The sequence below is a fragment of the Hyla sarda genome, unplaced genomic scaffold (genome assembly GCF_029499605.1).
Source record: "Hyla sarda isolate aHylSar1 unplaced genomic scaffold, aHylSar1.hap1 scaffold_257, whole genome shotgun sequence".
Taxonomy (NCBI): domain Eukaryota; kingdom Metazoa; phylum Chordata; class Amphibia; order Anura; family Hylidae; genus Hyla; species Hyla sarda.
In genome coordinates this window covers 246,865-387,183 of record NW_026609257.1, presented here as the reverse complement: position 1 = coordinate 387,183, position 140,319 = coordinate 246,865, and the positions used below count along the sequence as shown (strand labels likewise).

Genomic DNA, 140,319 nt, shown 5'->3' with positions numbered 1-140,319 from the left:
TTTCGAAGCTTGCTTCCGTCGCCCTATGCATTGACCCGATATGGCAGTATCTTCGGGTACAGTGCACCACCCCCTTACAGGGTTAAAAAGAAAGATTCCTACTTTCATTGCAACCTGCTTGCTGGCTAGCCAGCTAGCCAGCCCTGTGGGCCTTGCTGCTGCTGCTGCTGCTGCTGCTGCTGCTGCAGCCAAAAAACAAAAGGTGGTGCTGCTGCTGCTTCTGCTTCTGCTTGTGTCTGGCCGCTGTTGGAGCGTCCAGGCACAGGACTTCTGCTGCTGCTGACTAAATGGCCTCCTTAATTGGATCATTTGAGTAGCCAGCACACCTGTGCAGGTAGGGCATGACATGATAGGCAGCTGCCTTGATAGCGGGTGGGTGCTGAATGTTCCTAATTGACAAAATAAGATTAATGCTTATGAAGAAATATAAAATCTCATCCCTTCCCCAATATCGCGCCACACCCCTACCCCTTAATTCCCTGGTTGAACTTGATGGACATATGTCTTTTTTCGACCGTACTAACTATGTAACTATGTAACATAACATGGGGGGGGGGGGTCTCCTGGCTGTTCACACAGGTGTGTCATTGCTGTACATTGACCATGCATTGCTTCTGTGGTATTGCAAAGGCAAAGACAAATGCTTCCAGCCATCCATTGCACTAATGGATTGGTCATCAGCTGGCTGTCTATGTCCCGCATCAATATAGACCAAAGTACAGAGGGTTAGGCTATGCTATTGTGCACCTACCTGATGCATCAGAAGGTGCGAGGCCCTTGCTAAATTCTGTGCACAGACTTTGAGATCTATGCTTTAGACTGTATCTAAACCTGCTCCAACATGGACTGACATTCTGGCCTACTTTCAGCCGATGCGACTTGTCTGTCGCTGAACAGTCGCTTTTTATGTATTCAGCACCTATGTATAATGTTGTAAAAATGCTCTAGAAGCTAAAGTCGCAGAAATGTCACACATATTTGGCCTGCAACTTTCTGTGCGACAAATTCAAACAGGAAAAATCAGTATAAATCCTTAGAAAATTATCCCCCAGTGTCTCCATCTGCTGGCGGTATTGAATAAGCATTGCTGCACTGATGGGGTATGCATTAGACGAAAAAAAAGAAGAAAAGAAGAATAATACGCCCAGAAAAGAGGCGAAAAGGAGAAAAACGTAAAAAAACGTGAAAAAAAAGTAAGAGGAAGAGAAGGGAAAAAAAGGTGGAAATGGGTTTAAAAGTGATTTCGGCGGAGAAATATATATATATATATATATATATATATATATACGCGCACACACACATATATATAAACGTATTCTCCGTTGAGATATTGCAGCCGCTGCTGTGTCCAGGCCCAGGAGCCTTAGCACTGTGCTGTGATGTCACTCAATACCACTGACATCACTAGGTGTAAACAACATCTCTCCTTTGCTGTGTATGTGACTATGGAGCTGTTTGGTGATGTCGTCTATTATGGCCTTCATAGAAGCAACAGGAGATTGTTGCATCCATCTAGAACCCTCAGAACTACAGTGCTATGATGTCACTCACTTCCACAGGGCCTTGCAGAGTGTAAACAACAACAACCCAGCTTTGTTGTGTATGTAACCATAGGGATTTGTGATGTCACCTAGAACCTTCACAGCAGCGACAGCTTTATGAGGAGCATCAGCACTGCTCTGCCTGAGCAGAACCATCACCGCCATAGGGTTGTCAAATAACCCGGATTTAACCCACACAGGTAAGTCCAATGGGGTGCAGGCATGTCCCTCTATGCTTACAGCTTCCCGTGGGTGTTGGTTTGATACCGTTTGGGGACAGCCAAGGAGGCATCTGCAGGCAACAAAGGTAGGTGTGTGCTTGTGTGTGTGTTTCCTATGCAGATCCTAAGCCCAGTGTCACATGCAAGTAGGAGGAGTAAGAAGGGTTCCTGGCAAATCCGGGTTATGGATTGCATTTAAAAAGGCCCCGTGGGAGTGCAATGGGCCCCTGTCTTGCTGCTTAGCAATAATGGTATGGGTTTAGGTTCTGCTGTGTGTACTGGTGGTTGACTGCCCCCCAGCCCAGAGTGTGCATGGAAAATTGTCTGGCAGCCTCCCTGACAGCAAGCAGTGATAGTGCCCATGAAGGGGACCTTGTTGGGCCCGCCCCTTTCACGGTTATCGCTTCTCGGCCTTTTGGCTAAGATCAAGTGTAGTATCTGTTCTTATCAGTTTAATATCTGATACGTCCCCTATCTGGGGACCATATATTAAATGGATTTTTGAGAACGGGGGCCGATTTCGAAGCTTGCTTCCGTCGCCCTATGCATTGACCCGATATGGCAGTATCTTCGGGTACAGTGCACCACCCCCTTACAGGGTTAAAAAGAAAGATTCCTACTTTCATTGCAACCTGCTTGCTGGCTAGCCAGCTAGCCAGCCCTGTGGGCCTTGCTGCTGCTGCTGCTGCTGCTGCAGCCAAAAAACAAAAGGTGGTGCTGCTGCTGCTTCTGCTTCTGCTTGTGTCTGGCCGCTGTTGGAGCGTCCAGGCACAGGACTTCTGCTGCTGCTGACTAAATGGCCTCCTTAATTGGATCATTTGAGTAGCCAGCACACCTGTGCAGGTAGGGCATGACATGATAGGCAGCTGCCTTGATAGCGGGTGGGTGCTGAATGTTCCTAATTGACAAAATAAGATTAATGCTTATGAAGAAATATAAAATCTCATCCCTTTTCCAATATCGCGCCACACCCCTACCCCTTAATTCCCTGGTTGAACTTGATGGACATATGTCTTTTTTCGACCGTACTAACTATGTAACTATGTAACATAACATGGGGGGGGGGGTCTCCTGGCTGTTCACACAGGTGTGTCAATAATAATAATTGCTGTACATTGACCATGCATTGCTTCTGTGGTATTGCAAAGGCAAAGACAAATGCTTCCAGCCATCCATTGCACTAATGGATTGGTCATCAGCTGGCTGTCTATGTCCCGCATCAATATAGACCAAAGTACAGAGGGTTAGGCTATGCTATTGTGCACCTACCTGATGCATCAGAAGGTGCGAGGCCCTTGCTAAATTCTGTGCACAGACTTTGAGATCTATGCTTTAGACTGTATCTAAACCTGCTCCAACATGGACTGACATTCTGGCCTACTTTCAGCCGATGCGACTTGTCTGTCGCTGAACAGTCGCTTTTTATGTATTCAGCACCTATGTATAATGTTGTAAAAATGCTCTAGAAGCTAAAGTCGCAGAAATGTCACACATATTTGGCCTGCAACTTTCTGTGCGACAAATTCAAACAGGAAAAATCAGTATAAATCCCTTAGAAAATTATCCCCCAGTGTCTCCATCTGCTGGCGGTATTGAATAAGCATTGCTGCACTGATGGGGTATGCATTAGACGAAAAAAAAGAAGAAAAAGAAGAATAATACGCCCAGAAAAGAGGCGAAAAGGAGAAAAACGTAAAAAAACGTGAAAAAAAAGTAAGAGGAAGAGAAGGGAAAAAAAGGTGGAAATGGGTTTAAAAGTGATTTCGGCGGAGAAATATATATATATATATATATATATATATACGCGCACACACACACATATATATAAACGTATTCTCCGTTGAGATATTGCAGCCGCTGCTGTGTCCAGGCCCAGGAGCCTTAGCACTGTGCTGTGATGTCACTCAATACCACTGACATCACTAGGTGTAAACAACATCTCTCCTTTGCTGTGTATGTGACTATGGAGCTGTTTGGTGATGTCGTCTATTATGGCCTTCATAGAAGCAACAGGAGATTGTTGCATCCATCTAGAACCCTCAGAACTACAGTGCTATGATGTCACTCACTTCCACAGGCCTTGCAGAGTGTAAACAACAACAACCCAGCTTTGTTGTGTATGTAACCATAGGGATTTGTGATGTCACCTAGAACCTTCACAGCAGCGACAGCTTTATGAGGAGCATCAGCACTGCTCTGCCTGAGCAGAACCATCACCGCCATAGGTTGTCAAATAACCCGGATTTAACCCACACAGGTAAGTCCAATGGGGTGCAGGCATGTCCTCTATGCTTACAGCTTCCCGTGGGTGTTGGTTTGATACCGTTTGGGGACAGCCAAGGAGGCATCTGCAGGCAACAAAGGTAGGTGTGTGCTTGTGTGTGTGTTTCCTATGCAGATCCTAAGCCCAGTGTCACATGCAAGTAGGAGGAGTAAGAAGGGTTCCTGGCAAATCCGGGTTATGGATTGCATTTAAAAAGGCCCCGTGGGAGTGCAATGGGCCCCTGTCTTGCTGCTTAGCAATAATGGTATGGGTTTAGGTTCTGCTGTGTGTACTGGTGGTTGACTGCCCCCCAGCCCAGAGTGTGCATGGAAAATTGTCTGGCAGCCTCCCTGACAGCAAGCAGTGATAGTGCCCATGAAGGGGACCTTGTTGGGCCCTCCCCTTTCACGGTTATCGCTTCTCGGCCTTTTGGCTAAGATCAAGTGTAGTATCTGTTCTTATCAGTTTAATATCTGATACGTCCCCTATCTGGGGACCATATATTAAATGGATTTTTGAGAACGGGGGCCGATTTCGAAGCTTGCTTCCGTCGCCCTATGCATTGACCCGATATGGCAGTATCTTCGGGTACAGTGCACCACCCCCTTACAGGGTTAAAAAGAAAGATTCCTACTTTCATTGCAACCTGCTTGCTGGCTAGCCAGCTAGCCAGCCCTGTGGGCCTTGCTGCTGCTGCTGCTGCTGCTGCAGCCAAAAAACAAAAGGTGGTGCTGCTGCTGCTTCTGCTTCTGCTTGTGTCTGGCCGCTGTTGGAGCGTCCAGGCACAGGACTTCTGCTGCTGCTGACTAAATGGCCTCCTTAATTGGATCATTTGAGTAGCCAGCACACCTGTGCAGGTAGGGCATGACATGATAGGCAGCTGCCTTGATAGCGGGTGGGTGCTGAATGTTCCTAATTGACAAAATAAGATTAATGCTTATGAAGAAATATAAAATCTCATCCCTTTTCCAATATCGCGCCACACCCCTACCCCTTAATTCCCTGGTTGAACTTGATGGACATATGTCTTTTTTCGACCGTACTAACTATGTAACTATGTAACATAACATGGGGGGGGGGGGTCTCCTGGCTGTTCACACAGGTGTGTCATTGCTGTACATTGACCATGCATTGCTTCTGTGGTATTGCAAAGGCAAAGACAAATGCTTCCAGCCATCCATTGCACTAATGGATTGGTCATCAGCTGGCTGTCTATGTCCCGCATCAATATAGACCAAAGTACAGAGGGTTAGGCTATGCTATTGTGCACCTACCTGATGCATCAGAAGGTGCGAGGCCCTTGCTAAATTCTGTGCACAGACTTTGAGATCTATGCTTTAGACTGTATCTAAACCTGCTCCAACATGGACTGACATTCTGGCCTACTTTCAGCCGATGCGACTTGTCTGTCGCTGAACAGTCGCTTTTTATGTATTCAGCACCTATGTATAATGTTGTAAAAATTGCTCTAGAAGCTAAAGTCGCAGAAATGTCACACATATTTGGCCTGCAACTTTCTGTGCGACAAATTCAGACAGGAAAAATCAGTATAAATCCTTAGAAAATTATCCCCCAGTGTCTCCATCTGCTGGCGGTATTGAATAAGCATTGCTGCACTGATGGGGTATGCATTAGACGAAAAAAAAGAAGAAAAAGAAGAATAATACGCCCAGAAAAGAGGCGAAAAGGGAGAAAAACGTAAAAAAACGTGAAAAAAAAGTAAGAGGAAGAGAAGGGAAAAAAAGGTGGAAATGGGTTTAAAAGTGATTTCGGCGGAGAAATATATATATATATATATATATATATATATATATATATATATATATATATACGCGCACACACACACATATATATAAACGTATTCTCCGTTGAGATATTGCAGCCGCTGCTGTGTCCAGGCCCAGGAGCCTTAGCACTGTGCTGTGATGTCACTCAATACCACTGACATCACTAGGTGTAAACAACATCTCTCCTTTGCTGTGTATGTGACTATGGAGCTGTTTGGTGATGTCGTCTATTATGGCCTTCATAGAAGCAACAGGAGATTGTTGCATCCATCTAGAACCCTCAGAACTACAGTGCTATGATGTCACTCACTTCCACAGGCCTTGCAGAGTGTAAACAACAACAACCCAGCTTTGTTGTGTATGTAACCATAGGGATTTGTGATGTCACCTAGAACCTTCACAGCAGCGACAGCTTTATGAGGAGCATCAGCACTGCTCTGCCTGAGCAGAACCATCACCGCCATAGGTTGTCAAATAACCCGGATTTAACCCACACAGGTAGGTCCAATGGGGTGCAGGCATGTCCTCTATGCTTACAGCTTCCGTGGGTGTTGGTTTGATACGTTTGGGGACAGCCAAGGAGGCATCTGCAGGCAACAAAGGTAGGTGTGTGCTTGTGTGTGTGTTTCCTATGCAGATCCTAAGCCCAGTGTCACATGCAAGTAGGAGGAGTAAGAAGGGTTCCTGGCAAATCCGGGTTATGGATTGCATTTAAAAAGGCCCCGTGGGAGTGCAATGGGCCCCTGTCTTGCTGCTTAGCAATAATGGTATGGGTTTAGGTTCTGCTGTGTGTACTGGTGGTTGACTGCCCCCCAGCCCAGAGTGTGCATGGAAAATTGTCTGGCAGCCTCCCTGACAGCAAGCAGTGATAGTGCCCATGAAGGGGACCTTGTTGGGCCCGCCCCTTTCACGGTTATCGCTTCTCGGCCTTTTGGCTAAGATCAAGTGTAGTATCTGTTCTTATCAGTTTAATATCTGATACGTCCCCTATCTGGGGACCATATATTAAATGGATTTTTGAGAACGGGGGCCGATTTCGAAGCTTGCTTCCGTCGCCCTATGCATTGACCCGATATGGCAGTATCTTCGGGTACAGTGCACCACCCCCTTACAGGGTTAAAAAGAAAGATTCCTACTTTCATTGCAACCTGCTTGCTGGCTAGCCAGCTAGCCAGCCCTGTGGGCCTTGCTGCTGCTGCTGCTGCTGCTGCAGCCAAAAAACAAAAGGTGGTGCTGCTGCTGCTTCTGCTTCTGCTTGTGTCTGGCCGCTGTTGGAGCGTCCAGGCACAGGACTTCTGCTGCTGCTGACTAAATGGCCTCCTTAATTGGATCATTTGAGTAGCCAGCACACCTGTGCAGGTAGGGCATGACATGATAGGCAGCTGCCTTGATAGCGGGGTGGGTGCTGAATGTTCCTAATTGACAAAATAAGATTAATGCTTATGAAGAAATATAAAATCTCATCCCTTCCCCAATATCGCGCCACACCCCTACCCCTTAATTCCCTGGTTGAACTTGATGGACATATGTCTTTTTTCGACCGTACTAACTATGTAACTATGTAACATAACATGGGGGGGGGGGGGGGGGTCTCCTGGCTGTTCACACAGGTGTGTCATTGCTGTACATTGACCATGCATTGCTTCTGTGGTATTGCAAAGGCAAAGACAAATGCTTCCAGCCATCCATTGCACTAATGGATTGGTCATCAGCTGGCTGTCTATGTCCCGCATCAATATAGACCAAAGTACAGAGGGTTAGGCTATGCTATTGTGCACCTACCTGATGCATCAGAAGGTGCGAGGCCCTTGCTAAAGTCTGTGCACAGACTTTGAGATCTATGCTTTAGACTGTATCTAAACCTGCTCCAACATGGACTGACATTCTGGCCTACTTTCAGCCGATGCGACTTGTCTGTCGCTGAACAGTCGCTTTTTATGTATTCAGCACCTATGTATAATGTTGTAAAAATGCTCTAGAAGCTAAAGTCGCAGAAATGTCACACATATTTGGCCTGCAACTTTCTGTGCGACAAATTCAGACAGGAAAAATCAGTATAAATCCTTAGAAAATTATCCCCCAGTGTCTCCATCTGCTGGCGGTATTGAATAAGCATTGCTGCACTGATGGGGTATGCATTAGACGAAAAAAAAGAAGAAAAAGAAGAATAATACGCCCAGAAAAGAGGCGAAAAGGAGAAAAACGTAAAAAAACGTGAAAAAAAAGTAAGAGGAAGAGAAGGGAAAAAAAGGTGGAAATGGGTTTAAAAGTGATTTCGGCGGAGAAATATATATATATATATATATATATATATATATATATACGCGCACACACACACATATATATAAACGTATTCTCCGTTGAGATATTGCAGCCGCTGCTGTGTCCAGGCCCAGGAGCCTTAGCACTGTGCTGTGATGTCACTCAATACCACTGACATCACTAGGTGTAAACAACATCTCTCCTTTGCTGTGTATGTGACTATGGAGCTGTTTGGTGATGTCGTCTATTATGGCCTTCATAGAAGCAACAGGAGATTGTTGCATCCATCTAGAACCCTCAGAACTACAGTGCTATGATGTCACTCACTTCCACAGGCCTTGCAGAGTGTAAACAACAACAACCCAGCTTTGTTGTGTATGTAACCATAGGGATTTGTGATGTCACCTAGAACCTTCACAGCAGCGACAGCTTTATGAGGAGCATCAGCACTGCTCTGCCTGAGCAGAACCATCACCGCCATAGGTTGTCAAATAACCCGGATTTAACCCACACAGGTAAGTCCAATGGGGTGCAGGCATGTCCTCTATGCTTACAGCTTCCCGTGGGTGTTGGTTTGATACCGTTTGGGGACAGCCAAGGAGGCATCTGCAGGCAACAAAGGTAGGTGTGTGCTTGTGTGTGTGTTTCCTATGCAGATCCTAAGCCCAGTGTCACATGCAAGTAGGAGGAGTAAGAAGGGTTCCTGGCAAATCCGGGTTATGGATTGCATTTAAAAAGGCCCCGTGGGAGTGCAATGGGCCCCTGTCTTGCTGCTTAGCAATAATGGTATGGGTTTAGGTTCTGCTGTGTGTACTGGTGGTTGACTGCCCCCCAGCCCAGAGTGTGCATGGAAAATTGTCTGGCAGCCTCCCTGACAGCAAGCAGTGATAGTGCCCATGAAGGGGACCTTGTTGGGCCCGCCCCTTTCACGGTTATCGCTTCTCGGCCTTTTGGCTAAGATCAAGTGTAGTAATACAGGAGATCTGGTCAGAAGGTACTCGGGTACCCCTCTCCTCGGCCTTGTGGGATCGCCCAGGTTTATTGCCTGGGCTTCACCCACTTGTTGCTATTGGGGAGAGGGCTTAGTCCCAGGGTAACGGGTTGCGATCGCCTCTCAAAGCCTTCGGGTGGAGAGAGGTTTGAGCGAATTGGCTGGTTGGTTGGAGCGGAGAGAACCAGACCAAAACACGAATGAACCATGGATGAAGATCTAGATCCTGGTTCGGTACCGGCTTATGCCCGGATTAAACACACTGTGCGGGTCATTCTCACAGGTGATGCGGCGGATGCACGTGGCATGAGGTTCGTGATAGAGGACGTGCTCGACAAGATTCTTAATGTTCGTAAGCGAGAGATTTTGGCCATCCAGGATTACCCTAAGCGGAGGATCTACGACTGCACTTTCATAGGGGAAGGCGTATTCTTAGATGCAGTAATGAAAATTCCAAAGCAAGATGATCCGAGGCTTAAGGGTATCCAAATTGTCGAGCACGTCCTAGATGAAACCAAGTTGATTGTCGTGAAGATGTACTCCCCTTTTGTAAATCAGAGAGAGATCGATGGGTTCCTGGCAGCCTACTTTAAAAAGGTGGAGTTCAGAGGAAAAATCATGAACGACTGTGGTGTCTGGACCTCAAAATGGCGATATCAAGTCACGTGCAACAAAGACCCCACCCTCCCAGGGGGGATACTATTACCGCCTGCTCGTTTTAAATTAAACAATGTGTGTGGCGACCTCTTTTTTGCGGGAATGCCAAACTTCTGCAGAAGGTGCCAACGTTATGGGCACATAAAGGAAAATTGTGAAAGTTCCTGTAAGAAATGTGGAAGCATGCAACATGAAACAGAAAAATGTGATAAGGGTTTGAGATGTAATTTTTGCCGTCACTTTGGTCACGTGTATGCTTTCTGTCCCCACAGACCAAAAAAAACCACAGAACAGCAAGGGCAACCCAAGAGAGACGTCCGGAGACCAGCCTGGGGAAAAGCCAGAGAGGAGGAGCACCCCCCACAAGAAGAGGTAAGCTGTGAGATGGAGACCACGGCCCCCCCAAAAGAACCCCAGGAGAAAGAGGCACAGGTGGAAAGGGGGACCCCAAATGAGAGGAGGCCGGGGAAGAGAAATGCGAGAGGGGATCGGGCAGATACCTCAGAGAAGGTGGAAGAGCGAGAGGTGCCCGATTCCACCCCGGAAGGTCCTCCTGCTCGGGGTCCCCCTGAGTGTGAAAACCCGGACGGAGTAGCAAAGGTGAAAAGACGAAGGGGCTCCAAAGGGCGTCCGGACTCGGAGGTGGTCCAGGAGGAGCAGATGGAAGTTCCTGTCGTGACGGGGGCTCCAAGTGAAGCTCCTCCACAGGTCCCAGCGGTGGATACCCCTCCTCCTCCCAGCCAGGAGGAGGTTTCAGGGGTGACCATCTCCGAGGTCCCGGAAACGGACCTAAGTACGCACCCGACCCCTATGGAGGGGCAAGAGGTGGACGCCGAAAAAGAGAATGGAGCCCAGAAGCTGTTCTTACCAATGTACTCCGTCTATACACCTGTGGTCTTGGAAGAGGGGGGCTGCTCGAGCGATGGTGGTTCCTCTCCGGCTTCCTCTATGTGTACGGTAGAGTCAGAGGTGGGGGGTAACGAGAGCTCCAGTGCGCAATCTGGTTTTTAGTTTGTTATCTGAGCCTCCCTTTTTTTTACATCTCCAATGGCTGAGTTGTCCGGATTGTCTATGAATGTAAGAAGTATAAGTTCACAAGCGAAACGGGTTGCCCTTTTTAACTACTTGTCTATTTTTGCTGCTTCTGTGGTTTTCCTGCAGGAGTGCGGCATCCCGCATAGTTTAAATTATGAAAAGTATAAAAAAAGATTGGGTACACGGTCCATCAGTCTGGTCTGGATCTAACGAATCCAGATCAGCAGGGGTCGCCATACTTTTTAAAGGAAATGCTTTTATTGATTTTATTCATGAGATTTTACCAGGCAGAATTTTATTGGTTAAAGCTTTTATTGATGGTATTAAATGGCAGTTTTTAAATTTTTATGGTTCACCCAATAAAAATGATAGAGCACGGATGTTAGAGATTTTACCCCTTTTTATCAATGATTCTGAACCTCTTATTTTAGCAGGTGATTTTAATTGTATTTTAAGGGGGGAGCACCGTTTTACCAATTCAGTAAGTAGAAACTATGATAAAACATCTTCTATGTTAAAAAATATGATTATTGATTTTAGACTTACTGATGTTTTTAAGAAATGCAATAGTATTTTACCAGAAAGAGACGGTGTGACCTGGAGCAACGCAAACTGCAGCTCCAGGATCGATTTTATCTTCTGTTCTTATCAAGTACTGCCTTTTAAGTGTGATGTTTTAACCAATGTTTTTTCTGATCACAAACTTTTATCTTTTAAGGTGAAGAGTGATTTTAGAAAAAAGACTGGGAGGAATGCCTGGAAGATGAATGTATCCCTTTTAGAAGATCCGCAGGTTTTATCCGATTTTATCAACTTCTACAAGGACTGCAGACGGGTAAGAGATCCTAACACTCCCATCAGTATATGGTGGGAGAAAATGAAAATAAAAATAAAAGAGTTTTTTATTAGAGTAGGGATCTCTAGAGCTAAAGAGAAGCGTGAGTTTTACTCCCTTCTAAATACCCGTCTGCAAACCCTGTACAAATTCAGAGACAATGGTATAGAGGTTTATAGAGAAATTACTGACTTAAAAAAAGAAATAAAACAGTGCCTGGAGCAGAAGGGAAAAGAGATAATTTTCAGATCCAAAATAAAGCACCTTGAAGAGAACGAGACCTGCTCCAGGTACTTTTTTAAGAAAGTAACGGATAAAAAGGTTTTAATTGATAATATACAAGGAGAAAAAGATGTACAGGGTATTTTAAAAAGGGTACATTCATTTTATGCGGATCTTTTTAATACAAAAAATATTGATATTGATTTTATGAATGACTCATTGAAGGAGATTACCAATGTTTTAGACCCTGTGTCCCAGTCTCTTTTACAGAGGGAAATCTCGGAACAGGAAGTTTTAGAGACGATCAGGAGTTTTAAATCCGGTAAGGTGCCTGGTCCTGACGGTATACCCATTGAGTTTTATGTCATTTTTTATGGTGTTTTAAAAGATGACCTTTTTTCCCTTTTTACAGAAGTATTTAAAACAAAAGCCCTCCCAGGTTCATGGAGGAAGGGTGATGTCTCCCTGCTGTTCAAAAAGGGAGACCGGTCAGATCTAAAGAACTGGAGACCAATCACCCTCCTCAACTGTGACTACAAAGTGATGGCAAAACTGTGCGCAAATAGATTAAAAAGTGTAATAGAGAAAATAATCCATTCAAATCAGGTCTGTGGGGTGCCTGGGAGGAGCATATGGGAAAATCTTAACCTTTTAAAAGATGTGATTAGTGACACAAAGTCTAGAAACGGAAAACTAGCCATTTTATCCTTAGACTTCGAGAAGGCTTTTGACAGAGTGTCACATTTTTATCTTTTTAAGGTTTTAGAGAAAATGGGTATACCTGAAGGCTTTTTATTGTCTCTTAAGGCCTTTTATAAAAACTGCACAAGCAAGATTTTAGTTAACGGTTTTAAGACACAGGATGTGATTTTAAATTCCGGAGTGAAGCAGGGGTGTCCTTTGTCCCCACTACTTTTCATATGTGCGCTTGAGCCTCTACTATGCACCTTGAGGAGAGATAAGCAAATAAGAGGGGTCCCCCTGCCGGGAGGAGGGGGACTAGAGGCTAAAGTAGTGGGGTACATGGACGATGTGGCAGTGCTTGGAAGGGACACCCCATCGCTTCAAAAAGCCCTAAAGCAAGTTGAATTTTTTTGTTGTGCCTCCGGTTTTAAGGTAAATTTTAATAAAAGCAGTGTTTTAAATATAGGAGGACTGTTTTTAAGGGATTTACCCATTCCTGTGTCTGAGTCTGTGCAGATTTTAGGGGTCTCCTTCAGTGAGTCAAACAATGGTTTTAATAGCTGGGACTTGGTGGCTCAAAAAATAAACACAAAAATTTGTATGTGGAACATGAGAAAGCTAACGATGGAGGGGAAGGTTTTAGTTACAAAGATGGTGATTTTACCCATTTTATTGTATCTTGGCATGGTCTTTCCACCCCCCGAAATGATTTTAAATAAAATTATTAAAGCATGTTTTACCTTTTTATGGAGCTCCAAGAGTGAAAAATTGAGAAGAGAGATCGTCATGATGCCAAAAGGTATGGGTGGAAAGGACTTCCCCGACATCAGGGCGTTCCTTTTTACCAAGTTTTTTAGCATGTGTGTTAGCACACTTTTTAAGGATAGTTACTGGTCATATTTTATCCGTTTTAATACAGGTTTTTTTATGAGGAGGAATGGGTGGTTTAAAACTGTTTTAAGCTGTCCTTATGCTTTTAATCTTCCCCAACAATACAAGATTTTAGAGAAAATTTTCAACTTGTACAACTTTAACGGAAAAAGTATTAATGAAGTAACTAATAGCAAAAAAATGTTAAAATATATTAAAGAAAGTGGTTTTATTGCCCCTGTGAATAATTTTAATGAAGAGAAATGCAGGAAAATATGGAAGATGGCAAATATGATTTATCTTTTTAATTCACAGAAAGATCTGGCCTGGAGCTGCATACACGAGTGTCTTCCATGCCGGGCATTCCAGCACCGAAGAAGGATGGCCAACACTGCAGTATGCCCGAGGGAGGGCTGCCAGGAACCCGAGACCGTGTACCACCTTTTCTGGACTTGTTTTTATGCAAAAAGGATATGGACTAAAATACTCCCTCTGGTGAAGAAGATAACAGAAATAAAGGACTTAAACTCTGCAGCTGTTTTTTATGGATGTCTGGAATGCCCAATACGGACTCAAGAGACAATGGCATGGAAGATCATAAACTGTGTTAAAGCAGCTCTATGGAATGCCAGAAACATTTTACTTTTTAAACATGAGATTTTATCTGTGAATGATGTTTTAGCTCTTTGTTTTAGTGATATGTACCAGTACTTTTTATTAGACAAGAAATATTATCCTTTATTAGCTAGAAAATGGTATTTTAATGAATGGAACGCCCTTTTGTAAAGCCACCAAGTGCCCATTTTAAGTGTATTATGATTGTATTTATGTGAACTTTTATTGTTATATGTGATTTTATTATCAAAATTTGTTTTTATTGAAAAAAATTATATTTATAAATCGTAATGCACTTTGTAAAATGTTATGAATTCTAAATAAAAAGATACCCCTCAGGGGTAGCCAAGTTAAAAAATCTGTTCTTATCAGTTTAATATCTGATACGTCCCCTATCTGGGGACCATATATTAAATGGATTTTTGAGAACGGGGGCCGATTTCGAAGCTTGCTTCCGTCGCCCTATGCATTGACCCGATATGGCAGTATCTTCGGGTACAGTGCACCACCCCCTTACAGGGTTAAAAAGAAAGATTCCTACTTTCATTGCAACCTGCTTGCTGGCTAGCCAGCTAGCCAGCCCTGTGGGCCTTGCTGCTGCTGCTGCTGCTGCAGCCAAAAAACAAAAGGTGGTGCTGCTGCTGCTTCTGCTTCTGCTTGTGTCTGGCCGCTGTTGGAGCGTCCAGGCACAGGACTTCTGCTGCTGCTGACTAAATGGCCTCCTTAATTGGATCATTTGAGTAGCCAGCACACCTGTGCAGGTAGGGCATGACATGATAGGCAGCTGCCTTGATAGCGGGTGGGTGCTGAATGTTTCTAATTGACAAAATAAGATTAATGCTTATGAAGAAATATAAAATCTCATCCCTTCCCCAATATCGCGCCACACCCCTACCCCTTAATTCCCTGGTTGAACTTGATGGACATATGTCTTTTTTCGACCGTACTAACTATGTAACTATGTAACATAACATGGGGGGGGGGGGGGTCTCCTGGCTGTTCACACAGGTGTGTCATTGCTGTACATTGACCATGCATTGCTTCTGTGGTATTGCAAAGGCAAAGACAAATGCTTCCAGCCATCCATTGCACTAATGGATTGGTCATCAGCTGGCTGTCTATGTCCCGCATCAATATAGACCAAAGTACAGAGGGTTAGGCTATGCTATTGTGCACCTACCTGATGCATCAGAAGGTGCGAGGCCCTTGCTAAATTCTGTGCACAGACTTTGAGATCTATGCTTTAGACTGTATCTAAACCTGCTCCAACATGGACTGACATTCTGGCCTACTTTCAGCCGATGCGACTTGTCTGTCGCTGAACAGTCGCTTTTTATGTATTCAGCACCTATGTATAATGTTGTAAAAATGCTCTAGAAGCTAAAGTCGCAGAAATGTCACACATATTTGGCCTGCAACTTTCTGTGCGACAAATTCAGACAGGAAAAATCAGTATAAATCCTTAGAAAATTATCCCCCAGTGTCTCCATCTGCTGGCGGTATTGAATAAGCATTGCTGCACTGATGGGGTATGCATTAGACGAAAAAAAAGAAGAAAAAGAAGAATAATACGCGCAGAAAAGAGGCGAACAGGAGAAAAACGTAAAAAAACGTGAAAAAAAAGTAAGAGGAGGAGAAGGGAAAAAAAGGTGGAAATGGGTTTAAAAGTGATTTCGGCGGAGAAATATATATATATATATATATATATATATATATATATATATATACGCGCACACACACACATATATATAAACGTATTCTCCGTTGAGATATTGCAGCCGCTGCTGTGTCCAGGCCCAGGAGCCTTAGCACTGTGCTGTGATGTCACTCAATACCACTGACATCACTAGGTGTAAACAACATCTCTCCTTTGCTGTGTATGTGACTATGGAGCTGTTTGGTGATGTCGTCTATTATGGCCTTCATAGAAGCAACAGGAGATTGTTGCATCCATCTAGAACCCTCAGAACTACAGTGCTATGATGTCACTCACTTCCACAGGCCTTGCAGAGTGTAAACAACAACAACCCAGCTTTGTTGTGTATGTAACCATAGGGATTTGTGATGTCACCTAGAACCTTCACAGCAGCGACAGCTTTATGAGGAGCATCAGCACTGCTCTGCCTGAGCAGAACCATCACCGCCATAGGTTGTCAAATAACCCGGATTTAACCCACACAGGTAAGTCCAATGGGGTGCAGGCATGTCCTCTATGCTTACAGCTTCCCGTGGGTGTTGGTTTGATACCGTTTGGGGACAGCCAAGGAGGCATCTGCAGGCAACAAAGGTAGATGTGTGCTTGTGTGTGTGTTTCCTATGCAGATCCTAAGCCCAGTGTCACATGCAAGTAGGAGGAGTAAGAAGGGTTCCTGGCAAATCCGGGTTATGGATTGCATTTAAAAAGGCCCCGTGGGAGTGCAATGGGCCCCTGTCTTGCTGCTTAGCAATAATGGTATGGGTTTAGGTTCTGCTGTGTGTACTGGTGGTTGACTGCCCCCCAGCCCAGAGTGTGCATGGAAAATTGTCTGGCAGCCTCCCTGACAGCAAGCAGTGATAGTGCCCATGAAGGGGACCTTGTTGGGCCCGCCCCTTTCACGGTTATCGCTTCTCGGCCTTTTGGCTAAGATCAAGTGTAGTATCTGTTCTTATCAGTTTAATATCTGATACGTCCCCTATCTGGGGACCATATATTAAATGGATTTTTGAGAACGGGGGCCGATTTCGAAGCTTGCTTCCGTCGCCCTATGCATTGACCCGATATGGCAGTATCTTCGGGTACAGTGCACCACCCCCTTACAGGGTTAAAAAGAAAGATTCCTACTTTCATTGCAACCTGCTTGCTGGCTAGCCAGCTAGCCAGCCCTGTGGGCCTTGCTGCTGCTGCTGCTGCAGCCAAAAAACAAAAGGTGGTGCTGCTGCTGCTTCTGCTTCTGCTTGTGTCTGGCCGCTGTTGGAGCGTCCAGGCACAGGACTTCTGCTGCTGCTGACTAAATGGCCTCCTTAATTGGATCATTTGAGTAGCCAGCACACCTGTGCAGGTAGGGCATGACATGATAGGCAGCTGCCTTGATAGCGGGTGGGTGCTGAATGTTCCTAATTGACAAAATAAGATTAATGCTTATGAAGAAATATAAAATCTCATCCCTTCCCCAATATCGCGCCACACCCCTACCCCTTAATTCCCTGGTTGAACTTGATGGACATATGTCTTTTTTCGACCGTACTAACTATGTAACTATGTAACATAACATGGGGGGGGGGGGGGGGGGTCTCCTGGCTGTTCACACAGGTGTGTCATTGCTGTACATTGACCATGCATTGCTTCTGTGGTATTGCAAAGGCAAAGACAAATGCTTCCAGCCATCCATTGCACTAATGGATTGGTCATCAGCTGGCTGTCTATGTCCCGCATCAATATAGACCAAAGTACAGAGGGTTAGGCTATGCTATTGTGCACCTACCTGATGCATCAGAAGGTGCGAGGCCCTTGCTAAATTCTGTGCACAGACTTTGAGATCTATGCTTTAGACTGTATCTAAACCTGCTCCAACATGGACTGACATTCTGGCCTACTTTCAGCCGATGCGACTTGTCTGTCGCTGAACAGTCGCTTTTTATGTATTCAGCACCTATGTATAATGTTGTAAAAATGCTCTAGAAGCTAAAGTCGCAGAAATGTCACACATATTTGGCCTGCAACTTTCTGTGCGACAAATTCAGACAGGAAAAATCAGTATAAATCCTTAGAAAATTATCCCCCAGTGTCTCCATCTGCTGGCGGTATTGAATAAGCATTGCTGCACTGATGGGGTATGCATTAGACGAAAAAAAAGAAGAAAAAGAAGAATAATACGCCCAGAAAAGAGGCGAAAAGGAGAAAAACGTAAAAAAACGTGAAAAAAAAGTAAGAGGAAGAGAAGGGAAAAAAAGGTGGAAATGGGTTTAAAAGTGATTTCGGCGGAGAAATATATATATATATATATATATATATATATATATATATATACGCGCACACACACACATATATATAAACGTATTCTCCGTTGAGATATTGCAGCCGCTGCTGTGTCCAGGCCCAGGAGCCTTAGCACTGTGCTGTGATGTCACTCAATACCACTGACATCACTAGGTGTAAACAACATCTCTCCTTTGCTGTGTATGTGACTATGGAGCTGTTTGGTGATGTCGTCTATTATGGCCTTCATAGAAGCAACAGGAGATTGTTGCATCCATCTAGAACCCTCAGAACTACAGTGCTATGATGTCACTCACTTCCACAGGCCTTGCAGAGTGTAAACAACAACAACCCAGCTTTGTTGTGTATGTAACCATAGGGATTTGTGATGTCACCTAGAACCTTCACAGCAGCGACAGCTTTATGAGGAGCATCAGCACTGCTCTGCCTGAGCAGAACCATCACCGCCATAGGTTGTCAAATAACCCGGATTTAACCCACACAGGTAAGTCCAATGGGGTGCAGGCATGTCCTCTATGCTTACAGCTTCCCGTGGGTGTTGGTTTGATACCGTTTGGGGACAGCCAAGGAGGCATCTGCAGGCAACAAAGGTAGGTGTGTGCTTGTGTGTGTGTTTCCTATGCAGATCCTAAGCCCAGTGTCACATGCAAGTAGGAGGAGTAAGAAGGGTTCCTGGCAAATCCGGGTTATGGATTGCATTTAAAAAGGCCCCGTGGGAGTGCAATGGGCCCCTGTCTTGCTGCTTAGCAATAATGGTATGGGTTTAGGTTCTGCTGTGTGTACTGGTGGTTGACTGCCCCCCAGCCCAGAGTGTGCATGGAAAATTGTCTGGCAGCCTCCCTGACAGCAAGCAGTGATAGTGCCCATGAAGGGGACCTTGTTGGGCCCGCCCCTTTCACGGTTATCGCTTCTCGGCCTTTTGGCTAAGATCAAGTGTAGTATCTGTTCTTATCAGTTTAATATCTGATACGTCCCCTATCTGGGGACCATATATTAAATGGATTTTTGAGAACGGGGGCCGATTTCGAAGCTTGCTTCCGTCGCCCTATGCATTGACCCGATATGGCAGTATCTTCGGGTACAGTGCACCACCCCCTTACAGGGTTAAAAAGAAAGATTCCTACTTTCATTGCAACCTGCTTGCTGGCTAGCCAGCTAGCCAGCCCTGTGGGCCTTGCTGCTGCTGCTGCTGCTGCTGCAGCCAAAAAACAAAAGGTGGTGCTGCTGCTGCTTCTGCTTCTGCTTGTGTCTGGCCGCTGTTGGAGCGTCCAGGCACAGGACTTCTGCTGCTGCTGACTAAATGGCCTCCTTAATTGGATCATTTGAGTAGCCAGCACACCTGTGCAGGTAGGGCATGACATGATAGGCAGCTGCCTTGATAGCGGGTGGGTGCTGAATGTTCCTAATTGACAAAATAAGATTAATGCTTATGAAGAAATATAAAATCTCATCCCTTCCCCAATATCGCGCCACACCCCTACCCCTTAATTCCCTGGTTGAACTTGATGGACATATGTCTTTTTTCGACCGTACTAACTATGTAACTATGTAACATAACATGGGGGGGGGGGGGGGGGGGTCTCCTGGCTGTTCACACAGGTGTGTCATTGCTGTACATTGACCATGCATTGCTTCTGTGGTATTGCAAAGGCAAAGACAAATGCTTCCAGCCATCCATCGCACTAATGGATTGGTCATCAGCCTGCTGTCTATGTCCCGCATCAATATAGACCAAAGTACAGAGGGTTAGGCTATGCTATTGTGCACCTACCTGATGCATCAGAAGGTGCGAGGCCCTTGCTAAATTCTGTGCACAGACTTTGAGATCTATGCTTTAGACTGTATCTAAACCTGCTCCAACATGGACTGACATTCTGGCCTACTTTCAGCCGATGCGACTTGTCTGTCGCTGAACAGTCGCTTTTTATGTATTCAGCACCTATGTATAATGTTGTAAAAATGCTCTAGAAGCTAAAGTCGCAGAAATGTCACACATATTTGGCCTGCAACTTTCTGTGCGACAAATTCAGACAGGAAAAATCAGTATAAATCCTTAGAAAATTATCCCCCAGTGTCTCCATCTGCTGGCGGTATTGAATAAGCATTGCTGCACTGATGGGGTATGCATTAGACGAAAAAAAAGAAGAAAAAGAAGAATAATACGCCCAGAAAAGAGGCGAAAAGGAGAAAAACGTAAAAAAACGTGAAAAAAAAGTAAGAGGAAGAGAAGGGAAAAAAAGGTGGAAATGGGTTTAAAAGTGATTTCGGCGGAGAAATATATATATATATATATATATATATATATATATATATATATATATACGCGCACACACACACATATATATAAACGTATTCTCCGTTGAGATATTGCAGCCGCTGCTGTGTCCAGGCCCAGGAGCCTTAGCACTGTGCTGTGATGTCACTCAATACCACTGACATCACTAGGTGTAAACAACATCTCTCCTTTGCTGTGTATGTGACTATGGAGCTGTTTGGTGATGTCGTCTATTATGGCCTTCATAGAAGCAACAGGAGATTGTTGCATCCATCTAGAACCCTCAGAACTACAGTGCTATGATGTCACTCACTTCCACAGGCCTTGCAGAGTGTAAACAACAACAACCCAGCTTTGTTGTGTATGTAACCATAGGGATTTGTGATGTCACCTAGAACCTTCACAGCAGCGACAGCTTTATGAGGAGCATCAGCACTGCTCTGCCTGAGCAGAACCATCACCGCCATAGGTTGTCAAATAACCCGGATTTAACCCACACAGGTAAGTCCAATGGGGTGCAGGCATGTCCTCTATGCTTACAGCTTCCCGTGGGTGTTGGTTTGATACCGTTTGGGGACAGCCAAGGAGGCATCTGCAGGCAACAAAGGTAGGTGTGTGCTTGTGTGTGTGTTTCCTATGCAGATCCTAAGCCCAGTGTCACATGCAAGTAGGAGGAGTAAGAAGGGTTCCTGGCAAATCCGGGTTATGGATTGCATTTAAAAAGGCCCCGTGGGAGTGCAATGGGCCCCTGTCTTGCTGCTTAGCAATAATGGTATGGGTTTAGGTTCTGCTGTGTGTACTGGTGGTTGACTGCCCCCCAGCCCAGAGTGTGCATGGAAAATTGTCTGGCAGCCTCCCTGACAGCAAGCAGTGATAGTGCCCATGAAGGGGACCTTGTTGGGCCCGCCCCTTTCACGGTTATCGCTTCTCGGCCTTTTGGCTAAGATCAAGTGTAGTATCTGTTCTTATCAGTTTAATATCTGATACGTCCCCTATCTGGGGACCATATATTAAATGGATTTTTGAGAACGGGGGCCGATTTCGAAGCTTGCTTCCGTCGCCCTATGCATTGACCCGATATGGCAGTATCTTCGGGTACAGTGCACCACCCCCTTACAGGGTTAAAAAGAAAGATTCCTACTTTCATTGCAACCTGCTTGCTGGCTAGCCAGCTAGCCAGCCCTGTGGGCCTTGCTGCTGCTGCTGCAGCCAAAAAACAAAAGGTGGTGCTGCTGCTGCTTCTGCTTCTGCTTGTGTCTGGCCGCTGTTGGAGCGTCCAGGCACAGGACTTCTGCTGCTGCTGACTAAATGGCCTCCTTAATTGGATCATTTGAGTAGCCAGCACACCTGTGCAGGTAGGGCATGACATGATAGGCAGCTGCCTTGATAGCGGGTGGGTGCTGAATGTTCCTAATTGACAAAATAAGATTAATGCTTATGAAGAAATATAAAATCTCATCCCTTCCCCAATATCGCGCCACACCCCTACCCCTTAATTCCCTGGTTGAACTTGATGGACATATGTCTTTTTTCGACCGTACTAACTATGTAACTATGTAACATAACATGGGGGGGGGGGGGTCTCCTGGCTGTTCACACAGGTGTGTCATTGCTGTACATTGACCATGCATTGCTTCTGTGGTATTGCAAAGGCAAAGACAAATGCTTCCAGCCATCCATTGCACTAATGGATTGGTCATCAGCTGGCTGTCTATGTCCCGCATCAATATAGACCAAAGTACAGAGGGTTAGGCTATGCTATTGTGCACCTACCTGATGCATCAGAAGGTGCGAGGCCCTTGCTAAATTCTGTGCACAGACTTTGAGATCTATGCTTTAGACTGTATCTAAACCTGCTCCAACATGGACTGACATTCTGGCCTACTTTCAGCCGATGCGACTTGTCTGTCGCTGAACAGTCGCTTTTTATGTATTCAGCACCTATGTATAATGTTGTAAAAATGCTCTAGAAGCTAAAGTCGCAGAAATGTCACACATATTTGGCCTGCAACTTTCTGTGCGACAAATTCAGACAGGAAAAATCAGTATAAATCCTTAGAAAATTATCCCCCAGTGTCTCCATCTGCTGGCGGTATTGAATAAGCATTGCTGCACTGATGGGGTATGCATTAGACGAAAAAAAAGAAGAAAAAGAAGAATAATACGCCCAGAAAAGAGGCGAAAAGGAGAAAAACGTAAAAAAACGTGAAAAAAAAGTAAGAGGAAGAGAAGGGAAAAAAAGGTGGAAATGGGTTTAAAAGTGATTTCGGCGGAGAAATATATATATATATATATATATATATATATATATATACGCGCACACACACACATATATATAAACGTATTCTCCGTTGAGATATTGCAGCCGCTGCTGTGTCCAGGCCCAGGAGCCTTAGCACTGTGCTGTGATGTCACTCAATACCACTGACATCACTAGGTGTAAACAACATCTCTCCTTTGCTGTGTATGTGACTATGGAGCTGTTTGGTGATGTCGTCTATTATGGCCTTCATAGAAGCAACAGGAGATTGTTGCATCCATCTAGAACCCTCAGAACTACAGTGCTATGATGTCACTCACTTCCACAGGCCTTGCAGAGTGTAAACAACAACAACCCAGCTTTGTTGTGTATGTAACCATAGGGATTTGTGATGTCACCTAGAACCTTCACAGCAGCGACAGCTTTATGAGGAGCATCAGCACTGCTCTGCCTGAGCAGAACCATCACCGCCATAGGTTGTCAAATAACCCGGATTTAACCCACACAGGTAAGTCCAATGGGGTGCAGGCATGTCCTCTATGCTTACAGCTTCCCGTGGGTGTTGGTTTGATACCGTTTGGGGACAGCCAAGGAGGCATCTGCAGGCAACAAAGGTAGGTGTGTGCTTGTGTGTGTGTTTCCTATGCAGATCCTAAGCCCAGTGTCACATGCAAGTAGGAGGAGTAAGAAGGGTTCCTGGCAAATCCGGGTTATGGATTGCATTTAAAAAGGCCCCGTGGGAGTGCAATGGGCCCCTGTCTTGCTGCTTAGCAATAATGGTATGGGTTTAGGTTCTGCTGTGTGTACTGGTGGTTGACTGCCCCCCAGCCCAGAGTGTGCATGGAAAATTGTCTGGCAGCCTCCCTGACAGCAAGCAGTGATAGTGCCCATGAAGGGGACCTTGTTGGGCCCGCCCCTTTCACGGTTATCGCTTCTCGGCCTTTTGGCTAAGATCAAGTGTAGTATCTGTTCTTATCAGTTTAATATCTGATACGTCCCCTATCTGGGGACCATATATTAAATGGATTTTTGAGAACGGGGGCCGATTTCGAAGCTTGCTTCCGTCGCCCTATGCATTGACCCGATATGGCAGTATCTTCGGGTACAGTGCACCACCCCCTTACAGGGTTAAAAAGAAAGATTCCTACTTTCATTGCAACCTGCTTGCTGGCTAGCCAGCTAGCCAGCCCTGTGGGCCTTGCTGCTGCTGCTGCAGCCAAAAAACAAAAGGTGGTGCTGCTGCTGCTTCTGCTTCTGCTTGTGTCTGGCCGCTGTTGGAGCGTCCAGGCACAGGACTTCTGCTGCTGCTGACTAAATGGCCTCCTTAATTGGATCATTTGAGTAGCCAGCACACCTGTGCAGGTAGGGCATGACATGATAGGCAGCTGCCTTGATAGCGGGTGGGTGCTGAATGTTCCTAATTGACAAAATAAGATTAATGCTTATGAAGAAATATAAAATCTCATCCCTTCCCCAATATCGCGCCACACCCCTACCCCTTAATTCCCTGGTTGAACTTGATGGACATATGTCTTTTTTCGACCGTACTAACTATGTAACTATGTAACATAACATGGGGGGGGGGGGGGGTCTCCTGGCTGTTCACACAGGTGTGTCATTGCTGTACATTGACCATGCATTGCTTCTGTGGTATTGCAAAGGCAAAGACAAATGCTTCCAGCCATCCATTGCACTAATGGATTGGTCATCAGCTGGCTGTCTATGTCCCGCATCAATATAGACCAAAGTACAGAGGGTTAGGCTATGCTATTGTGCACCTACCTGATGCATCAGAAGGTGCGAGGCCCTTGCTAAATTCTGTGCACAGACTTTGAGATCTATGCTTTAGACTGTATCTAAACCTGCTCCAACATGGACTGACATTCTGGCCTACTTTCAGCCGATGCGACTTGTCTGTCGCTGAACAGTCGCTTTTTATGTATTCAGCACCTATGTATAATGTTGTAAAAATGCTCTAGAAGCTAAAGTCGCAGAAATGTCACACATATTTGGCCTGCAACTTTCTGTGCGACAAATTCAGACAGGAAAAATCAGTATAAATCCTTAGAAAATTATCCCCCAGTGTCTCCATCTGCTGGCGGTATTGAATAAGCATTGCTGCACTGATGGGGTATGCATTAGACGAAAAAAAAGAAGAAAAAGAAGAATAATACGCCCAGAAAAGAGGCGAAAAGGAGAAAAACGTAAAAAAACGTGAAAAAAAAGTAAGAGGAAGAGAAGGGAAAAAAAGGTGGAAATGGGTTTAAAAGTGATTTCGGCGGAGAAATATATATATATATATATATATATATATATATATATATATATACGCGCACACACACACATATATATAAACGTATTCTCCGTTGAGATATTGCAGCCGCTGCTGTGTCCAGGCCCAGGAGCCTTAGCACTGTGCTGTGATGTCACTCAATACCACTGACATCACTAGGTGTAAACAACATCTCTCCTTTGCTGTGTATGTGACTATGGAGCTGTTTGGTGATGTCGTCTATTATGGCCTTCATAGAAGCAACAGGAGATTGTTGCATCCATCTAGAACCCTCAGAACTACAGTGCTATGATGTCACTCACTTCCACAGGCCTTGCAGAGTGTAAACAACAACAACCCAGCTTTGTTGTGTATGTAACCATAGGGATTTGTGATGTCACCTAGAACCTTCACAGCAGCGACAGCTTTATGAGGAGCATCAGCACTGCTCTGCCTGAGCAGAACCATCACCGCCATAGGTTGTCAAATAACCCGGATTTAACCCACACAGGTAAGTCCAATGGGGTGCAGGCATGTCCTCTATGCTTACAGCTTCCCGTGGGTGTTGGTTTGATACCGTTTGGGGACAGCCAAGGAGGCATCTGCAGGCAACAAAGGTAGGTGTGTGCTTGTGTGTGTGTTTCCTATGCAGATCCTAAGCCCAGTGTCACATGCAAGTAGGAGGAGTAAGAAGGGTTCCTGGCAAATCCGGGTTATGGATTGCATTTAAAAAGGCCCCGTGGGAGTGCAATGGGCCCCTGTCTTGCTGCTTAGCAATAATGGTATGGGTTTAGGTTCTGCTGTGTGTACTGGTGGTTGACTGCCCCCCAGCCCAGAGTGTGCATGGAAAATTGTCTGGCAGCCTCCCTGACAGCAAGCAGTGATAGTGCCCATGAAGGGGACCTTGTTGGGCCCGCCCCTTTCACGGTTATCGCTTCTCGGCCTTTTGGCTAAGATCAAGTGTAGTATCTGTTCTTATCAGTTTAATATCTGATACGTCCCCTATCTGGGGACCATATATTAAATGGATTTTTGAGAACGGGGGCCGATTTCGAAGCTTGCTTCCGTCGCCCTATGCATTGACCCGATATGGCAGTATCTTCGGGTACAGTGCACCACCCCCTTACAGGGTTAAAAAGAAAGATTCCTACTTTCATTGCAACCTGCTTGCTGGCTAGCCAGCTAGCCAGCCCTGTGGGCCTTGCTGCTGCTGCTGCTGCTGCAGCCAAAAAACAAAAGGTGGTGCTGCTGCTGCTTCTGCTTCTGCTTGTGTCTGGCCGCTGTTGGAGCGTCCAGGCACAGGACTTCTGCTGCTGCTGACTAAATGGCCTCCTTAATTGGATCATTTGAGTAGCCAGCACACCTGTGCAGGTAGGGCATGACATGATAGGCAGCTGCCTTGATAGCGGGTGGGTGCTGAATGTTCCTAATTGACAAAATAAGATTAATGCTTATGAAGAAATATAAAATCTCATCCCTTCCCCAATATCGCGCCACACCCCTACCCCTTAATTCCCTGGTTGAACTTGATGGACATATGTCTTTTTTCGACCGTACTAACTATGTAACTATGTAACATAACATGGGGGGGGGGGGGGGGTCTCCTGGCTGTTCACACAGGTGTGTCATTGCTGTACATTGACCATGCATTGCTTCTGTGGTATTGCAAAGGCAAAGACAAATGCTTCCAGCCATCCATTGCACTAATGGATTGGTCATCAGCTGGCTGTCTATGTCCCGCATCAATATAGACCAAAGTACAGAGGGTTAGGCTATGCTATTGTGCACCTACCTGATGCATCAGAAGGTGCGAGGCCCTTGCTAAATTCTGTGCACAGACTTTGAGATCTATGCTTTAGACTGTATCTAAACCTGCTCCAACATGGACTGACATTCTGGCCTACTTTCAGCCGATGCGACTTGTCTGTCGCTGAACAGTCGCTTTTTATGTATTCAGCACCTATGTATAATGTTGTAAAAATGCTCTAGAAGCTAAAGTCGCAGAAATGTCACACATATTTGGCCTGCAACTTTCTGTGCGACAAATTCAGACAGGAAAAATCAGTATAAATCCTTAGAAAATTATCCCCCAGTGTCTCCATCTGCTGGCGGTATTGAATAAGCATTGCTGCACTGATGGGGTATGCATTAGACGAAAAAAAAGAAGAAAAAGAAGAATAATACGCCCAGAAAAGAGGCGAAAAGGAGAAAAACGTAAAAAAACGTGAAAAAAAAGTAAGAGGAAGAGAAGGGAAAAAAAGGTGGAAATGGGTTTAAAAGTGATTTCGGCGGAGAAATATATATATATATATATATATATATATACGCGCACACACACACATATATATAAACGTATTCTCCGTTGAGATATTGCAGCCGCTGCTGTGTCCAGGCCCAGGAGCCTTAGCACTGTGCTGTGATGTCACTCAATACCACTGACATCACTAGGTGTAAACAACATCTCTCCTTTGCTGTGTATGTGACTATGGAGCTGTTTGGTGATGTCGTCTATTATGGCCTTCATAGAAGCAACAGGAGATTGTTGCATCCATCTAGAACCCTCAGAACTACAGTGCTATGATGTCACTCACTTCCACAGGCCTTGCAGAGTGTAAACAACAACAACCCAGCTTTGTTGTGTATGTAACCATAGGGATTTGTGATGTCACCTAGAACCTTCACAGCAGCGACAGCTTTATGAGGAGCATCAGCACTGCTCTGCCTGAGCAGAACCATCACCGCCATAGGTTGTCAAATAACCCGGATTTAACCCACACAGGTAAGTCCAATGGGGTGCAGGCATGTCCTCTATGCTTACAGCTTCCCGTGGGTGTTGGTTTGATACCGTTTGGGGACAGCCAAGGAGGCATCTGCAGGCAACAAAGGTAGGTGTGTGCTTGTGTGTGTGTTTCCTATGCAGATCCTAAGCCCAGTGTCACATGCAAGTAGGAGGAGTAAGAAGGGTTCCTGGCAAATCCGGGTTATGGATTGCATTTAAAAAGGCCCCGTGGGAGTGCAATGGGCCCCTGTCTTGCTGCTTAGCAATAATGGTATGGGTTTAGGTTCTGCTGTGTGTACTGGTGGTTGACTGCCCCCCAGCCCAGAGTGTGCATGGAAAATTGTCTGGCAGCCTCCCTGACAGCAAGCAGTGATAGTGCCCATGAAGGGGACCTTGTTGGGCCCGCCCCTTTCACGGTTATCGCTTCTCGGCCTTTTGGCTAAGATCAAGTGTAGTATCTGTTCTTATCAGTTTAATATCTGATACGTCCCCTATCTGGGGACCATATATTAAATGGATTTTTGAGAACGGGGGCCGATTTCGAAGCTTGCTTCCGTCGCCCTATGCATTGACCCGATATGGCAGTATCTTCGGGTACAGTGCACCACCCCCTTACAGGGTTAAAAAGAAAGATTCCTACTTTCATTGCTACCTGCTTGCTGGCTAGCCAGCTAGCCAGCCCTGTGGGCCTTGCTGCTGCTGCTGCAGCCAAAAAACAAAAGGTGGTGCTGCTGCTGCTTCTGCTGCTTCTGCTTCTGCTTGTGTCTGGCCGCTGTTGGAGCGTCCAGGCACAGGACTTCTGCTGCTGCTGACTAAATGGCCTCCTTAATTGGATCATTTGAGTAGCCAGCACACCTGTGCAGGTAGGGCATGACATGATAGGCAGCTGCCTTGATAGCGGGTGGGTGCTGAATGTTCCTAATTGACAAAATAAGATTAATGCTTATGAAGAAATATAAAATCTCATCCCTTCCCCAATATCGCGCCACACCCCTACCCCTTAATTCCCTGGTTGAACTTGATGGACATATGTCTTTTTTCGACCGTACTAACTATGTAACTATGTAACATAACATGGGGGGGGGGTCTCCTGGCTGTTCACACAGGTGTGTCATTGCTGTACATTGACCATGCATTGCTTCTGTGGTATTGCAAAGGCAAAGACAAATGCTTCCAGCCATCCATTGCACTAATGGATTGGTCATCAGCTGGCTGTCTATGTCCCGCATCAATATAGACCAAAGTACAGAGGGTTAGGCTATGCTATTGTGCACCTACCTGATGCATCAGAAGGTGCGAGGCCCTTGCTAAATTCTGTGCACAGACTTTGAGATCTATGCTTTAGACTGTATCTAAACCTGCTCCAACATGGACTGACATTCTGGCCTACTTTCAGCCGATGCGACTTGTCTGTCGCTGAACAGTCGCTTTTTATGTATTCAGCACCTATGTATAATGTTGTAAAAATGCTCTAGAAGCTAAAGTCGCAGAAATGTCACACATATTTGGCCTGCAACTTTCTGTGCGACAAATTCAGACAGGAAAAATCAGTATAAATCCTTAGAAAATTATCCCCCAGTGTCTCCATCTGCTGGCGGTATTGAATAAGCATTGCTGCACTGATGGGGTATGCATTAGACGAAAAAAAAGAAGAAAAAGAAGAATAATACGCCCAGAAAAGAGGCGAAAAGGAGAAAAACGTTAAAAAAAACGTGAAAAAAAAGTAAGAGGAAGAGAAGGGAAAAAAAGGTGGAAATGGGTTTAAAAGTGATTTCGGCGGAGAAATATATATATATATATATATATATATATATATATATATATATATACGCGCACACACACACATATATATAAACGTATTCTCCGTTGAGATATTGCAGCCGCTGCTGTGTCCAGGCCCAGGAGCCTTAGCACTGTGCTGTGATGTCACTCAATACCACTGACATCACTAGGTGTAAACAACATCTCTCCTTTGCTGTGTATGTGACTATGGAGCTGTTTGGTGATGTCGTCTATTATGGCCTTCATAGAAGCAACAGGAGATTGTTGCATCCATCTAGAACCCTCAGAACTACAGTGCTATGATGTCACTCACTTCCACAGGCCTTGCAGAGTGTAAACAACAACAACCCAGCTTTGTTGTGTATGTAACCATAGGGATTTGTGATGTCACCTAGAACCTTCACAGCAGCGACAGCTTTATGAGGAGCATCAGCACTGCTCTGCCTGAGCAGAACCATCACCGCCATAGGTTGTCAAATAACCCGGATTTAACCCACACAGGTAAGTCCAATGGGGTGCAGGCATGTCCTCTATGCTTACAGCTTCCCGTGGGTGTTGGTTTGATACCGTTTGGGGACAGCCAAGGAGGCATCTGCAGGCAACAAAGGTAGGTGTGTGCTTGTGTGTGTGTTTCCTATGCAGATCCTAAGCCCAGTGTCACATGCAAGTAGGAGGAGTAAGAAGGGTTCCTGGCAAATCCGGGTTATGGATTGCATTTAAAAAGGCCCCGTGGGAGTGCAATGGGCCCCTGTCTTGCTGCTTAGCAATAATGGTATGGGTTTAGGTTCTGCTGTGTGTACTGGTGGTTGACTGCCCCCCAGCCCAGAGTGTGCATGGAAAATTGTCTGGCAGCCTCCCTGACAGCAAGCAGTGATAGTGCCCATGAAGGGGACCTTGTTGGGCCCGCCCCTTTCACGGTTATCGCTTCTCGGCCTTTTGGCTAAGATCAAGTGTAGTATCTGTTCTTATCAGTTTAATATCTGATACGTCCCCTATCTGGGGACCATATATTAAATGGATTTTTGAGAACGGGGGCCGATTTCGAAGCTTGCTTCCGTCGCCCTATGCATTGACCCGATATGGCAGTATCTTCGGGTACAGTGCACCACCCCCTTACAGGGTTAAAAAGAAAGATTCCTACTTTCATTGCTACCTGCTTGCTGGCTAGCCAGCTAGCCAGCCCTGTGGGCCTTGCTGCTGCTGCTGCAGCCAAAAAACAAAAGGTGGTGCTGCTGCTGCTTCTGCTGCTTCTGCTTCTGCTTGTGTCTGGCCGCTGTTGGAGCGTCCAGGCACAGGACTTCTGCTGCTGCTGACTAAATGGCCTCCTTAATTGGATCATTTGAGTAGCCAGCACACCTGTGCAGGTAGGGCATGACATGATAGGCAGCTGCCTTGATAGCGGGTGGGTGCTGAATGTTCCTAATTGACAAAATAAGATTAATGCTTATGAAGAAATATAAAATCTCATCCCTTCCCCAATATCGCGCCACACCCCTACCCCTTAATTCCCTGGTTGAACTTGATGGACATATGTCTTTTTTCGACCGTACTAACTATGTAACTATGTAACATAACATGGGGGGGGGGGGGTCTCCTGGCTGTTCACACAGGTGTGTCATTGCTGTACATTGACCATGCATTGCTTCTGTGGTATTGCAAAGGCAAAGACAAATGCTTCCAGCCATCCATTGCACTAATGGATTGGTCATCAGCTGGCTGTCTATGTCCCGCATCAATATAGACCAAAGTACAGAGGGTTAGGCTATGCTATTGTGCACCTACCTGATGCATCAGAAGGTGCGAGGCCCTTGCTAAATTCTGTGCACAGACTTTGAGATCTATGCTTTAGACTGTATCTAAACCTGTCCAACATGGACTGACATTCTGGCCTACTTTCAGCCGATGCGACTTGTCTGTCGCTGAACAGTCGCTTTTTATGTATTCAGCACCTATGTATAATGTTGTAAAAAGGCTCTAGAAGCTAAAGTCGCAGAAATGTCACACATATTTGGCCTGCAACTTTCTGTGCGACAAATTCAGACAGGAAAAATCAGTATAAATCCTTAGAAAATTATCCCCCAGTGTCTCCATCTGCTGGCGGTATTGAATAAGAATTGCTGCACTGATGGGGTATGCATTAGACGAAAAAAAAGAAGAAAAAGAAGAATAATACGCCCAGAAAAGAGGCGAAAAGGAGAAAAACGTAAAAAAACGTGAAAAAAAAGTAAGAGGAAGAGAAGGGAAAAAAAGGTGGAAATGGGTTTAAAAGTGATTTCGGCGGGGGAAATATATATATATATATATATATATATATATATATATATATATATATATACGCGCACACACACACATATATATAAACGTATTCTCCGTTGAGATATTGCAGCCGCTGCTGTGTCCAGGCCCAGGAGCCTTAGCACTGTGCTGTGATGTCACTCAATACCACTGACATCACTAGGTGTAAACAACATCTCTCCTTTGCTGTGTATGTGACTATGGAGCTGTTTGGTGATGTCGTCTATTATGGCCTTCATAGAAGCAACAGGAGATTGTTGCATCCATCTAGAACCCTCAGAACTACAGTGCTATGATGTCACTCACTTCCACAGGCCTTGCAGAGTGTAAACAACAACAACCCAGCTTTGTTGTGTATGTAACCATAGGGATTTGTGATGTCACCTAGAACCTTCACAGCAGCGACAGCTTTATGAGGAGCATCAGCACTGCTCTGCCTGAGCAGAACCATCACCGCCATAGGTTGTCAAATAACCCGGATTTAACCCACACAGGTAAGTCCAATGGGGTGCAGGCATGTCCTCTATGCTTACAGCTTCCCGTGGGTGTTGGTTTGATACCGTTTGGGGACAGCCAAGGAGGCATCTGCAGGCAACAAAGGTAGGTGTGTGCTTGTGTGTGTGTTTCCTATGCAGATCCTAAGCCCAGTGTCACATGCAAGTAGGAGGAGTAAGAAGGGTTCCTGGCAAATCCGGGTTATGGATTGCATTTAAAAAGGCCCCGTGGGAGTGCAATGGGCCCCTGTCTTGCTGCTTAGCAATAATGGTATGGGTTAAGTTCTGCTGTGTGTACTGGTGGTTGACTGCCCCCCCAGCCCAGAGTGTGCATGGAAAATTGTCTGGCAGCCTCCCTGACAGCAAGCAGTGATAGTGCCCATGAAGGGGACCTTGTTGGGCCCGCCCCTTTCACGGTTATCGCTTCTCGGCCTTTTGGCTAAGATCTTGTATCTTGTCAAGGGGCTCTGAGTTCGTCGAACCTTCGGCCTTGAGGCATCGGCGGTTTTTTAGCCGTCTTAAGCCTCATGCTGCTATAGGAGGAGGACTTACAAAGAACGGGAAGGCGATCCCCCATGGCGACCCTTAGGTTTGCTGCGCATACTGAAACTCGGATTAAGAACACCTTCCGTATTGAAGTGGATGAGGAGAAAAAGGAGAAGATGACTTTGGAATTTTTTGTCAAGAGAATTATGCTGGATTTATTGCACATTCAGAGAGAAGATGTGTTTTGCCTAAAAGACCCAGGTAAAGGACTTTTCATTCTTACCTTGACTTCCGCATCTGCATGTGACCATATGTTTGAGAAAGTTCGGGAGCTTGCCAATGAGGAGGTTATGAAAGGACTTGTTTTCATTGCTCTATATTCTAATGGCGATGTTCCACTGGTGGTTACTATGCACGATCCATACGTGGATATAAGAGACATTGTCTTATTTTTAAACCAATATTGTGCGGAAGTCAAATACTCTCATAAAATAATGAATGCAATGGACTTTTGGACTGGAAAGCATAAGTTTGCTGTTAAGTTCAGAGAAGATGTGAGAGGAATTGGAGGTCTGTGTCGCCCACCTGCAAATTTTTTAATTGGGCGTAAACGTGGCTATTTATTCTACCCTGGGATGCCGTATTATTGCAGGAAATGCCATGAATATGGTCATACACAAGAATCTTGCAAAGAGGAAGTGGTTATTTGCAAAAGATGTGGCCAAAAAGGCCACACCACTTTGGACTGTCAAAATGAGATTCTGTGTAATGTGTGTAAGCAGAAAGGACACGCTTTTAAGGATTGTCCTCAACGCTCCTGGGCCAATATTGTGGCTACGTCGGCTGGTCCCTCGATGAGGAAGAGCTCCATGGATGCTGTGCCTGTGCCTAAGACCCACACCCTGAAAGTGATGCCTGAGTCTTCTGCTACCGGAATTCCTGTGATACCTGCTGTGGCTCATGTCTCCAAAAGCATTGTGTCCCCGGGGAAGGTCGTGGGACCTGAGACAGAAGTGAGGGGTTCTCCTCTCATGGAAGTTGAAGGTCCTGGACCGCCCAGAAGGGATACAGAGGAGATGGATGTAGAAGAACGGCGAAAGAGGAAAAGCAGAGACCGGAAAGAGGAAAAGGGCCTTAACATCAAAAGGAGTGGTCGAGTCAGTGCGGACGAGGGGAACGTGGAGATTGTCTGCCAAAAGGTTATAACAGCATCCGACCCTGTTAATATTGAGGAATTTGTGTCACCACCTACAGATTGGGGTTCTTTGTCTGAGGATAATGAATGACCCAGGAGCTACCAAGTGTTACTATCTCCTCCTTCAATGTGAGGAGTTTGAAGAGCCCAGAGAGGAGGGCTGCTTTATTTTCTTTCTTGTCTTCTTTGCCTACAGACATTTTATTTTTACAGGAATGTGCCATTGATTATGATATCAATTATTCATCTTTGAGATCTGAATGGACTCTTGGCCCGTCTGTGTGGTCAGGGGATAATGAGAGGAAAGTGACTGGTGTTGGCATACTGTTCAAGAGCAGTGAGTATAAAGTTACCTCCTTCACAGACATTGTACCCGGTAGAGCCCTGCTCGTTCATATTATTTATAATGACATGAATATGAGACTTTTAAATGTATATGCCTCTCCAGATAAGGATGAAAGATCTGATTTATTAGAGAAAATTCAGTTTTATTTACTGGGTTCATCCCCGCTTATCATCGCTGGTGATTTTAATTGTATAATGGCAGGAGAGGAGCGGGCTGGAGGATCTGAACAAAGGAAAGATAAGACTGAAAAACAACTAAAGGATTTTATAGTTGATTTTAATTTAAAAGATTTGTGGAGAACCTCTTTCCCTAATGACCCTGGGTATACCTGGGGGAATAGCCTTTATATGTCAAGGATTGATTATATTTTTGCTTCTGGATTTGCATTTTATGGGAATATGCAATTGACTTCTACCTTTTTTTCAGATCATAAGATTCTATCTGCTACATGTAAGTTTGATGGGGTTTGCAGAGCCAAAGGAGTCTGGCGTCTGAATGTCTCTTTGCTTGAAGATGAAGAAATTAAATGTAATTTTATCTATCTTTTTAAAAAATTGCAGAACTCAAGGACTAATTTTAATTGTCTTTTAGCATGGTGGGAATTCTGCAAGGTAAAATTTAAAGAGTATTTTATTAAGATGGGTGTTAAAAAAACAAAAGAGAAATTGAAATGGTATAGAGATCTTAACACAAAACTACAAACCTATTATCAACTCAAAGAGCTGGGTGTATATGTAGACGATCTGATTTTAAGTGTTAAAAGTGATATTCAGAAGGCTATAACTAACAAAGGGAAAGAAATAATTTTTAACTCCAAAGTTGAATGTAAAGAGAAGGATGAAAAGTGTACAAGATTCTTTTTTAAAAAGGTAATGGAAACAAAAAAGTTAATGATTAACATTGAGGATGAAACTACTAATGTAGGAATGTTATCCAAAGCTAAATCCTTTTATCAAGATCTGTTTAATGAGAAACCCATTGATATATCTGCTGCTAATTTTCTCCTAAGCACTTTAGATTGTGGTTTAAGTAAGGAGGACCAAGATGCACTTTGCACAGAAGTAAGATGCCAAGAATTAGAAATTGCTGCTAAAAGTTTATCCACAGGTAAAACACCAGGTTCGGATGGACTTCCTGTAGAGTTTTATAAAACCTTTTGGGAAATTTTTAAAGATGATTTGCTTAATATTTTTAAGGAGGCTTTTAATTCTGATGTTCTACCTTTATCTTGGAGGAGTGGTATAGTGTCTCTGATCCCCAAAAAGGGGGATAGGAACAGCTTAGAAAATTGGAGACCAATTACGCTTCTTAATGTTGATTATAAGATTATGTCAAAAATTTTTGTTAACAGAATGAAGCCTTTTTTGTACAAAGTCATCCATGTGGATCAGGTATGTGGTGTCCCAGGAAGGAGTGTAGCTGAACCTTTAAATGCTATTAGGGACGTCATATGGTATCAGCAAGAGCGGAATCAAAATCTAGCCATTCTATCGCTAGATTTTCATAAAGCTTTCGATAGAGTATCACATTGTTTTTTATGGATGGTTTTACAACGCATGGGTTTTCCTAACATATTTATTAAGCAAATTGCTCTCTTATATAAAGGTTCTTTTAGCAGGATTTTACTAAATGGTTTCCTTACGGATTTTATTAATTTATCATCAGGAGTAAAGCAAGGCTGCCCTCTGTCTCCTATACTGTTTATATGTGCAATAGAACCTCTGTTAAACTTAATAAGGAATGATAAAATAATAAAAGGAGTACCAGTTCCTGGAGGTAATAGTGCCACCCTTAAAGTGTGTGGCTATATGGATGATATTAATGTTTTTTGTGAAAGTTCCTTCTCTTTACAAAGAGTTGTTGATGTTACTGATTTCTTTTGTAAAGCTTCTGCTTTTAAACTTAATTTATCTAAATGTGACTGTTTTTATATAGGTAAATGGGAAAACGTGCCAATACCAAACCTAAAATTACAGTCAGAAAAAATAAAAATCCTTGGAGTCATCTTTGATAAAAATAACAATGGTGAGGAAAGTTGGCTAATGGTAAAAGAAAAGGTAAAGAAGAAGGTAGACTTTTGGTCCCTTAGGAAATTATCTTTAGAAGGTAAAATTTTGGTGATTAAGGCTATGCTAATACCCATTATGCTCTATTTAAATATGATTTATCCTCCTAATGAACTTATGTCTAGGCAACTACAGAGGATTCTCTTTGAGTTTCTATGGAGTTCTAAAGCAGAAAAATTAAAAAGAGATATTATGTATAAGTCACAAAAAAATGGAGGAAAACAGGTTCCCTGTATTAGAAAATTTTTATACTTGAGGTTTTTTAGTTGGTGTTTTAGGGGACTTTTTATGAAAAGTGTATGGTCCTGTTTTTTAAAGTACTCTGCGGGACATATTTTTAGAAGAAGAAAATGGGTGTTTTTATCATTATCTTCTCCTGTACTTTTAACTCCGCCTAAACATTATGCCATCTTAGAAAAAATTATACGTATGTATAACCTTAAAGACTTTGACTTGTTAACCTTGAGGGATGCTCGCAAGATTGAAGTACAGTTAAATTTGCAAGAAGAAATATGTATGGTCTCTAATTTTTCTTATAATAGGTGTGTACAAATATGGAAAAAGGTAAACGAGCCATATCTTTTTAATGAGCACAAGGATTTAGCATGGATGATTATCCATGAGTGTCTTCCGGTAAGATTTTTCCAATATAGAAGAGGTCTAAATGCTGTATGTGTCTGTCCCCGGGAAAATTGCAATATAGATGAAACTGTTTTGCACCTTTTCTGGAATTGTTATTTTGCACAAAAGGTTTTTAGACTAATTGGTTCTTTATTGAAATTCCTAACAGGTCTAAAAGTTTTAAATCATGAAGTTGTTTTATATGGCAAAAGTGATGGAGTTACGAAAGAAAAAGAGAGAATTTTGTGGATTTTTATCAACTGTACAAAAAATGTATTATGGAAAGTTCGTAATATCCTTGTCTTCAAAAGAGATTTTATTTGTGAAAAAGAATGTTTGAAGATGATATACAGTGAAGTTTACTTGTACTATTTAATTGATAAAAAGAGATATGGGCAGAAAAAAGCATTAGCTATGTGGAATTTACATTTATGGAAAACAGTATTTGATATATTGTAAAAATTTCTTGTGATGTATTTAAGTTTTTGAGTTTTTTCAATAAAAATGTAAAAAAAAAAAATCTGTTCTTATCAGTTTAATATCTGATACGTCCCCTATCTGGGGACCATATATTAAATGGATTTTTAAGAACGGGGGCCGATTTCGAAGCTTGCTTCCGTCGCCCTATGCATTGACCCGATATGGCAGTATCTTCGGGTACAGTGCACCACCCCCTTACAGGGTTAAAAAGAAAGATTCCTACTTTCATTGCTACCTGCTTGCTGGCTAGCCAGCTAGCCAGCCCTGTGGGCTTTGCTGCTGCTGCTGCAGCCAAAAAACAAAAGGTGGTGCTGCTGCTGCTTCTGCTGCTTCTGCTTCTGCTTGTGTCTGGCCGCTGTTGGAGCATCCAGGCACAGGACTTCTGCTGCTGCTGACTAAATGACCTCCTTAATTGGATCATTTGAGTAGCCAGCACACCTGTGCAGGTAGGGCATGACATGATAGGCAGCTGCCTTGATAGCGGGTGGGTGCTGAATGTTCCTAATTGACAAAATAAGATTAATGCTTATGAAGAAATATAAAATCTCATCCCTTCCCCAATATCGCGCCACACCCCTACCCCTTAATTCCCTGGTTGAACTTGATGGACATATGTCTTTTTTCGACCGTACTAACTATGTAACTATGTAACATAACATGGGGGGGGGTCTCCTGGCTGTTCACACAGGTGTGTCATTGCTGTACATTGACCATGCATTGCTTCTGTGGTATTGCAAAGGCAAAGACAAATGCTTCCAGCCATCCATTGCACTAATGGATTGGTCATCAGCTGGCTGTCTATGTCCCGCATCAATATAGACCAAAGTACAGAGGGTTAGGCTATGCTATTGTGCACCTACCTGATGCATCAGAAGGTGCGAGGCCCTTGCTAAATTCTGTGCACAGACTTTGAGATCTATGCTTTAGACTGTATCTAAACCTGCTCCAACATGGACTGACATTCTGGCCTACTTTCAGCCGATGCGACTTGTCTGTCGCTGAACAGTCGCTTTTTATGTATTCAGCACCTATGTATAATGTTGTAAAAATGCTCTAGAAGCTAAAGTCGCAGAAATGTCACACATATTTGGCCTGCAACTTTCTGTGCGACAAATTCAGACAGGAAAAATCAGTATAAATCCTTAGAAAATTATCCCCCAGTGTCTCCATCTGCTGGCGGTATTGAATAAGCATTGCTGCACTGATGGGGTATGCATTAGACGAAAAAAAAGAAGAAAAAGAAGAATAATACGCCCAGAAAAGAGGCGAAAAGGAGAAAAACGTAAAAAAACTTGAAAAAAAAGTAAGAGGAAGAGAAGGGAAAAAAAGGTGGAAATGGGTTTAAAAGTGATTTCGGCGGAGAAATATATATATATATATATATATATATATATATATATATATATATACGCGCACACACACACATATATATAAACGTATTCTCCGTTGAGATATTGCAGCCGCTGCTGTGTCCAGGCCCAGGAGCCTTAGCACTGTGCTGTGATGTCACTCAATACCACTGACATCACTAGGTGTAAACAACATCTCTCCTTTGCTGTGTATGTGACTATGGAGCTGTTTGGTGATGTCGTCTATTATGGCCTTCATAGAAGCAACAGGAGATTGTTGCATCCATCTAGAACCCTCAGAACTACAGTGCTATGATGTCACTCACTTCCACAGGCCTTGCAGAGTGTAAACAACAACAACCCAGCTTTGTTGTGTATGTAACCATAGGGATTTGTGATGTCACCTAGAACCTTCACAGCAGCGACAGCTTTATGAGGAGCATCAGCACTGCTCTGCCTGAGCAGAACCATCACCGCCATAGGTTGTCAAATAACCCGGATTTAACCCACACAGGTAAGTCCAATGGGGTGCAGGCATGTCCTCTATGCTTACAGCTTCCCGTGGGTGTTGGTTTGATACCGTTTGGGGACAGCCAAGGAGGCATCTGCAGGCAACAAAGGTAGGTGTGTGCTTGTGTGTGTGTTTCCTATGCAGATCCTAAGCCCAGTGTCACATGCAAGTAGGAGGAGTAAGAAGGGTTCCTGGCAAATCCGGGTTATGGATTGCATTTAAAAAGGCCCCGTGGGAGTGCAATGGGCCCCTGTCTTGCTGCTTAGCAATAATGGTATGGGTTTAGGTTCTGCTGTGTGTACTGGTGGTTGACTGCCCCCCAGCCCAGAGTGTGCATGGAAAATTGTCTGGCAGCCTCCCTGACAGCAAGCAGTGATAGTGCCCATGAAGGGGACCTTGTTGGGCCCGCCCCTTTCACGGTTATCGCTTCTCGGCCTTTTGGCTAAGATCAAGTGTAGTATCTGTTCTTATCAGTTTAATATCTGATACGTCCCCTATCTGGGGACCATATATTAAATGGATTTTTGAGAACGGGGGCCGATTTCGAAGCTTGCTTCCGTCGCCCTATGCATTGACCCGATATGGCAGTATCTTCGGGTACAGTGCACCACCCCCTTACAGGGTTAAAAAGAAAGATTCCTACTTTCATTGCTACCTGCTTGCTGGCTAGCCAGCTAGCCAGCCCTGTGGGCCTTGCTGCTGCTGCTGCAGCCAAAAAACAAAAGGTGGTGCTGCTGCTGCTTTTGCTGCTTCTGCTTCTGCTTGTGTCTGGCCGCTGTTGGAGCGTCCAGGCACAGGACTTCTGCTGCTGCTGACTAAATGGCCTCCTTAATTGGATCATTTGAGTAGCCAGCACACCTGTGCAGGTAGGGCATGACATGATAGGCAGCTGCCTTGATAGCGGGTGGGTGCTGAATGTTCCTAATTGACAAAATAAGATTAATGCTTATGAAGAAATATAAAATCTCATCCCTTCCCCAATATCGCGCCACACCCCTACCCCTTAATTCCCTGGTTGAACTTGATGGACATATGTCTTTTTTCGACCGTACTAACTATGTAACTATGTAACATAACATGGGGGGGGGGGGGGGTCTCCTGGCTGTTCACACAGGTGTGTCATTGCTGTACATTGACCATGCATTGCTTCTGTGGTATTGCAAAGGCAAAGACAAATGCTTCCAGCCATCCATTGCACTAATGGATTGGTCATCAGCTGGCTGTCTATGTCCCGCATCAATATAGACCAAAGTACAGAGGGTTAGGCTATGCTATTGTGCACCTACCTGATGCATCAGAAGGTGCGAGGCCCTTGCTAAATTCTGTGCACAGACTTTGAGATCTATGCTTTAGACTGTATCTAAACCTGCTCCAACATGGACTGACATTCTGGCCTACTTTCAGCCGATGCGACTTGTCTGTCGCTGAACAGTCGCTTTTTATGTATTCAGCACCTATGTATAATGTTGTAAAAATGCTCTAGAAGCTAAAGTCGCAGAAATGTCACACATATTTGGCCTGCAACTTTCTGTGCGACAAATTCAGACAGGAAAAATCAGTATAAATCCTTAGAAAATTATCCCCCAGTGTCTCCATCTGCTGGCGGTATTGAATAAGCATTGCTGCACTGATGGGGTATGCATTAGACGAAAAAAAAGAAGAAAAAGAATAATAATACGCCCAGAAAAGAGGCGAAAAGGAGAAAAACGTAAAAAAACGTGAAAAAAAAGTAAGAGGAAGAGAAGGGAAAAAAAGGTGGAAATGGGTTTAAAAGTGATTTCGGCGGAGAAATATATATATATATATATATATATATATATATATATATATATACGCGCACACACACACATATATATAAACGTATTCTCCGTTGAGATATTGCAGCCGCTGCTGTGTCCAGGCCCAGGAGCCTTAGCACTGTGCTGTGATGTCACTCAATACCACTGACATCACTAGGTGTAAACAACATCTCTCCTTTGCTGTGTATGTGACTATGGAGCTGTTTGGTGATGTCGTCTATTATGGTCTTCATAGAAGCAACAGGAGATTGTTGCATCCATCTAGAACCCTCAGAACTACAGTGCTATGATGTCACTCACTTCCACAGGCCTTGCAGAGTGTAAACAACAACAACCCAGCTTTGTTGTGTATGTAACCATAGGGATTGTGATGTCACCTAGAACCTTCACAGCAGCGACAGCTTTATGAGGAGCATCAGCACTGCTCTGCCTGAGCAGAACCATCACCGCCATAGGTTGTCAAATAACCCGGATTTAACCCACACAGGTAAGTCCAATGGGGTGCAGGCATGTCCTCTATGCTTACAGCTTCCCGTGGGTGTTGGTTTGATACCGTTTGGGGACAGCCAAGGAGGCATCTGCAGGCAACAAAGGTAGGTGTGTGCTTGTGTGTGTGTTTCCTATGCAGATCCTAAGCCCAGTGTCACATGCAAGTAGGAGGAGTAAGAAGGGTTCCTGGCAAATCCGGGTTATGGATTGCATTTAAAAAGGCCCCGTGGGAGTGCAATGGGCCCCTGTCTTGCTGCTTAGCAATAATGGTATGGGTTTAGGTTCTGCTGTGTGTACTGGTGGTTGACTGCCCCCCAGCCCAGAGTGTGCATGGAAAATTGTCTGGCAGCCTCCCTGACAGCAAGCAGTGATAGTGCCCATGAAGGGGACCTTGTTGGGCCCGCCCCTTTCACGGTTATCGCTTCTCGGCCTTTTGGCTAAGATCAAGTGTAGTATCTGTTCTTATCAGTTTAATATCTGATACGTCCCCTATCTGGGGACCATATATTAAATGGATTTTTGAGAACGGGGGCCGATTTCGAAGCTTGCTTCCGTCGCCCTATGCATTGACCCGATATGGCAGTATCTTCGGGTACAGTGCACCACCCCCTTACAGGGTTAAAAAGAAAGATTCCTACTTTCATTGCTACCTGCTTGCTGGCTAGCCAGCTAGCCAGCCCTGTGGGCCTTGCTGCTGCTGCTGCAGCCAAAAAACAAAAGGTGCTGCTGCTGCTGCTTCTGCTGCTTCTGCTTCTGCTTCTGCTTGTGTCTGGCCGCTGTTGGAGCGTCCAGGCACAGGACTTCTGCTGCTGCTGACTAAATGGCCTCCTTAATTGGATCATTTGAGTAGCCAGCACACCTGTGCAGGTAGGGCATGACATGATAGGCAGCTGCCTTGATAGCGGGTGGGTGCTGAATGTTCCTAATTGACAAAATAAGATTAATGCTTATGAAGAAATATAAAATCTCATCCCTTCCCCAATATCGCGCCACACCCCTACCCCTTAATTCCCTGGTTGAACTTGATGGACATATGTCTTTTTTCGACCGTACTAACTATGTAACTATGTAACATAACATGGGGGGGGGGTCTCCTGGCTGTTCACACAGGTGTGTCATTGCTGTACATTGACCATGCATTGCTTCTGTGGTATTGCAAAGGCAAAGACAAATGCTTCCAGCCATCCATTGCACTAATGGATTGGTCATCAGCTGGCTGTCTATGTCCCGCATCAATATAGACCAAAGTACAGAGGGTTAGGCTATGCTATTGTGCACCTACCTGATGCATCAGAAGGTGCGAGGCCCTTGCTAAATTCTGTGCACAGACTTTGAGATCTATGCTTTAGACTGTATCTAAACCTGCTCCAACATGGACTGACATTCTGGCCTACTTTCAGCCGATGCGACTTGTCTGTCGCTGAACAGTCGCTTTTTATGTATTCAGCACCTATGTATAATGTTGTAAAAATGCTCTAGAAGCTAAAGTCGCAGAAATGTCACACATATTTGGCCTGCAACTTTCTGTGCGACAAATTCAGACAGGAAAAATCAGTATAAATCCTTAGAAAATTATCCCCCAGTGTCTCCATCTGCTGGCGGTATTGAATAAGCATTGCTGCACTGATGGGGTATGCATTAGACGAAAAAAAAGAAGAAAAAGAAGAATAATACGCCCAGAAAAGAGGCGAAAAGGAGAAAAACGTAAAAAAACTTGAAAAAAAAGTAAGAGGAAGAGAAGGGAAAAAAAGGTGGAAATGGGTTTAAAAGTGATTTCGGCGGAGAAATATATATATATATATATATATATATATATATATATATATATATACGCGCACACACACACATATATATAAACGTATTCTCCGTTGAGATATTGCAGCCGCTGCTGTGTCCAGGCCCAGGAGCCTTAGCACTGTGCTGTGATGTCACTCAATACCACTGACATCACTAGGTGTAAACAACATCTCTCCTTTGCTGTGTATGTGACTATGGAGCTGTTTGGTGATGTCGTCTATTATGGCCTTCATAGAAGCAACAGGAGATTGTTGCATCCATCTAGAACCCTCAGAACTACAGTGCTATGATGTCACTCACTTCCACAGGCCTTGCAGAGTGTAAACAACAACAACCCAGCTTTGTTGTGTATGTAACCATAGGGATTTGTGATGTCACCTAGAACCTTCACAGCAGCGACAGCTTTATGAGGAGCATCAGCACTGCTCTGCCTGAGCAGAACCATCACCGCCATAGGTTGTCAAATAACCCGGATTTAACCCACACAGGTAAGTCCAATGGGGTGCAGGCATGTCCTCTATGCTTACAGCTTCCCGTGGGTGTTGGTTTGATACCGTTTGGGGACAGCCAAGGAGGCATCTGCAGGCAACAAAGGTAGGTGTGTGCTTGTGTGTGTGTTTCCTATGCAGATCCTAAGCCCAGTGTCACATGCAAGTAGGAGGAGTAAGAAGGGTTCCTGGCAAATCCGGGTTATGGATTGCATTTAAAAAGGCCCCGTGGGAGTGCAATGGGCCCCTGTCTTGCTGCTTAGCAATAATGGTATGGGTTTAGGTTCTGCTGTGTGTACTGGTGGTTGACTGCCCCCCAGCCCAGAGTGTGCATGGAAAATTGTCTGGCAGCCTCCCTGACAGCAAGCAGTGATAGTGCCCATGAAGGGGACCTTGTTGGGCCCGCCCCTTTCACGGTTATCGCTTCTCGGCCTTTTGGCTAAGATCAAGTGTAGTATCTGTTCTTATCAGTTTAATATCTGATACGTCCCCTATCTGGGGACCATATATTAAATGGATTTTTGAGAACGGGGGCCGATTTCGAAGCTTGCTTCCGTCGCCCTATGCATTGACCCGATATGGCAGTATCTTCGGGTACAGTGCACCACCCCCTTACAGGGTTAAAAAGAAAGATTCCTACTTTCATTGCTACCTGCTTGCTGGCTAGCCAGCTAGCCAGCCCTGTGGGCCTTGCTGCTGCTGCTGCAGCCAAAAAACAAAAGGTGGTGCTGCTGCTGCTTTTGCTGCTTCTGCTTCTGCTTGTGTCTGGCCGCTGTTGGAGCGTCCAGGCACAGGACTTCTGCTGCTGCTGACTAAATGGCCTCCTTAATTGGATCATTTGAGTAGCCAGCACACCTGTGCAGGTAGGGCATGACATGATAGGCAGCTGCCTTGATAGCGGGTGGGTGCTGAATGTTCCTAATTGACAAAATAAGATTAATGCTTATGAAGAAATATAAAATCTCATCCCTTCCCCAATATCGCGCCACACCCCTACCCCTTAATTCCATGGTTGAACTTGATGGACATATGTCTTTTTTCGACCGTACTAACTATGTAACTATGTAACATAACATGGGGGGGGGGGGGGTCTCCTGGCTGTTCACACAGGTGTGTCATTGCTGTACATTGACCATGCATTGCTTCTGTGGTATTGCAAAGGCAAAGACAAATGCTTCCAGCCATCCATTGCACTAATGGATTGGTCATCAGCTGGCTGTCTATGTCCCGCATCAATATAGACCAAAGTACAGAGGGTTAGGCTATGCTATTGTGCACCTACCTGATGCATCAGAAGGTGCGAGGCCCTTGCTAAATTCTGTGCACAGACTTTGAGATCTATGCTTTAGACTGTATCTAAACCTGCTCCAACATGGACTGACATTCTGGCCTACTTTCAGCCGATGCGACTTGTCTGTCGCTGAACAGTCGCTTTTTATGTATTCAGCACCTATGTATAATGTTGTAAAAATGCTCTAGAAGCTAAAGTCGCAGAAATGTCACACATATTTGGCCTGCAACTTTCTGTGCGACAAATTCAGACAGGAAAAATCAGTATAAATCCTTAGAAAATTATCCCCCAGTGTCTCCATCTGCTGGCGGTATTGAATAAGCATTGCTGCACTGATGGGGTATGCATTAGACGAAAAAAAAGAAGAAAAAGAATAATAATACGCCCAGAAAAGAGGCGAAAAGGAGAAAAACGTAAAAAAACGTGAAAAAAAAGTAAGAGGAAGAGAAGGGAAAAAAAGGTGGAAATGGGTTTAAAAGTGATTTCGGCGGAGAAATATATATATATATATATATATATATATATATATATATATATACGCGCACACACACACATATATATAAACGTATTCTCCGTTGAGATATTGCAGCCGCTGCTGTGTCCAGGCCCAGGAGCCTTAGCACTGTGCTGTGATGTCACTCAATACCACTGACATCACTAGGTGTAAACAACATCTCTCCTTTGCTGTGTATGTGACTATGGAGCTGTTTGGTGATGTCGTCTATTATGGCCTTCATAGAAGCAACAGGAGATTGTTGCATCCATCTAGAACCCTCAGAACTACAGTGCTATGATGTCACTCACTTCCACAGGCCTTGCAGAGTGTAAACAACAACAACCCAGCTTTGTTGTGTATGTAACCATAGGGATTGTGATGTCACCTAGAACCTTCACAGCAGCGACAGCTTTATGAGGAGCATCAGCACTGCTCTGCCTGAGCAGAACCATCACCGCCATAGGTTGTCAAATAACCCGGATTTAACCCACACAGGTAAGTCCAATGGGGTGCAGGCATGTCCTCTATGCTTACAGCTTCCCGTGGGTGTTGGTTTGATACCGTTTGGGGACAGCCAAGGAGGCATCTGCAGGCAACAAAGGTAGGTGTGTGCTTGTGTGTGTGTTTCCTATGCAGATCCTAAGCCCAGTGTCACATGCAAGTAGGAGGAGTAAGAAGGGTTCCTGGCAAATCCGGGTTATGGATTGCATTTAAAAAGGCCCCGTGGGAGTGCAATGGGCCCCTGTCTTGCTGCTTAGCAATAATGGTATGGGTTTAGGTTCTGCTGTGTGTACTGGTGGTTGACTGCCCCCCAGCCCAGAGTGTGCATGGAAAATTGTCTGGCAGCCTCCCTGACAGCAAGCAGTGATAGTGCCCATGAAGGGGACCTTGTTGGGCCCGCCCCTTTCACGGTTATCGCTTCTCGGCCTTTTGGCTAAGATCAAGTGTAGTATCTGTTCTTATCAGTTTAATATCTGATACGTCCCCTATCTGGGGACCATATATTAAATGGATTTTTGAGAACGGGGGCCGATTTCGAAGCTTGCTTCCGTCGCCCTATGCATTGACCCGATATGGCAGTATCTTCGGGTACAGTGCACCACCCCCTTACAGGGTTAAAAAGAAAGATTCCTACTTTCATTGCTACCTGCTTGCTGGCTAGCCAGCTAGCCAGCCCTGTGGGCCTTGCTGCTGCTGCTGCAGCCAAAAAACAAAAGGTGGTGCTGCTGCTGCTTCTGCTGCTTCTGCTTCTGCTTGTGTCTGGCCGCTGTTGGAGCGTCCAGGCACAGGACTTCTGCTGCTGCTGACTAAATGGCCTCCTTAATTGGATCATTTGAGTAGCCAGCACACCTGTGCAGGTAGGGCATGACATGATAGGCAGCTGCCTTGATAGCGGGTGGGTGCTGAATGTTCCTAATTGACAAAATAAGATTAATGCTTATGAAGAAATATAAAATCTCATCCCTTCCCCAATATCGCGCCACACCCCTACCCCTTAATTCCCTGGTTGAACTTGATGGACATATGTCTTTTTTCGACCGTACTAACTATGTAACTATGTAACATAACATGGGGGGGGGGGTCTCCTGGCTGTTCACACAGGTGTGTCATTGCTGTACATTGACCATGCATTGCTTCTGTGGTATTGCAAAGGCAAAGACAAATGCTTCCAGCCATCCATTGCACTAATGGATTGGTCATCAGCTGGCTGTCTATGTCCCGCATCAATATAGACCAAAGTACAGAGGGTTAGGCTATGCTATTGTGCACCTACCTGATGCATCAGAAGGTGCGAGGCCCTTGCTAAATTCTGTGCACAGACTTTGAGATCTATGCTTTAGACTGTATCTAAACCTGCTCCAACATGGACTGACATTCTGGCCTACTTTCAGCCGATGCGACTTGTCTGTCGCTGAACAGTCGCTTTTTATGTATTCAGCACCTATGTATAATGTTGTAAAAATGCTCTAGAAGCTAAAGTCGCAGAAATGTCACACATATTTGGCCTGCAACTTTCTGTGCGACAAATTCAGACAGGAAAAATCAGTATAAATCCTTAGAAAATTATCCCCCAGTGTCTCCATCTGCTGGCGGTATTGAATAAGCATTGCTGCACTGATGGGGTATGCATTAGACGAAAAAAAAGAAGAAAAAGAAGAATAATACGCCCAGAAAAGAGGCGAAAAGGAGAAAAACGTAAAAAAACGTGAAAAAAAAGTAAGAGGAAGAGAAGGGAAAAAAAGGTGGAAATGGGTTTAAAAGTGATTTCGGCGGAGAAATATATATATATATATATATATATATATATATATATATATATATACGCGCACACACACACATATATATAAACGTATTCTCCGTTGAGATATTGCAGCCGCTGCTGTGTCCAGGCCCAGGAGCCTTAGCACTGTGCTGTGATGTCACTCAATACCACTGACATCACTAGGTGTAAACAACATCTCTCCTTTGCTGTGTATGTGACTATGGAGCTGTTTGGTGATGTCGTCTATTATGGCCTTCATAGAAGCAACAGGAGATTGTTGCATCCATCTAGAACCCTCAGAACTACAGTGCTATGATGTCACTCACTTCCACAGGCCTTGCAGAGTGTAAACAACAACAACCCAGCTTTGTTGTGTATGTAACCATAGGGATTTGTGATGTCACCTAGAACCTTCACAGCAGCGACAGCTTTATGAGGAGCATCAGCACTGCTCTGCCTGAGCAGAACCATCACCGCCATAGGTTGTCAAATAACCCGGATTTAACCCACACAGGTAAGTCCAATGGGGTGCAGGCATGTCCTCTATGCTTACAGCTTCCCGTGGGTGTTGGTTTGATACCGTTTGGGGACAGCCAAGGAGGCATCTGCAGGCAACAAAGGTAGGTGTGTGCTTGTGTGTGTGTTTCCTATGCAGATCCTAAGCCCAGTGTCACATGCAAGTAGGAGGAGTAAGAAGGGTTCCTGGCAAATCCGGGTTATGGATTGCATTTAAAAAGGCCCCGTGGGAGTGCAATGGGCCCCTGTCTTGCTGCTTAGCAATAATGGTATGGGTTTAGGTTCTGCTGTGTGTACTGGTGGTTGACTGCCCCCCAGCCCAGAGTGTGCATGGAAAATTGTCTGGCAGCCTCCCTGACAGCAAGCAGTGATAGTGCCCATGAAGGGGACCTTGTTGGGCCCGCCCCTTTCACGGTTATCGCTTCTCGGCCTTTTGGCTAAGATCACGTGTGGATTTCTGTGCGTGGTTTGGGTTGAAAGGAGTGGTGATCGGGGCCCTCTTTACGGGGGGCCCTGGATTGTTGCTGAGCTGCGATCGTGGGTTTTACCTGCAAAAATGAGTGAGAAGGCGCGTGGACTTGAGGACACGGTGCGGATCTACGTTCCTGGCGAGCACCGGGGGACGATCGGACTTGACCAAATCGTTTTGGAGATTCTTTGCAAGCTTGATTACCTACAGGTATGGAATGTATTGGCTATACAGGATTTTCCTAGGCAAGGAAATTATGATATTACTTTTTGTGGTTCTGAGATTTGCCAGAGAGTCTATATGGATCTTGAAGAAATGAAGAGGAAAAGTGAGCCTGCTATAATGAAGAAGATTAAAGTGGAACCGTTATTTATGAATACAAAAAAGGTAGTAATTGTCCACATGTATAATCCTAAGGTTTCTGATGAAATGGTTACAAACTTTTTGTTCCGGTATTGCGAGGAAGTGAAATTTATAGGAAGACTTAAGAACAAGTTTGGGTACTTTAATTGTAAGAGAAAGTTTATTGTAAAATTTAAAAAAGATGAAGGAATGCAAGATGGAAGGAAGAGCATACCACAGGTGTTTTCTATCGGAGGAGAGAGAGGTTTCTGCTTTTATGAAGGCCAGTTGCAATATTGTAGAAAGTGCCATGCCTATGGCCATGTGCAGGATTATTGCCCTGAGAAAGGAGAATGTTGCAGAAATTGTGGGAAAACTGGTCATGAAGCAAGTATCTGTACAGAGAAGAAGACATGTGATATCTGTGGAAGTGAGGAACATTTGGCAAGAGGCTGTGATATGTGGTATAAAAAGAAGAGAAGTTATGCTGATGCAGCTGGGAATAGAGTAGAACAAAGAGAAAAAGGGGGAGGGAGGTTTGTTCCTGGAGTTGGTGAGAGTGTGAGTGTTAATGTGGCACAGGTGGCTGAGGAAAGTTCTGTGATAGTGGAGCACATTAGCACTCAGGAGAGGTCAGGGGAGGAGGGTGTTTCCACTGCTGTGACTGGTGAGGAGACAGGTGTGGGAGGTGAATTTACCTTGGTGAAAAAGAAAAAAGCAAAAAAAGTGAAAGTGGTGGAGAAAATTGAGACAGTGTATGGTGATGTTCTTTCTAGTGAAGAGGCTATGGATGATATTGAATGTCCAAACCCAATTGTGGGGGAGGAGGAGGGAATGGAAGTTGTTGGGTCATCTCAGAGATCTCTAACACCTGGTCAGAGAGTTTCTCGCAGTAAGGAAGAAGAGGAGGAGGAAGATGAGGATGTGCAGGTTGTGAATAAAAGGTGTAAGACAGGGAGCTGGTCTGAGGATCAGGAAGCCCTTGTTCTTGGAAGTGATAATGAAATAGACAGGGACTCTAACATAGGGTCGCCTGATTGTTTTGCAAGTTTACATAGGAAAGTTGAAGGCCAAAATGTTAATTTCTAAGTTAAGATGGATTTTAAAGCATTTGGTTTTCTTTTCCTAGTTATTATGACTTTGGTTGTAACAACTATTAATGTAAGAAGTATTGAGTCTGAAATTAGGAGAGCTGCAATTTTTGATATTCTTGAGAATGTTAGAAGTGATGTGATATGTTTACAGGAGTGTGCAATAAAGTCAGCACCTTATGCAAATGAGTGGAAGTGTGGGCAGTCCTTCTGGTCCACATGTGCAGAAAACAAAAATGAAGGTGTGGGGATTTTATTGCGAAACAGGGACATTAAAGTTTTAAATTGCCAAATTTTAGTACCTGGTCGTTGTATGGTTTTAATTTTTGAGGTTTTGGGCCAGAGGATGAGAATTTTTAATGTGTATGCTCCAGCAGAAAAACAAGCACGTTTGTCTTTTTTAGAGTCCCTTAAGTTTTTTATCCCTGGTCGTGAAGATACTATTATTGTTGGCGATTTTAACTGCATTAGATCTGTCAATGATCGTGAGAGCTCTGCTGAGGTTAGAACTGATATTACTTCCAATGTTTTAAATCAAATTATTCAAGACTTGCATTTTACTGATGTTGGACTGATGGTTAGCACTGATGAAAGATATACGTACATATCAGATAGTGGCCGCTGTAAATCCCGGATCGATTACATCCTGGTCTCTGATGGGATTAAGGTGGTCCGGTGCAATCAAATGATGTCAACTTTCTCAGACCACAAGATGGTGTCGGCTGAGATAAGTGTCACAGAGTCCCTTCATTTTGGGAGGGGGCTCTGGAAATTAAATGTAAGTCTATTGGAAGATGAGGAAGTAATGGCTGGTTTTAATCATGTGTTTTTATCCTGTGTTTCTAAACAACCTGATTTTAGTAATGTCTTAGTGTGGTGGGAATGGGCTAAAGGAGAGTTTTCTAATTTCTTTAAGATGTTTTGCATAAAGAGAGCACAAGAGAAGAGGAGGAGTGATGAAAGGCTTGTATCCCGGTTAGAGACTCTCTATAAGTTTAAACGTGTTGGTGTGGAGGTGGAGGATGAGATTGTTAAGGTGAAGGGGGAGATGAAAAAAAGGTTGTTGGAAAAGGGAAGGAATATTGTATATAAGTCTAAAGTGCAGCACCTAGAAGAAAATGAGCAGTGTACACGGTATTTCTTTAAAAAATGTTTTAATGCTAAAGGTGTTTTTAAATCTGTTTTTACCCCTACGGGGGAAGTTTTTGGAGAGGAGATGGTGAAGGAGATTGGCAGATTTTATGAGACACTCTTTAGTAATAAGAGCAGAGCCAGTGAGACGGAGATGAATGATTATTGTAATATTTTGGAGAATAATGTTCCTGTTGAAAAAGTTGATTTTTTGATTGATGATGTTAGTGAAGGGGAGATCAAGCAGGCCCTGGATAAGATGGCCAAAGGGAAGACACCAGGCTGTGATGGTCTCCCCGCTGAGTTTTATTCTGCGTTCTGGAATATTTTAAGTAAAGAGTTTACACGGGTGGTGCAATATGTTTTTAACTCAGGTGTTTTAGCTGAATCTATGAAGAAAGGGGTCATAACATTAATTCATAAAAAAGGTGATGGCAGAGATCTTAAAAATTGGAGACCTATAACTTTATTAAATTGTGACTACAAGATAATTGCTAAGATTGTGGCTAATAGACTGAGTGATGTAGTGGACCACCTTGTGGGAGAATACCAAGTTTGTGCAGTATCGAAAAGAAAAATAACAGATAATTTATTGCTTTTAAGAGACTCTATTTATTACAGTAACTTTAACAAGAATGCACTGTTTGTTGAGTCCATAGATTTCGAAAAGGCTTATGATAAGGTTGCACATGATTTTATGTTCATTGCTTTGAAACACTTAGGTATTCCAGAAAAGTTATTATCTGTTATTATGAGTTTTTATCATGGGGTGACAAGTCAGATTTTAGTAAATGGGCATGTGGGGCCTGCTTTTAATGTCTTGTCTGGAGTCAGACAGGGATGCCCACTCTCCCCAATTCTGTTTATATGCGTTATAGAGGGCCTGTTGAAGAATGTGCAGAAAGATAAATGTGTGAGTGGTGTTTTTATTCCAGGTAGTGATGGTAGTAAGTTAAAGGTTTTAAGTTATATGGACGATGTGGTTTTTACTTGTACATCCCAAGCAGATCTCAACAGAGTAAATTTGCATGTGAGGATTTTTTGTTGTGTGGCTGGGATGAATGTGAACTGGGGGAAGTGCCAATTATGCAGTTTTGGGAACCAAGAGAATATAGTAGTGGATGGTGTTAAGGAAAAAGAAGACATTGAAGTGCTAGGAGTGATATTTGACAAAGACCTCAAAGGAAAGAAAAGTTATGAGACTTTGGACAGTAAAATTGAGAAGAAGCTATCCTTCTGGAGGTTAAGGAACTTGTCACTTAAAGGGAAAGTTCTTATCATTAAGTCTGTAATCCTACCGCTTCTCTTGTATACGGCTATGGTGCTTCCTCCAGGGAAGTTATGGACTAGGAGAGTCACAAGGAAGCTTTTTGTGTTCTTCTGGGGGTCTAAGATGGAGAAAATGAGAAGAGAAGAAGTGATGAAGAGTATGAATTTGGGCGGATATAACTTTCCAAACATTGATCTGTTTTTAAAGGTGCACTATTTTCTTTTAATTTTTAAATTGATACAGTGCAATAATAGGGCGGCAGACATGAGTAAATACCTTGCAGGATGGTTGTTTTCCAAATGGGGCTGGTGTGAGAGGGATTTGAGGAGACCCATAGCACATGTGATACCTACCTTTTATGTGCTCCTCAGGTCTTTCAATGATCAATTTGGTTTGAGCTCTCTAGGTGAACCTGATAAAAAGAAAATAGAACAAGAAATAAGGAAAAATGAGAGATTATATGAAGTACCATTCTGCACTAATGCTCAGTCTGTGAAGATTTGGAAGTTTTTTAAAGTTATTGGACTATCAAACAGACAAAAAGACGTTAGTTGGATGTCCTTTCATGGCTGCCTCCCAACCCGATCTTTTTTAATTGGAAGAGGTTTGAGAATAAGTGACAGATGCCCAAGAGAGGGTTGTGGAGGTAGAGAAGACTTAGTGCACCTTTATTGGGACTGTTTTTATGCAAAAGAATTTTTTATGTTTTTAAAGAAGTTTTTAATCCAACTCACTGGATATAACAGTTTTTCTTTTGAGAAAGTTTTTATTGGTCAAGATCTTAGTAAAAAGGAAGATACACGTACTAATTGGATTCTTTTTTCTGTTTTTAAAGAGGTTTTATGGGACTCACGCAATTTGCTTGTTTTAAAAAATGTTGTTATTTCTCCGAGGGAATTGAAAAGATTGTTTTTAGGAAGGATTTTTACTATCTTTCTACTGGACAAAAAGAGAATTGCTGAAGAAGAAGCGGAGAAAATCTGGATGCATACACGATGGAAAAATTTATAAGAAGTACGTAAAGGAGAAAGCTGTAAGTTTTTGACCAATTTCTGTGATTGTTTTTGACATGTTTTTTTGTTTTGTTGTTTGGTCACTTTTTCTTGGCACTCAGTTCCCTTAGTTAGTTTTTTCCGTATGATGTTTTTTCAGATATTGTTTTAAGTGACGAGTCTTGGTAGGTGACCTGATGATCGTCCAAACAATAGTCTGTAACTGAGGAAAAAAGAAAAAAAAAAAAAAAAAAAAAAAAAAAAAATCTTATCAGTTTAATATCTGATACGTCCCCTATCTGGGGACCATATATTAAATGGATTTTTGAGAACGGGGGCCGATTTCGAAGCTTGCTTCCGTCGCCCTATGCATTGACCCGATATGGCAGTATCTTCGGGTACAGTGCACCACCCCCTTACAGGGTTAAAAAGAAAGATTCCTACTTTCATTGCTACCTGCTTGCTGGCTAGCCAGCTAGCCAGCCCTGTGGGCCTTGCTGCTGCTGCAGCCAAAAAACAAAAGGTGGTGCTGCTGCTGCTTCTGCTGCTTCTGCTTCTGCTTGTGTCTGGCCGCTGTTGGAGCGTCCAGGCACAGGACTTCTGCTGCTGCTGACTAAATGGCCTCCTTAATTGGATCATTTGAGTAGCCAGCACACCTGTGCAGGTAGGGCATGACATGATAGGCAGCTGCCTTGATAGCGGGTGGGTGCTGAATGTTCCTATTTGACAAAATAAGATTAATGCTTATGAAGAAATATAAAATCTCATCCCTTCCCCAATATCGCGCCACACCCCTACCCCTTAATTCCCTGGTTGAACTTGATGGACATATGTCTTTTTTCGACCGTACTAACTATGTAACTATGTAACATAACATGGGGGGGGGGGGGTCTCCTGGCTGTTCACACAGGTGTGTCATTGCTGTACATTGACCATGCATTGCTTCTGTGGTATTGCAAAGGCAAAGACAAATGCTTCCAGCCATCCATTGCACTAATGGATTGGTCATCAGCTGGCTGTCTATGTCCCGCATCAATATAGACCAAAGTACAGAGGGTTAGGCTATGCTATTGTGCACCTACCTGATGCATCAGAAGGTGCGAGGCCCTTGCTAAATTCTGTGCACAGACTTTGAGATCTATGCTTTAGACTGTATCTAAACCTGCTCCAACATGGACTGACATTCTGGCCTACTTTCAGCCGATGCGACTTGTCTGTCGCTGAACAGTCGCTTTTTATGTATTCAGCACCTATGTATAATGTTGTAAAAATGCTCTAGAAGCTAAAGTCGCAGAAATGTCACACATATTTGGCCTGCAACTTTCTGTGCGACAAATTCAGACAGGAAAAATCAGTATAAATCCTTAGAAAATTATCCCCCAGTGTCTCCATCTGCTGGCGGTATTGAATAAGCATTGCTGCACTGATGGGGTATGCATTAGACGGAAAAAAAGAAGAAAAAGAAGAATAATACGCCCAGAAAAGAGGCGAAAAGGAGAAAAACGTAAAAAAACGTGAAAAAAAAGTAAGAGGAAGAGAAGGGAAAAAAAGGTGGAAATGGGTTTAAAAGTGATTTCGGCGGAGAAATATATATATATATATATATATATATATATATATATACGCGCACACACACACACATATATATAAACGTATTCTCCGTTGAGATATTGCAGCCGCTGCTGTGTCCAGGCCCAGGAGCCTTAGCACTGTGCTGTGATGTCACTCAATACCACTGACATCACTAGGTGTAAACAACATCTCTCCTTTGCTGTGTATGTGACTATGGAGCTGTTTGGTGATGTCGTCTATTATGGCCTTCATAGAAGCAACAGGAGATTGTTGCATCCATCTAGAACCCTCAGAACTACAGTGCTATGATGTCACTCACTTCCACAGGCCTTGCAGAGTGTAAACAACAACAACCCAGCTTTGTTGTGTATGTAACCATAGGGATTTGTGATGTCACCTAGAACCTTCACAGCAGCGACAGCTTTATGAGGAGCATCAGCACTGCTCTGCCTGAGCAGAACCATCACCGCCATAGGTTGTCAAATAACCCGGATTTAACCCACACAGGTAAGTCCAATGGGGTGCAGGCATGTCCTCTATGCTTACAGCTTCCCGTGGGTGTTGGTTTGATACCGTTTGGGGACAGCCAAGGAGGCATCTGCAGGCAATAAAGGTAGGTGTGTGCTTGTGTGTGTTTCCTATGCAGATCCTAAGCCCAGTGTCACATGCAAGTAGGAGGAGTAAGAAGGGTTCCTGGCAAATCCGGGTTATGGATTGCATTTAAAAAGGCCCCGTGGGAGTGCAATGGGCCCCTGTCTTGCTGCTTAGCAATAATGGTATGGGTTTAGGTTCTGCTGTGTGTACTGGTGGTTGACTGCCCCCCAGCCCAGAGTGTGCATGGAAAATTGTCTGGCAGCCTCCCTGACAGCAAGCAGTGATAGTGCCCATGAAGGGGACCTTGTTGGGCCCGCCCCTTTCACGGTTATCGCTTCTCGGCCTTTTGGCTAAGATCAAGTGTAGTTCTGCTCACTTGGTCTGGCCAGAGGGTGTCTGGGGTACCCGGCTCCTTTGCCTGGGGGGATCGTCCTTCTTAACGGAGGGACTTCACCCCCCTGCTGCTATTAGGGAGCCGGCTTAGTCCCCAGACAACGGGGAGCGATCACCACCACCTACCTGCTTACAGTGGGGGAGGTGTTTATCCTGATGGACATGGCTGGATCAAGTGGAGCATCATCAGAAGGCATCCCTGAGTATGCTAAGCTCAGAAATGGAGTTCGGATTTCCTTATTGGATACCTGCAAGAGAGGAAAAGGATTATGTTTCGTGGTCGAGGAGATCTTATTCAAGTTGCTGGAAATTAAGAAGGAACAAATCCTGTCTATGCTTGAATTCCCAAGAAATGGACACTTCGATGTTATATTGGCTTCTGAAGAGGACTTTAATTTTTTTTGCAGCAAGTACCAGCAAAAGAAGGCCAATCCAGTTTTGGAGGGTGTGGAGGTGACCCCGCATTTTCCGAACCAGGAGAAAATATTGACGGTACGGATGTATAGCCCATATATACTGGAAAAAGACATTGAGACTTTTCTTTCTAGATTCTGTGACAATATTCTGTCAAAGGGAAAAGTCCTGAACCAATATGGCCTATGGACTACAAAATGGAAATTTAAAGTTAAATTTAAAAAGGAACCTGACGGTAAAGTGATTTATCCACCTGGGCGATTCAAAATTGGATCGGTCAATGGTGACTTGTTCTATTCAGGGATGGAGGAATTTTGCCGTAAATGTAAACAATACGGGCACGGGAAAGACCTATGTACTCACTCATGGTGCTATAAGTGCCAGGAGGGAGGTCATGAAGCAGACACCTGCAACAACAACAAAAAAAAGAAGTGTCATCTGTGCGGTGAGGAAGATCACCTGGTAAATGTATGTCCCAAGAAACAAACAACGAAAAAGGAAACAGCTAAAAGGAGTAGGGAAGAAGAAGAAATTGGAGAACCTGAGTTGGAGGAAGTTCCAGCCAGAAAAGTGGCTGAAGAAAAGAAAAAGAAAGAAGAGGTTTATGTACCAATGGAATTTGGAGGTGTTTTGGATGGCATGTTGGAAAATATGCCAAAAAAGGAAAGAAGACCATTTGATATGGATTTAATGGAACTAAGGTCGAAATATGAAAATCGGTACGAGGAAGCTAGAGACAAAGTGTATTTTTCATTTCAAGCTGATATGGACAGATTTTTGGACACTTATAAAGTTCCATCTTGGTTGGGACTTCCGGTAAAAAGACAGATGATAAGAGGAACGATAAACCGTGGAATGATAGATTTCCTAATGGTATATGCCTGGAGAAATGGAATGTCTCTCTGATTAATTACTGGTGAAAGCAATGTTTGTTTGTTATTGTAAATGTGTATGTTTTTTTTCTGGTTAAATCTTTTTTATTGATTTTATTTTGTGGTCATTAGTGTTAAGAAGAAATAAAAAAAAAAAAAATGGGTTACCTGATGATGAGCAACAATCGAGTTCAAATAAGATCTTGGAACTCTGATTGAGTTTCTGAGGGCTAACTTAAAAAAATCTGTTCTTATCAGCTTCCACAGGCACTTACCTGGCAGGGGAGATACTTACCTGGCAGGGGAGATACCATGATCGCTACGGTCTGAAGAACTCCAAGCATTGTGGTAGAGATTTTGCGTAGTACGATTGCAGTACTTTTCGTTCTTATTAGAACCGCATTTCTCTAGAGCATACCACCTGAAGATCGTCTCCTGCCTGCCTCGGAACATCTGAAGAAGGAGAAGATCTTGAAGACTGCAGCTCCGGAAGAAGCCGACGAAGAACCTGGAAGAAGGGAATCGGCGGTGAATTCCGGAACAGCGGCGAAGAGGAAGGCGGCGCAGAATCTTTTCGAAGAAACTCGCTGCCTCTGGAGAAGGATTTGCATAGCTCCTCCCACCGGGACCGGATCTGCATAGCTCCTCCCACCCGGGAAAGAAGACTTTGCAAAGCCTCTCTCCACAAGCAAGCAAGGAAGCGGAAAAGAGCCTGCTGGAAGAAGCCATGGCCTCAACCAGCAAGTCCACCCAGGAGGCTGCAGGGCAAGGCCTGGAGGTCCAGCCCCAACCACAGCAAGCTTCAACCCCCACCACGGCAAGGCAGAAGGGCGGCAGAATTCCTAACCTGGAAGCTCCAACCCTGGAGCCCTGGATGAGGCAGACTGTTGCCTTGAAGCTCAAGCCCGTGGACGGAAGGGTGCCGGACATGTCCCACGACGTGTTCTGCAAGAAGATGCTGGCGGATCAAGGCTTCCCCACGGCTGACACCCTGGGAATAGCAACCTTCTTTTCGGGAATCTTCTACATCACCTTTGCCACCATTGGGACCTGTAGAAGATACTGGGAGGTGGTGAAAGCGGCGAGTCCCGAATCCCCTTTCTCTCGCTTTGTGGGCAACTGCCTTATTCAAAGAGAGGAGAGGCGGGTGACGGTCTCAATGCGGAACCCACACACCCCAGGCACGGACATCTCGACCTTCCTGAAGCGCTTCTGCACCGTGGTGAGGGAGCCCACCCGCATCCTGAACTCACTCGGATACTGGACCTGCAAGTGGTCTGTGGTCGTCAGACTCAACAAGAACCCTGCTTCTCCAGACGGACTACAGCACCTGCCAACGACATTTTCCTTGGGCAACTCCACAGGACTTATCTTCTACCCGGACATGCCGCAGACCTGCAGGAGATGTGGCAAGATGGGCCACGAGGGCAAGGACTGTACGGAGGATGCCTGCAGGTATTGCTGTGTGACAGGTCACACGACCAAGGACTGCCCCAAGAGCAAGACCTGCAACCTCTGCGGACTGGCAGCCCACAGCTACAAGGACTGCCCCCAGAGGGAGAGAACATGGGCATCTGTGGCAGCGAGAGCACCGAAGCCAGCCCCAGCTCCGGAGCCAACACCACGGATGGCCAAGCCGACCAAGGAGGGTAAGAAAGCGAAAGCCACCACCCCTGCCCCGTCCCGCCCCTCCCCTGCCCCTCCCGCCCCATCCCCTGCCCCTCCCGCCCCATCTCCTGCCCCATCCCGCCCCATCTCCTGCCCCATCCCGCCCCACCCCTGCCCCATCCCGTCCCACCCCTGCCCCATCCCGTCCCACCCCTGCCCCATCCCGTCCCACCCCTGCCCCTCCTGCCCCATCCCGTCCCACCCCTACCCCTCCTACCCCATCCCGTCCCACCCCTACCCCTCCTACCCCATCCCGCCCCACCCCTGCCCCCCGTACCCCACCCCGGCCCACCCCTGCCCCGTCCTCCCCTGCCCGGCCCACCCCTGCCCCGTCCTCCCCTGCCCGGCCCACCCCTGCCCCGTCCTCCCCTGCCCGGGCACTCTCTCCTGCCCCCCGCCCCACCCAGCCTCCTTTCTCTCCTGGCCCAGCAGCACCTAACCCCCCTCCAGCTGCTGGTGCCCGCCCTTCGGAGGACTTTCCTGTGCTTCCTCCCCCAGGTACCATACAGAGGAAGAGGAAAGGAAGGGACAACGTATCAGAAGAGTCCCACAAAAGAAAGATAATCGAGACCTGCGAGACCCCTCAAGCTTCAGATGAGGAGGAGGAGATGGAGCAGGTCTGCGAGAGCCTTGAGGCTTCAGAAGGAGAGGAGGTGATGGAGCAGGCCCAAGTGGAGCAGGTCCAAGCAGAGCCAGTCCAAGCTCAATCTATGGAGGAGCTGCTGCAGGACCCAGAGGTTAAGAAAATCCTGGACACTCCGTCCAACACGGTCTACGACGAGTTCTTGGAAGGGCGCTACGAGAAGCCACAGGAGCCGACAGGCGCCAGAGAAGAGGACCCGTCCGACCAGACTGGTAACTAGTATCAGAACTAACCTCTCTTTTTATTCCCATGGCTGATCTCAACATCTTCTGCATTAATGTGAGGAGTATTAGAGCTTGGTTTAGATTTCAGACTGTTCTTACGTTCTTAGATTCCCAGAGGTGTGACGTTTACATGTTGCAGGAATGTGCTTTGTCTGCTTCTAGGTCTTACAACCATCTGGCCAGGCAGTGGCCTCACGGCCCTTCCTACTGGTCTGGTGGGGGCGACAATAGGTCTGCGGGGGTGGCCATCCTGATCAGGGGAGGTAACTTTGCACTTGATTCCGTCCGGGAGCTCGTCTGTGGCAGACTTCTTGTCGCAGACGGTTCCTGGGCGGGTGAGCCCGTGCGGCTCATCAACGTGTATGCCTCCCCTGAGAGGGATGTCCGACTGGAGGTTCTCCAGGCCCTGCGGGCTGAACTCGCCACCACTAGAGCAGTAGTGTTGGGTGGTGACTTCAACTGCCCCATTGAGGTGGACGGGCGCAGTTCTGGCACATCCGCCAACCTGGACGTGACGTCTAAACTGCTGATTGAGATGGTGACGGAGGCATCCTTGCAGGACGTTGTCGGGTCCATCGGGAACGGCTCCGTAAACTATACGTGGAGCCGCCCCGATGGCTCGCTCCGTTCTCGGATAGACTTCATCTTCACTTCGAGAGCAGTCAGAAAGGTGTCGTACTCTATGGTCCCCTGCTTCTTCTCTGACCACAGGGCCATTCGATTCCGGGGGACTCTGGGCCATGGATTCCCACCTGGCCCGGGCTCCTGGAAGTTGAATTGTGCCCTGTTGGAGCAGAGGGAGGTCATGGAGGAACTTAGGGATGCTTACCTTGTATGGCAAAATGACAAATGTCTGTTCAAGTGCATCAGCGATTGGTGGGAATATGTTAAAGTCGAATTCCGTTGTTTCTTTCAGGCAAAAGGCAGACAACAGGCGTGTGCGAAGAAGTGGGACTTGAGGAAACTGCAGCGCGAGCTGCGGTCCCTGCAGGACCTGCTCCAGTGTGGCTGGGACGTCAGGGAGGAGCTGGAGGAGACCAAAAAGAGCTTGAAAAGGCACTTTGAGGAGGAATCCAAGCGAATCGTCTTTCGTTCCAAGGTGGAGAACCTGGAGAAGGGTGAGAAATGTAACTCTTTCTTTTTCAGGAAGCTCCATGCCGGCCACACGCCCCTGACTGAGCTACGAGATGAGACCGGACACATGAGGAGCGGCAAGGAGGAAGTGATGGGGGTCGTCCACGACTTCTACAGCAACCTCTACGCCCCCAAGTCATCCGACCCTGAAGCCGCCGAGAGGTTCCTGTCAGGTGTCACTAACGTTGTTGATCCCGCAGGTGCGGCGGCTATGGACGATCCCTTGACGGTGGGGGAGCTGCTCTCTGCCGCTAAATCCTTTAAGCCCGGCAGGACCCCGGGCAGTGACGGTCTCCCGGCCGAGCTCTACGTAGCGCTGGGTGACCTGATCTGTCCGGACCTGTTGGAGGTGTACGAGGAGATGGTGGTGGGGGGCAGAATGCCTCCGTCGTTGAGGGAAGGGATGATCACGATCTTGTATAAGCGGAAGGGGGAGAGATGTGACCTGAAAAACTGGCGTCCCATCTCTCTCCTGAACGTGGACTACAAGATTCTCGCCAAGGTGCTGGCCAACAGGCTGAAACCTGTCATGGGGCAGATCGTCCATCCGGACCAGACCTGCAGCATTCCTGGCCGCAGGATTGCCGACAGCCTTGCCCTTGTGAGAGACACGGTCCATTACATCCAGGACCGCGGGGGCCGCGCCGCCCTGGTCAGCTTAGATCAGGAGAAGGCGTTCGACCGTGTCTCCCACGCATTCATGGACAGGGTTTTGCGCAGGCTGGGTCTGGGGAAGATGTTTTGCTCTTTTGTTAACGTTATGTATTTTGACATTTACAGCACGGTGTTGGTGAACGGCTGGAAGACTGACCCCTTTCCTATTCTTTCAGGGGTTAGACAAGGCTGCCCTCTTTCACCTCTCCTTTTTGTTTGTGTTATAGAGCTCTTCGCTGAGACTATCCGGCAGAATGGAGAGATCAGAGGGATCACCGCACCAGGACCAGATCGCCACGAGGTCAAGTGCTCGCTCTACATGGACGACGTGACCGTCTTCTGCGCTGACCAGCGTTCGGTGACTGCACTCGTCCAGACCTGCGAGGACTTCGGCAGAGCTTCGGGGGCAAAAGTCAACTGCGGGAAGTCGGAGGCCATGCTCTTCGGGGAGTGGCACCTGGCTTCTTCCGCCCCCTTCCCCTTTGCTGTTAAGCCGGACTTCATTCAAATTCTTGGAGTCTGGTTCGGGAAGGAAGGAGCGGCCCTTAAGTCTTGGCAAGACCGACTAGGAAGGATAAACTCGAAGATCGGACTGTGGAGCTCCAGAAAGCTCACGATGGAAGGCAAGGCACTTGTCCTGCGGAGTGAAGTTTTGCCTGTGCTCCAATATACCGCACAGGCCTGGCCTCCCCATACCACCGTTTGCAAGGCCATCACCCGGACAGTGTTTGGCTTCGTCTGGGGCAAAATGGACAGAGTCAAGAGGACCGTGATGTACAAGGAACCCCGCAAGGGTGGGAAGGGAATACCCGACATCCCCGCTCTGCTGAGGGCCTCCTTTGCATGTGTCACGGTGCAGCGGACTCTTGTTGAAAAGACTGGCTCAGCGGGCAGGTCCATGTCTCGCTTGCTTCTCATGCCCCTCTGGAGACAGCTGGGCTGGGACAAGTGGGACAGCTCCATCCCTTACAACTGGAACACTCCCTGGTTCTATGGGGATGTTGTCCGGTTTGTGAGGGAGCACCAGCTGGAAGGACTGAAACCCGACCTATGGAAGCCGAAGACAATCCACAAGCTCATCCGAGCTAAGGACTTGACTGAGCTGGTTCCGGGACTCCCCGCAGCCACTGCAGAGACAGTTTGGAACAATGTGGCCTCAAAGCGGCTTACCAATGGACACAAGGACTTGTCGTGGATGGCCGTCATGGGAGGTCTCTCTCTCAGGTCATTCATGCATGCCCGCAACCTGTGCAAGACCCGGTACTGCCCCCGTTGCCCCTACGTGGAGGAAACATCTTTCCACGTGTTTTGGCAGTGCCCCTTTGCACAGGGTCTGTTGGACGCCCTAGAACAGGAACTCAGAGACTCAGTGCCCAGGAGCTGCCTATAGTACCATTCGGTGCTTTACGGCCTGTTCCCTGGGACCCACGACGTGGAGGCCATCCAGGAGGCCTGGCGCCTTATGAACTGTTTTAAGGACGCAGTGTGGCTTGCCAGGAACCGCCTCGTGATCAACAGGGAAAACATTTCCGTCCGGGACTGCCGCAGGTTCATCAAGAACCTGCTTAGAGACTATTCCATCTTGGACAGCTCGGCCGTTGATGAGGAAGAAGAGGAATGAAGACCCCTCTCCTTCTCCCATGTCTCCCTGAAGATACAGCCCAACAGTTTGGCCCTGTGATCCGCCCCCTCCCTACCCCCACATAGTCGCCCACACCCCTACCCCGATCACAGATTGTATTATTTGGTTTTTGTTTGATCTCTTGTGCCTTTCTATTGCAGGATTGAGCTGAATGTTAGAGTAGCATGGTGTGCGATGTATAGCTTAGGGAACCTTTGCTGTGTATTGTACTATCATGCTTTGTGTGACTGTAATTTATTGTACGACTTGTAATGACTGAACGGAAAATAAAGCTCTTTCAATCAAAAATCTGTTCTTAACAGTTTAATATCTGATACGTCCCCTATCTGGGGACCATATATTAAATGGATTTTTGAGAACGGGGGCCGATTTCGAAGCTTGCTTCCGTCGCCCTATGCATTGACCCGATATGGCAGTATCTTCGGGTACAGTGCACCACCCCCTTACAGGGTTAAAAAGAAAGATTCCTACTTTCATTGCTACCTGCTTGCTGGCTAGCCAGCTAGCCAGCCCTGTGGGCCTTGCTGCTGCTGCTGCAGCCAAAAAACAAAAGGTGGTGCTGCTGCTGCTTCTGCTGCTTCTGCTTCTGCTTGTGTCTGGCCGCTGTTGGAGCGTCCAGGCACAGGACTTCTGCTGCTGCTGACTAAATGGCCTCCTTAATTGGATCATTTGAGTAGCCAGCACACCTGTGCAGGTAGGGCATGACATGATAGGCAGCTGCCTTGATAGCGGGTGGGTGCTGAATGTTCCTAATTGACAAAATAAGATTAATGCTTATGAAGAAATATAAAATCTCATCCCTTCCCCAATATCGCGCCACACCCCTACCCCTTAATTCCCTGGTTGAACTTGATGGACATATGTCTTTTTTCGACCGTACTAACTATGTAACTATGTAACATAACATGGGGGGGGGGTCTCCTGGCTGTTCACACAGGTGTGTCATTGCTGTACATTGACCATGCATTGCTTCTGTGGTATTGCAAAGGCAAAGACAAATGCTTCCAGCCATCCATTGCACTAATGGATTGGTCATCAGCTGGCTGTCTATGTCCCGCATCAATATAGACCAAAGTACAGAGGGTTAGGCTATGCTATTGTGCACCTACCTGATGCATCAGAAGGTGCGAGGCCCTTGCTAAATTCTGTGCACAGACTTTGAGATCTATACTTTAGACTGTATCTAAACCTGCTCCAACATGGACTGACATTCTGGCCTACTTTCAGCCGATGCGACTTGTCTGTCGCTGAACAGTCGCTTTTTATGTATTCAGCACCTATGTATAATGTTGTAAAAATGCTCTAGAAGCTAAAGTCGCAGAAATGTCACACATATTTGGCCTGCAACTTTCTGTGCGACAAATTCAGACAGGAAAAATCAGTATAAATCCTTAGAAAATTATCCCCCAGTGTCTCCATCTGCTGGCGGTATTGAATAAGCATTGCTGCACTGATGGGGTATGCATTAGACGAAAAAAAAGAAGAAAAAGAAGAATAATACGCCCAGAAAAGAGGCGAAAAGGAGAAAAACGTAAAAAAACGTGAAAAAAGTAAGAGGAAGAGAAGGGAAAAAAAGGTGGAAATGGGTTTAAAAGTGATTTCGGCGGAGAAATATATATATATATATATATATATATATATACGCGCACACACACACACATATATATAAACGTATTCTCCGTTGAGATATTGCAGCCGCTGCTGTGTCCAGGCCCAGGAGCCTTAGCACTGTGCTGTGATGTCACTCAATACCACTGACATCACTAGGTGTAAACAACATCTCTCCTTTGCTGTGTATGTGACTATGGAGCTGTTTGGTGATGTCGTCTATTATGGCCTTCATAGAAGCAACAGGAGATTGTTGCATCCATCTAGAACCCTCAGAACTACAGTGCTATGATGTCACTCACTTCCACAGGCCTTGCAGAGTGTAAACAACAACAACCCAGCTTTGTTGTGTATGTAACCATAGGGATTTGTGATGTCACCTAGAACCTTCACAGCAGCGACAGCTTTATGAGGAGCATCAGCACTGCTCTGCCTGAGCAGAACCATCACCGCCATAGGTTGTCAAATAACCCGGATTTAACCCACACAGGTAAGTCCAATGGGGTGCAGGCATGTCCTCTGTGCTTACAGCTTCCCGTGGGTGTTGGTTTAATACCGTTTGGGGACAGCCAAGGAGGCATCTGCAGGCAACAAAGGTAGGTGTGTGCTTGTGTGTGTGTTTCCTATGCAGATCCTAAGCCCAGTGTCACATGCAAGTAGGAGGAGTAAGAAGGGTTCCTGGCAAATCCGGGTTATGGATTGCATTTAAAAAGGCCCCGTGGGAGTGCAATGGGCCCCTGTCTTGCTGCTTAGCAATAATGGTATGGGTTTAGGTTCTGCTGTGTGTACTGGTGGTTGACTGCCCCCCAGCCCAGAGTGTGCATGGAAAATTGTCTGGCAGCCTCCCTGACAGCAAGCAGTGATAGTGCCCATGAAGGGGACCTTGTTGGGCCCGCCCCTTTCACGGTTATCGCTTCTCGGCCTTTTGGCTAAGATCAAGTGTAGTATCTGTTCTTATCAGTTTAATATCTGATACGTCCCCTATCTGGGGACCATATATTAAATGGATTTTTGAGAACGGGGGCCGATTTCGAAGCTTGCTTCCGTCGCCCTATGCATTGACCCGATATGGCAGTATCTTCGGGTACAGTGCACCACCCCCTTACAGGGTTAAAAAGAAAGATTCCTACTTTCATTGCTACCTGCTTGCTGGCTAGCCAGCTAGCCAGCCCTGTGGGCCTTGCTGCTGCTGCTGCAGCCAAAAAACAAAAGGTGGTGCTGCTGCTGCTGCTTCTGCTGCTTCTGCTTCTGCTTGTGTCTGGCCGCTGTTGGAGCGTCCAGGCACAGGACTTCTGCTGCTGCTGACTAAATGGCCTCCTTAATTGGATCATTTGAGTAGCCAGCACACCTGTGCAGGTAGGGCATGACATGATAGGCAGCTGCCTTGATAGCGGGTGGGTGCTGAATGTTCCTAATTGACAAAATAAGATTAATGCTTATGAAGAAATATAAAATCTCATCCCTTCCCCAATATCGCGCCACACCCCTACCCCTTAATTCCCTGGTTGAACTTGATGGACATATGTCTTTTTTCGACCGTACTAACTATGTAACTATGTAACATAACATGGGGGGGGGGGGGGGTCTCCTGGCTGTTCACACAGGTGTGTCATTGCTGTACATTGACCATGCATTGCTTCTGTGGTATTGCAAAGGCAAAGACAAATGCTTCCAGCCATCCATTGCACTAATGGATTGGTCATCAGCTGGCTGTCTATGTCCCGCATCAATATAGACCAAAGTACAGAGGGTTAGGCTATGCTATTGTGCACCTACCTGATGCATCAGAAGGTGCGAGGCCCTTGCTAAATTCTGTGCACAGACTTTGAGATCTATGCTTTAGACTGTATCTAAACCTGCTCCAACATGGACTGACATTCTGGCCTACTTTCAGCCGATGCGACTTGTCTGTCGCTGAACAGTCGCTTTTTATGTATTCAGCACCTATGTATAATGTTGTAAAAATGCTCTAGAAGCTAAAGTCGCAGAAATGTCACACATATTTGGCCTGCAACTTTCTGTGCGACAAATTCAGACAGGAAAAATCAGTATAAATCCTTAGAAAATTATCCCCCAGTGTCTCCATCTGCTGGCGGTATTGAATAAGCATTGCTGCACTGATGGGGTATGCATTAGACGAAAAAAAAGAAGAAAAAGAAGAATAATACGCCCAGAAAAGAGGCGAAAAGGAGAAAAACGTAAAAAAAACGTGAAAAAAAAGTAAGAGGAAGAGAAGGGAAAAAAAGGTGGAAATGGGTTTAAAAGTGATTTCGGCGGAGAAATATATATATATATATATATATATATATATATATATATATATACGCGCACACACACACATATATATAAACGTATTCTCCGTTGAGATATTGCAGCCGCTGCTGTGTCCAGGCCCAGGAGCCTTAGCACTGTGCTGTGATGTCACTCAATACCACTGACATCACTAGGTGTAAACAACATCTCTCCTTTGCTGTGTATGTGACTATGGAGCTGTTTGGTGATGTCGTCTATTATGGCCTTCATAGAAGCAACAGGAGATTGTTGCATCCATCTAGAACCCTCAGAACTACAGTGCTATGATGTCACTCACTTCCACAGGCCTTGCAGAGTGTAAACAACAACAACCCAGCTTTGTTGTGTATGTAACCATAGGGATTTGTGATGTCACCTAGAACCTTCACAGCAGCGACAGCTTTATGAGGAGCATCAGCACTGCTCTGCCTGAGCAGAACCATCACCGCCATAGGTTGTCAAATAACCCGGATTTAACCCACACAGGTAAGTCCAATGGGGTGCAGGCATGTCCTCTATGCTTACAGCTTCCCGTGGGTGTTGGTTTGATACCGTTTGGGGACAGCCAAGGAGGCATCTGCAGGCAACAAAGGTAGGTGTGTGCTTGTGTGTGTGTTTCCTATGCAGATCCTAAGCCCAGTGTCACATGCAAGTAGGAGGAGTAAGAAGGGTTCCTGGCAAATCCGGGTTATGGATTGCATTTAAAAAGGCCCCGTGGAAGTGCAATGGGCCCCTGTCTTGCTGCTTAGCAATAATGGTATGGGTTTAGGTTCTGCTGTGTGTACTGGTGGTTGACTGCCCCCCAGCCCAGAGTGTGCATGGAAAATTGTCTGGCAGCCTCCCTGACAGCAAGCAGTGATAGTGCCCATGAAGGGGACCTTGTTGGGCCCGCCCCTTTCACGGTTATCGCTTCTCGGCCTTTTGGCTAAGATCAAGTGTAGTATCTGTTCTTATCAGTTTAATATCTGATACGTCCCCTATCTGGGGACCATATATTAAATGGATTTTTGAGAACGGGGACCGATTTCGAAGCTTGCTTCCGTCGCCCTATGCATTGACCCGATATGGCAGTATCTTCGGGTACAGTGCACCACCCCCTTACAGGGTTAAAAAGAAAGATTCCTACTTTCATTGCTACCTGCTTGCTGGCTAGCCAGCCCTGTGGGCCTTGCTGCTGCTGCTGCAGCCAAAAAACAAAAGGTGGTGCTGCTGCTGCTTCTGCTTCTGCTTGTGTCTGGCCGCTGTTGGAGCGTCCAGGCACAGGACTTCTGCTGCTGCTGACTAAATGGCCTCCTTAATTGGATCATTTGAGTAGCCAGCACACCTGTGCAGGTAGGGCATGACATGATAGGCAGCTGCCTTGATAGCGGGTGGGTGCTGAATGTTCCTAATTGACAAAATAAGATTAATGCTTATGAAGAAATATAAAATCTCATCCCTTCCCCAATATCGCGCCACACCCCTACCCCTTAATTCCCTGGTTGAACTTGATGGACATATGTCTTTTTTCGACCGTACTAACTATGTAACTATGTAACATAACATGGGGGGGGGGTCTCCTGGCTGTTCACACAGGTGTGTCATTGCTGTACATTGACCATGCATTGCTTCTGTGGTATTGCAAAGGCAAAGACAAATGCTTCCAGCCATCCATTGCACTAATGGATTGGTCATCAGCTGGCTGTCTATGTCCCGCATCAATATAGACCAAAGTACAGAGGGTTAGGCTATGCTATTGTGCACCTACCTGATGCATCAGAAGGTGCGAGGCCCTTGCTAAATTCTGTGCACAGACTTTGAGATCTATGCTTTAGACTGTATCTAAACCTGCTCCAACATGGACTGACATTCTGGCCTACTTTCAGCCGATGCGACTTGTCTGTCACTGAACAGTCGCTTTTTATGTATTCAGCACCTATGTATAATGTTGTAAAAATGCTCTAGAAGCTAAAGTCGCAGAAATGTCACACATATTTGGCCTGCAACTTTCTGTGCGACAAATTCAGACAGGAAAAATCAGTATAAATCCTTAGAAAATTATCCCCCAGTGTCTTCATCTGCTGGCGGTATTGAATAAGCATTGCTGCACTGATGGGGTATGCATTAGACGAAAAAAAAGAAGAAAAAGAAGAATAATACGCCCAGAAAAGAGGCGAAAAGGAGAAAAACGTAAAAAAACGTGAAAAAAAAGTAAGAGGAAGAGAAGGGAAAAAAATGTGGAAATGGGTTTAAAAGTGATTTCGGCGGAGAAATATATATATATATATATATATATATATATATATATATACGCGCACACACACACATATATATAAACGTATTCTCCGTTGAGATATTGCAGCCGCTGCTGTGTCCAGGCCCAGGAGCCTTAGCACTGTGCTGTGATGTCACTCAATACCACTGACATCACTAGGTGTAAACAACATCTCTCCTTTGCTGTGTATGTGACTATGGAGCTGTTTGGTGATGTCGTCTATTATGGCCTTCATAGAAGCAACAGGAGATTGTTGCATCCATCTAGAACCCTCAGAACTACAGTGCTATGATGTCACTCACTTCCACAGGCCTTGCAGAGTGTAAACAACAACAACCCAGCTTTGTTGTGTATGTAACCATAGGGATTTGTGATGTCACCTAGAACCTTCACAGCAGCGACAGCTTTATGAGGAGCATCAGCACTGCTCTGCCTGAGCAGAACCATCACCGCCATAGGTTGTCAAATAACCCGGATTTAACCCACACAGGTAAGTCCAATGGGGTGCAGGCATGTCCTCTATGCTTACAGCTTCCCGTGGGTGTTGGTTTGATACCGTTTGGGGACAGCCAAGGAGGCATCTGCAGGCAACAAAGGTAGGTGTGTGCTTGTGTGTGTGTTTCCTATGCAGATCCTAAGCCCAGTGTCACATGCAAGTAGGAGGAGTAAGAAGGGTTCCTGGCAAATCCGGGTTATGGATTGCATTTAAAAAGGCCCCGTGGGAGTGCAATGGGCCCCTGTCTTGCTGCTTAGCAATAATGGTATGGGTTTAGGTTCTGCTGTGTGTACTGGTGGTTGACTGCCCCCCTGCCCAGAGTGTGCATGGAAAATTGTCTGGAAGCCTCCCTGACAGCAAGCAGTGATAGTGCCCATGAAGGGGACCTTGTTGGGCCCGCCCCTTTCACGGTTATCGCTTCTCGGCCTTTTGGCTAAGATCAAGTGTAGTATCTGTTCTTATCAGTTTAATATCTGATACGTCCCCTATCTGGGGACCATATATTAAATGGATTTTTGAGAACGGGGGCCGATTTCGAAGCTTGCTTCCGTCGCCCTATGCATTGACCCAATATGGCAGTATCTTCGGGTACAGTGCACCACCCCCTTACAGGGTTAAAAAGAAAGATTCCTACTTTCATTGCTACCTGCTTGCTGGCTAGCCAGCTAGCCAGCCCTGTGGGCCTTGCTGCTGCTGCTGCAGCCAAAAAACAAAAGGTGGTGCTGCTGCTGCTTCTGCTGCTTCTGCTTCTGCTTCTGCTTGTGTCTGGCCGCTGTTGGAGCGTCCAGGCACAGGACTTCTGCTGCTGCTGACTAAATGGCCTCCTTAATTGGATCATTTGAGTAGCCAGCACACCTGTGCAGGTAGGGCATGACATGATAGGCAGCTGCCTTGATAGCGGGTGGGTGCTGAATGTTCCTAATTGACAAAATAAGATTAATGCTTATGAAGAAATATAAAATCTCATCCCTTCCCCAATATCGCGCCACACCCCTACCCCTTAATTCCCTGGTTGAACTTGATGGACATATGTCTTTTTTCGACCGTACTAACTATGTAACTATGTAACATAACATGGGGGGGGGGTCTCCTGGCTGTTCACACAGGTGTGTCATTGCTGTACATTGACCATGCATTGCTTCTGTGGTATTGCAAAGGCAAAGACAAATGCTTCCAGCCATCCATTGCACTAATGGATTGGTCATCAGCTGTCTGTCTATGTCCCGCATCAATATAGACCAAAGTACAGAGGGTTAGGCTATGCTATTGTGCACCTACCTGATGCATCAGAAGGTGCAAGGCCCTTGCTAAATTCTGTGCACAGACTTTGAGATCTATGCTTTAGACTGTATCTAAACCTGCTCCAACATGGACTGACATTCTGGCCTACTTTCAGCCGATGCGACTTGTCTGTCGCTGAACAGTCGCTTTTTATGTATTCAGCACCTATGTATAATGTTGTAAAAATGCTCTAGAAGCTAAAGTCGCAGAAATGTCACACATATTTGGCCTGCAACTTTCTGTGCGACAAATTCAGACAGGAAAAATCAGTATAAATCCTTAGAAAATTATCCCCCAGTGTCTCCATCTGCTGGCGGTATTGAATAAGCATTGCTGCACTGATGGGGTATGCATTAGACGAAAAAAAAGAAGAAAAAGAAGAATAATACGCCCAGAAAAGAGGCGAAAAGGAGAAAAACGTAAAAAAACGTGAAAAAAAAGTAAGAGGAAGAGAAGGGAAAAAAAGGTGGAAATGGGTTTAAAAGTGATTTCGGCGGAGAAATATATATATATATATATATATATATATATATATATACGCGCACACACACACATATATATAAACATATTCTCCGTTGAGATATTGCAGCCGCTGCTGTGTCCAGGCCCAGGAGCCTTAGCACTGTGCTGTGATGTCACTCAATACCACTGACATCACTAGGTGTAAACAACATCTCTCCTTTGCTGTGTATGTGACTATGGAGCTGTTTGGTGATGTCGTCTATTATGGCCTTCATAGAAGCAACAGGAGATTGTTGCATCCATCTAGAACCCTCAGAACTACAGTGCTATGATGTCACTCACTTCCACAGGCCTTGCAGAGTGTAAACAACAACAACCCAGCTTTGTTGTGTATGTAACCATAGGGATTTGTGATGTCACCTAGAACCTTCACAGCAGCGACAGCTTTATGAGGAGCATCAGCACTGCTCTGCCTGAGCAGAACCATCACCGCCATAGGTTGTCAAATAACCCGGATTTAACCCACACAGGTAAGTCCAATGGGGTGCAGGCATGTCCTCTATGCTTACAGCTTCCCGTGGGTGTTGGTTTAATACCGTTTGGGGACAGCCAAGGAGGCATCTGCAGGCAACAAAGGTAGGTGTGTGCTTGTGTGTGTGTTTCCTATGCAGATCCTAAGCCCAGTGTCACATGCAAGTAGGAGGAGTAAGAAGGGTTCCTGGCAAATCCGGGTTATGGATTGCATTTAAAAAGGCCCCGTGGGAGTGCAATGGGCCCCTGTCTTGCTGCTTAGCAATAATGGTATGGGTTTAGGTTCTGCTGTGTGTACTGGTGGTTGACTGCCCCCCAGCCCAGAGTGTGCATGGAAAATTGTCTGGCAGCCTCCCTGACAGCAAGCAGTGATAGTGCCCATGAAGGGGACCTTGTTGGGCCCGCCCCTTTCACGGTTATCGCTTCTCGGCCTTTTGGCTAAGATCAAGTGTAGTATCTGTTCTTATCAGTTTAATATCTGATACGTCCCCTATCTGGGGACCATATATTAAATGGATTTTTGAGAACGGGGGCCGATTTCGAAGCTTGCTTCCGTCGCCCTATGCATTGACCCGATATGGCAGTATCTTCGGGTACAGTGCACCACCCCCTTACAGGGTTAAAAAGAAAGATTCCTACTTTCATTGCTACCTGCTTGCTGGCTAGCCAGCTAGCCAGCCCTGTGGGCCTTGCTGCTGCTGCTGCAGCCAAAAAACAAAAGGTGGTGCTGCTGCTGCTGCTTCTGCTGCTTCTGCTTCTGCTTGTGTCTGGCCGCTGTTGGAGCGTCCAGGCACAGGACTTCTGCTGCTGCTGACTAAATGGCCTCCTTAATTGGATCATTTGAGTAGCCAGCACACCTGTGCAGGTAGGGCATGACATGATAGGCAGCTGCCTTGATAGCGGGTGGGTGCTGAATGTTCCTAATTGACAAAATAAGATTAATGCTTATGAAGAAATATAAAATCTCATCCCTTCCCCAATATCGCGCCACACCCCTACCCCTTAATTCCCTGGTTGAACTTGATGGACATATGTCTTTTTTCGACCGTACTAACTATGTAACTATGTAACATAACATGGGGGGGGGGGTCTCCTGGCTGTTCACACAGGTGTGTCATTGCTGTACATTGACCATGCATTGCTTCTGTGGTATTGCAAAGGCAAAGACAAATGCTTCCAGCCATCCATTGCACTAATGGATTGGTCATCAGCTGGCTGTCTATGTCCCGCATCAATATAGACCAAAGTACAGAGGGTTAGGCTATGCTATTGTGCACCTACCTGATGCATCAGAAGGTGCGAGGCCCTTGCTAAATTCTGTGCACAGACTTTGAGATCTATGCTTTAGACTGTATCTAAACCTGCTCCAACATGGACTGACATTCTGGCCTACTTTCAGCCGATGCGACTTGTCTGTCGCTGAACAGTCGCTTTTTATGTATTCAGCACCTATGTATAATGTTGTAAAAATGCTCTAGAAGCTAAAGTCGCAGAAATGTCACACATATTTGGCCTGCAACTTTCTGTGCGACAAATTCAGACAGGAAAAATCAGTATAAATCCTTAGAAAATTATCCCCCAGTGTCTCCATCTGCTGGCGGTATTGAATAAGCATTGCTGCACTGATGGGGTATGCATTAGACGAAAAAAAAGAAGAAAAAGAAGAATAATACGCCCAGAAAAGAGGCGAAAAGGAGAAAAACGTAAAAAAACGTGAAAAAAAAGTAAGAGGAAGAGAAGGGAAAAAAAGGTGGAAATGGGTTTAAAAGTGATTTCGGCGGAGAAATATATATATATATTTGTGGTCAAGGCTTCCCATAATGGATATGAACTTACCTAACCTTATACTAACAGCGGTCTGAGGTGTGCCATAACCGCATGAGATGAGGGCCCACCTATAGAGGGCATACCCTGTTGTGAAAATATGATAAATGAGGGAGGGTTGGGTGGGAATAACGCCGCACCCGCCCCGAGGTACAGGAGCCCGGGGTTTATGTAGTGTCCAGCCCCTCCCACAAATACAGCCCATTGGGCTTTAATACTTGTGGTCAAGGCTTCCCATAATGGATATGAACTTACCTAACCTTATACTAACAGCGGTCTGAGGTGTGCCATAACCGCATGAGATGAGGGCCCGCCTATAGAGGGCAAAAGACAAGCCAGAATAGGTAAATATATATAACCTTTATTAATTCACAAAACTAACACCTTAAATACATCTGACATTTCTTTCTCGGGGTTTGGAATGTATCGAGCGTAACAAGCCGACTTCCATCTACCCAACCTCTTTATTACATGAGCGGGCACCTTGTGCTTTGACGCGGCCGATGCTGCACCTATCCTGAAGGAATGGCCAGAAAATTTCTGCGGGTCTAGGCCTAGCATGGTGAGTAGAGAGCGAATAGAACTAGTGAAAAGACTAGTTGACAGCGGCAAACAATCTACTGCCAGTAAAGGCACCTCGGGACCCACTCCGCGTGTGATATTCATGAATTGATCCAAGACCCTTACTGGGCACCACTTGTTACCCGAGAAAAAATAAGTAATCAAAACCTCCGATTTGGATGTCTTGGTACTTAGCAGAGATAAAACATATCTATCTCCAACTCGCGATAACTGTTGCCTTAAAACTGGCCTGCCCTTGACTGAACTAGCTGTCACTTCTCCAGGCCTGAGAAAACCATGAAAAATTAAGTACATGGCTGATTTAATCAAAATGCTGCGTGCAACCCCCAAAGGTGCTGTATCCAACAAATCCGATAAGTTACGGAATATCTCACCTGAAATGGGCCACCTAGCCCCTGCCCTGACAGTTGGGGTGCTGCGAATACCGCGCAACACAGACTTTATCGCATGAACCGAAAAAAGTGAAGGCCTGCTTGGATATTCCATGGCCAGGAAGTGCTGAATACCCGCCAAATATAATTTGATAGTATTAAATGAGAACTTCTTGGTAAAATGACAAAATGAAATGAAACAAACTAAATTTGAAACATAATCTTCTTCAGGATTAGAAAACTCTGCTATAAATTTGGTATACCTGTCCCACGCAAGATTATATGCTCGAGCAGTGCTAGGAGCCAACGAGCTCATCATTAGCTTCCGAGCCAGTTGTTTGTAAAGACCTAATCCATGCTGAGAAGTTGAAACTGTGGTACTGGCCACCCTCGCGTATCTGCCCCCGGCATAACCTGAAAGAAAACATCAAATTTTAGCCTAGATAACGCATCAGCTGCTATGTTCCTACTACCTTCAATATGTACAGCCGAGAAATGGAAATTAAATTGTAACGCGATCCAAACTAAACGTCTTAAAAACCTCATTACTTCTGCCGACTTAGATCTCCCTTTATTGACGATGTCCACAGTGGCCGAGTTGTCACAAACAAAAATCACCGACCTATTGCACCAGTACTCCCCCCAAGCCTGCGCTGCCGCCACTATGGGAACGATTTCAAAGGTAGCGGAGCTGTCCGTGAAACCAGGAATAACATAAACCTGCCCCGGCCAGCCGCTAGCTATCCATCGAGAACCCCATATAGCAGCAAAGCCCACGCTGGATGAGGCGTCTGTGAATATGCGGGGAGAATCGGAACCAACAACAGGCACAAAGAGAGACACCCCCTTCCAGTTTGCTAGAAACTGCTGCCACATGAGCAGATCCGACATAGCTGGATGACCCAGGTGCACTATGCTGTCCTGAAGCAGAGCAGCGGCCACCAAATCTAACAACCTAGAAATGAATGACCTGCCCTGGGGAATTACCCTCATGGCGAAAGCCAACATACCTAAAAGACTCTGCAACTCTGCTTTGTTCGTGACCCGGGACCTGACGCACTTATTAACCATGTCTCGGATACGTGATAGTTTATCTGCAGGCAACCGGGCCTCCATTTTGTTAGAATCTAAAATTATCCCTAGGAAAGTCAGAACCTTGGTCGGACCTTCCACCTTAGCGGGGGAAACTGGAATTCCTATCTGACTGAAAACCTCAAGTGTCTTTCCCAACTGCCACGGAACTTGCTGAGGGGGCTCTAACAACAGAAAATCATCAAGATAATGAATAACGTTGCTACAGCCAACAGCGTGTTGTAAAATCCACTGCAAAGCACAAGCTAACTGATCAAAAAGCCATGGACTGGATTTGGAACCAAATGTAAGTTTTACCGCAAAATAATACAGTTGTTGCCACTTCACCCCATACCACTGCCAAAGATCCTTTTTTACTGGCAACAGCTTAAAAGCATCCATTATATCTACCTTGGACAACCATGCACCTGTACCCAACGTTAGCAACATCTGGATTGCTTGGTCAACGGAAGAATATTTCATAGCGAACTCATCTGAGGGGATCAAAGAATTAATACTGGGTATGACAGAGCCGTGCGGTGCTGACAGATCGAAAATCAATCGTTTTTTGTTACTGAACTTCCCTGAGACAATACCAATGGGGCTAACCCGCCAATCTTGAAATGGAGGTACTGAAAAAGGACCAATCATGTAACCTTTATCAACTTCCCTATCCAGCAACTCTGATACTGACATAGGGTCATTGGCCGCTGATAATAAATTATTACATTCATATGTGGATTGCGGAAGAGCTACTAGTCCTGTATGGAACCGCTGCTGAAACCATCCAAAAGCCAATTTACCCATTCTAAGTTGGGATGAAATTCAAGATACCCCTTCAAGACATGCATCTGTATGACACCTAAATATGATGAACCACCTTTTATTGAGCACAGTGAACGGGGGTGAGCCCGAAAACACTTAAGACAAACATGTAACAGTCTACACTGATTGTAATTGCATGTAGCTAAATTATAATTATTACAAATTTGGTTTTTACCCAAAAACCTAACTGGTCTGCCCAATTTATCAACCGATTCTGTGGCCCTGTTACCAGCATATGAGGTACCTGGTTTACTTGCTGACGCCTCCTCCTGCGCTAAATTGCACCATGCCGTGGCATGTGATATAGATTGACATAACGCGCATGACGGGGCCCTAAGCCCCGCAAAATGCCGGCAAAACAGCTCCGTGTCCAGTTTGGACCAGTCATAAGAGTAACCATGTTGCGCAAATGCCGCTGCTGCTTTTGCTGAAAACGACTTATGATAATCATAAAAGTAGGTCCCTCCATATTTGTTACATAGGTCTGCCATATTAAATAGGTAAATATCCAATTCCTCCCTCCTAAGAGGTTTTGCCGAGCAGACTACATCCCTGAACATGCTAAATGCCACAATGAATTCAGGAAAAGATAATTTCCTATTCAACCTGGCGTCTTTGCTCCTCAGCACCACAGACAACTCCCCGCAGGCAATGGTTCTAGTATCTATCATGTCCTGGGTGGCAATGAGCAAAGACGCCAAATTGACGTCTCTTCCCTCCAAAATGTCCTTACGCACATTGGAAGGAACAAAATACGCTGGTGCCACCCTAGGAGGTACCAACCCCCTACCTGAATCCGTACTGCACCCTGGTACCGGCACTGCCACCTGCATACTGTTAGCAGCTGGAACTGGGACAACGGCAGGCACCAGGACACCTGCTGCAGGCCTCTGGGCATTGTTGCTCTCGAGACTGTCCAACCTAGCCTGCACAGTTGATAGGGAGTCCACCATAGTCGCCATTAAGGCATGCAACTGTCCCAGGGAAGCTGTAATGGGATCCTGCTGCAGACTGGTCCCTGGCAATGGGTCAGCCATCAGTATCTTATATAATTCGGCTTTTCGTGCGGAAGCCGGAAAAGGAACCCCACGCTTCTTAAGTTCCTCCATCAGTTTTGGGATGGTCCATGTGCGATACGAAGGAGCGTCGCCCCCCTCAGACACCCTGGATGGGGTATCCAAGACGGACAAGGACTCCTCGATGTCTGACCCATGAGACATGCTTGAGTAGGTACCTGTCCGGGCCAAACGGGTGCCGGTGGAAAATAAAATATAACAATTAAACCCAAACCAGCATGTGTCATGGACTTCTCTCACTTTTTTTTTTTTTTTTTTTCACCTAGGTGCTGCTGATGTAATCGAGTAACCACCACTGATACTGGACCTGTAATTACTAAGGAGAAAAACCTGACCGTAAATGGAAATATGCGTATACTAAGTACAACGTAAATAAAGATATTGCAAATCGATCTGAAAAACGTGTCAGAAAGCCAACCAGAACCTGCCGCAATGAGGTTGCTCTGAAGAAGAGTCAGAAACAACAATCAAGTAATAACAACCCTCGAGCTGAAGGAACGAGTCAGGCAACAGGGTACCGAGAAATTGACTATATAACTACATGACGTGCGTAGTTAGGACTGACATACCATTCGTGGCAGTTACTTAGGATAACTGCTGGTGTATAAGCATGACTACCGAAACGAGATTTCTGCCAGACCCAACAACGTGCCGGGTCATCGTCAAGATATAACCAATTTTTACGTAAAACTAGACATCCCATACACATACAATGTGCTCTACTATACACATAAACATAAGCATATACATACATACACACATATGTGCATACCTGCATATACCCGCCTGCATATATACACACAGATACCTACACATACGCACATATATATGTAAAGAAAACATGTGCACACCCACGTGCCTATACCCAGACCATACACATATCCCTGCCTGACCCATACCCATACATATACGCACACTTATGTATCCCCACAGCTATTTACCCATACGAGCATATACACATATATATATATATATATCTATCCATATCCCCCCCTTTTTTTTTTTTTTTTTTTTTTTTATAACTCTATTGTTTGTTCTGAAGACGTGTCAGCAACAACAAAACGTACGCCCGACAGAATCAAAAGTAACCTAAAACCATGTAACCTACCCGAGGTAACTTGTAGCTGAACCAACCAGGAGGAACCCCTCAATGAATCACCTGAATCCAGGACCAACCGAATCTATATGTACACACACAAACTAAATAATCAACAGAAAATCACGCCTAACTCTGCAGAAATGTGACAGATATGATGCAAAATAAACGCTGTCCCCATTTTAAGTAATCTATAAACCTCCAGAGACCCCTACAACAGTGTACTAACTATATCTGCCAAATCCAACGCAGATCTGGAAAAACCGACCTGGTGGATGTTCTATAATACATTAACCCCTGTGTTAGCCCATGTAAACTGTCTTAAAAGCTGACTATGATGTGACATGATATATTCTGAGTATGAGGGCCTGGCTGCGGGAGCCAACACCATCTCACATGGCAGTAGTGCCCCCCCCCCCCCCCACAAAAATAAAAGAGAAAACCTTCAATAGACCCACCTGCAATGGGGCGTACAAATGACTCGCGGTTATGCGGTGACCAAAATGACTAACCACCACCCGAACATAACACAATATCTACCTATAACTGTCTTAATGAAATAATCCCTGATCTCAGGAATACCCCGCACGTTATGGACGGACGGCCCCGAGAACGAAGCGGGGAAAACTTGTAGTGGGGCGGGATACGGCTCCCGGTGCATACCTAATGAAGGCCTGTAAAGTAACTCCAATATGCCGGCCATCCGGCACTTACCCTCCACGCGCCGCCAAACACCTGACGTGACACTCCGCAGCCGAACGCCGGAGCAGGAAACCGAAACCGGAAACAGGAAACCGAAACCGGAAGTGACGCGACGAGTGAGCTCACTTGCAGCCACACAAGGAAAACTGCAATAACGCCGCACCCGCCCCGAGGTACAGGAGCCCGGGGTTTATGTAGTGTCCAGCCCCTCCCACAAATACAGCCCATTGGGCTTTAATACATATATATATATATACGCGCACACACACACATATATATAAACGTATTCTCCGTTGAGATATTGCAGCCGCTGCTGTGTCCAGGCCCAGGAGCCTTAGCACTGTGCTGTGATGTCACTCAATACCACTGACATCACTAGGTGTAAACAACATCTCTCCTTTGCTGTGTATGTGACTATGGAGCTGTTTGGTTATGTCGTCTATTATGGCCTTCATAGAAGCAACAGGAGATTGTTGCATCCATCTAGAACCCTCAGAACTACAGTGCTATGATGTCACTCACTTCCACAGGCCTTGCAGAGTGTAAACAACAACAACCCAGCTTTGTTGTGTATGTAACCATAGGGATTTGTGATGTCACCTAGAACCTTCACAGCAGCGACAGCTTTATGAGGAGCATCAGCACTGCTCTGCCTGAGCAGAACCATCACCACCATAGGTTGTCAAATAACCCGGATTTAACCCACACAGGTAAGTCCAATGGGGTGCAGGCATGTCCTCTATGCTTACAGCTTCCCGTGGGTGTTGGTTTGATACCGTTTGGGGACAGCCAAGGAGGCATCTGCAGGCAACAAAGGTAGGTGTGTGCTTGTGTGTGTGTTTCCTATGCAGATCCTAAGCCCAGTGTCACATGCAAGTAGGAGGAGTAAGAAGGGTTCCTGGCAAATCCGGGTTATGGATTGCATTTAAAAAGGCCCCGTGGGAGTGCAATGGGCCCCTGTCTTGCTGCTTAGCAATAATGGTATGGGTTTAGGTTCTGCTGTGTGTACTGGTGGTTGACTGCCCCCCAGCCCAGAGTGTGCATGGAAAATTGTCTGGCAGCCTCCCTGACAGCAAGCAGTGATAGTGCCCATGAAGGGGACCTTGTTGGGCCCGCCCCTTTCACGGTTATCGCTTCTCGGCCTTTTGGCTAAGATCAAGTGTAGTATCTGCATTTGGTCTGGTCGAAAGGTGTCTGTGGTACCCCGCTTCTCGGCCTTGGGGGATTGTCTCTCCTTACGGAGGGACTTCACCCCCTTGCTGCTATTGGGGAGCGGGCTTAGTCCTCAGACAACGGGTTGCGATCCCCCTGTCTCTGGGACAGGCATTTTCGGTACGTTGAGCGTTACCTGTAGCTTCGGAAGCACCTAGGGTACCCCCGACCTCTGCCTTGGGTAAGGGTTCCGCTTTTATAGCGGGATTCCGAGCCCCTGCTGCTATTGGGAAAGGGGCTTAGTCCCTGGGTGTGGAAGATGCCGTTCTCCTGGGCTTTCCCCTCTGGGGAAATGTCGATGCGAAATACCATCCGCATAGAGGTGTCGGAGAGCCATCGTCAGTTGAAGAACCTCCGCTTCATTGCGGAGGTGATTCTTCTTGACTACTTCCGCCTCAATAGGGAGGACATCCTGTGTCTAAATGACCAGGAAAGCCGTGGCCTGTATACCGTCACCTTCACGGCCACGGCGTGTTGCGATAACATCTATGCAACCTTGTCTGGTGCGGACCAGAGGGACGATCGACTCGACGGTCTTTCGTTCCAGTTCCTCTATGGTGAGGAACATATACCGTTGGTGGTGGCTATGCACAGCCCTCATGTGACCACGGAGGATATAGCCACTTTTCTTCGGCGATACTGCGAAGAGGTGCGATTCGCAAACAAAATCTTGAACTCCGTGCGGTTCTGGAACGGCAAGAGGAAGTTCTGGGTCAAGCTCCGTAAGGATCCCGGTGGTATTGGGGGTCTTTGCCATCCGCCCCCAAATTTTGCCATCGGGAGAGTTCGGGGCTTCCTGTTCTATCCTCAAATGCCTATGTATTGCCGAAATTGCTTGAGGTTTGGCCACACCCAGGAGACCTGCGGCGCGGAGCGTGTGATTCGCTGCAATAGGTGTGGCCAAGAAGGTCACATAGCTTCAAGATGTAGCCATACGATAAGGTGCAACCTCTGCGGAGAGGAAAATCACGATTTTAATTCCTGTCCCCATAAAGCAAAAACTACGATGGGTGGGTCAAGGCTGGGCCCACCCAAAGAGGGGACAGGACAAAAGACGTCCTTTTTTAAGATGCCCAAACCCCAGATGGCAGGTACTGATGGGTCCAGGCCCAAGACCTCTGGTGCTCCATCGGGGGGCCCACCGTTGGTAGTGCTAGGGGGAGGCCATGGGGATTCCACGAAGCCCGGGCGGGTGATCGAGTTTACTGCCCGGGAAATTGAAAGACGTCGATCGACTTCCTACCTGGCTCAAGAGCCCGCCGAAACTTCTGAAGGGGGCTCACCTGTGGCGGGTGGCAGCCGACGGGCCTCGGTGGGGGCAGAGGTGGACCCAAAATTGCAGCATAAGCCAGGTACTGGCTTGGCCCAGGGTCGCCCTGCTCCGGACGAAGAGGCCCCGGTGAAAGCCCGCCGGAAGGGGAGCCAGGTGGCCAGGTCTGAGCCCGGTCCTGTTACTCCGCCTATACAGGACAGGGCCGAGAAGACAAGTGGCGCCAAACCAGGGTTTGCTGCCCCGCCAGCAGTGGACCCGGTGGGTAAAACTGGCCATCGTCGATCGATGGGGAAGTTGGAGCAACAGTCCTCAGCAACGCTTGCTGGGGAACAAGCGATGAAAACTTCCCAAGGTAGCGGCAAAGGTTCCGGAAAAGAGGCCTCACAGGCCCCTGTGCAGCAGTTCCAGTCGTCAAAAGATGAAAGAAGACGCAGATCCATCAGCCGGGGGCCAGAGATTACATCGAGTGAGAGCAACACAGAGGATATGGACAGCAGTGTGACATTTAAAAGACAAAGAGAAGAAGAAGAGGAAGACATTCAAAGGAAAGCGGCGTGCCGTAGTTCGGACGAGAGCGAGCTCAGGGTCGGGGCATCATCGATCTCAAGCTCCGACCCTCAGAACATCAAGGAGCTGATGACCCCGCAGGCGGGGGATGACGGTACGCAGCTTATTATTGACTTTGATTCTCCAAGCACGGACTCTCCATAAACTATGCCTATCCCTGTAAAAATTGCCTCACTCAATGTGAGGTCCTTAAAGAGCCCTGATCGCAGGGCTGCTTTATTTTCTTATCTAGAGACATGTGACTTTGACCTTTGCCTGCTACAAGAATGTGGAATCCCTAGTAAAATGGACTATAAAGACTTAAAAGAAGACTGGAAGCTGGGCCCATCCATATGGTCCGGTGCAAATGACTGTCGTTCTGTGGGTGTTGGGCTGCTCTGCCGAGGCCAGTCCTTTTCTATTCATACAGTAACTGAGATTGTGCCTGGCAGAGCTCTTTTAATTCATCTATATTTTAATGGACTTTTAATTCGTGTTTTAAATGTGTATGCCCCTCCTGATAAACAGGAGCGGGCAGAACTATTTGAAATTTTACCACTGTTTTGTGTTGGGTCTTCCCCCCTGCTGGTGGGAGGTGATTTTAACTGCATACGTGATGGGGAACACCGGCAGGGTGGGGATATTAATCGTAAAGACCGCACTTCTTACCTGCTTAAAAATTTTATTGATGATTTTAATTTGAAAGATTGCTGGAAGGATCTCTAGCCGGAGGACCCGGGCGCCACATGGTCCAATGGAAGAGTGAGCTCCAGAATCGATTTTATTTTTTCCTCTAGAGCTTTTAAACCCCTGAAATGCACGCTCGAGCAGAATATCTTCTCTGATCATAAGCTCCTCTTGGTGGTCCTGGAGCTAGAGGGGGAGCAAAAAGCAAAAAGGGGCCTCTGGAGATTAAACACCACACTCCTAGAGGACCCTGAGATAAAAGAGGAGTTTGTGCGGACCTACCAATGCTGGCAATCACAAAGAAAACCCCACGAGCCTATGCTGCACTGGTGGGAGGGCACCAAATCTAAAATCAGATTTTTTTTTATCAAAGCAGGTAAGAAGAAGGCAAAAATGGAAAAACAGTGGTTTTATGTTCTTAACATGCGTTTAAATGTACTTTTTAAATTGAAAGAAGCTGGTATGGATGTAGAAAATGATATTTTAAACCTTAAAACTGAAATAAAACATGCCATAGAAAAGAAAGGGAAACAAATCATTTTTAACTCACATGTGCAGCACCTGGAGGAGGGCGAGAAATGTTCCCGTTTCTTTTTTAAAAAAGTGATGAATAGGAGGGATATCATCCAAAACCTTGAGGGTGAATCCACTCCAAAAGGCATGTTAGATGCAGTTTTTAACTTCTACCAGCTTCTTTTTAATAAGAAAGATCTTAATCCATCCTTTTTAGAACATGTTCTTAATTCCCTTGATTTTAAGCTAGATGTTTTAGACCAGGAGGTTTTATCCCGTGATCTTAACTTAGATGAACTTTTATTTGTTTTTAAAAGTTTTTCTAGTGGGAAGGCCCCTGGGAAAGATGGTTTACCCATCGAATTTTATTTAGCTTTTTGGGATATTTTAAAGGATGATATGGTTTTATTGTATAAAGAAACTTTTATTGTTAATGAACTTCCCCCTTCCTGGAGGAGGGGGATTGTATCATTACTTTTTAAAAAGGGTGAAAAGGATATGCTAAAAAATTGGCGCCCCATCACACTTTTAAATGTCGATTATAAAGTTTTAGCCAAGTTATTAGCTGTCCGTTTTAAACCTTTTATTCATAAATTAATCCACCCAAATCAGGTTTGTGGGGTACCTGGAAGGTCTATAGCTGAATCCCTAAATATTTTAAGAGATGTTTTATGGTATTTTAAGGATAGAAATCAAACTGTAGCAATTTTATCCTTAGACTTTGAAAAAGCCTTTGATAGGGTCTCCCATGAATACCTGTTTTTAGTTCTTAAAAAGATGGCAGTGCCTGAAACGATTTTAAGCCGAATCATGCTTTTATACCGATCCTGTTTTAGTCAAGTCTCTGTTAATGGCTTTTTAACCAGCGGTGTTCCTCTTTTATCAGGTGTCAAACAGGGCTGCCCCCTGTCCCCACTCCTTTTTATTTGCGCAATCGAACCACTGATGGCCCTCCTCAGAAAAGACCGGGTAGTAAGAGGCGTACCGATACCTGGTGGAGGAGGGACCCATCTAAAGGTGTAATGGTACATGGATGATGTCACCATACTGTGCCCGGACTCTCCATCCATGAGGGGGGCATTGAGGAACACCAGCTATTTCTGCGAGGTCTCTGGTTTTAAGCTAAACACAGATAAATGTGACTGTTTTTATATTGGCTCCTGGGATTCATCCATCACCCCAGGAGTCACAATGCAACAGGATCAAATTAAAGTTTTAGGTATTGTTTTTAACCAGGTCAATGATGGGAGCCCTAACTGGGATTCAGCTATAGCTAAGATGGAGAAGAAGATTTTAATGTGGAATCTTAGAAACCTTACCATGGAGGGGAAGATTTTAATAATAAAGATGGTTTTACTCCCTATTATGCTATACATTGCCATGGTATTTCCTCCATCTATTTTATACATTAAAAAAGTAACTAGAATTGTTTTTACTTTTTTATGGGGTTCAAAAATGGAGAAATTAAAGCGTGATTTTATGTACAAAAGTAAAGATAATGGCGGGAAAGATGTTCCTAACCTTTTTACTTTCTTTTACATAAAGTATTTCTGTTTCTGTTTTAAAATTATTAAATCCGATGGCATTTTTAGCTGCTTTTTAAGGTACGCTGCGGGCATGGTTTTTAAAAGATGGTTGCGCATCCCTCTGAACGCTCCGGTGCTTCTGTGTCCCCCAAAACATTATGTGGTGTTGGAAAAGACAGTCAGGCTCCTAGGTCTCCAAGATTTGGAGCCTGACATACTGGGGGACCAGAGAAAGGTATCAAAGGTCCTCAGGCGGAGTGAGGTTACCCTGGCAGTGTCCAATTTCACACAGGCAAGATCCAAAAAGGTATGGCGGAACGTGTACGGGACGTTTCTGGCGAATGTACACAGGGATCTTGCCTGGGCAATCGTCCACCAGTGCCTCCCTACTCGTGAGTTCCAGCACAGGCGAGGACTGGTGGCGAGAGCCAAGTGCCCGAGAGATGGCTGCGGAGTGGACGAAACGGTGCTGCACATATTTTGGAACTGCCCTTTTGCACGGGAGCTTTGGAGGAAGGTAGGCCCACTTTTGAAGTGGGCCTGCGGCCTAAAAGATTTTAATCACGAATGTGTCTTTTACGGTCTTTTTAACTGCCCCAATTTTAAACAGCAGATGATCTGCTGGATGATTATTAATTGTTTTAAAAATGCCATCTGGAAAGTTAGGAACATCTTACTTTTTAAACATGATTTTATTGATGTTAAAAACTGTATAAAGCTGGCCCTAAGTGAGATGTACATCTATTACCTAAGAGACAAGAAACAGTTGGGGGCCAGCGAGGCAGCATCCATGTGGTGTCTGCCTCTATGGAACGAAATAACAATATAATCAGTTTTTATGACATTTGTATAATGTTTTATCCTGCCATTTTTATTTTTTCTCCTTTTATTACTGGTTTTATTATTTGTATTTTAAAACTTTTGTGAACCTTTTATTATTTTGCATTTTTAAATTTTGTATGGTTTCTTATTTATTCAATAAAATTTTGTTGAAACCTTATCTGTTCTTATCAGTTTAATATCTGATACGTCCCCTATCTGGGGACCATATATTAAATGGATTTTTGAGAACGGGGGCCGATTTCGAAGCTTGCTTCCGTCGCCCTATGCATTGACCCGATATGGCAGTATCTTCGGGTACAGTGCACCACCCCCTTACAGGGTTAAAAAGAAAGATTCCTACTTTCATTGCTACCTGCTTGCTGGCTAGCCAGCTAGCCAGCCCTGTGGGCCTTGCTGCTGCTGCTGCAGCCAAAAAACAAAAGGTGGTGCTGCTGCTGCTTCTGCTGCTTCTGCTTCTGCTTGTCTCTGGCCGCTGTTGGAGCGTCCAGGCACAGGACTTCTGCTGCTGCTGACTAAATGGCCTCCTTAATTGGATCATTTGAGTAGCCAGCACACCTGTGCAGGTAGGGCATGACATGATAGGCAGCTGCCTTGATAGCGGGTGGGTGCTGAATGTTCCTAATTGACAAAATAAGATTAATGCTTATGAAGAAATATAAAATCTCATCCCTTCCCCAATATCGCGCCACACCCCTACCCCTTAATTCCCTGGTTGAACTTGATGGACATATGTCTTTTTTCGACCGTACTAACTATGTAACTATGTAACATAACATGGGGGGGGGGGTCTCCTGGCTGTTCACACAGGTGTGTCATTGCTGTACATTGACCATGCATTGCTTCTGTGGTATTGCAAAGGCAAAGACAAATGCTTCCAGCCATCCATTGCACTAATGGATTGGTCATCAGCTGGCTGTCTATGTCCCGCATCAATATAGACCAAAGTACAGAGGGTTAGGCTATGCTATTGTGCACCTACCTGATGCATCAGAAGGTGCGAGGCCCTTGCTAAATTCTGTGCACAGACTTTGAGATCTATGCTTTAGACTGTATCTAAACCTGCTCCAACATGGACTGACATTCTGGCCTACTTTCAGCCGATGCGACTTGTCTGTCGCTGAACAGTCGCTTTTTATGTATTCAGCACCTATGTATAATGTTGTAAAAATGCTCTAGAAGCTAAAGTCGCAGAAATGTCACACATATTTGGCCTGCAACTTTCTGTGCGACAAATTCAGACAGGAAAAATCAGTATAAATCCTTAGAAAATTATCCCCCAGTGTCTCCATCTGCTGGCGGTATTGAATAAGCATTGCTGCACTGATGGGGTATGCATTAGACGAAAAAAAAGAAGAAAAAGAAGAATAATACGCCCAGAAAAGAGGCGAAAAGGAGAAAAACGTAAAAAAACGTGAAAAAAAGTAAGAGGAAGAGAAGGGAAAAAAAGGTGGAAATGGGTTTAAAAGTGATTTCGGCGGAGAAATATATATATATATATATATATATATATATATATATACGCGCACACACACACATATATATAAACGTATTCTCCGTTGAGATATTGCAGCCGCTGCTGTGTCCAGGCCCAGGAGCCTTAGCACTGTGCTGTGATGTCACTCAATACCACTGACATCACTAGGTGTAAACAACATCTCTCCTTTGCTGTGTATGTGACTATGGAGCTGTTTGGTGATGTCGTCTATTATGGCCTTCATAGAAGCAACAGGAGATTGTTGCATCCATCTAGAACCCTCAGAACTACAGTGCTATGATGTCACTCACTTCCACAGGCCTTGCAGAGTGTAAACAACAACAACCCAGCTTTGTTGTGTATGTAACCATAGGGATTTGTGATGTCACCTAGAACCTTCACAGCAGCGACAGCTTTATGAGGAGCATCAGCACTGCTCTGCCTGAGCAGAACCATCACCGCCATAGGTTGTCAAATAACCCGGATTTAACCCACACAGGTAAGTCCAATGGGGTGCAGGCATGTCCTCTATGCTTACAGCTTCCCGTGGGTGTTGGTTTGATACCGTTTGGGGACAGCCAAGGAGGCATCTGCAGGCAACAAAGGTAGGTGTGTGCTTGTGTGTGTGTTTCCTATGCAGATCCTAAGCCCAGTGTCACATGCAAGTAGGAGGAGTAAGAAGGGTTCCTGGCAAATCCGGGTTATGGATTGCATTTAAAAAGGCCCCGTGGGAGTGCAATGGGCCCCTGTCTTGCTGCTTAGCAATAATGGTATGGGTTTAGGTTCTGCTGTGTGTACTGGTGGTTGACTGCCCCCCAGCCCAGAGTGTGCATGGAAAATTGTCTGGCAGCCTCCCTGACAGCAAGCAGTGATAGTGCCCATGAAGGGGACCTTGTTGGGCCCGCCCCTTTCACGGTTATCGCTTCTCGGCCTTTTGGCTAAGATCAAGTGTAGTATCTGTTCTTATCAGTTTTCATGCTGGTGGGGATGGGTGCTGCATGGAGGATGCAGGTGTACCAGGGCTTTCCGGGGCTGGTTCTGAGGAATCAGCTCGACGGCTGCCCCGATGTGACCTGTTCCCTTCGGGTCTCGCCATGAGGCTGAGAGGGTCTAGAGCCGAGGTACTTTTGTGCCTCGGGGAGTGGTGACCCCGAGGTGCCGAAACTCACTGGGAGAATAGACTCACTGAGTTGAAGCACGGGCACCATAATCTCTTCACCTTGTGGCACTCACCTCTTGATTCCCGGCCTTCTGGCTAGGATCAGAGAAATTTTTATAGATCCGGCCGGATGTCCGGGCAGTATATCTGCACACATTCACTTATTTATTTATTTTTTGTCTCACTGTGTCACTTTTTGCGTGTTGTGTGTTCACAGGATTTGTCAGGATGCGGTAGCCCTTCTGGGTGTCCCTCCTGGCGGTCTAGGGGAGGTGTGTGTGGCCATTAGGTTCCGCACCTCCCTGCAAACACCCCGGGTACTCCTGCTTTGGCAGGGTACCTACCGTAATCGGCTCTGCGGGCAGATACCTTGGCTAACGCCAAGGGGGATGCCGGGAGCATTTGTGGTCCCCTAGTAGCTTCGGCGAAAAGGGACATCGAACCTGGAACCTCGCAGGTACCTTTTGGTCCGGAGGCGAAAGGTAAGGTTTGTTGGGGGGCCTCTCTCCTATCGGAGAAGGGCTTGCGATAGACCGCATCCTTTGTGCACGTTTTTTTAGTGTAACACGTTTGCACTTTTTCTTGCACTTTGGGTGAATCGAAAGCACGTTCCTCGGCTTTAGATAAAAAAAAAAAAAAAAAAAAAAAATCTGTTCTTATCAGTTTAATATCTGATACGTCCCCTATCTGGGGACCATATATTAAATGGATTTTTGAGAACGGGGGCCGATTTCGAAGCTTGCTTCCGTCGCCCTATGCATTGACCCGATATGGCAGTATCTTCGGGTACAGTGCACCACCCCCTTACAGGGTTAAAAAGAAAGATTCCTACTTTCATTGCTACCTGCTTGCTGGCTAGCCAGCTAGCCAGCCCTGTGGGCCTTGCTGCTGCTGCTGCAGCCAAAAAACAAAAGGTGGTGCTGCTGCTGCTTCTGCTGCTTCTGCTTCTGCTTGTGTCTGGCCGCTGTTGGAGTGTCCAGGCACAGGACTTCTGCTGCTGCTGACTAAATGGCCTCCTTAATTGGATCATTTGAGTAGCCAGCACACCTGTGCAGGTAGGGCATGACATGATAGGCAGCTGCCTTGATAGCGGGTGGGTGCTGAATGTTCCTAATTGACAAAATAAGATTAATGCTTATGAAGAAATATAAAATCTCATCCCTTCCCCAATATCGCGCCACACCCCTACCCCTTAATTCCCTGGTTGAACTTGATGGACATATGTCTTTTTTCGACCGTACTAACTATGTAACTATGTAACATAACATGGGGGGGGGGTCTCCTGGCTGTTCACACAGGTGTGTCATTGCTGTACATTGACCATGCATTGCTTCTGTGGTATTGCAAAGGCAAAGACAAATGCTTCCAGCCATCCATTGCACTAATGGATTGGTCATCAGCTGGCTGTCTATGTCCCGCATCAATATAGACCAAAGTACAGAGGGTTAGGCTATGCTATTGTGCACCTACCTGATGCATCAGAAGGTGCGAGGCCCTTGCTAAATTCTGTGCACAGACTTTGAGATCTATGCTTTAGACTGTATCTAAACCTGCTCCAACATGGACTGACATTCTGGCCTACTTTCAGCCGATGCGACTTGTCTGTCGCTGAACAGTCGCTTTTTATGTATTCAGCACCTATGTATAATGTTGTAAAAATGCTCTAGAAGCTAAAGTCGCAGAAATGTCACACATATTTGGCCTGCAACTTTCTGTGCGACAAATTCAGACAGGAAAAATCAGTATAAATCCTTAGAAAAGTATCCCCCAGTGTCTCCATCTGCTGGCGGTATTGAATAAGCATTGCTGCACTGATGGGGTATGCATTAGACGAAAAAAAAGAAGAAAAAGAAGAATAATACGCCCAGAAAAGAGGCGAAAAGGAGAAAAACGTAAAAAAACGTGAAAAAAAAGTAAGAGGAAGAGAAGGGAAAAAAAGGTGGAAATGGGTTTAAAAGTGATTTCGGCAGAGAAATATATATATATATATATATATATATATATATATATATATATATATATGTATATACGCGCACACACACACATATATATAAACGTATTCTCCGTTGAGATATTGCAGCCGCTGCTGTGTCCAGGCCCAGGAGCCTTAGCACTGTGCTGTGATGTCACTCAATACCACTGACATCACTAGGTGTAAACAACATCTCTCCTTTGCTGTGTATGTGACTATGGAGCTGTTTGGTGATGTCGTCTATTATGGCCTTCATAGAAGCAACAGGAGATTGTTGCATCCATCTAGAACCCTCAGAACTACAGTGCTATGATGTCACTCACTTCCACAGGCCTTGCAGAGTGTAAACAACAACAACCCAGCTTTGTTGTGTATGTAACCATAGGGATTTGTGATGTCACCTAGAACCTTCACAGCAGCGACAGCTTTATGAGGAGCATCAGCACTGCTCTGCCTGAGCAGAACCATCACCGCCATAGGTTGTCAAATAACCCGGATTTAACCCACACAGGTAAGTCCAATGGGGTGCAGGCATGTCCTCTATGCTTACAGCTTCCCGTGGGTGTTGGTTTGATACCGTTTGGGGACAGCCAAGGAGGCATCTGCAGGCAACAAAGGTAGGTGTGTGCTTGTGTGTGTGTTTCCTATGCAGATCCTAAGCCCAGTGTCACATGCAAGTAGGAGGAGTAAGAAGGGTTCCTGGCAAATCCGGGTTATGGATTGCATTTAAAAAGGCCCCGTGGGAGTGCAATGGGCCCCTGTCTTGCTGCTTAGCAATAATGGTATGGGTTTAGGTTCTGCTGTGTGTACTGGTGGTTGACTGCCCCCCAGCCCAGAGTGTGCATGGAAAATTGTCTGGCAGCCTCCCTGACAGCAAGCAGTGATAGTGCCCATGAAGGGGACCTTGTTGGGCCCGCCCCTTTCACGGTTATCGCTTCTCGGCCTTTTGGCTAAGATCAAGTGTAGTATCTGTTCTTATCAGTTTAATATCTGATACGTCCCCTATCTGGGGACCATATATTAAATGGATTTTTGAGAACGGGGGCCGATTTCGAAGCTTGCTTCCGTCGCCCTATGCATTGACCCGATATGGCAGTATCTTCGGGTACAGTGCACCACCCCCTTACAGGGTTAAAAAGAAAGATTCCTACTTTCATTGCTACCTGCTTGCTGGCTAGCCAGCTAGCCAGCCCTGTGGGCCTTGCTGCTGCTGCAGCCAAAAAACAAAAGGTGGTGGTGCTGCTGCTGCTGCTTCTGCTTCTGCTTGTGTCTGGCCGCTGTTGGAGCGTCCAGGCACAGGTCTTCTGCTGCTGCTGACTAAATGGCCTCCTTAATTGGATCATTTGAGTAGCCAGCACACCTGTGCAGGTAGGGCATGACATGATAGGCAGATGCCTTGATAGCGGGTGGGTGCTGAATGTTCCTAATTGACAAAATAAGATTAATGCTTATGAAGAAATATAAAATCTCATCCCTTCCCCAATATCGCGCCACACCCCTACCCCTTAATTCCCTGGTTGAACTTGATGGACATATGTCTTTTTTCGACCGTACTAACTATGTAACTATGTAACATAACATGGGGGGGTCTCCTGGGGGGGTCTCCTGGCTGTTCACACAGGTGTGTCATTGCTGTACATTGACCATGCATTGCTTCTGTGGTATTGCAAAGGCAAAGACAAATGCTTCCAGCCATCCATTGCACTAATGGATTGGTCATCAGCTGGCTGTCTATGTCCCGCATCAATATAGACCAAAGTACAGAGGGTTAGGCTATGCTATTGTGCACCTACCTGATGCATCAGAAGGTGCGAGGCCCTTGCTAAATTCTGTGCACAGACTTTGAGATCTATGCTTTAGACTGTATCTAAACCTGCTCCAACATGGACTGACATTCTGGCCTACTTTCAGCCGATGCGACTTGTCTGTCGCTGAACAGTCGCTTTTTATGTATTCAGCACCTATGTATAATGTTGTAAAAATGCTCTAGAAGCTAAAGTCGCAGAAATGTCACACATATTTGGCCTGCAACTTTCTGTGCGACAAATTCAGACAGGAAAAATCAGTATAAATCCTTAGAAAATTATCCCCCAGTGTCTCCATCTGCTGGCGGTATTGAATAAGCATTGCTGCACTGATGGGGTATGCATTAGACGAAAAAAAAGAAGAAAAAGAAGAATAATACGCCCAGAAAAGAGGCGAAAAGGAGAAAAACGTAAAAAAACGTGAAAAAAAAGTAAGAGGAAGAGAAGGGAAAAAAAGGTGGAAATGGGTTTAAAAGTGATTTCGGCGGAGAAATATATATATATATATATATATATATATATATATATATATATATATACGCGCACACACACACATATATATAAACGTATTCTCCGTTGAGATATTGCAGCCGCTGCTGTGTCCAGGCCCAGGAGCCTTAGCACTGTGCTGTGATGTCACTCAATACCACTGACATCACTAGGTGTAAACAACATCTCTCCTTTGCTGTGTATGTGACTATGGAGCTGTTTGGTGATGTCGTCTATTATGGCCTTCATAGAAGCAACAGGAGATTGTTGCATCCATCTAGAACCCTCAGAACTACAGTGCTATGATGTCACTCACTTCCACAGGCCTTGCAGAGTGTAAACAACAACAACCCAGCTTTGTTGTGTATGTAACCATAGGGATTTGTGATGTCACCTAGAACCTTCACAGCAGCGACAGCTTTATGAGGAGCATCAGCACTGCTCTGCCTGAGCAGAACCATCACCGCCATAGGTTGTCAAATAACCCGGATTTAACCCACACAGGTAAGTCCAATGGGGTGCAGGCATGTCCTCTATGCTTACAGCTTCCCGTGGGTGTTGGTTTGATACCGTTTGGGGACAGCCAAGGAGGCATCTGCAGGCAACAAAGGTAGGTGTGTGCTTGTGTGTGTGTTTCCTATGCAGATCCTAAGCCCAGTGTCACATGCAAGTAGGAGGAGTAAGAAGGGTTCCTGGCAAATCCGGGTTATGGATTGCATTTAAAAAGGCCCCGTGGGAGTGCAATGGGCCCCTGTCTTGCTGCTTAGCAATAATGGTATGGGTTTAGGTTCTGCTGTGTGTACTGGTGGTTGACTGCCCCCCAGCCCAGAGTGTGCATGGAAAATTGTCTGGCAGCCTCCCTGACAGCAAGCAGTGATAGTGCCCATGAAGGGGACCTTGTTGGGCCCGCCCCTTTCACGGTTATCGCTTCTCGGCCTTTTGGCTAAGATCAAGTGTAGTATCTGTTCTTATCAGTTTAATATCTGATACGTCCCCTATCTGGGGACCATATATTAAATGGATTTTTGAGAACGGGGGCCGATTTCGAAGCTTGCTTCCGTCGCCCTATGCATTGACCCGATATGGCAGTATCTTCGGGTACAGTGCACCACCCCCTTACAGGGTTAAAAAGAAAGATTCCTACTTTCATTGCTACCTGCTTGCTGGCTAGCCAGCTAGCCAGCCCTGTGGGCCTTGCTGCTGCTGCTGCAGCCAAAAAACAAAAGGTGGTGCTGCTGCTGCTTCTGCTGCTTCTGCTTCTGCTTGTGTCTGGCCGCTGTTGGAGTGTCCAGGCACAGGACTTCTGCTGCTGCTGACTAAATGGCCTCCTTAATTGGATCATTTGAGTAGCCAGCACACCTGTGCAGGTAGGGCATGACATGATAGGCAGCTGCCTTGATAGCGGGTGGGTGCTGAATGTTCCTAATTGACAAAATAAGATTAATGCTTATGAAGAAATATAAAATCTCATCCCTTCCCCAATATCGCGCCACACCCCTACCCCTTAATTCCCTGGTTGAACTTGATGGACATATGTCTTTTTTCGACCGTACTAACTATGTAACTATGTAACATAACATGGGGGGGGGGGTCTCCTGGCTGTTCACACAGGTGTGTCATTGCTGTACATTGACCATGCATTGCTTCTGTGGTATTGCAAAGGCAAAGACAAATGCTTCCAGCCATCCATTGCACTAATGGATTGGTCATCAGCTGGCTGTCTATGTCCCGCATCAATATAGACCAAAGTACAGAGGGTTAGGCTATGCTATTGTGCACCTACCTGATGCATCAGAAGGTGCGAGGCCCTTGCTAAATTCTGTGCACAGACTTTGAGATCTATACTTTAGACTGTATCTAAACCTGCTCCAACATGGACTGACATTCTGGCCTACTTTCAGCCGATGCGACTTGTCTGTCGCTGAACAGTCGCTTTTTATGTATTCAGCACCTATGTATAATGTTGTAAAAATGCTCTAGAAGCTAAAGTCGCAGAAATGTCACACATATTTGGCCTGCAACTTTCTGTGCGACAAATTCAGACAGGAAAAATCAGTATAAATCCTTAGAAAATTATCCCCCAGTGTCTCCATCTGCTGGCGGTATTGAATAAGCATTGCTGCACTGATGGGGTATGCATTAGACGAAAAAAAAGAAGAAAAAGAAGAATAATACGCCCAGAAAAGAGGCGAAAAGGAGAAAAACGTAAAAAAACGTGAAAAAAAAGTAAGAGGAAGAGAAGGGAAAAAAAGGTGGAAATGGGTTTAAAAGTGATTTCGGCAGAGAAATATATATATATATATATATATATATATATATGTATATACGCGCACACACACACATATATATAAACGTATTCTCCGTTGAGATATTGCAGCCGCTGCTGTGTCCAGGCCCAGGAGCCTTAGCACTGTGCTGTGATGTCACTCAATACCACTGACATCACTAGGTGTAAACAACATCTCTCCTTTGCTGTGTATGTGACTATGGAGCTGTTTGGTGATGTCGTCTATTATGGCCTTCATAGAAGCAACAGGAGATTGTTGCATCCATCTAGAACCCTCAGAACTACAGTGCTATGATGTCACTCACTTCCACAGGCCTTGCAGAGTGTAAACAACAACAACCCAGCTTTGTTGTGTATGTAACCATAGGGATTTGTGATGTCACCTAGAACCTTCACAGCAGCGACAGCTTTATGAGGAGCATCAGCACTGCTCTGCCTGAGCAGAACCATCACCGCCATAGGTTGTCAAATAACCCGGATTTAACCCACACAGGTAAGTCCAATGGGGTGCAGGCATGTCCTCTATGCTTACAGCTTCCCGTGGGTGTTGGTTTGATACCGTTTGGGGACAGCCAAGGAGGCATCTGCAGGCAACAAAGGTAGGTGTGTGCTTGTGTGTGTGTTTCCTATGCAGATCCTAAGCCCAGTGTCACATGCAAGTAGGAGGAGTAAGAAGGGTTCCTGGCAAATCCGGGTTATGGATTGCATTTAAAAAGGCCCCGTGGGAGTGCAATGGGCCCCTGTCTTGCTGCTTAGCAATAATGGTATGGGTTTAGGTTCTGCTGTGTGTACTGGTGGTTGACTGCCCCCCAGCCCAGAGTGTGCATGGAAAATTGTCTGGCAGCCTCCCTGACAGCAAGCAGTGATAGTGCCCATGAAGGGGACCTTGTTGGGCCCGCCCCTTTCACGGTTATCGCTTCTCGGCCTTTTGGCTAAGATCAAGTGTAGTATCTGTTCTTATCAGTTTAATATCTGATACGTCCCCTATCTGGGGACCATATATTAAATGGATTTTTGAGAACGGGGGCCGATTTCGAAGCTTGCTTCCGTCGCCCTATGCATTGACCCGATATGGCAGTATCTTCGGGTACAGTGCACCACCCCCTTACAGGGTTAAAAAGAAAGATTCCTACTTTCATTGCTACCTGCTTGCTGGCTAGCCAGCTAGCCAGCCCTGTGGGCCTTGCTGCTGCTGCAGCCAAAAAACAAAAGGTGGTGCTGCTGCTGCTTCTGCTTCTGCTTGTGTCTGGCCGCTGTTGGAGCGTCCAGGCACAGGACTTCTGCTGCTGCTGACTAAATGGCCTCCTTAATTGGATCATTTGAGTAGCCAGCACACCTGTGCAGGTAGGGCATGACATGATAGGCAGCTGCCTTGATAGCGGGTGGGTGCTGAATGTTCCTAATTGACAAAATAAGATTAATGCTTATGAAGAAATATAAAATCTCATCCCTTCCCCAATATCGCGCCACACCCCTACCCCTTAATTCCCTGGTTGAACTTGATGGACATATGTCTTTTTTCGACCGTACTAACTATGTAACTATGTAACATAACATGGGGGGGTCTCCTGGCTGTTCACACAGGTGTGTCATTGCTGTACATTGACCATGCATTGCTTCTGTGGTATTGCAAAGGCAAAGACAAATGCTTCCAGCCATCCATTGCACTAATGGATTGGTCATCAGCTGGCTGTCTATGTCCCGCATCAATATAGACCAAAGTACAGAGGGTTAGGCTATGCTATTGTGCACCTACCTGATGCATCAGAAGGTGCGAGGCCCTTGCTAAATTCTGTGCACAGACTTTGAGATCTATGCTTTAGACTGTATCTAAACCTGCTCCAACATGGACTGACATTCTGGCCTACTTTCAGCCGATGCGACGTGTCTGTCGCTGAACAGTCGCTTTTTATGTATTCAGCACCTATGTATAATGTTGTAAAAATGCTCTAGAAGCTAAAGTCGCAGAAATGTCACACATATTTGGCCTGCAACTTTCTGTGCGACAAATTCAGACAGGAAAAATCAGTATAAATCCTTAGAAAATTATCCCCCAGTGTCTCCATCTGCTGGCGGTATTGAATAAGCATTGCTGCACTGATGGGGTATGCATTAGACGAAAAAAAAGAAGAAAAAGAAGAATAATACGCCCAGAAAAGAGGCGAAAAGGAGAAAAACGTAAAAAAACGTGAAAAAAAAGTAAGAGGAAGAGAAGGGAAAAAAAGGTGGAAATGGGTTTAAAAGTGATTTTGGCGGAGAAATATATATATATATATATATATATATATATATATATATATATATACGCGCACACACACACATATATATAAACGTATTCTCCGTTGAGATATTGCAGCCGCTGCTGTGTCCAGGCCCAGGAGCCTTAGCACTGTGCTGTGATGTCACTCAATACCACTGACATCACTAGGTGTAAACAACATCTCTCCTTTGCTGTGTATGTGACTATGGAGCTGTTTGGTGATGTCGTCTATTATGGCCTTCATAGAAGCAACAGGAGATTGTTGCATCCATCTAGAACCCTCAGAACTACAGTGCTATGATGTCACTCACTTCCACAGGCCTTGCAGAGTGTAAACAACAACAACCCAGCTTTGTTGTGTATGTAACCATAGGGATTTGTGATGTCACCTAGAACCTTCACAGCAGCGACAGCTTTATGAGGAGCATCAGCACTGCTCTGCCTGAGCAGAACCATCACCGCCATAGGTTGTCAAATAACCCGGATTTAACCCACACAGGTAAGTCCAATGGGGTGCAGGCATGTCCTCTATGCTTACAGCTTCCCGTGGGTGTTGGTTTGATACCGTTTGGGGACAGCCAAGGAGGCATCTGCAGGCAACAAAGGTAGGTGTGTGCTTGTGTGTGTGTTTCCTATGCAGATCCTAAGCCCAGTGTCACATGCAAGTAGGAGGAGTAAGAAGGGTTCCTGGCAAATCCGGGTTATGGATTGCATTTAAAAAGGCCCCGTGGGAGTGCAATGGGCCCCTGTCTTGCTGCTTAGCAATAATGGTATGGGTTTAGGTTCTGCTGTGTGTACTGGTGGTTGACTGCCCCCCAGCCCAGAGTGTGCATGGAAAATTGTCTGGCAGCCTCCCTGACAGCAAGCAGTGATAGTGCCCATGAAGGGGACCTTGTTGGGCCCGCCCCTTTCACGGTTATCGCTTCTCGGCCTTTTGGCTAAGATCAAGTGTAGTATCTGTTCTTATCAGTTTAATATCTGATACGTCCCCTATCTGGGGACCATATATTAAATGGATTTTTGAGAACGGGGGCCGATTTCGAAGCTTGCTTCCGTCGCCCTATGCATTGACCCGATATGGCAGTATCTTCGGGTACAGTGCACCACCCCCTTACAGGGTTAAAAAGAAAGATTCCTACTTTCATTGCTACCTGCTTGCTGGCTAGCCAGCTAGCCAGCCCTGTGGGCCTTGCTGCTGCTGCTGCAGCCAAAAAACAAAAGGTGGTGCTGCTGCTGCTTCTGCTGCTTCTGCTTCTGCTTGTGTCTGGCCGCTGTTGGAGTGTCCAGGCACAGGACTTCTGCTGCTGCTGACTAAATGGCCTCCTTAATTGGATCATTTGAGTAGCCAGCACACCTGTGCAGGTAGGGCATGACATGATAGGCAGCTGCCTTGATAGCGGGTGGGTGCTGAATGTTCCTAATTGACAAAATAAGATTAATGCTTATGAAGAAATATAAAATCTCATCCCTTCCCCAATATCGCGCCACACCCCTACCCCTTAATTCCCTGGTTGAACTTGATGGACATATGTCTTTTTTCGACCGTACTAACTATGTAACTATGTAACATAACATGGGGGGGGGGTCTCCTGGCTGTTCACACAGGTGTGTCATTGCTGTACATTGACCATGCATTGCTTCTGTGGTATTGCAAAGGCAAAGACAAATGCTTCCAGCCATCCATTGCACTAATGGATTGGTCATCAGCTGGCTGTCTATGTCCCGCATCAATATAGACCAAAGTACAGAGGGTTAGGCTATGCTATTGTGCACCTACCTGATGCATCAGAAGGTGCGAGGCCCTTGCTAAATTCTGTGCACAGACTTTGAGATCTATGCTTTAGACTGTATCTAAACCTGCTCCAACATGGACTGACATTCTGGCCTACTTTCAGCCGATGCGACTTGTCTGTCGCTGAACAGTCGCTTTTTATGTATTCAGCACCTATGTATAATGTTGTAAAAATGCTCTAGAAGCTAAAGTCGCAGAAATGTCACACATATTTGGCCTGCAACTTTCTGTGCGACAAATTCAGACAGGAAAAATCAGTATAAATCCTTAGAAAATTATCCCCCAGTGTCTCCATCTGCTGGCGGTATTGAATAAGCATTGCTGCACTGATGGGGTATGCATTAGACGAAAAAAAAGAAGAAAAAGAAGAATAATACGCCCAGAAAAGAGGCGAAAAGGAGAAAAACGTAAAAAAACGTGAAAAAAAAGTAAGAGGAAGAGAAGGGAAAAAAAGGTGGAAATGGGTTTAAAAGTGATTTCGGCAGAGAAATATATATATATATATATATATATATATATATATATATATATGTATATACGCGCACACACACACATATATATAAACGTATTCTCCGTTGAGATATTGCAGCCGCTGCTGTGTCCAGGCCCAGGAGCCTTAGCACTGTGCTGTGATGTCACTCAATACCACTGACATCACTAGGTGTAAACAACATCTCTCCTTTGCTGTGTATGTGACTATGGAGCTGTTTGGTGATGTCGTCTATTATGGCCTTCATAGAAGCAACAGGAGATTGTTGCATCCATCTAGAACCCTCAGAACTACAGTGCTATGATGTCACTCACTTCCACAGGCCTTGCAGAGTGTAAACAACAACAACCCAGCTTTGTTGTGTATGTAACCATAGGGATTTGTGATGTCACCTAGAACCTTCACAGCAGCGACAGCTTTATGAGGAGCATCAGCACTGCTCTGCCTGAGCAGAACCATCACCGCCATAGGTTGTCAAATAACCCGGATTTAACCCACACAGGTAAGTCCAATGGGGTGCAGGCATGTCCTCTATGCTTACAGCTTCCCGTGGGTGTTGGTTTGATACCGTTTGGGGACAGCCAAGGAGGCATCTGCAGGCAACAAAGGTAGGTGTGTGCTTGTGTGTGTGTTTCCTATGCAGATCCTAAGCCCAGTGTCACATGCAAGTAGGAGGAGTAAGAAGGGTTCCTGGCAAATCCGGGTTATGGATTGCATTTAAAAAGGCCCCGTGGGAGTGCAATGGGCCCCTGTCTTGCTGCTTAGCAATAATGGTATGGGTTTAGGTTCTGCTGTGTGTACTGGTGGTTGACTGCCCCCCAGCCCAGAGTGTGCATGGAAAATTGTCTGGCAGCCTCCCTGACAGCAAGCAGTGATAGTGCCCATGAAGGGGACCTTGTTGGGCCCGCCCCTTTCACGGTTATCGCTTCTCGGCCTTTTGGCTAAGATCAAGTGTAGTATCTGTTCTTATCAGTTTAATATCTGATACGTCCCCTATCTGGGGACCATATATTAAATGGATTTTTGAGAACGGGGGCCGATTTCGAAGCTTGCTTCCGTCGCCCTATGCATTGACCCGATATGGCAGTATCTTCGGGTACAGTGCACCACCCCCTTACAGGGTTAAAAAGAAAGATTCCTACTTTCATTGCTACCTGCTTGCTGGCTAGCCAGCTAGCCAGCCCTGTGGGCCTTGCTGCTGCTGCAGCCAAAAAACAAAAGGTGGTGCTGCTGCTGCTTCTGCTTCTGCTTGTGTCTGGCCGCTGTTGGAGCGTCCAGGCACAGGACTTCTGCTGCTGCTGACTAAATGGCCTCCTTAATTGGATCATTTGAGTAGCCAGCACACCTGTGCAGGTAGGGCATGACATGATAGGCAGCTGCCTTGATAGCGGGTGGGTGCTGAATGTTCCTAATTGACAAAATAAGATTAATGCTTATGAAGAAATATAAAATCTCATCCCTTCCCCAATATCGCGCCACACCCCTACCCCTTAATTCCCTGGTTGAACTTGATGGACATATGTCTTTTTTCGACCGTACTAACTATGTAACTATGTAACATAACATGGGGGGGTCTCTTGGCTGTTCACACAGGTGTGTCATTGCTGTACATTGACCATGCATTGCTTCTGTGGTATTGCAAAGGCAAAGACAAATGCTTCCAGCCATCCATTGCACTAATGGATTGGTCATCAGCTGGCTGTCTATGTCCCGCATCAATATAGACCAAAGTACAGAGGGTTAGGCTATGCTATTGTGCACCTACCTGATGCATCAGAAGGTGCGAGGCCCTTGCTAAATTCTGTGCACAGACTTTGAGATCTATGCTTTAGACTGTATCTAAACCTGCTCCAACATGGACTGACATTCTGGCCTACTTTCAGCCGATGCGACGTGTCTGTCGCTGAACAGTCGCTTTTTATGTATTCAGCACCTATGTATAATGTTGTAAAAATGCTCTAGAAGCTAAAGTCGCAGAAATGTCACACATATTTGGCCTGCAACTTTCTGTGCGACAAATTCAGACAGGAAAAATCAGTATAAATCCTTAGAAAATTATCCCCCAGTGTCTCCATCTGCTGGCGGTATTGAATAAGCATTGCTGCACTGATGGGGTATGCATTAGACGAAAAAAAAGAAGAAAAAGAAGAATAATACGCCCAGAAAAGAGGCGAAAAGGAGAAAAACGTAAAAAAACGTGAAAAAAAAGTAAGAGGAAGAGAAGGGAAAAAAAGGTGGAAATGGGTTTAAAAGTGATTTCGGCGGAGAAATATATATATATATATATATATATATATATATATATATATATATATATACGCGCACACACACACATATATATAAACGTATTCTCCGTTGAGATATTGCAGCCGCTGCTGTGTCCAGGCCCAGGAGCCTTAGCACTGTGCTGTGATGTCACTCAATACCACTGACATCACTAGGTGTAAACAACATCTCTCCTTTGCTGTGTATGTGACTATGGAGCTGTTTGGTGATGTCGTCTATTATGGCCTTCATAGAAGCAACAGGAGATTGTTGCATCCATCTAGAACCCTCAGAACTACAGTGCTATGATGTCACTCACTTCCACAGGCCTTGCAGAGTGTAAACAACAACAACCCAGCTTTGTTGTGTATGTAACCATAGGGATTGTGATGTCACCTAGAACCTTCACAGCAGCGACAGCTTTATGAGGAGCATCAGCACTGCTCTGCCTGAGCAGAACCATCACCGCCATAGGTTGTCAAATAACCCGGATTTAACCCACACAGGTAAGTCCAATGGGGTGCAGGCATGTCCTCTATGCTTACAGCTTCCCGTGGGTGTTGGTTTGATACCGTTTGGGGACAGCCAAGGAGGCATCTGCAGGCAACAAAGGTAGGTGTGTGCTTGTGTGTGTGTTTCCTATGCAGATCCTAAGCCCAGTGTCACATGCAAGTAGGAGGAGTAAGAAGGGTTCCTGGCAAATCCGGGTTATGGATTGCATTTAAAAAGGCCCCGTGGGAGTGCAATGGGCCCCTGTCTTGCTGCTTAGCAATAATGGTATGGGTTTAGGTTCTGCTGTGTGTACTGGTGGTTGACTGCCCCCCAGCCCAGAGTGTGCATGGAAAATTGTCTGGCAGCCTCCCTGACAGCAAGCAGTGATAGTGCCCATGAAGGGGACCTTGTTGGGCCCGCCCCTTTCACGGTTATCGCTTCTCGGCCTTTTGGCTAAGATCAAGTGTAGTATCTGTTCTTATCAGTTTTCATGCTGGTGGGGATGGGTGCTGCATGGAGGATGCAGGTGTACCAGGGCTTTCCGGGGCTGGTTCTGAGGAATCAGCTCGACGGCTGCCCCGATGTGACCTGTTCCCTCCGGGTCTCGCCATGAGGCTGAGAGGGTCTAGAGCCGAGGTACTTTTGTGCCTCGGGGAGTGGTGACCCCGAGGTGCCGAAACTCACTGGGAGAATAGGCTCACTGAGTTGAAGCACGGGCACCATAATCTCTTCACCTTGTGGCACTCACCTCTTGATTCCCGGCCTTCTGGCTAGGATCAGAGAAATTTTTATAGATCCGGCCGGATGTCCGGGCAGTATATCTGCACACATTCACTTATTTATTCTTTTTTGTCTCACTGTGTCACTTTTTGCGTGTTGTGTGTTCACAGGATTTGTCAGGATGCGGTAGCCCTTCTGGGTGTCCCTCCTGGCGGTCTAGGGGAGGTGTGTGTGTGGCCATTAGGTTCCGCACCTCCCTGCAAACACCCCGGGGTACTCCTGCTTTGGCAGGGTACCTACCGTAATCGGCTCTCTGCGGGCAGATACCTTGGCCAACGCCAAGGGGGATGCCGGGGAGCATTTGTGGTCCCCTAGTAGCTTCGGCGAAAAGGGACATCGAACCTGGAACCTCGCAGGTACCTTTTGGTCCGGAGGTGAAGGGTAAGGTTTGTTGGGGGGCCTCTCTCCTATCGGAGAAGGGCTTGCGATAGACCGCATCCTTTGTGCACGTTTTTTTTAGTGTAACACGTTTGCACTTTTTCTTGCAACTTTGGGTGAATCGAAAGCACGTTCCTCGGCTTTAGATAAAAAAAAAAAAAAAAAAAAAAAATCTGTTCTTATCAGTTTAATATCTGATACGTCCCCTATCTGGGGACCATATATTAAATGGATTTTTGAGAACGGGGGCCGATTTCGAAGCTTGCTTCCGTCGCCCTATGCATTGACCCCGATATGGCAGTATCTTCGGGTACAGTGCACCACCCCCTTACAGGGTTAAAAGAAAGATTCCTACTTTCATTGCTACCTGCTTGCTGGCTAGCCAGCCAGCCCTGTGGGCCTTGCTGCTGCTCCAGCCAAAAAACAAAAGGTGGTGCTGCTGCTGCTTCTGCTGCTTCTGCTTCTGCTTGTGTCTGGCCGCTGTTGGAGCGTCCAGGCACAGGACTTCTGCTGCTGCTGACTAAATGGCCTCCTTAATTGGATCATTTGAGTAGCCAGCACACCTGTGCAGGTAGGGCATGACATGATAGGCAGCTGCCTTGATAGCGGGTGGGTGCTGAATGTTCCTAATTGACAAAATAGATTAATGCTTATGAAGAAATATAAAATCTCATCCCTTCCCCAATATCGCGCCACACCCCTACCCCTTAATTCCCTGGTTGAACTTGATGGACATATGTCTTTTTTCGACCGTACTAACTATGTAACTATGTAACATAACATGGGGGGGTCTCCTGGCTGTTCACACAGGTGTGTCATTGCTGTACATTGACCATGCATTGCTTCTGTGGTATTGCAAAGGCAAAGACAAATGCTTCCAGCCATCCATTGCACTAATGGATTGGTCATCAGCTGGCTGTCTATGTCCCGCATCAATATAGACCAAAGTACAGAGGGTTAGGCTATGCTATTGTGCACCTACCTGATGCATCAGAAGGTGCGAGGCCCTTGCTAAATTCTGTGCACAGACTTTGAGATCTATGCTTTAGACTGTATCTAAACCTGCTCCAACATGGACTGACATTCTGGCCTACTTTCAGCCGATGCGACTTGTCTGTCGCTGAACAGTCGCTTTTTATGTATTCAGCACCTATGTATAATGTTTGTAAAAATGCTCTAGAAGCTAAAGTCGCAGAAATGTCACACATATTTGGCCTGCAACTTTCTGTGCGACAATTCAGACAGGAAAAATCAGTATAAATCCTTAGAAAATTATCCCCCAGTGTCTCCATCTGCTGGCGGTATTGAATAAGCATTGCTGCACTGATGGGGTTATGCATTAGACGAAAAAAAAGAAGAAAAAGAAGAATAATACGCCCAGAAAAGAGGCGAAAAGGAGAAAAACGTAAAAAAAACGTGGAAAAAAAAGTAAGAGGAAGAGAAGGGGAAAAAAAGGTGGAAATGGGTTAAAAGTGATTTCGGCGGAGAAATATATATATATATATATATATATATATATATATATATATATACGCGCACACACACACATATATATAAACGTATTCTCCGTTGAGATATTGCAGCCGCTGCTGTGTCCAGGCCAGGAGCCTTAGCACTGTGCTGTTGATGTCACTCAATACCACTGACATCACTAGGTGTAAACAACATCTCTCCTTTGCTGTGTATGTGACTATGGAGCTGTTTGGTGATGTCGTCTATTATGGCCTTCATAGAAGCAACAGGAGATTGTTGCATCCATCTAGAAACCTCAGAACTACAGTGCTATGATGTCACTCACTTCCACAGGCCTTGCAGAGTGTAAACAACAACAACCCAGCTTTGTTGTGTATGTAAACCATAGGGATTGTGATGTCACCTAGAACCTTCACAGCAGCGGACAGCTTTATGAGGAGCATCAGCACTGCTCTGCCTGAGCAGAACCATCACCGCCATAGGTTGTCAAATAACCCGGATTTAACCCACACAGGTAAGTCCAATGGGGTGCAGGCATGTCCTCTATGCTTACAGCTTCCCGTGGGTGTTGTTTTGATACCGTTTGGGGACAGCCAAGGAGGCATCTGCAGGCAACAAAGGTAGGTGTGTGCTTGTGTGTGGTGTTTCCTATGCAGATCCTAAGCCCAGTGTCACATGCAAGTAGGAGGAAGTAAGAAGGGTTCCTGGCAAATCCGGGTTATGGATTGCATTTATAAAGGCCCCGTGGGAGTGCAATGGGCCCCTGTCTTGCTGCTTAGCAATAATGGTATGGGTTTAGGTTCTGCTGTGTGTACTGGTGGTTGACTGCCCCCCAGCCCAGAGTGTGCATGGAAAATTGTCTGGCAGCCTCCCTGACAGCAAGCAGTGATAGTGCCCATGAAGGGGACCTTGTTGGGCCCGCCCCTTTCACGGTTATCGCTTCTCGGCCTTTTGGCTAAGATCAAGTGTAGTATCTGTTCTTATCAGTTTAATATCTGATACGTCCCCTATCTGGGGACCATATATTAAATGGATTTTTGAGAACGGGGGCCGATTTCGAAGCTTGCTTCCGTCGCCCTATGCATTGACCCGATATGGCAGTATCTTCGGGTACAGTGCACCACCCCCTTACAGGGTTAAAAAGAAAGATTCCTACTTTCATTGCTACCTGCTTGCTGGCTAGCCAGCTAGCCAGCCCTGTGGGCCTTGCTGCTGCTGCAGCCAAAAAACAAAAGGTGGTGCTGCTGCTGCTTCTTCTGCTTCTGCTTGTGTCTGGCCCGCTGTTGGAGCGTCCAGGCACAGGACTTCTGCTGCTGCTGACTAAATGGCCTCCTTAATTGGATCATTTGAGTAGCCAGCACACCTGTGCAGGTAGGGCATGACATGATAGGCAGCTGCCTTGATAGGGCGTGGGTGCTGAATGTTCCTAATTGACAAAATAAGATTAATGCTTATGAAGAAATATAAAATCTCATCCCTTCCCCAATATCGCGCCACACCCCTACCCCTTAATTCCCTGGTTGAACTTGATGGACATATGTCTTTTTTTCGACCGTACTAACTATGTAACTATGTAACATAACATGGGGGGGGGGGGGGGGTCTCCTGCTGTTCACACAGGTGTGTCATTGCTGTACATTGACCATGCATTGCTTCTGTGGTATTGCAAAGGCAAAGACAAATGCTTCCAGCCATCCATTGCACTAATGGATTGGTCATCAGCTGGCTGTCTATGTCCCGCATCAATATAGACCAAAGTACAGAGGGTTAGGCTTATGCTATTGTGCACCTACCTGATGCATCAGAAGGTGCGAGGCCCTTGCTAAATTCTGTGCACAGACTTTGGGATCTATGCTTTAGACTGTATCTAAACTGCTCCAACATGGACCTGACATTCCTGGCCTACTTTCAGCCGATGCGACTTGTCTGTCGCTGAACAGTCGCTTTTTATGTATTCAGCACCTATGTATAATGTTGTAAAAATGCTCTAGAAGCTAAAGTCGCAGAAATGTCACACATATTTGGCCTGCAACTTTCTGTGCGACAAATTCAGACAGAAAAATCAGTATAAATCCTTAGAAAATTATCCCCCAGTGTCTCCATCTGCTGGCGGTATTGAATAAGCATTGCTGCACTGATGGGGTATGCATTAGACGGAAAAAAAAGAAGAAAAAAGAAGAATAATACGCCCAGAAAAGAGGCGAAAAGGAGAAAAACGGTAAAAAAACGTGAAAAAAAAGTAAGAGGAAGAGAAGGGAAAAAAAGGTGAAATGGGTTTAAAAGTGATTTGGTTAAATCTGAGAAATATATATATATATATATATAATATATATATATATATATATACGCGCACACACACACATATATATAAACGTATTCTCCGTTGAGATATTGCAGCCGCTGCTGTGTCCAGGCCCAGGAGCCTTAGCACTGTGCTGTGATGTCACTCAATACCACTGACATCACTAGGTGTAAACAACATCTCTCCTTTGCTGTGTATGTGACTATGGAGCTGTTTGGTGATGTCGTCTATTATGGCCTTCATAGAAGCAACAGGAGATTGTTGCATCATCTAGAACCCTCAGAACTACAGTGCTATGATGTCACTCACTTCCACAGGCCTTGCAGAGTGTAAACAACAACAACCCAGCTTTGTTGTGTATGTAACCATAGGGATTGTGATGTCACCTAGAACCTTCACAGCAGCGACAGCTTTATGAGGAGCATCAGCACTGCTCTGCCTGAGCAGAACCATCACCGCCATAGGTTGTCAAATAACCCGGATTTAACCCACACAGGTAAGTCCCAATGGGGTGCAGGCATGTCCTCTATGCTTACAGCTTCCCGTGGGTGTTGGTTTGATACCGTTTGGGGACAGCCAAGGAGGCATCTGCAGGCAACTAAGGTAGGTGTGTGCTTGTGTGTGTGTTTCCTATGCAGATCCTAAGCCCAGTGTCACATGCAAGTAGGAGGAGTAAGAAGGGTTCCTGGCAAATCCGGGTTATGGATTGCATTTAAAAAGGCCCCGTGGGAGTGCAATGGGCCCCTGTCTTGCTGCTTAGCAATAATGGTATGGGTTTAGTTCTGCTGTGTGTACTGGTGGTTGACTGCCCCCCCAGCCCAGAGTGTGCATGGAAAATTGTCTGGCAGCCTCCCTGACAGCAAGCAGTGATAGTGCCCATGAAGGGGACCTTGTTGGGCCCGCCCCTTTCACGGTTATCGCTTCTCGGCCTTTTGGCTAAGATCAAGTGTAGTATCTGTTCATATCAGTTTAATATCTGATACGTCCCCTATCTGGGGACCATATATTAACATGGATTTTTGAGAACGGGGGCCGATTTCTAAGCTTGCTTCCGTCGCCCCTATGCATTGACCCGATATGGCAGTATCTTCGGGTACAGTGCACCACCCCCTTACAGGGTTAAAAAGAAAGATTCCTACTTTCATTGCTACCTGCTTGCTGGCTAGCCAGCTAGCCAGCCCTGTGGGCCTTGCTGCTGCTGCTGCAGCCAAAAAACAAAAGGTGGTGCTGCTTCTGCTGCTTGTGTCTGGCCGCTGTTGGAGCGTCCAGGCACAGGACTTCTGCTGCTGCTGACTAAATGGCCTCCTTAATTGGATCATTTGAGTAGCCAGCACACCTGTGCAGGTAGGGCATGACATGATAGGCAGCTGCCTTGATAGCGGGTGGGTGCTGAATGTTCCTAATTGACAAAATAAGATTAATGCTTATGAAGAAATATAAAATCTCATCCCTTCCCCAATATCGCGCCACACCCCTACCCCTTAATTCCCTGGTTGAACTTGATGGACATATGTCTTTTTTCGACCGTACTAACTATGTAACTATGTAACATAACATGGGGGGGTCTCCTGGCTGTTCACACAGGTGTGTCATTGCTGTACATTGACCATGCATTGCTTCTGTGGTATTGCAAAGGCAAAGACAAATGCTTCCAGCCATCCATTGCACTAATGGATTGGTCATCAGCTGGCTGTCTATGTCCCGCATCAATATAGACCAAAGTACAGAGGATTAGGCTATGCTATTGTGCACCTACCTGATGCATCAGAAGGTGCGAGGCCCTTGCTAAATTCTGTGCACAGACTTTGAGATCTATGCTTTAGACTGTATCTAAACCTGCTCCAACATGGACTGACATTCTGGCCTACTTTCAGCCGATGCGACTTGTCTGTCGCTGAACAGTCGCTTTTTATGTATTCAGCACCTATGTATAATGTTGTAAAAATGCTCTAGAAGCTAAAGTCGCAGAAATGTCACACATATTTGGCCTGCAACTTTCTGTGCGACAAATTCAGACAGGAAAAATCAGTATAAATCCTTAGAAAATTATCCCCCAGTGTCTCCATCTGCTGGCGGTATTGAATAAGCATTGCTGCACTGATGGGGTATGCATTAGACGAAAAAAAAGAAGAAAAAGAAGAATAATACGCCCAGAAAAGAGGCGAAAAGGAGAAAAACGTAAAAAAACGTGAAAAAAAAGTAAGAGGAAGAGAAGGGAAAAAAAGGTGGAAATGGGTTTAAAAGTGATTTCGGCGGAGAAATATATATATATATATATATATATATAATATATATACGCGCACACACACACATATATATATATAAACGTATTCTCCGTTGAGATATTGCAGCCGCTGCTGTGTCCAGGCCCAGGAGCCTTAGCACTGTGCTGTGATGTCACTCAATACCACTGACATCACTAGGTGTAAACAACATCTCTCCTTTGCTGTGTATGTGACTATGGAGCTGTTTGGTGATGTCGTCTATTATGGCCTTCATAGAAGCAACAGGAGATTGTTGCATCCATCTAGAACCCTCAGAACTACAGTGCTATGATGTCACTCACTTCCACAGGCCTTGCAGAGTGTAAACAACAACAACACAGCTTTGTTGTGTATGTAACCATAGGGATTGTGATGTCACCTAGAACCTTCACAGCAGCGACAGCTTTATGAGGAGCATCAGCACTGCTCTGCCTGAGCAGAACCATCACCGCCATAGGTTGTCAAATAACCCGGATTTAACCCACACAGGTAAGTCCAATGGGGTGCAGGCATGTCCTCTATGCTTACAGCTTCCCGTGGGTGTTGGTTTGATACCGTTTGGGGACAGCCAAGGAGGCATCTGCAGGCAACAAAGGTAGGTGTGTGCTTGTGTGTGTGTTTCCTATGCAGATCCTAAGCCCAGTGTCACATGCAAGTAGGAGGAGTAAGAAGGGTTCCTGGCAAATCCGGGTTATGGATTGCATTTAAAAAGGCCCCGTGGGAGTGCAATGGGCCCCTGTCTTGCTGCTTAGCAATAATGGTATGGGTTTAGGTTCTGCTGTGTGTACTGGTGGTTGACTGCCCCCCAGCCCAGAGTGTGCATGGAAAATTGTCTGGCAGCCTCCCTGACAGCAAGCAGTGATAGTGCCCATGAAGGGGACCTTGTTGGGCCCGCCCCTTTCACGGTTATCGCTTCTCGGCCTTTTGGCTAAGATCAAGTGTAGTATCTGTTCTTATCAGTTTAATATCTGATACGTCCCCTATCTGGGGACCATATATTAAATGGATTTTTGAGAACGGGGGCCGATTTCGAAGCTTGCTTCCGTCGCCCTATGCATTGACCCGATATGGCAGTATCTTCGGGTACAGTGCACCACCCCCTTACAGGGTTAAAAAGAAAGATTCCTACTTTCATTGCTACCTGCTTGCTGGCTAGCCAGCTAGCCAGCCCTGTGGGCCTTGCTGCTGCTGCAGCCAAAAAACAAAAGGTGGTGCTGCTGCTGCTTCTGCTGCTTCTGCTGCTTCTGCTTGTGTCTGGCCGCTGTTGGAGCGTCCAGGCACAGGACTTCTGCTGCTGCTGACTAAATGGCCTCCTTAATTGGATCATTTGAGTAGCCAGCACACCTGTGCAGGTAGGGCATGACATGATAGGCAGCTGCCTTGATAGCGGGTGGGTGCTGAATGTTCCTAATTGACAAAATAAGATTAATGCTTATGAAGAAATATAAAATCTCATCCCTTCCCCAATATCGCGCCACACCCCTACCCCTTAATTCCCTGGTTGAACTTGATGGACATATGTCTTTTTTCGACCGTACTAACTATGTAACTATGTAACATAACATGGGGGGGGGGTCTCCTGGCTGTTCACACAGGTGTGTCATTGCTGTACATTGACCATGCATTGCTTCTGTGGTATTGCAAAGGCAAAGACAAATGCTTCCAGCCATCCATTGCACTAATGGATTGGTCATCAGCTGGCTGTCTATGTCCCGCATCAATATAGACCAAAGTACAGAGGGTTAGGCTATGCTATTGTGCACCTACCTGATGCATCAGAAGGTGCGAGGCCCTTGCTAAATTCTGTGCACAGACTTTGAGATCTATGCTTTAGACTGTATCTAAACCTGCTCCAACATGGACTGACATTCTGGCCTACTTTCAGCCGATGCGACTTGTCTGTCGCTGAACAGTCGCTTTTTATGTATTCAGCACCTATGTATAATGTTGTAAAAATGCTCTAGAAGCTAAAGTCGCAGAAATGTCACACATATTTGGCCTGCAACTTTCTGTGCGACAAATTCAGACAGGAAAAATCAGTATAAATCCTTAGAAAATTATCCCCCAGTGTCTCCATCTGCTGGCGGTATTGAATAAGCATTGCTGCACTGATGGGGTATGCATTAGACGAAAAAAAAGAAGAAAAAGAAGAATAATACGCCCCGAAAAGAGGCGAAAAGGAGAAAAACGTAAAAAAACGTGAAAAAAAGTAAGAGGAAGAGAAGGGAAAAAAAGGTGGAAATGGGTTTAAAAGTGATTTCGGCGGAGAAATATATATATATATATATATATATATATATATATATATATATATATACGCGCACACACACACATATATATAAACGTATTCTCCGTTGAGATATTGCAGCCGCTGCTGTGTCCAGGCGCAGGAGCCTTAGCACTGTGCTGTGATGTCACTCAATACCACTGACATCACTAGGTGTAAACAACATCTCTCCTTTGCTGTGTATGTGACTATGGAGCTGTTTGGTGATGTCGTCTATTATGGCCTTCATAGAAGCAACAGGAGATTGTTGCATCCATCTAGAACCCTCAGAACTACAGTGCTATGATGTCACTCACTTCCACAGGCCTTGCAGAGTGTAAACAACAACAACCCAGCTTTGTTGTGTATGTAACCATAGGGATTGTGATGTCACCTAGAACCTTCACAGCAGCGACAGCTTTATGAGGAGCATCAGCACTGCTCTGCCTGAGCAGAACCATCACCGCCATAGGTTGTCAAATAACCCGGATTTAACCCACACAGGTAAGTCCAATGGGGTGCAGGCATGTCCTCTATGCTTACAGCTTCCCGTGGGTGTTGGTTTGATACCGTTTGGGGACAGCCAAGGAGGCATCTGCAGGCAACAAAGGTAGGTGTGTGCTTGTGTGTGTGTTTCCTATGCAGATCCTAAGCCCAGTGTCACATGCAAGTAGGAGGAGTAAGAAGGGTTCCTGGCAAATCCGGGTTATGGATTGCATTTAAAAAGGCCCCGTGGGAGTGCAATGGGCCCCTGTCTTGCTGCTTAGCAATAATGGTATGGGTTTAGGTTCTGCTGTGTGTACTGGTGGTTGACTGCCCCCCAGCCCAGAGTGTGCATGGAAAATTGTCTGGCAGCCTCCCTGACAGCAAGCAGTGATAGTGCCCATGAAGGGGACCTTGTTGGGCCCGCCCCTTTCACGGTTATCGCTTCTCGGCCTTTTGGCTAAGATCAAGTGTAGTAATACAGGAGATCTGGTCAGAAGGTACTCGGGTACCCCTCTCCTCGGCCTTGTGGGATCGCCCAGGTTTATTGCCTGGGCTTCACCCACTTGTTGCTATTGGGGAGAGGGCCTAGTCCCAGGGTAACGAGTAGCGATCGCCTCTCAAGACCTTCGGGTGGAGAGAGGTTAGAACCATGGATGATGATCCGGATCCAGGTTCTGTGCCGGCATACGCAAGGATCAAAAACACCGTGAGAGTCATTCTCACGGATGATACCAAAAGGGCGGACGATTTGAAATTCGTAGTAGAGGACGTGCTCGGAGGAGTTTTCGGAATACAGAAGGGCGAGATATTGGCAATCCAGGACTACCCGAAGCGTAAAATTTTTGATGTGACGTTCACACAAAATGGCATCCACAGAGATTTTGTTACCAGAGCTGCTGCGAGTAAAGACAAAAAGCTTCAGGGTGTTCGGATTATTGAGCACGTTCTAGACGATATTAAGCTGGTGGTAGTAAAGATGTATTCCCCTTTCGCCAACCTACACGATGTTGAGTTGTTTTTACAAGTCTATTTTAGTAAGGTTGAGTGCAGAGGAAAAATCATGAACAGCTGTGGCATCTGGACATCTAAGTGGAGATTTCAGGTTACATGCAAAAAAGATGACAGATTGCCAGGGGGAATTCAACTACCACCAGCTCGTTTTAAAATAAATAATATGTGTGGCGACCTCTTTTATGCGGGGATGCCAAGCTACTGCAGGAAGTGTCACAGATATGGACACACAAAAGAAAACTGTGAAAGTACATGCAAAAAATGTGGAAGCACACAGCACGAGACAGAGAAATGCACAAGAGGAGGGAGGTGCAATTTCTGTCAACAATTCGGTCACCTTTTCTCCTCTTGTCCCCACAGACATAGGACGGAGCAGCAGTGGCAACCCTGGAGGCAGCAAGGACAGCAACCGGGACACCAGCCGAGGCAAGCAGAGCCAGTGATTACCCCCCCACAAGAGGTAAGCGGTGAGATGGAGAAGGAGAAAGACCCCCCTCAGTCAAAAGGAGGGGACCCTAAAGAGCAGAGGATGGCCAAAAAACGTGCAAGTGGTGAAAAAACTGGCCCCCAGGAGCATGCTGGGTTAAGAGAGGAGCGGACGGCGGCCGAATCCGCTCCTCAGCAACCTCTGGCTCAGGGTCCCCCTGAGAGCGATGATCCGGGTGGAGAGGTGAAGGTTAAAAGGCGGAGGGGCTCCAGAAGACTCTATTCGGAGGCGGTCCAGGGGGAGCCGATGGAAGTACCTGCGGATGCAGGGAACCCAAGTGACGTTCCTCCACAGGTCCCCATAGGGGATAACCCCCCTCCTCCCTGCCAGGAGGAGGTTTCAGGGGTGACCGTCTCTGAGGTACCAGAGACGGAACTAAGTGAACACCCGACCCCTATGGAGGGGCAAGAGGTGGAAGAACCCAATGAGTCTGGAGCCCTGATTGCCAGGATGCCCGAGAACAACTATGCCTCAATCATGATGGAGGAGGGGGGTCGGCTGAGTGATGGTGCCTCCTCTCCTGCTTCCTCTATGCGTACAGTTGAGTCAGATTTTGGGGGGTATGAGGCTTCGGAGGGGGAATCAGAGGTGTAAGACGTTTTCTTGTACATTCCCATGGCTGAGTTGTCCGGTCTGTCCTTGAACGTGAGAAGTGTGAGCGCCAGAGTAAGAAGGGTTGCCCTATTTAATTACTTGTCGGTTTTTGCTGCTTCCGTCCTTTTCCTGCAGGAATGTGGCATCCCGCACAGATTAAATTATAAAGAATATGAAGATGATTGGGTGCACGGTCCATCAGTCTGGTCTGGATCAAATGAGTCCAGATCAGCAGGGGTCGCCATACTTTTTAAAGGGAACGTTTTAATTGAGAGTTTTAACGAAATTTTACCAGGCAGAATTTTATTGGTCAGCGCTTTTATTAATGGTATTAAATGGCAGTTTTTAAATTTTTATGGTTCTCCTGATAAGAATGAAAGAATAAAAATGTTGGAGATTTTACCCCTTTTTATTAACAATTCTAGTCCTCTTGTTTTATCAGGTGATTTTAATTGTATTTTAAGGGGAGAACGCCGTTTTTCGAACGCAGTGAGTAGGAACTATGATAAGACGTCTTTTATGTTAAAAAACTTGATTTTAGATTTTAATCTCACTGATGTTTTTAAAAAATGTAATTTTAACGTACCAGAGGAAGACGGTGTTACCTGGAGCAATGCAAGCTGTAGCTCCAGGATAGATTTTATTTTTTGTTCTTATCAAGTACTGCCTTTTAACTGTGATCTTTTTACCAATGTTTTTTCTGACCATAAATTATTGTATTTTAAAGTTAAAAGTGATTTTAAAAGGAGAACTGGTAGGAATGCCTGGAAGTTAAACGTGTCCCTTTTAGAAGATCCGCAGGTTTTATCAGATTTTATCACCTTTTACAAGGAATGCAGACGAGTAAAAGACCCCAACACTCCCACCAGTATCTGGTGGGAAAAAATGAAACTAAAAATAAAAGAATTTTTTATCCGTGTTGGGGTTAGGAAAGCTAAAGAAAAACGTGAATTTTATAATATCCTAAATACTCGTCTGCAAACCCTGTACAAATTCAGAGCACATGGGATGGAGGTGGAGAAGGAGGTACATGATCTTAAAAAAGAAATAACTAAGTGCCTGGAGCAGAAAGGAAAAGAAATTATCTTTAGGTCTCGAATACAGCATCTTGAGGAAAACGAGACCTGCTCCAGGTATTTTTTTAAGAAAATACATGAAAATAGAAGGTTAATAGAAAACATTGAAGGAGTGAATGATGTACAGGGTATTTTAAAAAAGGTGCAAGAGTTTTATGCGGATCTTTTTAATGTAAAACACATTGATGAATGTTTTATGAATGACTCGTTAAAGGAGATCACCAATTTTTTAGATCCTGTCTCACAGTCTTTTTTATTGCAGAATATTTCAGAGCAGGAGATTTTAGAGACCGTCAAGAGTTTTAAAACAGGTAAAGTGCCTGGGCCGGATGGTATACCCATTGAATTTTATGTTACTTTTTATGGTATTTTAAAAGAAGATTTGTTCTCCCTTTTTACGGAAGTCTTTAAGTCTAAAATCCTCCCAGGCTCATGGAAGAAGGGTGATGTCTCCCTGCTATTCAAAAAGGGAGACCGGTCGGAACTCAAAAACTGGAGACCAATCACCCTTCTGAACTGCGACTATAAAATAATGGCGAAACTGTGTGCTAACCGCTTAAAGAACGTAATCCATAAAATAATTCATACAAACCAAGTCTGTGGGGTGCCTGGGAGGAGTTTATGGGAGAACCTAAACCTTTTAAAGGATGTAATTAGCGACACCAAATTAAGAAAAGGAAAGCTGGCGGTTTTATCCATAGATTTTGAAAAAGCTTTCGACAGGGTGTCACATTTTTATCTTTTTAAGGTTTTAGAGAAAATGGGTATACCTGATGGCTTTTTATTGTCTCTTAGAGCTTTTTATGATAACTGTACTAGTAAAATTTTAGTAAATGGTTTTAAGACACAGGGCGTGATTTTAAATTCCGGAGTGAAGCAGGGGTGTCCCTTGTCCCCACTACTCTTCATTTGCGCAATAGAGCCTCTTTTATGTACAATACGAAAGGATAAGCAGATCCATGGAGCCCCCCTGCCAGGAGGAGGGGGACTAGAGGCGAAGGTAGTGGGGTACATGGACGATGTTGCGGTGTTTTGCAGGGACACCCCATCGCTTCAGAAGACGCTAAAACAGATTCAATATTTTAATTGTGCCTCCGGTTTTAAAGTCAATTTTAACAAAAGTAACATTTTAAACATAGGCGGAATGCCTTTGTATGATGTGCCCGTCCCTGTGTCTGAGTCGGTGCAGATTTTAGGTGTCTCCTTTGACGAGTCTAATAATGGTTTTAATAGCTGGGACTTGGTGGCTCAAAAAATAAATAAGAAAATATGTATGTGGAACATGCGAGAACTTACAATGGAAGGGAAGGTTTTAATTACAAAAATGGTGCTTTTACCTATTTTATTGTATTTAAGTCTGGTTTTCCCACCCCCCGAAATGGTTCTAAAGAAAATAACAAAAGCTTGTTTTACTTTCTTTTGGAGTTCTAAGAGCGAAAAATTAAAGAGACAAATTGTGATAAAACCGAACTCCAGGGGCGGTAAGGATTTTCCAGATTTTAAAGCTTTCCTTTTAATAAAGTTTTTTAGCATGTGTTTTACTACTGTTTTTAAAGATAGCTACTGGTCTTATTTTGTTCGTTTTAATACTGGTTATTTTATGCGGAGGAACGGCTGGTTTTCTACAGTTTTAAGTTGCCCTTATTCTTTGAATTTACCCCCTCAATACATGATTTTAGGAAAAATTTTAAACTTATATAATTTTAAAGGTAAAAGTGTTCAGGATCTGTGCAATAGCAAAAAACTACTAAAGGAAATAAAAGAAACCAGTACCGTGACTCCCATCAAAAATTTTAACGAACAGAAGTGTATACAGATTTGGAAGATGTTGAGTATTAATTATCTTTTTAATTCACAGAAGGACCTGGCCTGGAGCTGCGCACACGAGTGTCTTCCATGCCGGGCATTCCAGCACCGAAGAGGATTATCCAACTCTGCAACCTGCCCGAGGGAGGGATGCCGACAAGAGGAGACCGTGCACCATCTAATATGGACTTGTTTTTACTCGCAGAAAATATGGACAAAGATACTCCCTCTGGTAAAAAGGATAACTGGACTAAAAGACTTAAATATTGCAGTGGTTTTTTATGGTTGCCTGGAATGCCCAACACGGACTCAAGAGACTATTGCATGGAAGATCATAAACTGTGTGAAGGCAGCTCTGTGGAAGGCCAGGAATATTTTATTTTTCAAGCATGAGGTTTTATCTGTGAAGGACATTTTATCTATCTGTTTTTATGAAATGTACCAGTACTATCTTTTAGACAAGAAGAGATTTCCGCTTTTATCTAGAAAATGGTTTTTAAAAGAATGGAATTCTATCTTGTAAAGCCACCAAGTGCCCATTTTATGTTTTAATATGTTGTAAATATGTTATTTATATGTAACTGTATTTATTGACATATTTGCACAACTTTGTTAATATTATTTAATTTTTAATAAAGTTGCCCCCGTAAGGGTAGTCAAGTTAAAAAAAATCTGTTCTGATCAGTTTAATATCTGATACGTCCCCTATCTGGGGACCATATATTAAATGGATTTTTGAGAACGGGGGCCGATTTCGAAGCTTGCTTCCGTCGCCCTATGCATTGACCCGATATGGCAGTATCTTCGGGTACAGTGCACCACCCCCTTACAGGGTTAAAAAGAAAGATTCCTACTTTCATTGCTACCTGCTTGCTGGCTAGCCAGCTAGCCAGCCCTGTGGGCCTTGCTGCTGCTGCAGCCAAAAAACAAAAGGTGGTGCTGCTGCTGCTTCTGCTTGTGTCTGGCCGCTGTTGGAGCGTCCAGGCACAGGACTTCTGCTGCTGCTGACTAAATGGCCTCCTTAATTGGATTGTCTGAGCAGCCAGCACACCTGTGCAGGTAGGGCATGACATGATAGGCAGCTGCCTTATAGCGGGTGGGTGCTGAATGTACCTAATTGACAAAATAAGATTAATGCTTATGAAGAAATATAAAATCTCATCCCTTCCCCAATATCGCGCCACACCCCTACCCCTTAATTCCCTGGTTGAACTTGATGGACATATGTCTTTTTTCGACCGTACTAACTATGTAACATAACATGGGGGGGTCTCCTGGCTGTTCACACAGGTGTGTCATTGCTGTACATTGACCATGCATTGCTTCTGTGGTATTGCAAAGGCAAAGACAAATGCTTCCAGCCATCCATTGCACTAATGGATTGGTCATCAGCTGGCTGTCTATGTCCCGCATCAATATAGACCAAAGTACAGAGGGTTAGGCTATGCTATTGTGCACCTACCTGATGCATCAGAAGGTGCGAGGCCCTTGCTAAATTCTGTGCACAGACTTTGAGATCTATGCTTTAGACTGTATCTAAACCTGCTCCAACATGGACTGACATTCTGGCCTACTTTCAGCCGATGCGACTTGTCTGTCGCTGAACAGTCGCTTTTTATGTATTCAGCACCTATGTATAATGTTGTAAAAATGCTCTAGAAGCTAAAGTCGCAGAAATGTCACACATATTTGGCCTGCATTTTCTGTGCGACAAATTCAGACAGGAAAAATCAGTATAAATCCTTAGAAAATTATCCCCCAGTGTCTCCATCTGCTGGCGGTATTGAATAAGCATTGCTGCACTGATGGGGTATGCATTAGACGAAAAAAAAGAAGAAAAAGAAGAATAATACGCCCAGAAAAGAGGCAAAAAGGAGAAAAACGTAAAAAAACGTGAAAAAAAAGTAAGAGGAAGAGAAGGGAAAAAAAGGTGGAAATGGGTTTAAAAGTGATTTCGGCGGAGAAATATATATATATATATATATATATATATATATATATATTTATATATATATACGCGCACACACACACATATATATAAACGTATTCTCCGTTGAGATATTGCAGCCGCTGCTGTGTCCAGGCCCAGGAGCCTTAGCACTGTGCTGTGATGTCACTCAATACCACTGACATCACTAGGTGTAAACAACATCTCACCTTTGCTGTGTATGTGACTATGGAGCTGTTTGGTGATGTCGTCTATTATGGCCTTCATAGAAGCAACAGGAGATTGTTGCATCCATCTAGAACCCTCAGAACTACAGTGCTATGATGTCACTCACTTCCACAGGCCTTGCAGAGTGTAAACAACAACAACCCAGCTTTGTTGTGTATGTAACCATAGGGATTGTGATGTCACCTAGAACCTTCACAGCAGCGACAGCTTTATGAGGAGCATCAGCACTGCTCTGCCTGAGCAGAACCATCACCGCCATAGGTTGTCAAATAACCCGGATTTAACCCACACAGGTAAGTCCAATAGGGTGCAGGCATGTCCTCTATGCTTACAGCTTCCCGTGGGTGTTGGTTTGATACCGTTTGGGGACAGCCAAGGAGGCATCTGCAGGCAACAAAGGTAGGTGTGTGCTTGTGTGTGTGTTTCCTATGCAGATCCTAAGCCCAGTGTCACATGCAAGTAGGAGGAGTAAGAAGGGTTCCTGGCAAATCCGGGTTATGGATTGCATTTAAAAAGGCCCCGTGTGAGTGCAATGGGCCCCTGTCTTGCTGCTTAGCAATAATGGTATGGGTTTAGGTTCTGCTGTGTGTACTGGTGGTTGACTGTCCCCCAGCCCAGAGTGTGCATGGGAAATTGTCTGGCAGCCTCCCTGACAGCAAGCAGTGATAGTGCCCATGAAGGGGACCTTGTTGGGCCCGCCCCTTTCACGGTTATCGCTTCTCGGCCTTTTGGCTAAGATCAAGTGTAGTATCTGTTCTTATCAGTTTAATATCTGATACGTCCCCTATCTGGGGACCATATATTAAATGGATTTTTGAGAACGGGGGCCGATTTCGAAGCTTGCTTCCGTCGCCCTATGCATTGACCCGATATGGCAGTATCTTCGGGTACAGTGCACCACCCCCTTACAGGGTTAAAAAGAAAGATTCCTACTTTCATTGCTACCTGCTTGCTGGCTAGCCAGCTAGCCAGCCCTGTGGGCCTTGCTGCTGCTGCAGCCAAAAAACAAAAGGTGGTGCTGCTGCTGCTTCTGCTTGTGTCTGGCCGCTGTTGGAGCGTCCAGGCACAGGACTTCTGCTGCTGCTGACTAAATGGCCTCCTTAATTGGATCATCTGAGCAGCCAGCACACCTGTGCAGGTAGGGCATGACATGATAGGCAGCTGCCTTATAGCGGGTGGGTGCTGAATGTTCCTAATTGACAAAATAAGATTAATGCTTATGAAGAAATATAAAATCTCATCCCTTCCCCAATATCGCGCCACACCCCTACCCCTTAATTCCCTGGTTGAACTTGATGGACATATGTCTTTTTTCGACCGTACTAACTATGTAACTATGTAACATAACATGGGGGGGTCTCCTGGCTGTTCACACAGGTGTGTCATTGCTGTACATTGACCATGCATTGCTTCTGTGGTATTGCAAAGGCAAAGACAAATGCTTCCAGCCATCCATTGCACTAATGGATTGGTCATCAGCTGGCTGTCTATGTCCCGCATCAATATAGACCAGACCAAAGTACAGAGGGTTAGGCTATGCTATTGTGCACCTACCTGATGCATCAGAAGGTGCGAGGCCCTTGCTAAATTCTGTGCACAGACTTTGAGATCTATGCTTTAGACTGTATCTAAACCTGCTCCAACATGGACTGACATTCTGGCCTACTTTCAGCCGATGCGACTTGTCTGTCGCTGAACAGTCGCTTTTTATGTATTCAGCACCTATGTATAATGTTGTAAAAATGCTCTAGAAGCTAAAGTCGCAGAAATGTCACACATATTTGGCCTGCAACTTTCTGTGCGACAAATTCAGACAGGAAAAATCAGTATAAATCCTTAGAAAATTATCCCCCAGTGTCTCCATCTGCTGGCGGTATTGAATAAGCATTGCTGCACTGATGGGGTATGCATTAGATGAAAAAAAAGAAGAAAAAGAAGAATAATACGCCCAGAAAAGAGGCGAAAAGGAGAAAAACGTAAAAAAACGTGAAAAAAAAGTAAGAGGAAGAGAAGGGTAAAAAAGGTGGAAATGGGTTTAAAAGTGATTTCGGCGGAGAAATATATATATATATATATATATATATATATATATATATATATATACGCGCACACACACACATATATATAAACGTATTCTCCGTTGAGATATTGCAGCCGCTGCTGTGTCCAGGCTCAGGAGCCTTAGCACTGTGCTGTGATGTCACTCAATACCACTGACATCACTAGGTGTAAACAACATCTCACCTTTGCTGTGTATGTGACTATGGAGCTGTTTGGTGATGTCGTCTATTATGGCCTTCATAGAAGCAACAGGAGATTGTTGCATCCATCTAGAACCCTCAGAACTACAGTGCTATGATGTCACTCACTTCCACAGGCCTTGCAGAGTGTAAACAACAACAACCCAGCTTTGTTGTGTATGTAACCATAGGGATTGTGATGTCACCTAGAACCTTCACAGCAGCGACAGCTTTATGAGGAGCATCAGCACTGCTCTGCCTGAGCAGAACCATCACCGCCATAGGTTGTCAAATAACCCGGATTTAACCCACACAGGTAAGTCCAATAGGGTGCAGGCATGTCCTCTATGCTTACAGCTTCCCGTGGGTGTTGGTTTGATACCGTTTGGGGACAGCCAAGGAGGCATCTGCAGGCAACAAAGGTAGGTGTGTGCTTGTGTGTGTGTTTCCTATGCAGATCCTAAGCCCAGTGTCACATGCAAGTAGGAGGAGTAAGAAGGGTTCCTGGCAAATCCGGGTTATGGATTGCATTTAAAAAGGCCCCGTGTGAGTGCAATGGGCCCCTGTCTTGCTGCTTAGCAATAATGGTATGGGTTTAGGTTCTGCTGTGTGTACTGGTGGTTGACTGCCCCCCAGCCCAGAGTGTGCATGGGAAATTGTCTGGCAGCCTCCCTGACAGCAAGCAGTGATAGTGCCCATGAAGGGGACCTTGTTGGGCCCGCCCCTTTCACGGTTATCGCTTCTCGGCCTTTTGGCTAAGATCAAGTGTAGTATCTGTTCTTATCAGTTTTTCATGCCGGTGGACAGTAACGCCGGGATGGGGATGGTGGGGATGGGTGCTGCATGGAGGATGCAGGTGTACCAGGGCTTTCCGGGGCTGGTTCTGAGGAATCAGCTCGACGGCTGCCCCGATGTGACCTGTTCCCTCCGGGTCTCGCCATGAGGCTGAGAGGGTCTAGAGCCGAGGTACTTTTGTGCCTCGGGGAGTGGTGACCCCGAGGTGCCGAAACTCACTGGGAGGATAGACTCACTGAGTTGAAGCACGGGCACCATAATCTCTTCACCTTGTGGCACTCACCTCTTGCTTCCCGGCCTTCTGGCTAGGATCAGAGAAATTTTTATAGATCCGGCCGGATGTCCGGGCAGTATATCTGCACACATTCACTTATTTATTTCTTTTTTGTCTCACTGTGTCACTTTTTGCGTGTTGTGTGTTCACAGGATTGGTCAGGATGCGGTAGCCCTTCTGGGTGTCCCTCCTGGCGGTCTAGGGGAGGTGTGTGTGGCCATTAGGTTCCGCACCTCCCTGCAAACACCCCGGGTACTCCTGCTTTGGCAGGGTACCTACCGTAATCGGCTCTGCGGGCAGATACCTTGGCTAACGCCAAGGGGGATGCCGGGAGCATTTGTGGTCCCCTAGTAGCTTCGGCGAAAAGGGACATCGAACCTGGAACCTCGCAGGTACCTTTTGGTCCGGAGGCGAAGGGTAAGGTTTGTTGGGGGGCCTCTCTCCTATCGGAGAAGGGCTTGCGATAGACCGCATCCTTTGTGCAAGTTTTTTTAGTGTAACACGTTTGCACTTTTTCTTGCACTTTGGGTGAATCGAAAGCACGTTCCTCGGCTTTAGATAAAAAAAAAAAAAAAAAAAATCTGTTCTTATCAGTTTAATATCTGATACGTCCCCTATCTGGGGACCATATATTAAATGGATTTTTGAGAACGGGGGCCGATTTCGAAGCTTGCTTCCGTCGCCCTATGCATTGACCCGATATGGCAGTATCTTCGGGTACAGTGCACCACCCCCTTACAGGGTTAAAAAGAAAGATTCCTACTTTCATTGCTACCTGCTTGCTGGCTAGCCAGCTAGCCAGCCCTGTGGGCCTTGCTTCTGCTGCAGCCAAAAAACAAAAGGTGGTGCTGCTGCTGCTTCTGCTTCTGCTTGTGTTTGGCCGCTGTTGGAGCGTCCAGGCACAGGACTTCTGCTGCTGCTGACTAAATGGCCTCCTTAATTGGATCATCTGAGCAGCCAGCACACCTGTGCAGGTAGGGCATGACATGATAGGCAGCTGCCTTATAGCGGGTGGGTGCTGAATGTTCCTAATTGACAAAATAAGATTAATGCTTATGAAGAAATATAAAATCTCATCCCTTCCCCAATATCGCGCCACACCCCTACCCCTTAATTCCCTGGTTGAACTTGATGGACATATGTCTTTTTTCGACCGTACTAACTATGTAACTATGTAACATAACATGGGGGGGTCTCCTGGCTGTTCACACAGGTGTGTCATTGCTGTACATTGACCATGCATTGCTTCTGTGGTATTGCAAAGGCAAAGACAAATGCTTCCAGCCATCCATTGCACTAATGGATTGGTCATCAGCTGGCTGTCTATGTCCCGCATCAATATAGACCAAAGTACAGAGGGTTAGGCTATGCTATTGTGCACCTACCTTATGCATCAGAAGGTGCGAGGCCCTTGCTAAATTCTGTGCACAGACTTTGAGATCTATGCTTTAGACTGTATCTAAACCTGCTCCAACATGGACTGACATTCTGGCCTACTTTCAGCCGATGCGACTTGTCTGTCGCTGAACAGTCGCTTTTTATGTATTCAGCACCTATGTATAATGTTGTAAAAATGCTCTAGAAGCTAAAGTTGCAGAAATGTCACACATATTTGGCCTGCAACTTTCTGTGCGACAAATTCAGACAGGAAAAATCAGTATAAATCCTTAGAAAATTATCCCCCAGTGTCTCCATCTGCTGGCGGTATTGAATAAGCATTGCTGCACTGATGGGGTATGCATTAGACGAAAAAAAAGAAGAATAATACGCCCAGAAAAGAGGCGAAAAGGAGAAAAACGTGAAAAAAAAGTAAGAGGAAGAGAAGGGAAAAAAAGGTGGAAATGGGTTTAAAAGTGATTTCGGCGGAGAAATATTATATATATATACGCGCAAACACACATATATATAAACGTATTCTCCGTTGAGATATTGCAGCCGCTGCTGTGTCCAGGCCCAGGAGCCTTAGCACTGTGCTGTGATGTCACTCAATACCACTGACATCACTAGGTGTAAACAACATCTCTCCTTTGCTGTGTATGTGACTATGGAGCTGTTTGGTGATGTCGTCTATTATGGCCTTCATAGAAGCAACAGGAGATTGTTGCATCCATCTAGAACCCTCAGAACTACAGTGCTATGATGTCACTCACTTCCACAGGCCTTGCAGAGTGTAAACAACAACAACCCAGCTTTGTTGTGTATGTAACCATAGGGATTGTGATGTCGCCTAGAACCTTCACAGCAGCGACAGCTTTATGAGGAGCATCAGCACTGCTCTGCCTGAGCAGAACCATCACCGCCATAGGTTGTCAAATAACCCGGATTTAACCCACACAGGTAAGTCCAATAGGGTGCAGGCATGTCCTCTATGCTTACAGCTTCCCGTGGGTGTTGGTTTGATACCGTTTGGGGACAGCCAAGGAGGCATCTGCAGGCAACAAAGGTAGGTGTGTGCTTGTGTGTGTGTTTCCTATGCAGATCCTAAGCCCAGTGTCACATGCAAGTAGGAGGAGTAAGAAGGGTTCCTGGCAAATCCGGGTTATGGATTGCATTTAAAAAGGCCCCGTGGGAGTGCAATGGGCCCCTGTCTTGCTGCTTAGCAATAATGGTATGGGTTTAGGTTCTGCTGTGTGTACTGGTGGTTGACTGCCCCCTAGCCCAGAGTGTGCATGGGAAATTGTCTGGCAGCCTCCCTGACAGCAAGCAGTGATAGTGCCCATGAAGGGGACCTTGTTGGGCCCGCCCCTTTCACGGTTATCGCTTCTCGGCCTTTTGGCTAAGATCAAGTGTAGTATCTGTTCTTATCAGTTTAATATCTGATACGTCCCCTATCTGGGGACCATATATTAAATGGATTTTTGAGAACGGGGGCCGATTTCGAAGCTTGCTTCCGTCGCCCTATGCATTGACCCGATATGGCAGTATCTTCGGGTACAGTGCAGCACCCCCTTACAGGGTTAAAAAGAAAGATTCCTACTTTCATTGCTACCTGCTTGCTGGCTAGCCAGCTAGCCGGCCCTGTGGGCCTTGCTGCTGCTGCTGCAGCCAAAAAACAAAAGGTGGTGCTGCTGCTGCTTCTGCTTGTGTCTGGCCGCTGTTGGAGCGTCCAGGCACAGGACTTCTGCTGCTGCTGACTAAATGGCCTCCTTAATTGGATCATCTGAGCAGCCAGCACACCTGTGCAGGTAGGGCATGACATGATAGGCAGCTGCCTTATAGCGGGTGGGTGCTGAATGTTCCTAATTGACAAAATAAGATTAATGCTTATGAAGAAATATAAAATCTCATCCCTTCCCCAATATCGCGCCACACCCCTACCCCTTAATTCCCTGGTTGAACTTGATGGACATATGTCTTTTTTCGACCGTACTAACTATGTAACTATGTAACTATGTAACATAACATGGGGGGTCTCCTGGCTGTTCACACAGGTGTGTCATTGCTGTACATTGACAATGCATTGCTTCTGTGGTATTGCAAAGGCAAAGACAAATGCTTCCAGCCATCCATTGCACTAATGGATTGGTCATCAGCTGGCTGTCTATGTCCCGCATCAATATAGACCAAAGTACAGAGGGTTAGGCTATGCTATTGTGCACCTACCTAATGCATCAGAAGGTGCGAGGCCCTTGCTAAATTCTGTGCACAGACTTTGAGATCTATGCTTTAGACTGTATTTAAACCTGCTCCAACATGGACTGACATTCTGGCCTACTTTCAGCCGATGCGACTTGTCTGTCGCTGAACAGTCGCTTTTTATGTATTCAGCACCTATGTATAATGTTGTAAAAATGCTCTAGAAGCTAAAGTCGCAGAAATGTCACACATATTTGGCCTGCAACTTTCTGTGCGACAAATTCAGACAGGAAAAATCAGTATAAATCCTTAGAAAATTATCCCCCAGTGTCTCCATCTGCTGGCGGTATTGAATAAGCATTGCTGCACTGATAGGGTATGCATTAGACGAAAAAAAGAAGAAAAAGAAGAATAATACGCCCAGAAAAGAGGCGAAAAGGAGAAAAACGTAAAAAAACGTGAAAAAAAAGTAAGAGGAAGAGAAGGGAAAAAAAGGTGGAAATGGGTTTAAAAGTGATTTCGGCGGAGAAATATATATATATATATATATATATATATATATATATACGCGCACACACACACATGTATATATAAACGTATTCTCCGTTGAGATATTGCAGCCGCTGCTGTGTCCAGGCCCAGGAGCTTTAGCACTGTGCTGTGATGTCACTCAATACCACTGACATCACTAGGTGTAAACAACATCTCACCTTTGCTGTGTATGTGACTATGGAGCTGGTTGGTGATGTCGTCTATTATGGCCTTCATAGAAGCAACAGGAGATTGTTGCATCCATCTAGAACCCTTAGAACTACAGTGCTATGATGTCACTCACTTCCACAGGCCTTGCAGAGTGTAAACAACAACAACCCAGCTTTGTTGTGTATGTAACCATAGGGATTGTGATGTCGCCTAGAACCTTCACAGCAGCGACAGCTTTATGAGGAGCATCAGCACTGCTCTGCCTGAGCAGAACCATCACCGCCATAGGTTGTCAAATAACCCGGATTTAACCCACACAAGTAAGTCCAATAGGGTGCAGGCATGTCCTCTATGCTTACAGCTTCCCGTGTGTGTTGGTTTGATACCGTTTGGGGACAGCCAAGGAGGCATCTGCAGGCAACAAAGGTAGGTGTGTGCTTGTGTGTGTGTTTCCTATGCAGATCCTAAGCCCAGTGTCACATGCAAGTAGGAGGAGTAAGAAGGGTTCCTGGCAAATCCGGGTTATGGATTGCATTTAAAAAGGCCCCGTGGGAGTGCAATGGGCCCCTGTCTTGCTGCTTAGCAATAATGGTATGGGTTTAGGTTCTGCTGTGTGTACTGGTGGTTGACTGCCCCCCAGCCCAGAGTGTGCATGGGAAATTGTCTGGCAGCCTCCCTGACAGCAAGCAGTGATAGTGCCCATGAAGGGGACCTTGTTGGGCCCGCCCCTTTCACGGTTATCGCTTCTCGGCCTTTTGGCTAAGATCAAGTGCAGTTGCCTTGGTCTCGCCTGAGGGTGCGATCTCTGGGTTTACCCAGTTTGCTGGAAGGGATTCTCTTTCTGTGGTTTCGTGCCGACAGTTCTGCCTGGAGAGATGGCTGGTCTGAAGAATACCATTCGTTTGGAGGTGGATCCCGGAAGTGCTGTGAAGAACAATGTTGTTTACCTGGTTCGGGACATCATCATGCTGAAGCTTGGAGTGGACAAGTCAGAAATATTCAGCGTTAATGAGGCTCCTCGCAAGGGTTCTTATGAGGTCACCTTTGAGCAGGAAGGTAGGTGCCTTGATGTTTATGAACGTTTGAGAAATTTCAGCAAGGACCCCATGATGGAGGGAGTGAAGATTACTCCTTTGTTTGGGTTTCAAGAAAAAACTGTCCTTGTGCATGTTTATAACCCTTTCACGGATGTGGCTATAATTGAAAGTTTTCTGCGCCAATATTGTGACTCTGTGCGTGGAGGTGAAAAACAGACCAATGTACTGGGAATCTTTAATTGCAAATATAAATTTGTTGTGAAACTGAAAGTGGATCCCAGTTGTGTTGGTGGCTTTAAACATCCCCCAGCTAGTTTTTCAGTTGCTGGACATAGGGGATATTTATCCTATGCTGGACAGCCATATTATTGCCGCAATTGTTTTTCTTTTGGCCACGTGAAAGAGAGCTGCCTTAAGGGACAGGTGTGCCGGAACTGTAATGGTACTGGTCACCATGCGGGGAGTTGCCCCAACACAAAAAAATGTGACCTGTGCCGTGAGGAAGGGCATGTTTATAAAGACTGTCCTGGTACAAAAAGACCAAGCTATGCAAGTGCTGCAAGAGGGGAGGAAATTGTGAGGAAGTTGGCCCCTCAAAAACTGAAAGTTATTCCTCAGAAACCTGTGGATGTACAAGTTGCTGTGGCTGATGCCTTTAGGCAGCTGGAGGAGGTGATTGAGGGAGTGCAGAGCCCTGTTCACACAGCTGAATCTGTTCATCCCTCTGACCCTGCTAACATAGAGGAGTTTCAGTCCTCTGGAGAGACTAGTTTGTGTAACAGGGAGGGTGGTGGGAAACAATGTCCAAGATGAAAATAATAATGGCTTCAAGCTGGTGCATGGTGGGAAGTCCGCCAAAAAAAGACGTGGTGAGGAGAGTGCGAATTTGGCGCCAGAAACCAGTAACACATTTGAAGTGCTGGAAACGGACATTATGGAGACTACTGAAAGTGGTGAATAGATATGCCGGGACTTGATATGAAATGTTATCAGGTGGTGAAGCACCTGTTTTCTAATGACTATGTTATATCTGCTTTGTGTTTTACTATGTGTTCTCAATAGGTTTGCCGGGACTTGATATGCAAATGATATCAGGTAGTGAATCACCTATTTTCTAATGGTTATGTTATACCTGCTTTGTGTTTGTATATAGCCATGAGCATTATTATTTGTTCTCAAAATGTGAGAGTATTTAAAAATAAGGCTAGGAGAGCTGCTATTTTAAGTTTTTTAGCACAAGAGAATGCTTCAATTTTCTGTTTGCAGGAATGTGGTATTGAGTTCGCAGTAAGTCAGGATGAATGGGTGTATGGTCGGTGTGTGTGGTCTGGAAGTTCAGTGAATAAGAATGATGGTGTGGGGGTTTTAATTAAATCATCTGAAATTTCTGTTTCCGCCCTGGTCAGCTTAGATCAGGAGAAGGCGTTCGACCGTGTCTCCCACGCATTCATGGACAGGGTTTTGCGCAGGCTGGGTCTGGGGAAGATGTTTTGCTCTTTTGTTAACGTTATGTATTTTGACATTTACAGCACGGTGTTGGTGAACGGCTGGAAGACTGATCCCTTTTCTATTCTTTCAGGGGTTAGACAAGGCTGCCCTCTTTCACCTCTCCTTTTTGTTTGTGTTATAGAGCTCTTCGCTGAGACTATCCGGCAGAATGGAGAGATCAGAGGGATCACCGCACCAGGACCAGATCGCCACGAGGTCAAGTGCTCGCTCTACATGGACGACGTGACCGTCTTCTGCGCTGACCAGCGTTCGGTGACTGCACTCGTCCAGACCTGCGAGGACTTCGGCAGAGCTTCGGGGGCAAAAGTCAACTGCGGGAAGTCGGAGGCCATGCTCTTCGGGGAGTGGCACCTGGCTTCTTCCGCCCCCTTCCCCTTTACGGTTAAGCCGGACTTCATTCAAATTCTTGGAGTCTGGTTCGGGAAGGAAGGAGCGGCCCTTAAGTCTTGGCAAGACCGACTAGGAAGGATAAACTCGAAGATCGGACTGTGGAGCTCCAGAAAGCTCACGATGGAAGGCAAGGCACTTGTCCTGCGGAGTGAAGTTTTGCCTGTGCTCCAATATACCGCACAGGCCTGGCCTCCCCATACCACAGTTTGCAAGGCCATCACCCGGACAGTGTTTGGCTTCGTCTGGGGCAAAATGGACAGAGTCAAGAGGACCGTGATGTACAAGGAACCCCGCAAGGGTGGGAAGGGAATACCCGACATCCCCGCTCTGCTGAGGGCCTCCTTTGCATGTGTCACGGTGCAGCGGACTCTTGTTGAAAAGACTGGCTCAGCGGGCAGGTCCATGTCTCGCTTGCTTCTCATGCCCCTCTGGAGACAGCTGGGCTGGGACAAGTGGGACAGCTCCATCCCTTACAACTGGAACACTCCCTGATTCTATGGGGATGTTGTCCGGTTTGTGAGGGAGCACCAGCTGGAAGGACTGAAACCCGACCTATGGAAGCCGAAGACAATCCACAAGCTCATCCGAGCTAAGGACTTGACCGAGCTGGTTCCGGGACTCCCCGCAGCCACTGCAGAGACAGTTTGGAACAATGTGGCCTCAAAGCGGCTTACCAATGGACACAAGGACTTGTCGTGGATGGCCGTCATGGGAGGTCTCTCTCTCAGGTCATTCATGCATGCCCGCAACCTGTGCAAGACCCGGTACTGCCCCCGTTGCCCCTACGTGGAGGAAACATCTTTCCACGTGTTTTGGCAGTGCCCCTTTGCACAGGGTCTGTTGGACGCCCTAGAACATGAACTCAGAGACTCAGTGCCCAGGAGCTGCCTATCGTACCATTCGGTGCTTTACGGCCTGTTCCCTGGGACCCACAACGTGGAGGCCATCCAGGAGGCCTGGCGCCTTATGAACTGTTTTAAGGACGCAGTGTGGCTTGGCAGGAACCGCCTCGTGATCAACAGGGAAAACATGTCCGTCCAAGACTGCCGCAGGTTCATCAAGAACCTGCTTAGAGACTATTCCATCTTGGACAGCTCGGCCGTTGATGAGGAAGAAGAGGAGTGAAGACCCCTCTCCTTCTCCCATGTCTCCCTGAAGATACAGCCCAACAGTTTGGCCCTGTGATCCGCCCCCTCCCAACCCCCACATAGTCGCCCACACCCCTACCCCGATCACAGATTGTATTATTTGGTTTTTGTTTGATCTCTTGTGCCTTTCTATTGCAGGATTGAGCTGAATGTTAGAGTAGCATGGTGTGCGATATATAGCTTAGGGAACCTTTGCTGTGTATTGTACTATCATGCTTTGTGTGACTGTAATTTATTGTACGACTTGTAATGACTGAACGGAAAATAAAGCTCTTTCAATCAAAAACCTGAAATTTCTGTTTAAAGTTATTTAGTTATTGAGCCTGGTAGGTGTATTTCTGTTAATTTATGCTATAAAGGTATTATGTTTCGTGTTATAAATGTGTATGCTACTGCATGCAAAAATGAAAGAAAAAATGTGTTTGAGAAATTAAAATTTTATGTTCAAGGTAAAATACCTATTATTTTAGTTGGAGATATGAATGTGGACTTATGTAATATGAATAGGATTTATGCAAAGTTAGTCCTAATTTATGCACTTATCATGCAGATAGGGGGAATGTTGATTATTGTTTTTTGTCTGAGAATGTTAATGCTTTAAGTTACAGACAGAGGTCTGTTTGTTATTCGGACCATGATTCTTTGCTGTGTGAGATTGAGCTGGGTCAGAATGCTGTGTATGGGAGAGGTTTGTGGAAGATGAATATTAAACATTTAGATGCGGATGTGAGAGACCAGTATGAATGTATGTATAAAAAGTGGCGTGAAAGGAAAATTGAGTTTGATAACATTATTTTGTGGTGGGAATGGGTTAAAAAGAAAACACAAAACCTTTTTTAGGTCTTTTGGTTATAAATTTGCTGCTATTAAGAGGGAACAATATGTTAAATTAAGTTAAATGCCCATCTATCCTTTTTGTATAGATTGAGATACTGTGGTGTGGATGTTCAGAATGAAATTGTGAGTGTTAAAAGGGACATTAATGAGTTTGTGTTGGAGAAAGGGAGGAGTATTATGTATAGAGCTAAATTAGATAAGATGGAACATGAGGAAAAATGTTCACGTTATTTTTTCAAAAAAGTTTTTTTTTTTAAAAACCGTTATTGATGTGATTGTGAAAGAGGATGGTAGTGTTGTGTCTGGTGATGGTGTGAGTGAGGAAGTTGCGAGTTTTTATGAAGAATTGTATGGAGAGAAGTGGAGGGATGATAATTTGGAGAGTGAGGTATTGAGTGTGTTGGAAAGGAAACTTGGAGAGGCTGAGCACGCTTTTGTTATGCGTGGTATATCAAGTGAGGAAGTTTGGGATGTAGTGCAGAAAATGTCAGCAAATAAGACTCCAGGTGAAGATGGTTTGCCTGTGGAATTTTATCGGTTGTTATGGAATGTGGTGGGGAAGGATGTAGTTGAAGTGTGTCAGTTTATGTGGGAGAATATTGAGATTGCGGAGAGTATGCGTGGGGGTGTGGTTGTGCTGATTCCGAAAAAAGGGGATTTAAAAAGTTTAAAGAATTGGCGTCCAATTACATTACTTAATTGTGATTATAAGATCTACGCGAAAATTATTGCCAATCGGATGAGAGAGGTTGTTGAAAGTGTGGTGGGTGATGATCCGTTTTGTGCTGTGCCTGGGCGTGAAACTTTTAGTGTCTATTTTTTGTGGTGCATCTGCTATTAAGGTTAATTGGTTAAAGAGTGAATGTAAGTGTTTTGGTGAGAGTAGATTAAGTAGAGATGTGGGGGTGAATGTTGTGGAGGGGTCTATTAAAGTGTTGGGGATTAAGTTTAGTGACGATTTGGATGGGAAAGAGAGTTGGGAGGAGGCGAAAAAGAAGGTGGAGTTGCGTCTAAATTATTGGAGTTTGAGAAGTCTTTCCTTCATTGGGAAGATTGTAGTTATTAAAAGTGTTGTGTCACCAATTTTTCTGTATGTTGCTATGATTTTTCCTCCCCATTATATGGGTTTGAGGAGCTTGTCTTTTTTTGGGGTTCTAAAGTTGAGAGGTTGAGGAGAGAAATAGTGGTGAAAAATTGGAAGAAGGGTGGTATGAGTTTTCCAAATTTGGAGGTGTACTTTGGAGTGAATATTTTAGTTTTTATTTTAGCTATTATTGGGAGTGATAGAAAGGTGTCCTGTATGACAAGATTTCTGGCTGGTAGATTTTTTGTCAGGTTGAAGTGGTGTGAGAGGGATTTGAATAGGCCTATTGCTTTTGAGGTTCCTAAGTGGTATGAGTGGGTTGTGAGGTTTTTGGAGAAATTTGAGTTGATAGAAGAAGAGGTGAGTGTTTTGAAGAATAAACGTTTGGTGATGAGAATGATTGAGAGTAAAGAGGTTGCACGTAATATTAATTCTGTGAGAGGAGCGGATGTGGAAAAAGTTTTGAAGAAAATGAGGATGGATGGTATGTCTAATAAGCAAAAGGAGATTGTATGGCAAAGTTTGCATGGGGTATTGTCAGTGAGAGAGTTTCAGAAAGCAAGGGGTTTGGTGAGATGTGATGTGTGTCCTAGGGAGAATTGTAATGGTTTTGAAAGTGTTATTCATCTTTTTTGGAATTGTAAGTATGCTCGTGAGGTTGTGAGAAAACTTGGGCCTTTGTGCAAGGAATTAACAGGTGTGGAATTTTTGTATTATGAAATGATGATGTTTGGATTATGTGTGAGTGGTGGTCAGAATGAAAGAGTGTTGTGGTTATTGTTGTCGTGTATTAAAGAAGTCTTATGGGATGTTTGGAATGTTTATTTGTTTTTGAGAAAGGAAATAAGTGTAAATAATAGTGTGAGGATGGTGTTAGGAAAGCTTTATTTGTGTTATTTGTGGGATGTTAGGAGGGGTGGGATTGATGCGGAGGGTATTTGGAAAACTAAAAAATGGATTCATTCTGTTGATTTATCTTGATGTTTTTCATGTACTTGTAATTTTGTCTGTTTTTGATTATAAATAAAGTTCCCGATGATGAGAGGGTTGTGTGTTACAGAAAGTTTGTAATGCCAGTTTTGAAAGTATTGTTTTGAGTACTTTCATCCCTTATCTGAGGGTTAAAAAAAAAAAAAAAAAAAATCTGTTCTTATCAGTTTTCATGCCGGTGGCAAACTACGCCGGTATGGGGCTGGTGGGGATGGGTGCTGCATGGAGGATGCAGGTGTACCAGGGCTATTCGGGGCTGCCCCGATGTGACCTGTTCCCTCAGGGTCTCGCCATGAGGCTGAGAGGGTCTAGAGCCGAGGTACTTTTGTGCCTCGGGTAGTGGTGACCCCAAGGTGCCGAAACTCACTGGGAGTACTTGCTCACTGAGTTGAAGCACGGGCACCATAATCTCTTCACCTTGTGGCATTCACCTCTTGATTCCCGGCCTTCTGGCTAGGATCAGAGACATTTTTATAGATCCGGCCGGATGTCCGGGCAGTATATCTGCACACATTCACTTATTTATTTCTTTTTGTCTCACTGTGTCACTTTTTGCATGTTGTGTGTTCACAGGATTTGTCAGGATGCGGTAGCCCTTCTGGGTGTCCCTCCTGCCGGTCTAGGGGAGGTGTGTGTGGCCATTAGATTCCGCACCTCCCTGCAAACACCCCGGGTACTCCTGCTTTGGCAGGGTACCTACCGTTATCGGCTCTGAGGGCAGATACTTTTGCTAACGCCAAGGGGGATGCCGGGAGCATTTGTGGTCCCCTAGTAGCTTCGGCGAAAAGGGACATCGAACCTGGAACCTCGCAGGTACCTTTTGGTCCGGAGGCGAAGAGTAAGGTTTGTTGGGGGGCCTCTCTCCTATCGGAGAAGGGTTTGCGATAGACCGCATCCTTTGTGCACGTTTTTTTTAGTGTAACACGTTTGCACTTTTTCTGGAGGGGCAAGCTGTGCATAACTAGCTTGCCCCCTGACTGGTGAGCAGTTAAGGGGTTAAGAAATGTACAGGCAAGGTTTTTTTAGCCCCCTCCCCCGCCTGTAAAACTTGTGGGTAAATATAGTGGTATGTCCCATGGGTGGGGGGGAAGGAGTGCACCAATCAGGGGCTTAATAGTTTCCCGGGCTTTCAGGAGCCCTCCCCTGGGTATTTATATCTGTGGTGCCTCCCTTCCCCCCCCTCAATCTGCCCAGGACCTGGAGTTTTGCCCACCCTCCCTCCCTTTTTTGTATGTCTGTTTATTGTAAGTCACAGCTTGGCGGTAAGAAGACGGTGAAAGCGGGGTCAAACCGGGGTAGACCTCCACACAGGACAGTGTGGCAGCACCTCTCGGGTTGGCAAGAAGCCAATCGGTGTCTTTGTTACAGTTAAATTGTTATTTATATATAAGTAATTTTATAAATAAAGCTGTGGCCGATCCCCACCCACGGAAAAGTTGAATTGTTGTTGTGTCAGTTATTATTTAATAAATTATTGTAATAAGGGGGAGGGGTAGTTATAGCCTGCTAGGAGCTAATTGGGTCTCAACAGTCTTGTACTTTGGGTGAATCGAGAGCACATTCCTCGGCTTTAGATGAAAAAAAAAATCTGTTTTTATCAGTTTAACCCCTTAAGGACTGAGCCCTTTTTCACCTTAAGGACTCAGCCATTTTTTGCAATTCTGACCACTGTCACTTTAAACATTTATAACTCTGGAATGCTTTTAGTTATCAATCTGATTCCGAGATTATTTTTTCGTGACATATTCTACTTTAACTTAGTGGTAAAATTTTGTGGTAACTTGCATCCTTTCTTGGTGAAAAATCCCAAAATTTGATGGAAAATTTGAAAATTTTGCATTTTTCTAACTTTGAAGCTCTCTGCTTGTAAGGAAAATGGATATTCAAAATATTTTTTTTTTATTCACATATACAATATGTCTACTTTATGTTTGCATCATAAAATTGACAAGTGTTTACTTTTGGAAGACACCAGAGGGCTTCAAAGTTCCGCAGCAATTTTCCAATTTTTCACAAAATTTTGAAACTCGCTTTTTTTCAGGGACCAGTTCAGGTTTGAAGTGGATTTGAAGGGCCTTCATATTAGAAATACCCCATAAATGACCCCATTATAAAAACTGCACCCCCCAAAGTATTCAAAATGACATTCAGTCAGCGTTTTAACCCTTTAGGTGTTTCACAGGAATAGCAGCAAAGTGAAGGAGAAAATTCACAATCTTCATTTTTTACACTCGCATGTTTTTGTAGACCCAATTTTTGAATTTTTGCAAGGGGTAAAAAGGAGAAAATTTTTACTTGTATTTGAAACCCAATTTCTCTCGAGTAAGCACATACCTCATATGTCTATGTTAATTGTTCGGCTGGCGCAGTAGAGGGCACAGAAGGGAAGGAGCGACAAATGGTTTTTGGGGGGCATGTCACATTTAGGAAGCCCCTATGGTGCCAGAACAGCAAAAAAAAAACACATGGCATACCATTTTGGAAACTAGACCCCTCGAGGAACATAACAAGGGGTAAAGTAAACCTTAATACCCCACATGTGATTCACAACTTTTGCATACGTAAAAAAAATAAAAATAAAATTCCCTAAAATGCTTGGTTTCCCAAAAGTTTTACATTTTTAAAAAGGGTAATAGCAGAAAATACCCCCCAAAATTTGAAGCCCAATTTCTCCCGTTTCAGAAAACACCCCATATGGGGGTGAAAAGTGCTCTGCTGGCGCACTACAGGTCTCAGAAGAGAAGGAGTCACATTTGGCTTTTTTGAAGGAAATTTTGCTCTGGGGGCATGCCGCATTTAGAAAGCCCCTATGGTGCCAGGACAGCAAAAAAAAACAGATGGCATACCATTTTGCAAACTAAACCCCTTGGGGAACGTAAAAAGGGGTAAAGTGAACCTTAATACCCCAAAGGGGTTTCACAACTTTTGCATATGTAAAAAATAAAAAAAAATTTACCTAAAATGCTTGGTTTCCCAAAAAATTTACATTTTTACAAATGGTTAAAGCAGAAAATACCCCCCAAAATTTGAAGCCCAATTTCCCCCGATTCAGAAAACACCCCATATGGGGGTGAAAAGTGCTCTGCTGGCGCACTACAGGTCTCAGAAGAGAAGGAGTCACATTTGGCTTTTTTGAAGGAAATTTTGCTCTGGGGGCATGCCGCATTTAGGAAGCCCCTATGGTGCCAGGACAGCAAAAAAAAAAAAAACATGGCATACCATTTTGGAAACTAGACCCCTCGGGGAACGTAACAAGGGGTTAAGTGAACCTTAATACCCCAAAGGTGTTTCACGACTTTTGCATATGTAAAAAAAATAGTTTTACCTAAAATGCCTCTTTTCCCAAAAATTTTACATTTTTAAAAAGGGTAAAAGCAGAAAATACCCCCCAAAATTTGTAACACAATTTCTCCCGAGTACGGCGATACCCCATATGTGACCCTAAACTGTTGCCTTGAAATACGACAGGGCTCCAAAGTGAGAGCGCCATGCGCATTTGAGGCCTAAATTAGGGACTTGCATAGGGGAGGATATAGGGGTATTCTACGCCAGTGATTCCCAAACAGGGTGCCTCCAGCTGTTGTAAAACTCCCAGCATGCCTGGACAGTCAGTGGCTATCTGGCAATACTGGGAGTAGTTGTTTTGCAACAGCTGGAGGCTCCGTTTTGGAAACAGTGGCGTACCAGACGTTTTTCATTTTTATTGGGGAGGGGGGCTGTGTAGGGGTATGTGTATTTGTAGTGATTTTTACTTTTTATTTTATTGTGTGTTAGTGTAGTGTAGTGTTTTTAGGGTACAGTCACATGGGCGGGGGTTCACAGTAGTTTCACGCTGGCAGTTTGAGCCGCAGCTCAAACTTGCAGCCGGATACTTACTGTAATCCTCCGCCCATGTGAGTGTACCCTGTACGTTCACATTGGGGGGGGGGGGGGGGGAACGTCCAGCTGTTGCAAAACTACAACTCCCAGCATGTACGGTCTATCAGTGCATGCTGGGAGTTGTAGTTTTGCAACCGCTGGAGGCTCCGTTTTGGAAACAGTGGCGTACCAGACGTTTTTCATTTTTATTGGGGAGGGGAGGGGGGTTGTATAGGGGTATGTGTATATGTAGTGTTTTTTACTTTTTATTGTGTGTTAGTGTAGTGTTTTTAGGGTACAGTCGCACGGGCGGGGGTTCACATTAGTTTCTCGCTGGCAGTTTGAGCTGCGACAGAAAATTTGCCGCAGCTCAAACTTGCAGCCGGATACTTGCTGTAATCCTCCGCCCATGTGAGTGTACCCTGTACGTTCACATTGGGGGGGGGAACATCCAGCTGTTGCAAAACTACAACTCCCAGCATGTACGGTCTATCAGTGCATGCTGGGAGTTGTAGTTTTGCAACAGCTGGAGGCACACTGGTTGTGAAACACAGAGTTTGGTAACAAACTCAGTGTTTTGCAACCAGTGTGCCTTCAGCTGTTGCAAAAGCTACAACCCCCAGCATGTACGGACAGCGGAAGGGCATGCTGGGTCTTGTAGTTATGCAACAGCTGGAGGCATACTACTTTGGCTGGGGATGCTGGGGACTGTAGTTATGCAACAGCTGGAGACACACTGGTTTGCTACATAACTCAGTGTGCCTTCAGCTGTTGCAAAACTACAACTCCCAGCAGTCACCGACAGCCAAAGGGCATGCTGGAAGTTGTAGTTATGCAACCAGCAGATGCACTACTACAACAGCTGAAGGTACACTTTTCCACAGAAAAAATGTGCCTCCAGCTGTTGCAAAACTACAAGTCCCAGCATGCCCATAAGGGCATGCTGGGAGTTGTGGTGGTCTGCCTCCTGCTGTTGCATAACTACAGCTCCCAGCATGCCCTTTTTGCATGCTGGGAGCTGTTGCTAAGCAACAGCAGGAGGCTGTAACTCACCTCCAACGATCCTCGCCGCACAGGTCAGTCCCTCGTCGTCTCCGCCGCGGCCGTCGCTCCTGGGGCCCCGATCCCAACAGGGGCGCCGGGGATCGGGGTCCCCAGCACCCGGGGTGCACATCCCGCACCCGCTCACGTCCTCCGGAAGAGGGGCGGAGCTGGTTGCGGGAGTGACACCCGCAGCAGGCGCCCTGATTGGTCGGCTGGTAATCCGGCCGACGAATCAGGGCGATCGTGAGGTGGCACTAGTGCAGGCTCTGGCTGTTCAGGGCCGTCGGAGACGGCCCCGAACAGCCTGTAATTCCGGGTCACCGGGTCACTGGAGACCCGATTGACCCGGAATCTGCTGCAGATCGCTGGACTGAATTGTCCAGCGATCTGCGGCCATCGCCGACATGGGGGGGCATAATGACCCCCCTGGGCGATATGCCCCGATGCCTGCTGAACGATTTCAGCAGGCATCGGGCACCGGCTCCCCTCCGGCTAGCGGCGGGGGGCTGGGATTTGACAGGACGTACTCAAACGTCCTGAGTCCTTAAGGACTCGGAAAAGGGGACGTTTGAGTACGTCCTGCGTCCTTAAGGGGTTAATATCTGATACGTCCCCTATCTGGGGACCATATATTAAATGGATTTTTGAGAACGGGGGCCGATTTCGAAGCTTGCTTCCGTCGCCCTATGCATTGACCCGATATGGCAGTATCTTCGGGTACAGTGCACCACCCCATTACAATGATAAAAAGAAAGATTCCTAGTTT

At 45.6% G+C, this 140,319-nt stretch overlaps 37 non-coding genes and 8 pseudogenes across 37 annotated transcripts in view; all 45 read left to right on the top strand.

Moving 5' to 3' along the window:
- The window catches only part of LOC130323947 (U2 spliceosomal RNA), a 191-nt gene extending 119 nt beyond the window's left edge, over positions 1-72 (top strand). The window contains exon 1 of the small nuclear RNA XR_008869121.1: positions 1-72. This exon is cut by the window's left edge and continues 119 nt beyond it. This is a non-coding gene — a small nuclear RNA (U2 spliceosomal RNA).
- Positions 73-2,161: 2,089 nt separating this feature from the next.
- Positions 2,162-2,352, top strand: LOC130323946 (U2 spliceosomal RNA). The gene has a single exon (XR_008869120.1). It is a non-coding gene; the product is annotated as a U2 spliceosomal RNA (small nuclear RNA).
- Positions 2,353-4,438: 2,086 nt separating this feature from the next.
- LOC130323945 (U2 spliceosomal RNA) lies at positions 4,439-4,629 on the top strand. Its single transcript, XR_008869119.1, has one exon. It is a non-coding gene; the product is annotated as a U2 spliceosomal RNA (small nuclear RNA).
- Positions 4,630-6,727: 2,098 nt separating this feature from the next.
- LOC130323943 (U2 spliceosomal RNA) lies at positions 6,728-6,918 on the top strand. Its single transcript, XR_008869118.1, has one exon. It is a non-coding gene; the product is annotated as a U2 spliceosomal RNA (small nuclear RNA).
- Positions 6,919-9,008: 2,090 nt separating this feature from the next.
- Positions 9,009-9,141, top strand: LOC130323978 (U2 spliceosomal RNA; annotated as a pseudogene).
- Positions 9,142-14,311: 5,170 nt separating this feature from the next.
- On the top strand, positions 14,312-14,494 carry LOC130323956 (U2 spliceosomal RNA). The gene has a single exon (XR_008869129.1). It is a non-coding gene; the product is annotated as a U2 spliceosomal RNA (small nuclear RNA).
- A 2,089-nt stretch (positions 14,495-16,583) lies between these two features.
- Positions 16,584-16,774, top strand: LOC130323942 (U2 spliceosomal RNA). The gene has a single exon (XR_008869117.1). It is a non-coding gene; the product is annotated as a U2 spliceosomal RNA (small nuclear RNA).
- A 2,088-nt stretch (positions 16,775-18,862) lies between these two features.
- Positions 18,863-19,053, top strand: LOC130323941 (U2 spliceosomal RNA). Its single transcript, XR_008869116.1, has one exon. It is a non-coding gene; the product is annotated as a U2 spliceosomal RNA (small nuclear RNA).
- Positions 19,054-21,154: 2,101 nt separating this feature from the next.
- LOC130323940 (U2 spliceosomal RNA) lies at positions 21,155-21,345 on the top strand. Its single transcript, XR_008869115.1, has one exon. It is a non-coding gene; the product is annotated as a U2 spliceosomal RNA (small nuclear RNA).
- Positions 21,346-23,421: 2,076 nt separating this feature from the next.
- On the top strand, positions 23,422-23,612 carry LOC130323939 (U2 spliceosomal RNA). The gene has a single exon (XR_008869114.1). It is a non-coding gene; the product is annotated as a U2 spliceosomal RNA (small nuclear RNA).
- A 2,084-nt stretch (positions 23,613-25,696) lies between these two features.
- On the top strand, positions 25,697-25,887 carry LOC130323938 (U2 spliceosomal RNA). Its single transcript, XR_008869113.1, has one exon. It is a non-coding gene; the product is annotated as a U2 spliceosomal RNA (small nuclear RNA).
- Positions 25,888-27,964: 2,077 nt separating this feature from the next.
- LOC130323937 (U2 spliceosomal RNA) lies at positions 27,965-28,155 on the top strand. Its single transcript, XR_008869112.1, has one exon. It is a non-coding gene; the product is annotated as a U2 spliceosomal RNA (small nuclear RNA).
- Positions 28,156-30,247: 2,092 nt separating this feature from the next.
- LOC130323935 (U2 spliceosomal RNA) lies at positions 30,248-30,438 on the top strand. Its single transcript, XR_008869110.1, has one exon. It is a non-coding gene; the product is annotated as a U2 spliceosomal RNA (small nuclear RNA).
- A 6,867-nt stretch (positions 30,439-37,305) lies between these two features.
- LOC130323957 (U2 spliceosomal RNA) lies at positions 37,306-37,503 on the top strand. The gene has a single exon (XR_008869130.1). It is a non-coding gene; the product is annotated as a U2 spliceosomal RNA (small nuclear RNA).
- Positions 37,504-39,592: 2,089 nt separating this feature from the next.
- Positions 39,593-39,783, top strand: LOC130323934 (U2 spliceosomal RNA). The gene has a single exon (XR_008869109.1). It is a non-coding gene; the product is annotated as a U2 spliceosomal RNA (small nuclear RNA).
- A 2,092-nt stretch (positions 39,784-41,875) lies between these two features.
- Positions 41,876-42,066, top strand: LOC130323932 (U2 spliceosomal RNA). Its single transcript, XR_008869108.1, has one exon. It is a non-coding gene; the product is annotated as a U2 spliceosomal RNA (small nuclear RNA).
- Positions 42,067-44,162: 2,096 nt separating this feature from the next.
- Positions 44,163-44,353, top strand: LOC130323931 (U2 spliceosomal RNA). Its single transcript, XR_008869107.1, has one exon. It is a non-coding gene; the product is annotated as a U2 spliceosomal RNA (small nuclear RNA).
- Positions 44,354-46,444: 2,091 nt separating this feature from the next.
- LOC130323930 (U2 spliceosomal RNA) lies at positions 46,445-46,635 on the top strand. The gene has a single exon (XR_008869106.1). It is a non-coding gene; the product is annotated as a U2 spliceosomal RNA (small nuclear RNA).
- Positions 46,636-53,816: 7,181 nt separating this feature from the next.
- Positions 53,817-54,018, top strand: LOC130323968 (U2 spliceosomal RNA; annotated as a pseudogene).
- A 9,664-nt stretch (positions 54,019-63,682) lies between these two features.
- On the top strand, positions 63,683-63,855 carry LOC130323958 (U2 spliceosomal RNA; annotated as a pseudogene).
- Positions 63,856-65,931: 2,076 nt separating this feature from the next.
- LOC130323929 (U2 spliceosomal RNA) lies at positions 65,932-66,122 on the top strand. Its single transcript, XR_008869105.1, has one exon. It is a non-coding gene; the product is annotated as a U2 spliceosomal RNA (small nuclear RNA).
- Positions 66,123-68,219: 2,097 nt separating this feature from the next.
- On the top strand, positions 68,220-68,410 carry LOC130323951 (U2 spliceosomal RNA). The gene has a single exon (XR_008869125.1). It is a non-coding gene; the product is annotated as a U2 spliceosomal RNA (small nuclear RNA).
- Positions 68,411-70,477: 2,067 nt separating this feature from the next.
- LOC130323952 (U2 spliceosomal RNA) lies at positions 70,478-70,668 on the top strand. Its single transcript, XR_008869126.1, has one exon. It is a non-coding gene; the product is annotated as a U2 spliceosomal RNA (small nuclear RNA).
- Positions 70,669-72,756: 2,088 nt separating this feature from the next.
- On the top strand, positions 72,757-72,947 carry LOC130323928 (U2 spliceosomal RNA). The gene has a single exon (XR_008869104.1). It is a non-coding gene; the product is annotated as a U2 spliceosomal RNA (small nuclear RNA).
- An 8,067-nt stretch (positions 72,948-81,014) lies between these two features.
- LOC130323975 (U2 spliceosomal RNA) lies at positions 81,015-81,189 on the top strand (annotated as a pseudogene).
- Positions 81,190-86,609: 5,420 nt separating this feature from the next.
- On the top strand, positions 86,610-86,795 carry LOC130323954 (U2 spliceosomal RNA). Its single transcript, XR_008869128.1, has one exon. It is a non-coding gene; the product is annotated as a U2 spliceosomal RNA (small nuclear RNA).
- A 2,082-nt stretch (positions 86,796-88,877) lies between these two features.
- Positions 88,878-89,037, top strand: LOC130323970 (U2 spliceosomal RNA; annotated as a pseudogene).
- A 693-nt stretch (positions 89,038-89,730) lies between these two features.
- Positions 89,731-89,920, top strand: LOC130323961 (U2 spliceosomal RNA). Its single transcript, XR_008869133.1, has one exon. It is a non-coding gene; the product is annotated as a U2 spliceosomal RNA (small nuclear RNA).
- A 2,100-nt stretch (positions 89,921-92,020) lies between these two features.
- LOC130323927 (U2 spliceosomal RNA) lies at positions 92,021-92,211 on the top strand. The gene has a single exon (XR_008869103.1). It is a non-coding gene; the product is annotated as a U2 spliceosomal RNA (small nuclear RNA).
- A 2,096-nt stretch (positions 92,212-94,307) lies between these two features.
- Positions 94,308-94,498, top strand: LOC130323926 (U2 spliceosomal RNA). The gene has a single exon (XR_008869102.1). It is a non-coding gene; the product is annotated as a U2 spliceosomal RNA (small nuclear RNA).
- Positions 94,499-96,583: 2,085 nt separating this feature from the next.
- LOC130323925 (U2 spliceosomal RNA) lies at positions 96,584-96,774 on the top strand. The gene has a single exon (XR_008869101.1). It is a non-coding gene; the product is annotated as a U2 spliceosomal RNA (small nuclear RNA).
- Positions 96,775-98,849: 2,075 nt separating this feature from the next.
- Positions 98,850-99,040, top strand: LOC130323972 (U2 spliceosomal RNA). Its single transcript, XR_008869138.1, has one exon. It is a non-coding gene; the product is annotated as a U2 spliceosomal RNA (small nuclear RNA).
- Positions 99,041-101,134: 2,094 nt separating this feature from the next.
- On the top strand, positions 101,135-101,325 carry LOC130323960 (U2 spliceosomal RNA). Its single transcript, XR_008869132.1, has one exon. It is a non-coding gene; the product is annotated as a U2 spliceosomal RNA (small nuclear RNA).
- A 2,078-nt stretch (positions 101,326-103,403) lies between these two features.
- Positions 103,404-103,563, top strand: LOC130323971 (U2 spliceosomal RNA; annotated as a pseudogene).
- Positions 103,564-104,263: 700 nt separating this feature from the next.
- On the top strand, positions 104,264-104,454 carry LOC130323967 (U2 spliceosomal RNA). The gene has a single exon (XR_008869137.1). It is a non-coding gene; the product is annotated as a U2 spliceosomal RNA (small nuclear RNA).
- A 2,082-nt stretch (positions 104,455-106,536) lies between these two features.
- Positions 106,537-106,727, top strand: LOC130323948 (U2 spliceosomal RNA). Its single transcript, XR_008869122.1, has one exon. It is a non-coding gene; the product is annotated as a U2 spliceosomal RNA (small nuclear RNA).
- A 2,092-nt stretch (positions 106,728-108,819) lies between these two features.
- Positions 108,820-109,012, top strand: LOC130323953 (U2 spliceosomal RNA). The gene has a single exon (XR_008869127.1). It is a non-coding gene; the product is annotated as a U2 spliceosomal RNA (small nuclear RNA).
- A 2,063-nt stretch (positions 109,013-111,075) lies between these two features.
- Positions 111,076-111,266, top strand: LOC130323936 (U2 spliceosomal RNA). Its single transcript, XR_008869111.1, has one exon. It is a non-coding gene; the product is annotated as a U2 spliceosomal RNA (small nuclear RNA).
- Positions 111,267-113,356: 2,090 nt separating this feature from the next.
- LOC130323976 (U2 spliceosomal RNA) lies at positions 113,357-113,489 on the top strand (annotated as a pseudogene).
- A 5,038-nt stretch (positions 113,490-118,527) lies between these two features.
- LOC130323962 (U2 spliceosomal RNA) lies at positions 118,528-118,717 on the top strand. Its single transcript, XR_008869134.1, has one exon. It is a non-coding gene; the product is annotated as a U2 spliceosomal RNA (small nuclear RNA).
- Positions 118,718-120,781: 2,064 nt separating this feature from the next.
- Positions 120,782-120,972, top strand: LOC130323924 (U2 spliceosomal RNA). Its single transcript, XR_008869100.1, has one exon. It is a non-coding gene; the product is annotated as a U2 spliceosomal RNA (small nuclear RNA).
- Positions 120,973-123,044: 2,072 nt separating this feature from the next.
- LOC130323973 (U2 spliceosomal RNA) lies at positions 123,045-123,232 on the top strand. The gene has a single exon (XR_008869139.1). It is a non-coding gene; the product is annotated as a U2 spliceosomal RNA (small nuclear RNA).
- Positions 123,233-123,925: 693 nt separating this feature from the next.
- LOC130323959 (U2 spliceosomal RNA) lies at positions 123,926-124,111 on the top strand. The gene has a single exon (XR_008869131.1). It is a non-coding gene; the product is annotated as a U2 spliceosomal RNA (small nuclear RNA).
- A 2,023-nt stretch (positions 124,112-126,134) lies between these two features.
- On the top strand, positions 126,135-126,325 carry LOC130323950 (U2 spliceosomal RNA). The gene has a single exon (XR_008869124.1). It is a non-coding gene; the product is annotated as a U2 spliceosomal RNA (small nuclear RNA).
- Positions 126,326-140,117: 13,792 nt separating this feature from the next.
- On the top strand, positions 140,118-140,286 carry LOC130323969 (U2 spliceosomal RNA; annotated as a pseudogene).
- The last annotated feature ends 33 nt before the right edge of the window (positions 140,287-140,319 follow it).